This window comes from Emys orbicularis, chromosome 2, assembly GCF_028017835.1.
Source record: "Emys orbicularis isolate rEmyOrb1 chromosome 2, rEmyOrb1.hap1, whole genome shotgun sequence".
Taxonomy (NCBI): domain Eukaryota; kingdom Metazoa; phylum Chordata; order Testudines; family Emydidae; genus Emys; species Emys orbicularis.
This window is the reverse complement of record NC_088684.1, coordinates 156561971-156706149: the sequence shown is the minus strand read 5'-3', so window position 1 is coordinate 156706149 and position 144179 is coordinate 156561971. Positions and strand designations below refer to the sequence as shown.

Genomic DNA, 144179 nt, shown 5'->3' with positions numbered 1-144179 from the left:
GGCAGGACACCCTGGAGCTGCACTGCTCCAAAGTGGCCCAAGTGGAGAGCATTGCAGTGAGTGAGACCCCGTGCCCAGCCCCTGGGGGGAGGGAGCTAGACATGGGACGAAGAGAGGACTCCCCTGCACCAGTGGCAGAAGATGGTGGGGCTGGAGGGGGCAGCAGAGGACAGGGATTCCTGTGGCTGATGACTGGGGAGCAGGGAAAGGGGAAATTCTGGCACTGATCTGGAGCTGGCAGTGGGGGAATTGTAGGGCCGGGGGGGCAGCTGAGGCTGAGGGGAGGGAGGAATTGGGTGGTCCCAGCTGGAGAGGGAGAGGGACTAAGTTTGAAGGGTGGGAGGAATGGGGTGGCCCAGCTGGGTGGGGTGGGAGGTTATGCTGGCTGTGTTTGCAGCGCAGTTTGGGCTCCTCTCTGGGAAGTGCCTATGGGTCAGCAGGGCCTGAATCTCACCCGCTGTTTTGTCTCCTTTGGGTCTCCCAGGAGCTGATTTTAGACCTTGCCCTGGGGTCTGAGCCAAGCTCCATCCTCTCCAGCTCTATGGCCACGGTTTGCCACCTCAGGTACCAGGACACTCCCGTTCAGCTGACCTAACTCAGGTGCTGTTCAGCCCCAGAGCTGGGAGTCACAGATCCTCCCCTGCCTAGGTCACCCCCAATTGTGGCTGTTTGCATCCTCTGGCCGAGGAGTGGGGAACGTTCACTCTTTCCTGGCTGGGTGGTTGATTTCACTCCAGAATTGTTACAGTGGCCTTAGGGAGAGGATCACCGGGGAGCATATAACAGGGGCAGCAGGGTCCAGTGGTGAGATCAGGGGAATGGGCCCTATTCCAGCCCTGCCACTGACTGGCTCTGTCACTTCAGCCAGGTCACTGTGCTCCTTGGCACATCTGTTTCCGTTTTTGCTGGCCTGTGCTGGCCCTGATGTTTCATGTCCATGGTGGTGCCAGCGTCACTCTGGTGCTGCAAAATCTAATACAGGCTCCTCTCTCCTGCCAGCAAACTGAAGCCACCTCTGGAACTGGAATCAGGCCTCCTGCGAACTATCCTGTACAGCGTTTTTACCATGCGCCCAGGGAAGGACACCGCTCACTTCCGGGTAGGTCACCGTCCCTCTTCTCTGTCCCTGCAGCAGGAGCGGCCTGTGGTCCCTGCTCCCTTGGTTTGATGGAGCTGCTGAGAATAGGGGAGGTGTGAACAGAGCTGGGAACAGGCCCGAGGGTTAACAAAATGTCAGGGAGGGGCCTTCCCTCCAGAGGGGATAGTGTTACCCCGTCCTTGGCAGATCCTCTCCTTCCCTCCTCATTCTGTCCATTGCTGCCTGGACTCTGCCCAGGCGCCTGGCTCCCATCCATTTCAGTTTGGCTGTTCCATACCCTGCTGGGTACCAGGCCCTGTCCAGAGAACTGCTAAGGGCCAGGATTGAAGAGCCAGCTGGAATCCGGCCATGAACTCTTGCTAAGTGCCCCTGGGGTGATGTGAATGGGAGAGGCCAGGATGTGTCTTTGGGGTCTTGCCAGGGCTCCCCAGAGAACCCTCCTAATCATCCCCTGACCGGTGTAGCCCCAGATCCCATGACTGACGGGTGCTCCCTCCTCTTGCAGGCTCTGCTGGACATCATGCTGACGGAAACCCCCACCACGGACAAGCTGCAGCACCTCTTGGAGGTGAGCACAATGGCAGGGTCTGTGAGGAATTTCCCCTTAACCCCATGGGAGGGCTGTGAAGGAAAGACTGGAAGAGCCACGTTTCCATTGTCTGCTCCCAGCTGGGACCCAGCGGGCCAGACTTTGCCAGAGCTGTCAGTGCAGTGCAATGTTGGGACCCTTCCGCCTTTGCGGGGACAGAGGGAAATTGCTGGGACTGTAAGCCAGAGCTCTGCATGGTTCTGTTAAGCACTAACAGTGGGCACCAGGCCTGGCTGGGGACTGAGAGACTGAAACCCCTGTGAGTTCCAAGACATGGGCCTCTGAGAAAAGTCACTGGCTCCTTTCTAGGGAGACCCTGAGTACAGGAGGATCCTTAGGGAATCCGCTCTTCTGTCCTATGGGCACTGCAGTTCCCGGAGGAACATCTAAATACTGCCACAAAAAGCTGAATACCATGGAATACCGAATAACATTAGAAGTTTTGAATGATGTTTTGTCGGAGCTAGCTTCACTATCCACGCTGCTCCAGAAACGGGGCCTTACACCTCTTGAAGCATTTCACCTTGCCCGAGGTGAACAAGATCAGAAGACAGTACCTTGGAGATTCAGTCTTATGGAGTGACAAAGTTAAGGCTCTCTTAGATATGAGCTCTCAAGAAAATAATGAAATTGATACCAGTTCCATAATAACTTTCATAAACATCTTGTGTGCACATTTAGGAGACAGGTTTTCAGAGGATGAAGTCCAGGAGTGGTCCACTTTTCATTGTGCAGCAATAGTTAAGTGTGACTTCAATTTTGACTTCATCAGTGTGACTTCATCAGTTAAGTGTGACTTCATCAGACCAAATCCCTAAGTTCAAAATACAAAGACTTTCTTGCTGAAGAGATTGTTATAATCAATCAGTACAATGACTTCAAGTTTGCAGTAGCCGAAAGAATCAAAAGCCAATTGGTTTTAAGTTTCCTGGATATGGTGACATTTGCTCACCAGAACGAACAGTTTCAGGATCTTGCAAAGCTGATGGATATTGGAGGAACATTCCTAACATCAAGTGCTGACTGTGAGCGTGGCTTTAGCTTAATGAACACTCTAAAAAAGAAACTACGGAATCGTTTACAAGTAGATCATTTGGACGTGCTGATGTGTATTAAGAGTTACCAGCTTGATGGAGGACTGATAGATCTGGACAGAGTTTATATTGAAGGGGCAAATAAAAAAGATCGCAGGGAAAAACAGTAAGGTTAGTTTAGCAGTCTTTGACATTTCGACCAATAAGGAAATTAAAATGCATTTGTAATCACATATTCTTGGCTGATAATCATGTATTGATATTTTTTAGGAAAATTTTAAATTTAAAACACAAACTCTTGTTTTTCTTTTTTTACTTATGATGTCTCTATCTGAAAACCCATATAAATTGACATAATGGCATACTTATTAAATTGTCTTTATTATATGTTTATCAAAATCTTTTCGGACATGTGTATAGAATGAAAGGTGAAAGTGGACGCCAACAGGCAGAAGCCTATGGTCTGATAATGATCATGATTAATATGTGATTGATATATGCTCATGATTGTCTATAAAAAAGATCCTAAAGCGTAATGCTTAAAACTAACTTCTGCTTCATGAAGAAAGGTTAAATTTCCTTTTTCTAAGTATTTAAAAATGACATTTATAAAATAACATGGTGTAAAACTATTATTATCACAAATTGCAAATGAAAACTTTTAAAATGTATAAGCATTTTACTCGCTTGGGCGCATTTGTGTCATGGCGCACAAATTTGAACTCTGCTTTGCACAGAAGAAAATGTTTGCATCCATGGCCTGTCAAAAATTAGAGGGAACATTGGACTTAACTATGGTGAGTAATTTTGTATCATCCACAGATTTTGCCACCTCACCATTTTACCCCTGAACAGCAAAGGCCCCAGTACAGATCTTTGGGGACCCCACTATTTACCTCATTGTGAAAACTGAAAATATATTCTTACCCTTTGTTTCCTGTCTTTTAACCAGCTACAGTCCATGAGAGGACCTTCCCTCTAATCCCATGACTGATTGCTTTGCTTAAGAGCAAACTTGGTTTCCTTCTGTTCATTTTCGGAACCAAGCGAAAGGCCTCTTCAACACCCAGGGGACAGCTCGCCCCAATCAGCGACGACGAGGAAAGGCCAAGGAAGAGCAGAGTGAGTGAGAAGAGAGCGGGAAATCCACAGCACACTGGGGAAGTGCCCATGGCACAGATGGTACAAGGTTCCCTCCATCACCAACTCAGCCTGGACTCCCGCCCCCCACTGCCTTCCCCACGACACACTGACCCTCTAAAGCTCTGACCCCCTTTCCCCATCTGCTTGCTCCCAGATTCACTGCCATTCTCTGGCCCTAGAGAACATGCTCTGCCCCCCCTTGCCAGGGCAGGTGATGCAGACGGGAGGAGAGAGGCGACTCCATTCCCAGCACCTGGCTCTGCTTTCTTTCTTCTTTGCTGGCTGGTCAGCAATGGGCTGCATTAGGGAACCAGGGAGAGAACTAATAAGCATCGTCCTGAGCTTCACCTCTCCCCAGAGTGTCCCGCGCACTCACCTCTCCCTGGGCCCAGGGCAGGGTTAGCTGTTAGCCCAGCTATACCTGTGGAGAGCAAAGCTCTGGGAGGGAAAGTGGCTGGCCCAAGGCCAGAAAGCAGGAGTATACATCCCTGGTACACTCTGGAAGTGACTGTTGTAGGAGGTGAGCAGGCAGAGACAATGGGCCTGATCCTTAGCCCCTGGTAAGGCCGCATGAAGGGACATTAAGCTCTCCCTTCCAAGCTCCCGCGTGGTTTCCTCACCCCAGCATGGGAGCAGGGAGGAGCCCTTGGATGCTGTCTCCCCATCCCTGACCTGTCTGTGTGGGTCTCTAGACTGTCAGCCCTTCAGGACAGAGATTGTCTCTGTCTGCGTTGTGCTGCATCCAGTGCAACAGGGCCTGATCCTGACTGAAGCCTCTGGGCGCTGCCATGACATCAGTAGTGATAAGTAATCAGGGCAGGTCCTGCTCATCCAAACTGGGCCCCACCATCCCTGCCATCCTCTCAGCACACACACGTCACCCCAGCTGGCACCAGGTACAACTATCCTGTTGAACCAACCATAAGTGATACTAGGCTAGTGCAAACAAAGGGGTCAAATGCCCCTCCCAGAGAAGGGAGAGTCCGGCACCAGCTGGAAGCTGCTCTCCACAAGGGCCATAACTTTATTCCTTCCAAGTCTGGGTTGTGGTAACCCAGCTGCTGATGGAGACTCTACACATTGGGGCTTGTCTGCCTGATACGTCATCGCCATGTCCTGCGTCTCTTCTCTTGCCCAGAGCCTTGCTTGCTTGAGGGACATGGATGAGGCTGCCTTGAGGAAGGACATTGGCACCCTCTTCCCAGCACTCCACTCCATGGTAAGAGATGCTGGGATCACTCAGGCAAAATGCCGGGGCCTTTTGGCTTAAACTGGGTAGGCGTGGGAAGAGCTGTCCCTGCCTCATCCTGTTCCCATTGGGGGATGGATCCTGGAGAACTCTCCTTTGGTTTCTTTTCTTCCACCCACCCCAACCCCTTTGACTGGGAACATCAGCATCCTGCACCTTGTTCCAGCGCTCCACATCTTCAGTTCCTGACCCGTCAAACTCTGCTTCTACATGAGCCGCGGCCCCCGAAGCCTCAGCATCACTCATAGATTGATCCAGCTTGCTGGCCTGTTCTTTAGATGGGAATTAGAATCTGTCTCTCCACCCTCACCCCTTCACTCTGCCATCCGAAGGCTTGGCCTGAGAGACACTCGATCTAATTTACCTTTGCTGGTGTTGCTTCCTTCCCTTAGGTGTGTCATCTCCCCAGAGAGCACCTGGAGGAGCGGAGAGAGGCCCTGGACTCTCTGGTCCATCTGGGTAAGAAAGCCATTCACCTTTCCCGGAGAAGGAGATCACAGCCTGCGGAATTTCAGAACCCATGCATAGAACTCTATTCCCTTCCCCTTTATGATTCATCCCATTATGATTCACTCCTCTTCCTGCAGCTCGCTTGTTCCTGGTGAAGCTGCTTGTGTTCCTGTTGAGGAGGCTGAACAAGGATGAGGAAGAGGAGACCTGTGCCAGTCTCTTCATTCTGGACCGGATAGTCCGATCCAACAGTAAGTGACCCACAGCGAAGCCTTGTCTTTTGATGTGTTATGGCCTCTTGTGAAATTAGCAGTGCTTAGCACTGGGCCTCACTGGGGTCATTTGTACCTGTCTGCAGTAGATAATCCAAGTCCTGCAGCCCCTCAGCCGATGCTGCGGCAATGAGAGAGGAAAATCACTGCTGGAACTGCAAGCGTGGGCAGATGCACTGGGTTATCCATGGGGGTAACCTGCCAGCAGGGTCATGTAGGCAAGGCGGCTCTGGGGCTTCCTCTCCAGGAAGCAGAGGAGCCAGGAGCCCAGCGCCAGGGCCCAGGAGGAGACATCCCCCTTCCTGGCCCCCAGCCAGTCCAGGGCAGGAGATTGGTCACCTCTGCTCTGGCACCAGCAGCTCCGCCTACTCCCTAGGGGCCAGCAAGACAATCCTAGTCCTGCTCCAGGGAGTGTCACTTTGGCCTCCTAAATTTGGGCTGGCGCCCCTGTGCCCCTGAAGGAAACAGCCCTGAGACCCCACAGGATCAATGGGGAGAATCCTCAAAGCGCTGAGCCCAAGACCCTCAGACCTGTCCCAACGCGCCCCAGACAGGAGAGGAGCGCTGAGTTCCAGTATCTGGAAGCGGAGGAGAAGGGGTTAAATGCTCCATGTCCTCTCCCTGCTGGGGCAGGAAGCAAGTTCTGGGGGTCGTCCCGGCATTGCTGCCGCTCACACGGCTTTCTCTCTGCCCCCAGCACTTGCAGCCGTGGATCTGCTCTCCCCGGGCCCAGGAGAGGAGCCGAGCTGTGAGAGCCAGTGCCCGGCTCTTCATGTTCTATCGCTTCAAAGCCATCACTGAGGTGAGCAGCACAGACCCTGCTGCCCCCCACAGCACTGACGGGCGGGGGGTGATACAGACAGAGCTGGGCTCGCCCCAACCCATGCCCTGATTTTCTGTTCGGTGGCCCATTAGAACCTGAAACCCATGGCAGAGCAGGGCTACATGGCCGGGCTGCTGACAAGCCAGGCCTTCGATGTTCAGGAGGCCACCAGATACTGGGTATCTCAGGCTCTCTACTGGCTCTTCACGCCTTGCAAAGGTAAGATGGAGCGGAAGCAGTCACCACTTCTCAGCCCTCACAGCCCCGGCCGTTACCTAGCGAGCAGGGCTGCAGAGAGAACATGGCGCCTTCATCCCATCCCTGACCAGAGGGACACAGAGTAGAAGTGGGTTGGTACCTACCGGGCTGACCTGGCATCTGCCCTTCACCACGTGCCTGGGACCATCTGGGACCTCCCCTGATCCCACCCCAGTCCCAACACACCTTCTACAGCAGGGTGATAGGTGGGCAGTTGGCCCATGAGTCAGCTGAAAGCTCACCCTAGCTGGGCGTTCCCAGAGGCGGACGGAGTCTGGCTCTTTGGCACCTCTGACCTGGCTGGACGGGGAGGAGAAATCTGCCTGAGCGCTGCTGATTTCTTGTGCAGCCGTCGTGCACACCAAGACAGGGGCGGTGGCGACCGTGCTGAGCAAGACGCTGAAGGATGCCAGCTGCAGAGAGAGCCCTGCCCATGTTGCTATGGTGAGTAAAAGAGACTGTGGCTGGAGAGACAGACACGCCCATGGGAAAGGGGGTTATTGTCTCCTTCCCTTGATGAGGAGTCGACAGATGGAAATTCCTGGGTATGGGCTCCAATAGCCACTCACATAGCCGTGGGCACAGGCTGCCAGTGCCTCTGTCCCTGTTCCCCGAAGAGCAAACCCACCTCCCCGGGCCAGGGTTCACTGCTTACACTCGGCCTGTACCTTTCCCTGCAGCTCATCGCGAAGCACCTGCCCTCACGTGACCTCATTCCCTTCAGCTTCACCCTGCTGGTGGGGCTGCTGGAGAAGGGGGAGTGTGCTGACCAGCTGGCGGGCGTCATGGAGGCGGTGCTGAGAGAGAGAGAAGCAGAGCTACAGGGCCAAGTAATGGCTGAGCATTGGACATCTCGGGCAGCTCCATCTTGCCCCGTGCCTAGAATTCCTGGGGCACGAGGGAGGATGTGGAAGGGAGCCGTCCCTTCTCACCATCATTGATCAATGGGAACCATCCATCCCCTGTCTGCAGGGTGGCCGCTGGGCACGGCCCTGTAATCGTTTGCAGGCTTTGATCCCAGGAGTCTGGCTTCCTCGGCTCACTCCCTGGGAAATGTGCCCTATCTCCAGACTCATCCCCCAGCTGGGGGAACAGAGCCCGCAGTGGGGTCCCCCGTGTCCACTGACTCTTTGTCCAGTGGACACGGATTGACGTAGAGGATGGAAATGTATCCCGGATGCTTAGATCCCACTCTGGTGCTGAAGCAGCCCAGGTGTGCTGTCACAAGGGGAGGTACAGTCAGGATATCCGGGGTGTGTCACTGGGCAGCGGGATTGGGAATTTAGTGCTATAGAGATAGATCGGGGGTGGGGGCTTCAAGGTACCAAACTCCCCTCAGTTCAGTCACTCGCTAGGAGAGTTTATCCATGGCTTCCGCCAGGCCATGTGACCACTGACAGGACAGGGCGGGAGCCGGGCAAGGCGGCTCTGGGGCTTCCTCTCCAGGAAGCAGAGGAGCCAGGAGCGCAGTGACAGGGCCCAGGAGGAGCCATCCCCCGGCCTGGCCCCCAGCCTGTCCAGGGCAGCAGACTGGCCACCTCTGCTCTGGCACCAGCAGCTCCACCTACTCCCGAGGGGCCAGCAGCACCTCAGAGGAGCGTGAGAGCCCTGAGGCTGAAGGCTCCCCCAGTGCAGGTGAGGGGAGACCCAAGGGAAAGGGAGAAGGACTGGGGTGGGGAGGCTAGTAACAGCCTGTGTCCGTTGGTTCGCCAAGGTGTCTGGCCTCAGTCATGTGAGCCCCACTGACACCAGTGGGAGTGGCACAGCCACACCCAGGGCAGGGCATTCTGGGCGGAGTCGGGGGATCTCCAGCCTCCCGGGGCCCTGATGATGTTGGGGACTGGCCTGACTGCCATGGGGCTCTGAGGCTGATGGGGCTGCGGGCATCTCTGGGAGGGGCAGGGTGGGGCCCTCTCTGCCATGGGGTTCCTTACAGAGGACCTTTCTCTCTCCACTGCACCCCGTTGTTCCCCTCAGCAGCTGCAGAGTCATCCTGTATCCTCTGCCTGGTGCAGGGACCCCCAGTGTCCAGCTGGAGAACGAGGAGGAGGAGGACGTGTCCCCGGAGGAAACTGCCATCAGGGTCATCCAGGGCAGAGATGAGGTACAAAAATTTCCAAGCTGAGCTGACACTGAGTCTGTCCTGCCCCTTTTGCCCTCCCCTCCACTTTCAGGGGGGTCTTGTCCCAGAGAAGACATAACCCCTTAATGGGGGGCACTTCTCTCATGTGATCTGGGACCCCCAAGAGGGGTTGTTTGTCCCACACAGGCCAGGGTCTCCTCCCCCCATAGAGATTGTCCCAGTTACAAGCCCTGCCTTGCAGGAGGACACTGTGGGTTTGGGCTTTTTCTGTCCAATCCCATGGAGGACCTGGGCCCTGGAGCCAGTTTGGGTGGGGTGGGGAGGTCCCTACCTAACAGACTCTCTCTCTTCCCCAATGCCACTCCTAGTGGGTGCAGGACAGGGCGAAGCAGCTTCGCTTCCTGCACGCTATCCCCACTCTGTGCTTCTCCACACAAAAGTAGGGGCAGGAAAAGCCGCCTTTGTGAAGAACATTGTGGTGAGTGGGACCCCGTGGGGGGAGGGAGCGAGACATGGGACGAAGAGAGGCCTCCCCTGGGCTACTGGGGGGAGATGGTGGGGCTGGAGGGGACAGCAGAGGACAGGGATTCCTGGGGCTGAGGATTGGGGAGCAGGGAAGGGGGAAATTCTGACACTGATTCGGAGCTGGCAGTGGGGGAATTGTAGGGTTGGAGGGGCAGCTGAGGTTGCGGGGAGGGAGGAATTGGGTGGTCCCAGCTGGAGAGAGGGAGGGAGTAAGTTCCATGGGTGGGAGGAATCGGGGGGCCCAGCTGGATTGGGTGGGGGGGATTATGCTGGCTGAATCTGCAGTGAACTTTGGCCTCCTCTCTGGGAAGTGAGATCCTCCCCCTCCTAGGTCACCCCCAAATGTGGCTGTTCGCATCCTCCGGCCGAGGAGGTAGGAACATTCACTCTTTCCTGACTGGGTGGTTGATTTCACTTTGGTAATGTTACAGTGACCTTAGAGAGAGGATCACTGGGGGGGGGGGGGGGGGGGGCGGAGCGGGGAGTTGTATAATGGGCACCTGGGTCGGTCCAGTGGTGAGATCAGGGGAATGGGCCCTATTGCAGCCCTGCCACTGACTGGGTATGTGACTTCAGCCAGGTCACTGCGCTCCTTGGCACCTCCGTTTCTGTTTTTGCTGGCTGGTGCTGGCCCTGATGTTTCATGTCCAGAGGATGTTTCATGTCTAGAGGATTCAGTCAGCAAGGCTGCCCATGTGGCCTGTTCACCGGAGCTACCGTCCACTGATACCAATCAGCTCTGTGTTATTGGGGAACCAGGGTGCAGTATCCAGCCTGACTCATGAAAGACCCTCCCCCCTCCACCAGCCTCTGCTTAAACCAAAACCCATCAAAGGAAAAAACTTGCAGAGAGCAGTGAAGGGTGTTGAAAGACACACCTAGACCCCTCCTGACAAGGGTGACAAGATTAAGACATCTCCATTAGCATACAGAATGGAGAGCAGAGACAACTCCCCTAGCCTCATCTGCATGAAAGATGGGACAGGGAGACATCTCAATTTGCATACAGAATGAAGAACAGAGACCGCACTGAACTCTGGGACCAGAAAAAGCAGGGAAGCATTGCATCATGGGAATCTCTGCTCCAGATGCTAATGAACCTACGCCTGCCCACACCCAGCTCAGCAGTTATCAGACCAATTCTAGTAAGGAATCCTTAATTGATATCCAAAATACTGAAGCAGCCTAGTTGCATTGTGAGCTCCCTGGAAGAAAACACCACCCATAGTCAAGAGTGATCAGCTCCTATTGTCTAGCCTAAAGAAAACCCTTGAGTCATCAGCTTACCTATAAACAAATCTAGTGTTCTCCCTTGAACCATTGTATTTTCTCTACAAAAATCCCTACTCACGCTCTAGTCAGGGTTCTGATGCTTAGATCCAAACTATGCATCAGTTCCACTGGGACTCCATCTTCTCCTGACTGATCGTGCTGGGGGCTCTGCCTGTCTCCAGCACTCAGGAGCCTGAGTTACCACCATCACCTGGGAACCCCGACCAGTTCAAGCCTCATGGAGTGGGTGAGAGATCCCCTTCTTTCTCTCTCTCTCTCTGTTTGCCTTTCTACCTTAGGTATTAACCTTTAATAATGTATGTTATGTTGGTTTAGCCCTCCTTGTGTAGTTATCACTAGTATTCAATAAATAACTTTTATGGTTAACTTGGTTGCTTCTCTCTCTCTTGCTGAACTTTACTCTTTTGTGTTTTTAGCTTCCCCCATTCACTCTACAGCAATGCTTCTTTTACCTAAGCTAAAGATCCCTGCAGCGCCCAAAATACTGTGGGGTTTGCTCATCAAGTAGGTTACTGCCAGTACAATTGTGATGTGAGAGTTGGGATAGGGACGTGCTGAATCTCGGACGCATAAGGGTAACAGCTCGAAAGTGCTGCTTGACCCAGGCATGGAGCCCAGAGGCATATAAGGAGAGGCAGCTTAAAAGTGCTGCTTCATCCAGCCCAGTGAGTCCAGAGACATATAAGGGGTCAGCTTGACAATGCTGATTGACCTGGTCCACTCACACTTGCTCTGTTAATGTATGTGTGGGTGTGGGTGTGTTCATCCGGTTCTGGGGCTGGAGAAATCCAGCCCTAGGGAACCTAGGTCCTGCAGGATAGATCCATTGGGAGGGGACTTGCAGAAGGGAGAAGTAGAGCTCCACATGAAAACACAAGTGACACAAGCAGTACATTAATAGAATTACAGAATCCCCTCCCCCAGAAGAGTAACCCGAATAAATGAGCATACCCCAAAGTAATGGGCAAATCTGGTAACACCACGGTTTCACCATAAGGACCGGATTCTGGGGAACTGAGCTGCTTCTTCGGATGGGTTTGGAAGTAGAACAGCTCTCACGGGACTGAGAGGAATGTGGGAGGAGGTCACTCTGCAATGGTGGGAGTGGGGTGGGAGGTCACTAGAGAGGAGACAAGACTTCATCTTGGATGTTGGACGGGGGAATCCGTCCCTCAGACTTGGGGAGGGGCTGGGTGGAAATTTTGCACGTTCCAGGTGCTGTTAATATCCCTTGTTCCTGGGCGTGCCCGAGTTTCTGACTAATCGTTTTTCCCTTGCAGGAGGAGGATATTACAGATAAAGTGATGGCCCACCTATTTCACATCCGGTGCTTGCACCCGGTGCCCATGGCACTGCAGGGGCTTTGCCCCATGGGACACCTTTAAGAGCCCCCCCCTCGCACGTCCAGCAGCTCACACTCCCTGATGCAGGTACTTCTCTGTCTCATGGGGAAGAGGGGCTAGTGGGTGTGGAGAGAGAGCTGAGAGAAACCCTCTCCCTTCTGCGTGGGGTGGGGCCTTCCTGAATCTCCTTTGTCTGGGGCATTAAGTTCTTCCCACCCTCCTTTTTCTTGACCTTGGCCTCTCTGCCATCACCCCTGCTCCCAGGCCAAGCTCTCCATGCCCAGCCTGATGCAGAAGAGCCTGCATGTTAGGGCCAGGGCCCATGTCCCCCAGTGGAGCTCTGAAAACTCCGCATTAGAGCAGGGGGAATTGCCGAGTGCCACATCTGCAGCACTCACTGACCCAGGGCTGCTGTGGCAGGGCCCCTCAGTCCCTCCCCCATGCCAACGGGGTACAGAAGAAATCTGCCCTCAGGGACCCAGACCTAGAATGCCGCCTCCCTCTCACCCCACGCCCACCCCGAACCCCCTGCCCATGCCCAGAGGCCAGTTTAGGAAGCATCAGGCTGACAGGGCCATGGGGCTGGCCCAGCCCAGGACAACAACACATGAGAACATCTGTAGAACCAGGATTTATCATCAATAACCACTGCAATCTGGGAGTGGTGGCCTGATGTGGAACCTCTCCCTGTGTTCACTGCTCAGATGTTCCCAAGGCCCGTGTCACCCATGGGCTAGTGAATGTCCGGCCCACCCCCTACCTGCCCATTCCACCCACAAGGTATCCGAACCCTTCCCAGCTAGGAATGAAACTCCCCCCAAGTACCCTAGGGCAGGGAAGGATCCTCCCTATCTGACAGGTGGGGACTAAGACACAGGGGAAGGGTTATGGTCCTGGTCTCACAATCCTGGGTATAGATCTGGGAACTGGACTGGGTCCCAGGCTACTGCCTGTCCCGTCAGGGGCAGCTTCACTTTCTGCCCTTTATTCTCCCCTCCTGCTAGGGAGTCTCTGCATGTGAAATGAACAGGAGCTAGGGATGGTGAGGAGGTCCTGGCAGCTAGCTTTGGTGGGAGCTCCCCATGGCCTGGATCCCAGCCCAGGGACAGAGACATCTTTATCATATTCTGTCCTTCTTTTATTCCTAGGAAGAAAGTCCCCCAGGTAAGGATTCGTGGGACTTGAACCCAGGTCTTTTGGGCTCCAGGTGAGCAGTGCCTGGGAGTACCCGCAAGTCATCTTGGCAACAAGGCAGACCCCTGCCCTGATGCGGAGACAGTGCCCACCTTGTTCCTGGTTCCTGCCTGCGTGTACCGCCCTGCCCTCTGGTTCCCAGCTGTTGACTCTGGCTTGACACTCAGACCAGTCTCTGACTGCTGACCTAGGTGTAACTCTCGGTTCTTGAGGTTAGCTACCAAGTCTGGTTCATATTGTCTTTGCCCTGCTCTAGCCTCACTCCAGCCCCACCCCCGACCCGCTACAACCTTGCCTCCTCCTCCTACGCCTGCCCAAGTCCTCGGACTCTGTCTACCCAGCTTCGAACGTCCGCCTGTATCTGGACTCTGGCTCTGATTCTGGTTTGTCTTGGACTCTGATCTCGGTTTTGACCCTGTCGCGTCCCTGGACCTTGATTCTAGCACCACTCTTAGCCTAGGCGCAATCCTACACCTAGCTGTGACCTACGCTCTAACCAGTAGACCTCTGCACCGAGACTATGACTGCCCTATTCACCTACAGCCTTGGCCGAAAGTTGCCTTTGGCCATATTTACACAATGTCCGAACCAGAACTAGTGGCTCTCCTGTGTACAGCCATGAAAACCGATCCAAAGGGTTTATTCGCTACTAAGCATTTCCCACAGGTGCCCTGGCCCTTTGGGAATAAGAAAGGTGGGACTCTATGGCTCTGTGTACATTACCAGCCCCTGAACAAAGTGAGAGTTTGGAACCAATACCCCCTATTCTTAATCCCAGAATTGTTGGATCACATGAAACCTGCACGGGCCCCCAGCACCTGCTGCACCCCTGTGCATACCACCGACCTCCAAGGATTTACAATCTAACATTCATTTGGTTGGGGGACAAATGGAAGACAGATTTCAAAACGCATTATGGACACTTTAACTGTCTCGTAATGCCATTTGCACTGACTAAGGGTCCTGTGACCTTGCAACACTTCATCAGTGATGTATTTGGGGACATTCTGGATCACTACATTGTCATCTATTTAGATGACATACTTTTCTCATTGGAGAACCCAGAGCAGCACACGCCCCACATCAGAACCCAAAGAGGTTGCGGCAGAATGGTCTCTATACAAAATTGGAAAAGTGTACCTCTAGCCAACTCTCCATGGAGATTTTGGGGTACATCCTCTCCCCAGAAGGAGTTAAGAATGATCCAAATAAGGTGGAAGCCATTCACTACTAGGAGGAACCTGAAGTACTCAAGAAGAGCAGCGCTTCCTAAGTTTCCCCAGTTTTACTGCTGCTTTGGGCCAGGGTTCTCAGAGCGAATAAGCCCCATGATAGCTCTCCTCCACAAGACTGTCAAATTTGTTTGGTCGCCCTCAACAGCTCAAAATTGCCTTCACTGCTGCACCTATTCTGGCACACCCCAATCCAATTGAAGCATTCATCATGGAAATTGACACATCTAATATGACAATTAGGGCCATGCTCGCTCAGGCCTGGCCCCCAGCACCTGCTGCACCCCTGTGCATACCACTTCTGGAGGCTCACCCCACAGACCAAATCTAGGATATCCTTGATAATTAGTGGGTTCTGATTAAATCCTCATTTGAAGACTTATGTCAGTAGCTGAAGGGGACTCGCTACCCAGCACAAGTTTGGACTGATCACAAAAGCCTCCAGTATCTGTGAAAAGCCAAAGCACTGAATCAGGGACAATTCAGCTAGACTTTATTCTTCTCCTGCTTCAATTTCAAGATTACTTAACTATGGACCGGAAACTGAGAATGGCCAGGCCGATGCCCCGTTCCCTAATGCAGAATATAACCAAGAATGGAGAAAGCTAGTGAGGAACAGCCCTTTCTCCTCAAGCCCTACAATGTGCTTAACACTACCAGACCTCAAGCTCTAATCATGCTAATTTAATCAGTTTCCTGGGATGACCCGTGGCCGGGGAATGGGGGACCCCTCCAGACAATCAGGAGCTGAGAATGAGAAACAACATTCCACGTGGACGCGATAATATTTACTGAGGGCTGCCTGTATGTTCTGCCAGGATGTCCCCGGTTGAAGGTACTACATCCGAACAAGGACAACTCCCTGGCAGGGCACTTTGGGTGCCTCAAAACCTCCTGCCTAACCTCCTGCTTCGTTTGGTGGTGCCAGATGTGGGTTGAAATTCAGACATATGTTGACTCACGAGACTTATGTGCTCGCACCAAGGCACCACACACCAAATACCTTGGCACCTCATGTCTTTGCCCCAGCCATGGGCAGCCAGTGCAAATGGATTTCATTGCAGACTTCTCTGAATCAAATGGCCACACTGTGCAACAGACTATCATAAATCGACTGATGAAGACGGCACGCTTCATCCCCCTGTGACCACGTACCTTCAGCTGAGAGGACAGATCAGCTCCAAATTTGCAAACCACAATGCCAACGACACCTTTTTTTGGTGTGTGCTGAATATAGATTTCCCCCTGATTTCATCCTACACTACCAGTGGCCTCTCCGAACTTCCTGGCTAGCGACCTGGTTCAATGAATCCACTACATTCAAGAAGAACTAAGGGGGCACCTAGAGGACACTAGGAAAGACTTCAAATAGTATGCAGACTGCCAATGACAGGAGGGGCCAGTCTTTTCAGTAGGGAAACTATTTGCTGAGGGGAGGTACCGAGCCCTTGGCACTGACCGAATTCCTAAGCTCCGTGTGTGGCAGCAGTTCCTGCCCCATCCCCCTTCCTTGACCTCCTGATCCCATCCTCCTCCCCTGGCTGTAGTGGAACAAGCTCTGGGTCCCTTCGCTCACTCTGGCACAATCCATGCCCAGAGTGTCCAAACCCCATGCAGATAATCGGACTGTCCTCCCCTCACCTCCTGGGGAGGGGAGGACACTACTACCCCCATTTTACAGATAGGGAATGAAGGCAATAAAGTGACCTCTCCAAGGTCACATGTACAAACATGGGGTGGATCTGGGAACTGGACTGGATTCTACTCTAGTGCCTTCCCCACAGAGGTAGCTTCACTTCCTGCCCTTCATTCTCCCCTCCCTTCTTATCCCTTCTTCAATGGGGTCTCTGAATGGGAAATGAGCAGGGGCTTCCTCCCCTCTCTGTCTTCCAGGCTCTGGGATCTGTCTCTGCCTCCTACATCAATGTAGTCTGCAGCTGGCCCAGCTTGGGGAGTAATGACCTCATCCTGTCAAACCGGGAAGAGCTGGCTCTCAGTGATGCTTAGATGGAAAACCACACACTCCTCACGGAGATAGGAACCACTCTCTCATCTGGGTGATTGTCGCATTTGGGACAAAGATCAGGTTCCTGGTACATAGCCTGGCTGAGAGCATCCCTTATCCCCAGATCCCAGCCCTGGGACTGAAACGTTGTTCTCATTGTGCTGTGTTGATTTTATTCCTAGGAAAAGCATCCCCAAAGGACGTGTGTAAGGATCCTGGACTCTATTGCCTGCAAGAAGCTTCAGCTACCTTCACAGGTAGAGGTCATTGTCTTTCATACAATTATACCAGTGCCCTTTCTGCTCTTCAGCTGTGCTCCATTTGGCACAACAGAGACACCCCTTAACTCCCAGAGTTCTGATTTCCTGCCATTCAAGGGGCTGAAGGCTTGCATTACCCTCACTCCCACCATCACCATTTCTATGGGAATCTCACTAGAGCAGGGGAGAAATTTCCTCTTCTCTTAGAACCTGTCTGCTCAGTAAATCCACCCATGCTGACCTCATCTTAGCTGCTTTGTTTATCCGAGATTAGCGGTATCTTCTGAAAATCCTTAGCATGTGGGGCTGAGGTGGAGCAGGTAATCCTGCTGCTAATCATGTTTTTGACCCCATATGAGAGCAGGGCTGGATGCCCTTTTCCTGTTCTACAGGGGGGAGTGGATGCGTGGTGCCTGGGGGGTGAACAGGCTCTCAGCCACTAACTGTCTTCAGCATTTACACCAACGATCTGGAAGTCAATATCACATCACAGCTGGTAACATCTGCAGGTGGCACAAAGATTGGTGTCATGGTAAATAATGATGAAGACAAGGCAGCCCATTCAAAAAAAACACATTTGAATACAGCAAATACCCAGTCCTAATTTAGAAGTGAGGGAGATTAACCAGTGGAACAAATTACAAAGGGAAGAGGGGTATTCTCTGTTTCCTGATGGCCTCACATCACACCTGGCTGTCTTTCTGGAAGGTGTGTTTTAGTGAAACACAAGCTATTGGGCTTAATATGGGGGTAAGGGTGTGAAATTTCATGGTTTGTGAAATAGAGGCTTAATTAGGAGATCTAATGGCCTACAGAATCCATGAAAAACTCAGTGTGGGGTGAGGAACAGACTCTGGGTAACCTGCTTGCTCCCCAGAATCAATAATGATAATGTGGGGTGATCTGGAGAGCAGCTCAAACATACAACTGGGCTGACCCAGGGCAGACATCAGCCCTGCAAGGCAGAGGTGGGTGTGGCGGTGACTTCACAAGGGCCTTTGGCAGGAACTTAGCCTATTGGGCAAAGGTGGTGAGCAGGCTGTGACCTCACACAGCAGCCTTAACTTCAGCCAGGCAGGACAGGGATGCAGGGTAGGGGAACCTCGGAGACCCCTGTAGCCTTGCTGCAGTAAGCCTCCTTCTCGCGGTCTCTCCTAGAGGACTAAGAGAGGATTTGTGGTCACACACCTGAGTGCTAAGGAGGAGCTTATTTGGAAGTGTTCTCCTTTCTATGTTGATTTTGTAGAGAGCAGACATTCCCTGTGTAGAAGGTAAGATTCTCCATGAGGGTTGGAACCTGTTCAGTCTGATCCATATGTTGCCAGCCGAGCTCTAGGCTCGTAAAACACAAGGTAAGTTGGCAGAAAAATGTCCCACCTAGGACTCCGCCCCTTAGTAACTGGCTACCTAATAAGTCTCAAAACATAATTGTAAATAAGGAATCATTATCAAGTGGGTGTCTTTCTAGTAGGGTCCTGCAGGGATCGGTTCTTGGATGTACACTATCTAACATTTTGATCAGTGACTTGGAAGCAAATATACAACCATCACTGTAAAATCTGCCAATGACAGAAAGATTGGGGGAGTGGTAAATAATGAAGAGGACATGTCACTCATACAGAGCCACCTGGATTGCTTAGTTACCTGAGCACAAGCAAATAACATACATTTGAGCATGTCCAAATGTAAAGTTTCCCTTTAGGAACAAAAAATATAGACTATGTGTACAAGAGGGGGATTCTATCCTGGGAAATAGTGACCCTGAAAAAGACTTGGAGTCATGGTAGATAATCAGCTGACTATGAGCTCCCACTGAGACACTTTGGCCAAAAGGGGAAATGCGATCTTTAGACCAATTCATAGCAGAATCACAGGTAAAAGTAGAGAGGTTCTGTATCTCTGTACTGGGCACTGGTGTGACCACTACTGGAATATTGTGTCCAGTTCTGGTGTCCACAATTTGAGACAGATGCTGATAAATTTGAGAGGGTTCAGAGAAGAGCCACAAGAATGATTAAAGGATTAGAAAACATGCCTTATAAAGATAGGTTCAAGGAGCTCAATCTATTTAGCTTAACAAAGAGAAGGTTAACAGATGAGCATAAGGGAACAATATTTGCTAATGGGCTCTTCGCTTGAGCAGACAAAGATATAACGAGATCCAATGGCTGCGAGTTGAAGCTAGACAAATTCAGACTGGAAATAAGGCGAACATTTTTAACAGTCAGGGTTTGGAGCAATTAACCCAGGGTTGTAATGGATCCTCCACAACTAGCATTTTTAAAATCAAGATTGGCTGTTTTTCTAAAAGATGTGCTCTAATTCAAAGAGGAATTATTTTGAGGGGAATTCTGTGGCCCATGTTATACAGACTAGATGGTCAGAGTGGATCTTTCTGGCCTCGAAATCTGTGAATCACTGAGGCATTTGGAATTTGTCCATTTTTGCGTCTCTTTTCTTCCCTTCCTCTTGTCTTTTCTTTTCTCTTCTCTTGTTCCATTTCTCTCTGCTGCTCTTCTTCCTGAGGCGGGTGGGGCTGTTCTCCAGCTGTCATTTTAGGAAGCCCTGACAAAGAGGTGGGGCTGGAATAGTGCGCTGACAGAGATCTCCACCAGAATGATCTCCTGTCATGACTAGTGCTGTCTTTTGGCCATCTGTTGAGAATGCTCAGCCTCCAGTCCCTGAGAGTCTCCACACTGATTGGGTGAGCTGGGGGTTATTACTGAGTTAAAAGGGAGGAGACTCAAGTCATTGTTGGCTGAGTGCAGTGAGGCATAACACTCAATTCAATGGCATTTCTTTGTCTGTCTGTAATGCAATAATTTTTGAAGACTATGTCTAATTAATTCCAAAATTTCAGGGAATTTCTAGGCATCAGTGGAAAGAACCTTGTTGATTTTAGTGACAAATGGAAACCACCACCACCACCACCAGGAAAGCTTGATTTCCACACTGTGCCCATTTAGTTGGTGCTCCAGGTAGAGGCACATTGTGACATCAGAGTTAACTCAGCCAGTCAATGCTAATTCTGTGCAGGTGATTTGCATAATTCAACCCCATTGGTTAAAAAGTGTCAGCAAATGATCCTGCAGGTTTCAATAGGAAAGATGACCAAAGCAGGCCATAGGGTTAGTATTTAAGGTCAGGGTTATTGGAGTGAGTGTGTGATGGGTGGCTGAGTTACCTCTTGTGTCACACTGTTACTGCTCAGGCTACTCTGCCTGCAGCGTCACATGGGCAGTGACTGTCAGGGGGAAGATTTTGTTGATCTGAAACTTATAAAACAAGAAGAGCAGAAGAGGAATGACTTAGATGATTTGACAATAAAATTTAGGTTTTGCGGCATTATCCAGTGCAATTGCTACTGGTTCAGAGGTAGAAACGGTCTACATAAACAAACAAGTGTCCAACCTTCTAGTTAGTCTCTTTTAAGACTGAATAAATAATTCATAACAAATTATTGATATGATGAATTTTGCTGCCTTCTCTCCTTTAATGGAATATGAGCAGTTTATGATTCTCATGAAGGTAGTAGTTCTCCTAAAATCAAGGTGAATAAAAATCAATGGTTGTTTCAAAACCAAGAAACCCAAAAAGGGATTTTTTAAAAGTTACATTGGATTATTTTTATTTAAATTAAAAACAGGTTTATTTTTTGTAAAAAAAAAAAACAACTATTGGAGATTAAATTTGAAATTATGACAACCCATGTTAATGCCTGAACTTGCAATAGCTTAGTAAAGTCATTTAAATTAAATCATAAATATTAAGAAGTCCATGTTGCTGCCAAGTTTTAATGGAAATCAAACCACTGAACTCGTGGCAGTCTTTGGCTGGAACCAGAGTTTGCTGAAATGGTAAACCAGCTTTTGACAGCAGCAGCCTCCTCTGCAGACACAGAAAGAATATTTTCTTCATTTCAGTTGATTCAGCTAGTTGAGTTCAATAACAATTTCATTCAAACTTCAGAAACTGACTGGGAGTGGAAAAAGAAGGAAAGCTTGTTTTCCTCTTCCAGTCTATAAATAAATACTAGATGTGAGGGGATCCGATCTATTAGTTCTAAATCTGACAGACACGAGGACCAGATACAATCAGTTCATTTCACTAACTGCAGATACTTCCTTAAATCACTTAGTTTTAAATGAATCCAGCACATTGAAGGTAGTTTTATTCAATTAATAAACAAATTGAAAATGCTGTTTTCGTGCATTTTTAAGTGCATTTGAATTTCCATTGAAACAGTGCGTAGACAAATCACAAGTAAAAAATCCACCATCATCTAGGAAATAAATGCATCATTTGCCATTTTGTAACATAATAAAAATGTAAAGATTAGATACAAGAAATGTAAATTAAGCCATATAACTGCTTAAATAAATGTACATAGATATACTTTACCGTCATGGTTAGCAAAAGAAAAAGCAGCAAATTTAGTGTAAATACTATATTTAGTTGCAAATCAACATTTTTAATGATTCTCAACTAATGAGAATCAACCTATCATTAGGAAAATAACTAAAAAGTACAAATGCAAAACATGATTAAAATCAATGGTGTAAATCAATCCACCTGGAAGTTTACTTCTGGGATTCTGAACTTTGGAGGCCAGACTGAGACCCTCATTGACTAGGAACAGCCAGGAACCCAGTAACAAATTCCAGTCCTGCTAGCATCCAAGGCTCTAAATCTAAGGAACAATTGAAGGCAGTAGACGATTGAGGGGTGCTGAGAATTTCCAAACCCAAAGATGTGATATTGGCTCTGGATGGGGGAGAAGCAGGAAATCACCAGGGATTCTTGATAAATCACCCATTGTCCTTTGGAGCTCAAAGGTGTCTAACACTTATGACCGACTCAAATCGCACTACTGCTAGGAGTTAGAGAAGTGTCTCTATCCCGAACAGAAGTGGTGAAACAGAGGTAAAGAGCAAGAGGTGGTTACACAGCAATGCTGTGGCTGAGCCAGAAAGAGAAGCATAAGAAAAACATTAATCAAAAATGTTTTGCATTTAAAACTACCTGATTTCTTTAAAAAAGGAAATATTATTTGTAGTTACTGAATTGATACATTCTGGTCACCATATCCTTCCAGATATATGAACTGGTAGATCTCATCCTCTCACATCTAGTGTTTATTCCTAGATTGAAGGAAGAAAACAAGTCTGCCTTCTTTGTCAACTCCCAATGTGTTTCTTAAATTCAAAGTCATTGAATTGAACTAGATGAATAAACGGAAATGAAGAAAATATTCCTTCTGCACTTTCAAAGGAAGGGCTACTGCTGTCTAAAGCTGATCTAGCACTTCCACTAACTCTGGTTTGACTGTCCTTAAAACTTGGCAGTAAACATGTACTACCTAATATGGATTTTTTCTATTCTCCTGACATTATTTTAAGAGATTATAATAAATTTAGGCCTTAACATAGATTGTCAAATTCAAATTGAATTTTAAGCAGGTTTATTTTGAATGAAAAAACCTGTGGTGAGTTTAATTTAAAAAGCCCAGTTCATATTTTAAAAATCCTCTATTGTTAATTCTCCTGGCTAGGGATGGAAAAGCCTCCTGGCTCATTTCCCACCCCAGGAAGGGCTGATCCTCAATCCAAGGTCTAGGGCTGGGCTCCTCACTCTGTACTGGGCTGAAAGTCCAGAACTAAACTCTAGGAATTTGGATCTGACCATTGATGGCCCAGTGCTGCATAGCACTCACAGAGCGGCTTTTCCTGGGTAAATCTCACAGCGCTTTACAATAGTGAGTAAGTATTAGATCCTCATTTTACTGCTGGGGACTGAAACACAGAGAGGGGAAATGGCTTGCCCAAGGTCCTATCCTATAAGTCAATAGGAAAACCACCAATGAAAGCCAGGAGTCCTGACTCCCAGTCCCCTGCCTCAGTAGCTCCAGCAGGGCACACTCCCTCTCAGAGCCAGGGAGACTGGGAATAGTGTCCTGCTTGCAATTGCCATCTCTGGAAAGGAATGTTCCTCTAGTCATCAGTGCAGGGCCCTGGACACTGGACACAGGCCTTCTGTGCTCCATCCCTGGCTCTGTCACTGTCACTGCCCAGGCCACAGTTTTCTGTCAGTGGGGTTGGAGTCCCTCCCCTATAGGACTTGGCTTGTCAGGCTTCAGGAATGTGTGTGAGGTGCTAGGAGACCTTGAGACGGGAGGTGTCCTGCCCGCGGTATGTCAGTGATCTGGACCCCGGCTCCTTGCCTGAGTTTATCCCTCCTTTAGCAATAAAACATAGTCTTGTTTTCATAGCCACTGTCAGCCTCCCGGTTTCTACACCCTGCCCTGCTGGCAGGGCATTGTGCAGCTCCCTTTCCAGCCCCCCTTCGTGCGGGAGAGCGAGGAAGAGGGCAAGGGCCAGACCAACGCTGAGCCTCTGCCACCCAGCACTGCGCCATCTAGAGCTAGTGAGTGGCATGTAGCATTTCCTCAGAGGCTTCCCTGTTCTGCTTGGGGAGTGGCAGAAATGGGGGGGGGGAATCGCCTCCAAGTGAGACTAGATTTATTAACACATCCCCCTGCAGCCCTTCGCTCTGGGCCTGGGCAGGGTGTTCTCCAGAGCCACCTCCAGCATGGTGGAAATAGCCCAGCAATAGGGCTCCCAGCCCTTCCCTTGTAGGAGACTGTTCCCCAGACTGAGTCTCTGGGGGATCAGACCCTGCCAGCTGCTGGACACCCACAACCTCCATCAGTGGGAACTGAAGGGGACTCATGCTTCATATGATTGGGACCTTGTGAAGTTTAGCTGGGGACGAGTTCCCAGGGCAAGCTCAGATGCCTTCCCGGGTTCTGTTCTTTCTCTAGCCAGGGAGGGCCTGTGGTCTGGGGGGGAGGAGGGAGCTGCTTGTCCAAACAGCCTGAAAACCCCACTGCTCTGAAAGGATGAGACTCTCCCGGTGTCACAGTGCCTGAGTGGGGAGGGGGAACTTTGGGAGCAGCCTGTGCTGTGAGCTGCTGCCAGTGTGTGTAGATTGCAGTCCCTGTGCCCCGTGGTGGGGCGTGCAGTGAGGGGGTGCTGCCCCAGCAGTGCTTCTATATCGTGATGCCAACTTTTCCCAACCTAGCGCTAAAAATTTCCCAAATCTGTTGAAAAATTCCCAGATAAAGTTTTTTATTTCAAAATCTCAAAGGAACGTAATATGTGTGTTTTTAATAACTATATAATATATATTATATCCAAATTATTCTTATTCGTTCGCGATATTTCACATTTATTATAATTTTTATACGTATAGACATGTTTTTCAATTTTAAACTTATGTTACTTATACAGTAAATAAAATATTTAACACATGAGGAGTAGGATTGAAATTATAGAAAACAATGTATTTTACACAAATTTCACTATTTTAAAAACAAAAGTATTAATAAGTACAGCATGTGCCCTGCAGTGTACTGTATATCAAAGTTACTTTGAAAAAATAAAAAGTAAACATATGATTATAAAATAAGAAAAAAGCAAACAGAAAGAACAAATAACACTCTTTTATATAATTTTCCTTATTATTATAATCTCTGAGTTTTATCCATTTTCTGACTCATGGTCTGAGTCATCATTAGGAACATCATTACCATCATTAATATTTTTACTAGTTTTATCACTGTCATTTTTACTGTACAAATATTTACAATGTAAATACAAGTGCTTAATAGTAATTACAAAATTAGAACATTTCTCTTGCTTTGCTTTCAAAGCTGACCTTATAACTACACCACTAGAATTGAGTGTTTAATGTGTTTTGTTTGTCAAACAGTTTCTTTTTTTGGTTTTTATGTCAGTTACCATGGAAAAAAATCTTTCACATGCTGCATTTGAATGCGGTAATGTGAAAACCTTTTTAGCCAGTTCAGATATATTTGCAAACATGAATTGACCTGAATAATCTTTGATTTGTGAAATCTCTTGCCACATTTCATCAATTGGCTTGCTTTTTAAAATTGCAATTTGATTTAATTCAAGAGATAATGCAGGGCTCTGAGTTCACTCTGAGAAGCATTGAAATCAACCTTAAATATGGCATGAAGTTTAGTGATATCTTTTTTCTCTTTGGCAACATTAACATTAAGGCATATTGCAGGATCTACAAATTGAACTTCTGTGAAAATAACAGAATCAAGTGGTAGTCTGTAATAGTGTAGGATATTCTTTCTGACAGTCAAAGCTAAGTTTGGATCAATAGATTTTAAGTAGTTTTCGCATTCTGGGCCAGTGTAAATGTCTTCAATTTTTAAAAAATTTGAGGGATGTGCTACATTAATTTTTAATAGTTCTTCATTCAGTAAATTTGGCTTTAAGTAATTTGCTGCTATAAGCTTTAAAAGTTTCACAGATTCCGGTTTCAAAAAGAACAAATAAGCTCTAAGTTCTGGATTGCACATTACATCATAAATATATTTTGCTTTAGGGCTTTAGCAATCGATACATTCAAGTTGAATATAGTTAAATAGGGCGTCCCATAAGATCAAAACTCTATTAACACATGGGTGTAAAGCTAACCATCTGGTTAAACTTGGTTTTAACATTCCTAATTTGATCTTTAGAAAATATTCCACCATCTCTTGAATTTCTTCTTTCTTTTTTACACTATGTGCAGGATAGTTAGTCATATCTGATATAAATTGCTCCACAAAATTAGGTAAAACACTTGCAGCAGAACTAGAGATCAGAGCTGATGTGTGGCAAATGCACCTGACTAAAACTACGTGTGGAACATCTTCTCTCAGTTTAGAGAAAAATGAGTTCTTTGGCCCTATCATTACACTGGCTCCATCACAGGCTACACCTAAAATATTATTCAAAGTAATATTTTTCTCCATCATAGACTCTTTAAAAGTAGTGTAAATCCCCTCTGCAGTGCAATTTTTGGCATCGAGTTCTAATAATTCTAACAATTGTGAGGTAATTTTGCCATTGGATCGATTAACATACTGCACAACAACTGCGAGATATTTATTCCCTGAAGTAGATTCATCCACAAATACACTAAATTCATTAACTTTCAATTTTTCTACAAGTTCCTCGGTCTCCGTTTGCGCCAAAACATTGCTAATTATAGCAGTACATTTATCTTTCTTTAATGTTACAGCCTCAGCAATTTTGGAATCAGGGAAACATTTTTTAACTACTTCAGTCAAGTGTTCTACAGACTGAATACTGACATTGTGTTCAGCAAAATAACAGGCCATTCTAATCTCTGCATTTTTAACTTGCTCTTCAAATTGTTGTGCTTTTTTAATTTCACAATCTTGTTTATTAAACATATCATCAATTTTCTTTGTATTAGATACCGTCTCAACCTTTTGTTTATGGTTTTTACCATTAGCGTGCTTATCTAACTCACTAGTACCTGCCTGGATTTTTATAGCACAACATTTGCAATAAACTACAAAACGATTGTTTTCTGCTTTCTGCAGCCAGTCTTTGTATTTACCTTCTTGAAGCCACGAGACTTGAAAGGCTTTTTTGAAAGTAGATGGCTTCTCTTTTGGTGGAAGTTCACCCTGAGTCTTCAATACTCTGTCGGGGGTGCTATCCCGTTGTTTTCGTTTTGACGTGGACGGATCTTTGTCTACTCCTGCAGTCCTCTTCTCACCAGCCTTACCAGTCTCTTTATTAATTTTTTACATTAGATAAAAAATTGAAAGAGATCTCTGAAATAATGGAATGCGATAATTAGTATAATATATATTTCAATTTATATTTAAATCAAAGACGGGAACATATTATATATTATAACCTAACACAGTAGGCAAAGATATTTAATATTTGCCTGAGAAAGGTGCTGTTACAAATTTATGAACAGCCAAACGCTCTGGTCCACATTCTCTGTGCAACTGCAAGCATGAAATACAAAATTTTAGAGATTTAATGACAGATCAAGAAACTAATCATAATCAGTAAGTATTGCAATATATTTAATTATTGGAAGAAACCTTACCTAGAAGATAAATTTGATAACCATCTCCTCATTACCCGCCAGCCAGCTGTTGCTGAGGTTGGTTTGTTGTGAGTGCATGTGTGCACTTGTCACTTCACTTGTGCTGTCCTGATATAGTACGTTGAAGCACCACCAATAGAAGAGCAGCACAGCCCAATTATGAAAATCACGTGACAAATATTCACCAATCAAAGAACTCATTTTGAGGGAAATTTAAAAGAAGCGCAAATATTTTACTTTTTATGAAAACTTCCCAGGATTTTTGAGATTTGGAAAGTCTTTTACTTTTTATGAAATTTTCGCAGGATTATTTAGTTTTTGAAAGAAAATTCCCAATTACCCAAGTTGAAACATTTTACTCAAAAATTCCCAGATTTTGGGAAATTTCCCAGGATATAGAAGTACTGTTCCCCAGCGGAGGGGAGTTGGGGGCGGAGCAGGCAGGCCCGTTAGTGAGAGGCTGCCTTGACCCCAGACTCATGGCTGCTCCCCACTTAGTTCCAGGATGGAGAGGCTCAGGCAGGTGCTGGGGAAGAAGGCTACGGAGGTGGCTCCAGAGCCAGTGAGAAGCAGCTGCTGACTTCCCCAGGAGGAGAGCGGCCCCTCTGTCCCCGCTGGCGGGGAAGCAGCTTGTGGCCAGGCCAAGCGGTGGAAGTGCCTGGCGTTCTGGAGGAGGAAGACACCTTCTGGGCCAACGTGGAGGTGGCCCAGGGCGCAGCTGCGCAGGAGGGACCCAGGGCAGGGCGGGAGCTGGGCAAGGCGGCTCTGGGGCTTCCTCTTCAGGAAGCAGAGGAGCCAGGAGTCCAGCGCCAGGGCCCAGGAGAAGCCATCCCCCTGCCTGGCCCCCAGCCTGTCCAGGGCAGGAGATTGGCCACCGCTGCTCTAGCACCAGCAGCTTCGCCTACTCCCTGGTGCCAGCAAGACAATCCTAGTCCTGCTCCAGGGGGTGTCACTTTGGCCTCCTAAATTTGGGCTGGCGCCCCTGTGCCCCTGAAGGAAACAGCCCCGAGATCCCACAGGATCAATGGGGAGAATCCTCAAAGCGCTGAGCCCAAGACCCTCAGACCTGTCCCAACGCTCCGCAGACAGGAGAGGAGCGCTGAGTTCCAGTGTCCAGAAGTGGAGGAGAAGGGGTTAAATGCTCCATGTCCTCTCCCTGCTGGGGCGGGAAGCAGGTTCTGGGGGTCGCCCAGGCATTGCTGCCGCTCACACGGCTTTCTCCCTGCCCCCAGCACTTGCAGCCGTGGATCTGCTCTCCCCGGGCCCAGGAGAGGAGCCGAGATGTGAGAGCCAGCGCCCAGCTCTTCATGTTCTATCGCTTCAAAGCCATCACCGAGGTGAGCAGCACAGACCCTGCTGCCCCCCACAGCACTCACAGGGGGGGGGGGGGTGATACAGACAGAGCTGGGCTCGCCCCAACCCATGCCCTGATTTTCTGTTCGGTGGCCCATTAGGACCTAAAACCCATGGCAGAGCAGGGCTACATGGCCAGGCTGCTGACAAGCCAGGCCTTCTATGTTCAGGAGGCCACCAGATACTGGGCATCTCAGGCTCTCTACTGGCTCTTCACACCTTGCAAAGGTAAGATGGAGTGGAAGCAGTCACCACTTCTCAGCCCTCACAGCCCCGGCCGTTACCTAGCGACCAGGGCTGCAGAGAGAACATGGTGCCTTGATTCCATCCCTGACCAGAGGGACACAGAGTAGAAGTGGGTTGGTACCTACCGGGCTGACCTGGCATCTGCCCTTCACCAGGCAGATGCCATCTGGGACCATCTGGGACCTCCTCTGATCCCACCCCAGTCCCAACACACCTTCTACAGCAGGGTGATAGGTGGGCAGTTGGCCCAGGAGCCAGCTGAGAGCTCACCCTAGCTGGGCGTTCCCAGCTGGGGCCGGAGTCTGGCTCTTTGGCACCTCTGACCTGGCTCGACGGAGAGAGGGAAGAATCCAGCCCTGAGAGCTCTGCCTGAGCGCTGCTGGTTTCTTGTGCAGCCGTCATGCATACCAAGACGGGCAGTGGCGACCGTTCTGAGCAAGATGCAGAAGCATGCCAGCTGCAGAGAGAGCCCTGCCCATGTTGCTATGGTGAGTAAAAGAGACTGCGGCTGGAGAGACAGACACACACATGGGAAAGGGGGTTATTGTCTCCTTCTTCCCTCGATGAGGAGCCGGCAGATGCTGAGAGAGAAAGAATCAGAGCTACAGGGCCAAGTAATGGCTGGGCATTGGACATCTCGGGCAACTCCATCTTGCCCCGTGCCTAGAATTCCTGGGGCATGAGGGAGGATGTGGAGGGGAGACGTCCCTTCTCACCATCATTGATCAATGGGACCCATCCATCCCCTGTCTGCAGTGTGGCCGCTGGGCATGGCCCTGTAATCGTTTGCAGGCTTTGATCCCAGGAGTCTGGCTTGCCCGGCTCAGTCCCTGGGAAATGTGCCCTATCTCCAGACTCATCCCGCAGCTGGGGGAACAGAGCCTGCAGTGGGTCCCCCGTGTCCACTGACTCTTTGCCCAGTGGACACGGATTGACGTTGAGGATGGAAATGCATCCCGGATGCTTAGATCCCACTCTGGTGCTGAAGCAGCCCAGGCGTGCTGTCACAAGCGGAAGTACAGGCGGGATATCCGGGTGGGAGGTAGTGGCGGCTCCAGGCACCAGCGCGCCAAGCACATGCCTGGGGCGGCAAGCCATGGGGGTGCCCTGCCGGTTCCTGCGAGGGCGGCAGTCAGGCAGCCTTCGGCGGCTTGCCTGCGGGATGTCCACCGGTCCCGCGGATTCGGTGGCAATTCGACGGCAGGTACGCCGAAGCCGTGGGACCGGCGGACCTCCCGCAGGCATGCCGCCGAAGGCAGCCTGCCTGTCGTGCTTGGGGCAGCAAAAAAGCTAGAGCCACCCCTGGGGGGGGAGTGTCACTGGGCAGCAGGATTGGGACCCTTAGTGCTACGGAGCTGGATCAGGGGTGGGGGTTTCAAGGTACCAAACCCCCCTCGGCTCAGTCACTCACTAGGAGAGTTTATCCATGGCCTCCGCTAGGCCATGTGACCGCTGACTTGTTTCTGAGCCTGCCCAGCTCCTCCTGGCCCTTGCCTGCCAGACACCCACAGAGGGGGTAGGGTCTCAGCCCCTGCTTTGCCTCCGCAGGTGCAGGATCTGCACGCGGCTCTTTCCTTTACACTGAGCCCACCCCGGGGGGGGGGGGGGGGGGGAGCGGCTGAGTGATGGGACGAGAGACATCCTGCACCTGCTGGCCAGACGAGAGACATCCAAGGCCGCGGTCAGCATCCTCCTGCAGTTGCTCTGGCCTTAGGAGCGGTGAGTGTCGGCCCCGGGGAAAGGATAGAACACCCCCCTCCAGCCTCTGAGCCCCCCTTAACGGGGTCACTCCACAGCACCATGGTTACACGCAGCACAGACCGTCAGAGGCTCAGGAAGATGCTGGGGAAGTAGGCTGCAGACGTGGCTCCAGAGCTAGTGGGAAGCAGCTGCTGACTTCCCCAGGAGGAGAGCGGCCCCTCTGTCCCCGCTGGCAGGGAAGCAGCTTGTGGCCAGGCCAAGCAGTGGAAGTGCCTGGCGTTCTGGAGGAGGAAGACACCAACTCCCAGAGCAGGCCCTGAGGCACCTTCTGGGCCAACGTGGAGGTGGCCCAGGGTGCAGCTGTGCAGGAGGGACCCAGGACAGGGCGGGAGCCAGGCAAGGCGGCTCTGGGGCTTCCTCTCCAGGAAGCAGAGGAGCCAGGAGCGCAGCGCCAGGGCCCAGGAGGAGCCATCCCCCTGCCTGGCCCCCAGCCTGTCCAGGGCAGGAGATTGGCCACCTCTGCTCTGGCACCAGCAGCTCCACCTACTCCCTAGGGGCCAGCAGCACCTCAGAGGAGTGTGAGAGCCCTGAGGCTGAAGGCTCCCCCAGTGCAGGTGAGGGGAGACCCAAGGGAAAAGGAGAAGGACTGGGGTGGGGAGGCTAGTAACACCCTGTGTCCGTTGGTTCACCAAGGTGTCTGGCCTCAGCCACGTGAGCCCCACTGACACCAGTGGGAGTGGCACAGCCACACCCTGCGCAGGGTATTCTGGGCGGAGTCGGGGGAGCTCCAGCCTCCCGGGCCCCTGATGATGTTGGGGGGTGGCCTGACTGCCATGGGGCCCTGAGGCTGATGGGGCTGCGGGCATCTCTGGGAGGGGCAGGGTGGGGCCTCTCTGCCATGGGGTTCCTTACAGAGGACCCTTCTCTCTCCACTGCACCCCGTTGTTCCCCTCAGCAGCAGCAGAGTCATCCTGTCTCCTCTGCCTGGTGCAGGGACCCCCAGTGTCCAGGTGGAGGATGAGGAAGAGGAGGAGGAGGAGGACGTGTCCCCAGACGAAGCTGCCATCAGGGTCATCCAGCAGCACCTCCAGGGCAGAGATGAGGTACCAAAATTTCCAGGCTGAGCTGACACTGAGTCTGTCCTGCCCCTTTTGCCCTCCCCACCACTTTCAGGGGGGTCTTGTCCCAGAGAAGCCATAACCCCTTAATGGGGGGCACTTCTCTCATGTGATCTGGGACTCCCAAGAGGGGGTGTTTGTCCCACACAAGCCAGGGTCTCCTCCCCCAACAGAAATTGTCCCAGTTACAAGCCCTGCCTTGCAGGAGGACACTGTGGTTTGGGGCTTTTTCTGTCCAACCCCCCCATAAAAGCAGGGGCAGGAAAAGCAGCCCTCGTGAAGAGCATTGTGATGAGTGAGACCCCGTGTGGGGAGAGAGCCAGACATGGGACGAAGAGAGGCCTCCCCTGGGCCACTGGGGGGAGATGGTGGGGCTGGAGGGGACAGCAGAGGACAGGGATTCCTGGGACTGAGGATTGGGGAGCAGGGAAGGGGGAAATTCTGACACTGATCCGGAGCTGGCAGTGGGGGAATTGTAGGGTTGGAGGGGCAGCTGAGGCTGAGGGGAGGGAGGAATTGGGTGGTCCCAGCTGGAGACAGGGAGGGAGTAAGTTCGATGGGTGGGAGGAATCGGGGGGCCCAGCTGGATTGGGAGTGTGGGATTATGCTGGCTGAATCTGCAGTGAACTTTGGCCTCCTCTCTGGGAAGTGAGATCCTCCCCCTCCTAGGTCACCCCCAAATGTGGCTGTTTGCATCCTCCGGCCGAGGAGGTAGGAACATTCACTCTTTCCTGGCTGGGTGGTTCATTTCACTTCGGTAATGCTACAGTGGCCTCAGGGAGAGGATCACCGGGGAGCTGGGGAGCGGGGTTGTATAACAGGGGCAACAGGGTCGGTCCAGTGGTGAGATCAGGGGAATGGGCCCTATTGCAGCCCTGCCACTGACTGGCTCTGTGACTTCAGCCAGGTCACTGCGATCCTTGGCACCTCCGTTTCTGTTTTTGCTGGCCTGTGCTGGCCCTGATGTTTCATGTCCACGGTGGTGCAAAGTCTAATACAGGCTCCTGTCTCCTACCAACAAATTGAAGCCACCTCTGGAGCTGGAGATGGAATCAGGCCTCCTGTGAGCTGTCCTGTACAGCGTTTTTACCTTGGGCCCAGGGAAGGACACCACTCACTTCCGGGTAGGTCACTATCCCACTTCTCTGTCCCCGCAGCAGGAGCGGCCTGTGGTCCCTGCTCCCTTGGTTTGATGGAGCTGCTGAGAATAGGGGAGGGGTGAGGAGACCTGCGAACAAGCCCAGGGGTTAACAGAATGGCAGGGAGGGCCCTTCCCTCCAGAGGGGATAGTGTTACCCATCCTTGGCAGATCCTCTCCTTCCCTCCTCATTCTGTCCATTGCTGCCTGGACTCTGCCCAGGCGCCTGGCTCCCATCCATTTCAGTTTGGCTGTTCCATACCCTGCTGGGTACCAGGCCCTGTCCAGAGAACTGCTAAGGGCCAGGATTGAAGAGCCAGCTGGAATCCGGCCATGAACTCTTGCTAAGTGCCCCTGGGGTGATGTGAATGGGAGAGGCCAGGATGTGTCTTTGGGGTCTTGCCAGGGCTCCCCAGAGAACCCTTCTAATCATCCCCTGATGGGTGTAGCCCCAGATCCCATGACTGACGGGTGCCTCCTCCTCTTGCAAGCTCTGCACAAGGCCTATGCAGACAGCCTGGACATCATGCAGAGGAGTCTGCTGACGGAAACCCCCACCACAGACAAGCTGCAGCACCTTTTGGAGGTGAGCACAATGGCAAGGTCTCGGGGGAATTTCCCCTTAACCCCATGGGAGGGCTGTGAAGGAAAGACTGGAAGAGCCACGTTTCCATTGTGTCCTCCCAGCTGCGACCCAGCGGGCCACACTTTGCCAGAGCTGTCAGTGTAGTGCAATGTTGGGCAGGGCCGGCTCTAGGTTTTTTGCCGCCCCAAGCAAAAAAAAATTTGGCTGCCCCCCAGCTCTGGGCTCTCCCCACCACCACCAGTGCCCTCCCCCAGCCCCTGCCGCCCCAGCCCTGGACTCTCTCTTCCCCCACCCCACCCGCACCTCCTGCCGCCCCAGCCCTGGGCTCCCCCGCCCCCAAAGTGACCTCCTCGTTCACCACAGCAATCCCGTTTACACTTGCAGTGGGGATCAAACCGTTTCTCCTATTTTTATTTCACTTTAGTATAAATCTCACCCCTCCATCTCCCGCAACCCCATCTTTAGTGCTCCAAATGCACATGGAAAACATAGGGACTAACCCTCAAACCTTGTACCTGGAAAGGGATGGGGATCTAGTAAAGAGGGTTCAGGCAGAGGAACGGGTGTGGGGGTGCTTGGGGGCTCTACACTGGCAGAGAAGCGGGGTGTGATGTGCTCGCGGAGGAGGGTGGAGGAGGAGGGGGGTATCAGGAGGGTTGCGGGAGAAGAGGTGCAGGGGAAGGGGGAGGTGTGGGAGGAGAGGGCTGGGGGAGGGTACAAGGGGAGAGGTGCGGGTGAAGGGAAAGTACAAGGGGAAGGGGTGTGGCGAAGGAGCGATGGGGGGAGGTACAAGTGGAGGGGCTGCAAGTGGGATGGGGGGTGCAAGGGCTGAGAGGGGCAGGCGCTGACAGCTGCTTCCCCAGCCCCATGCAGGCAGAGCCCAGAGGACAGACACTGACCCCCCAGGTGCCCGAGCCGCGGGGGTCCCCTGGCACTTGGAGCCAGGCTCTGCCTCTCCCCACCCAGGGCAGGCAGCGCAGGGCTGAGGCGAGGGAGATGCGCAGCGGGCTGGCTCCGGGGGCAGGAGGGGGTGGCGACAGTTCCCTGGCAGCTTGGTCTGCCCAGCCACTCGCCCTGTCAGCACGCGAGCTGGGATCCACGGCCCCTGACCAGCCCGACGGTGCCCTGCACAGCCCACTCGAGCGGGGAAATGCCGCGCCGCCCTGGGGAGACTCAGAGCAGAGCAGCAGCGGCAGCAGGACCCCTCCCCCCTCCCTGCCTCCCGGGCCCCACTTCCCTCCCTCCCCGGGTCCTCACACACAGGCTGGACTGCAGTCAGGGCCGGCTCCAGCTTTTTTGCCGCCCCAAGCGACGAAGTGAAAGAAGAAAAAAAAAGATAAAGCTGATCGTTGGTACTTCGGCGGCTGCTCAATCACGCCGCTTTATGCTTCTGTGGCAATTTGACGGTGCAGGTCCTTCGCTCCCTCTCTTCCTCTTCGGCGGCACTTCGGCAGCAGCTCAAAGAAGAAGAGAGGGACTGAGGGACCCGCCGCCGAATTGCCGCCGAAGACCGGGACGTGCTGCCCCTTTCCATTGGCTGCCCCAAGCACCTGCTTCCTTCGCTGGTGCCTGGAGCCAGCCCTGACTGCAGTTCAGGCTGCCCTGCCGCTGGAGAGGCAGAGCATCATCCCCCGGAGCTGAGCCCCTCTCTCCGCCGCAGCCCGGGCTCAGCTCTGGGGGATGATGCTCTGGCTCTCCATCGGCAGGGCAGCCTGAACTGCAGTCCAGCCTGTGCAACTCAGGCTGCCATGAGCGCCATCTAGCCACTGAAGCCGGAACTGCAGTGTCAGTTCCAGCTCAGCCTGAAAGCCTCAGCTGACAGGGAACATCTTGGTTCAGGGACGGATCCTGGCTTTTTGCACCCCAAGCAAAAAAAAGGGGGGGGGCTGGAGTGCCGCCCACTGGAAAATGCCGCCCCAAGCACATGCTTGGAGCGCTGGTGCCTAGAGCCAGCCCTGATGTTGGGACCCTTCCACCTTTGCGGGGACAGAGGGAAATTGCTGGGACTGTTAGCCAGAGCTCTGCATGGTTCTGTTCAGCACTAACAGTGGGCACCAGGCCTGGCTGGGGATTGAGAGACTGAAACCCCTGTGAGATCCAAGACATGGGCCTCTGAGAAAAGTCACTGGCTCCTTTCTAGGGAGACCCTGAGTACAGGAGGATCCTCAGGGAATCCGCTCTTCTGTCCTATGGGCACTGCAGTTCCTGGAGGGACTGTCCTCACGGCCACTCCCTCCAGCCTACCAAGGCCTTTGCAGCTGGGGAGGGCCCAGGGCGTGTGCCTTGATCCTGATGTGCTGATCATGGATCAGGAGTACAGAGAGGATGGACCAGCCCCAAGACTGAACATTGTCCCAGTGTGGTGAGACAATGACAGCTTGTGCCCAGCAGGACCTGGGCAGCATCCTGGGTGCAAGAACCCCTTTTACAGCTCTGAGATCAGCCAGTCAGCTATTCCACCCTGAGCACAATGTCTCAGCCCCATGGGGAGAGGGAGAGGCTCGTTTGCCCATTGACCCTCACCTGCCTCCTTCTCCCACAGCACGTCAATTTCTGGATGCACTCCAGAGAGAAGTAGGAGAGAGCCAGGGCCATATGGAGCAACACTGGCCTGCTCTGATTCACCACCTGCCTCCCCCGATTTGACGTAAGTGACCTTTGACCCCAGCATCCTGAATAGTCAGGGCTGGCTCTGACAGGCTGTGGGATTTGCAGCTGCAGGGGTTCTAGATTTTGATGACCCCTGTGCGTTGCCAGTGTCAGAACTGAGATTCAACTATGCTTGATTCAGGTTCCTCTTCTCCTGGCTAAGTGGTTTCCCCTGGGCCCATAAGGGATTGTGCTCCAGAGCCCACTGGCTGGCAGATTCGTGCCTGGCCTCAGGGCCCTTATTATTATGGAGCAGCTGGGGAGCAAGTCCTCATAGAGGGCCCTTGCCCTGGTCTCTTTGCTCCAAGCTCCCTTGGGGGCAGAGAGGTTGAGCGCTCTAGCTGTAGCTCCTCTCCCCTAGCACCTCCTCCAGATGGAGTGGGAGGAGAGAGACTCCTGGCCCAGGGCAGGTGGAGAGCTGAAGGTACCAGGCCCCTCTCCTCCTCCTTCCATCAGAGCTCATCTGACTTCCCCAGATGGGGACCCTATAGAAATGAGCCCCTCGGAGACTAACTGCAGCTGGACATTGGGACTTCTGGAGAACTAAGGCCTTTCCTTTTAGACCAACTGGAGCTGGGCAGAGGGATCCCAATAGAAACAAGGACCCTCATTTGAGACTCACTCTGCTGGGCAATGGGAACCTATAGAAAGAAGCCCCTTCCTCTGAGACCGACCCCAGCTAAGATGCTGATTCTTTCTCTTCCCTGCTCCCTGAATCAGGAAAATGAGTGTGAAAGTGCCAGGGAAATTGGCTGCTTTATCTCAGAGCCCGGCCCTGTCCCCCACCCCAGGGAAATCAGCCCATCCATGGGGCTGCCAGTTGGTGAGGGGACAGGAATGGAGCTATTGAGACACATGGAGGGAAAGAGCCCATCGGGAAGTCAGGGGCAGGATCCGGGACCACAGAGGAAGGACACAAACTTGTAGGATGTCACCATTTGGTTACCTAGGGCCAGATACTGACTGCCGTGGGACTGGGGGGTTCTCAGCATTAGACACCGTCATTAGCAGGCACCCACTCCCAGAACACAATGACCATAAGGGTCACATATTTCTGTGATGAATGGGACAAATCCCCCTCCAGGTACTAAACTGCCTGGTGGTGACCCTGCGATTCCATTGGGGCATGGACGCTGCGAAAGCCCCAGCCAGTGTGCACCCAGCAATGGGAACAGAAGGAGACAGGCACTAAAACCAGAACGCCAAACCTCACAAATGTGTGTGTCTTTCTTTCCCAGGGCTGCACATCAGAGATGCCGAGGAGCTGTGGTGCCAGGATGGGCTCCAGATACCAAACTCCTTGGTTACAGGAATATGGCCAGGGTGTGGGAGGTAAGGACTCTCAACTAGTGCATTGCACCAGCTCAGGTCCAGAGCTGTGTCTCCCCCAGCAGTAGCTGTGTCCTCGATGCAGGACATGACCCTGCTACTTATTTCCAGATGACAGTGTTCAGCTGCGCGAGTCTGAGGATTCTGTGTTGGAGCCTTGCTAACGGCCATGGTTTGTGTGTATTAAATGGATCCATTGCCATGTAGCATAATCCGGCTCCACCCACTGACTCCCTGGCTGACACCCGAGTGTCCGACGGGGAAATGACGTTCTAGGTCTGGCTCCCTGAGGGCAGATTCCTCCTGTTTCCCCTTGGCATGGGGGGGACGGGGACTGAGGGGCCCTGCCACAGCAGCCCTGGGTCAGGGAGTGCTGCAGATGGGGCACTTGGCCATTCCCCCTGACATGCAGGCCCTTCTGCATCAGGCCAGGCAGGGAGAGCTCAGTCTGGGAGCAGGGGTGATGGCAGAGATGACAAGCGTGGGCAGCGGGTATAATAGGCCAGGGGAGGCTCTGCCTCTCACAGCGCTGCCGCGAATGCAACCGCCAGACCCCCGGTTGCGGGATTTGGCGGTGAAGTTTTTGCTTTATTATGCACCATGCAGGTTCCGGATGACACTACTTTGTCATCATGCTGTCCTTTTATTCCTAGGAACAGAGTCCCCAGGTGACGATGTGTGGGACTTGAACCCAGATCTGCAGGGCTCCAGGTGGGTAGTGCCTAGGAGTACCCATAACTCATCTGGGCAACAAGGCAGACCCCTGCCCTGCCCTCTGGTTCCTGGCTATTAACTCTGGCTTGACCCTTGGCTCCAGTCTCTGGCTGCAGACTTTGATGTGACCCTTGGCTCTCGAGGTTGGCTACCAACTCTGGCTCAGCATTGTCCTTGCCTTACTCTAGCCTCGCTCCAGCCCCACCACTGACATGCTCCAGACTTGCCTTCTCCCCAAGCCCTCTGATTCTAACTACCCGGCTTCAACTTTCCGCCTGTATTTCGACTCTGGCTTGGTATTGACTTGGCTTATCTTTGGATTCTGACCACCCGGCTTTGACCTCTGGCCTGTACTTGGACTCTGGCTCCAGTTCTGATTCTGGTTTGTCTATGGAGTCTGATCTCGGTGTTGACCCTGGCGTGTCCCTAGAGCTTGATTCTAGCACTACTCTTAGCCTAAGTGCAATCCTACACCTAGCTGCAATGTAAGCTCCAACCACTAGACCTAATTGTCAGATGCAGCATGTGACATCGGGTGGTGCAACTGTTTGCAGAAAAGCAGGCTTTCCGGAAGTAAGTGGCCCATACGCAAAAGGGGACACATCACACCAGGTGTGACTCAAGGCCTCGCTACCTGAGCCTAGCCCTGTGGTGCCCCTACCAGAGTAGCTCAATGGAAATGAATGAAAATGTAGGGGTTTCCTTAACCAACCTCCGCCCCTGGACCTACTCCACCATTCTTGGCTCTGACACTCGGCATGCCTGATAAATACCAGTATTATGTGAACATCTTCAAAAGAAAGGAGGACACATTGCCTCTGCACCGAGACTATGACTGCCCTATTGACCTACAGCCTTGCCCGAAAGTTGCCTTTGGCCGTATTTACGCAATGTCCGAATGAGAACTAGTGGCTCTCCCTGCGTAAAATCATGAAAACTGGTCCAAAGGGTTTATTTGCTATTAAGTGTTTCCCACAGGGGTCCCGGCCCTCTTTGGAAAGAAAAAAGGTGGGACTCTACAACTCTGTGTAGACTACCAGCCCCTGAACAAAATGAGAGAGTTTGGAACCAGTACCCCCTAATCTTAAACCCAGAATTGTGGGATCACATGAAACCTGCACGGGTATTCATCAAACTAGACCTCCAAGGATTTACAATCTAACACTCATTTGCAGTGGGAGACAAATGGAAGAGAAATTTCAAAACACATTATGGAGACTTTAACTGTCTGGTAATGCCATTTGCACTGACTAAGGGTCCTATGACCTTGCAATACTTCATCAGTGATCTATGTGGGGGACATTCTGGATCAATACATGGTCATGTATTTAGATGACATACTTTTCTCTTTGGAGAACCCAGAGCAGCACACACCCCACATCAGACCCTGGAGAGGTTGTGGCAGCATGGTCTCTATACAAAATTGGAAAAGTGTACCTCTAGCCAACTTTCCATAGAGTTTTTGGGGTACATCCTCTCCCCAGAAGGAGTTCAGAATGATCCAAATAAGGTGGAAGCCATTCACTACTAGGAGGAACTTGAAGTACTCAAGAAGAGCAACGGTTTCTAGGCTTCCCCAATTTTACTGCTGCTTCGGCCCAGGGTTCTCAGAGTGAATAACCCCATGATGGCTCTCCTCCACAAGACTGTCAAATTTGTCTGGTCATCCAAGGCCCAACAAGCCCTCAAAAAGATCAAAATTGCCTTCACTGCGGCACCTATTCTGGCGCACCCCAATCCAATTGGAGCATTCATCATGGAAGTTGACACATCTAATATGACCATCAGGGCCATGCTCGCTCAGGCATGGCCCCCAGCACCTGCTGCACCCCTGTGCATACCACTCCTGGAGGCTCACCCCACAGACAGAAACTAGAAGATTCTTGATAATTAGTGGGTTCAGATTAAATCCTCATTTGAAGACTGGTGTCATTAGCTGAAGAAGACTCGATACCCAGCACAAGATTGTACTGATCACAAAAGCCTTCAGTATATGCACAAAGCCAAAGCACTGAATCAGGGACAATTCAGCTAGACCTTATTCTTCTCCTGCTTCAATTTCAAGATTACTTAACTACCGACTGGGAACTAAGAATGGCCAGGCCGATGCCCCGTTCCCTAATGCAGAATATAACCAAGAAGGGAGAAAACTAGTCAGGAACAGCCCTTCCTCCTGAAGCCCTACAATGTGCTTAACACTACCAGACCTCAAGCTCTAATCATGCTAATTTAACCAGTCTCCTGGGATGACCCGTTGCCGGGGAATGGGGGACCCCTCCAGACAATCAGGAGCTGAGAACGAGAAACAACATTCCATGTGGATGCGATGACATTTACTGAGGGCCGCCTGTATGTTCTGCAAGGATGTCCCCAGTTGAAGGTACTACAGCCGAACCAGGGCAACTCCCTAGCACGGCACTTTAGGTGCCTCAAAACCTCCTGCCTAACCTCCTGCTTTGTTTGGTGGTGCCAGATGTGGGCTGAAATTCAGACATATGTTGACTCACGTGACTTCTGTGCTTGCACCAAGGCATCACACACCAAATACCTTGGCACCTCATGTCTTTGCCCCAGCCATGGGCAGCCAGTGCAAATGGATTTCATTGCAGACCTCCCTGAATCAAATAGCCCCATGGTGCAACTATCATAGATCAACTGATGAAGATGGGACGCTTCATCCCCTTGTGACCGCGTACCTTCAGCTGAGAGGACAGATCAGCTCCAAATTTGCAAACCACAATGCCAACAACACTTTTTTTTGCTAACTATAGTTTTCCCCCTGATTAAAGCCCACACTACCAATGGCCTCTCCGAACTTCATGGCTAGTGACTTGGTTCAATGAATCCACCACATTCAAGAAGAACTAAGGGGGCACCTCAAGGACACTAGGAAGGGCTTCAAATAGTATGCAGACTGCCAATGACAGGAGGGGCCAGTCTTTTCAGTAGGGAAACTATTTGCTGAGGGGAGGTACCGAGCCCTTGGCACTGACCGAATTCCTAAGCCCCATGTGTGGCAGCAGTTCCTGACCCATCCCCCTTCCTTGACCTCCTGATGCCATCCTCCTCTCCTGGCTGTAGTGGAACAAACTCTGGGTCCCTTCCCTCACTCTGGCACAATCCATGCCCAGGGTGTCCAAGCCCCATGCAGACAATGGGACTGTCCTCCCCTCACCTCCTGGGGAGGGGAGGACACTACTACCCCCCCTATTTTACAGATAGGGAATGTAGGCAATAAAGTGACCTCTCCAAGGTCACACCTACAAATGTGGGGTGGATCTGGGAATGGGACTGGGTTCTATTCTAGTGTCCTCCCCACAGGGGCAGCTTCACTTCCTGCCCTTCATTCTCCCCTCCCTTTTTGGCCTTTCTTCGATGGGGTCTCTGAACGGTAAATGAGCAGGGGCTTCCTCCCCTCCCTGTCTTCCAGGCTCTGGGATCTGTCTCTGCCTCCTACATCAATGCAGCCTGCAGCTGGCCCAGCTTGGGGAGCAATGGCCTCATCCTGTCAAACCACGAACAGCTGGGTCTCAGTGATGCTTAAATGGAAAACCACGCACCCCTCATGGAGGTAGGAACAACTCTCTCATCTGGTTGACTGTGGCTCTTGGGACAAAGATCAGGTTCCTGGTACATAGCGTGGCTGAGAGCATCCCTTATCCCTGGATCCCAGCCCTGGGACTGAGACGTTGTTCTCATTGTGCTGTGTTGATTTTTTCCTAGGAAAAGCATCCACAAAGGAGGTGTAAGGATCCTGGACTCTATTGCCTGCAAGAAGCTTCAGCCACCTTCCCAGGTAGAGGTCACTGTCTTTCATACAATGTCACCAGTGCCCTTTCTGATCTCCAGCACTGCTCCCTCCAGCAGGACAGAGACACCCCTTAACTCCCAGAGTTTTGATTTCCTGCCATTCCAGGGGCTGAGGGTTTGTATTGTCCCCATCCTGTCATCAGATACTTTTCCTATGGGAATCTCACTAGAGCAGGGAAAGAATCTCTTCTTCTCTTAGAACCTGTCTACTCAGTAAATCCACCCACACTAACCTCATCTTAGCTGCTTTGTTTAGCCACAATTATCGGTATCTTCTGATAACCTTTAGTCTGTGGGGGTGAGGTGGAGCAGGGGAGACTGGAGCTTCAGCAGATTCCCCTGAAGAACACCACCCTGTCTTTCTGTGGTCAGGCTAGGGTGCACCATCTATCATGGAGATGAAGACCGGATGGGAGCTGCTGGATTGGCCTTGATATGCCAGGTCCTTGTGCAGATGAAGGACCTACATCACAGAGATAGCCAGCAACAGATGTACCACACATGACCAGGAATGGGCTAAACAACCTACATTGATAGCTAATAAAACCATGGCCACATACCTACACCATGGGTATTGGGTGAGGATTGAACCAGGGTACGTCAGCACAAGCCCCTCTCTACTCAAGCTAAAGGGATCACTCTAGGAGTGTAGGAGAGCTACCAGGTGAGTCTGATGGAATGAATAGAAAAGGGAGCATGAGCTGGGGTTGCTGGGCCCTTCCCAGTAGCAGGGGAATGGGTGTGAGATGAGAGGAGGGGATGACTGGAGTGGGGATGTTTTTACACAGGGAGATGTTTGCATAGGGAGCTTTGCGGGTGAGAAGGAGAAGTCTGAGCTGAACAAGGAAAAAGTTTAGTCAGAGCTAGACTTGGAAGTGGGGAAGACAGCACCAGGAGAGGAAGATCATCTCAGCAGCTGCAGTTTGGATGGCTGTCAGGAGGGAACGCAGAGACTGGGGAAGTCACCAGAACATGATCTGGGGTCTTGTCAGTAGGAAGAGCCTGGATACACTGTCAAAGAAAAATTGGAAAAAGTCCAGTGGAGGGCAACAAAAATGATTAGGGGGCTGGAGCACATGACTTATGAGGAGAGGCTGAGGGAACTGGGATTGTTTAGTCTGCAGAAGAGAAGAATGAGGGGGGATTTGATAGCTGCTTTCAACTACCTGAAAGGGGGTTCCAAAGAGGATGGATCTAGACTGTTCTCAGTGCTAGCAGATGACAGAACAAGGTGTAATGGTCTCAAGTTGCAGTGGGGGAGGTTTAGGTTGGATATTAGGAAAAACTTTTTCATTAGGAGGGTGGTGAAGCACTGGAATTGGTTACCTAGGGAGGTGGTGGAATCTCCTTCCTTAGAGGTTTTTAAAGTCAGGCTTGACAAAGCCCTGGCTGGGATGATTTAGTTGGGGATTGGTCCTGCTTTGAGCAGGGGGTTGGACTAGATGACCTCCTGAGGTCCCTTCCAACCCTGATATTCTATGATTCTATGAAAGAGATCAGCCCCATTTTAACGGAGAAAGGAACAGAGATGGAGCGGTGAAGAGTTCCCCAAGACCTAGTAAGGAGGCTGATTGCAACACTGTTCTGGTTCTAAGTCCTGTATTTGGACCACACTCCAGTGCAACCGTCTGTAAACTAATGACCCACCTGAACAACAACCAGCGCTGCTGCATCCTGGCCTGGAGCAGAAAACTGAGAATCTTGCAGGAGCTTCCTCAGGTCAGTGTCAACCAAGGCTGATGGCCTGTTGGAGAGTCTCTCTGACCCATTTCGGAAGCAGCCTCTTAGAAATGGCTGCTCCACCTAATGGCATGGGGGTTGTAAAAACCCTCCAATGCAAAGAGCTCTGTCTAACAAGGCTTGTGTTCTGTCACTAGAGTCCTGATGGCAGACACTAGATGGCTGCCCCTCTGCTCTGGGCCACGGTGTTCTGCACTGAGGAACCTGTCTGTTCTCTGCAGACTGCAGGGATCTGAAATCATTTGCAGCCTTTGCTATTGCTGTACCCTGGAGAAGTGTATCTGTCTGGGGCTGAATTTGTGATACCAGGGCTAGATTCTGCCGGCCTTATTCACTGTTGTGACAGTGTTCAGTGGCAGTTCTGTGTGAGCGAGGTCTGCAGGAGTGGGCCTCATCTGAATGGGTGCTCTCTTACCCAGACAGAACCTTGTGGGCTGGACTGTACCCTCTGTGTGCAATTCCACTGGCAGTGGAGATGCACAAGTAGTTAGCTTTGGAGAGAGGGATAGTCTAAGTCTAATACCTTTGAGATGCTTGGGTGGAGGGTGCTAGAGATGAAACTGTAACTCATGACCCCTCCCAGGCCCTCTGAGGTTAGTCGCTATTATCCCCATTATCTGGGACTCAGAGGGGAAGTGACTGGCTACAAGGTCACATAGAACATAACTGACAGAAGCAGAAGCCAGTCCCGGTACTCAGTACCAATCCAGCTCCACCCACTAGACCATGCCCCCTTTCCAGAGCCACAGAACCCAGGAGCCCCGACTCTCAGACCTGTGCCTTGCATCACAAGGCCAAACCTCTTCCCGTTAAGGGAGCTATAGAAGGGATTGTCTGTAGAGACCCCCTTTACTCTCCCACTATCAGAGAGTGTTTCCATGGGTGAGAAGTGCATGAGCAGAGATCTCCCCTGTGGGAATCCTAGGGGCTGCACACTTGGGTTTCACAGGGAAAGCCTCCGGCAGCCATTGATAGTGTTGCATTGAGATTTTCCATCTCTAACAAAGGGTTTCTGTTCTCCCAGATCGTCGGCCACTTAGCAGAATGCAAAAGAGCCGTGTGGTGATGGGCTAGAGGAGTCACAGGAGTTACCATGTGGCTGTGCAGCAGGTGCAGTGCCTGCCGCAGGAGCGGCTCTATGTATTTTGCCGCCCCATGCACGGCAGTCAGGCGGCTTTCGGCAGCGCGCCTGCGGGAGGTCCGCTGGTAACGCGGCTTCAGCGGCATGCCTGCGGGAGGTCCGTCGGTCCCGCAACTTCGGCGTACCCGCCGCCGAATTGCCACTGAAGCCGTGGGACCGGCGGACCTCCCACAGGCATGCCGCTGAAGGCTTCCTGACTGCCGCCCCCACAGTGACCGGCAGGCTGCCCCGCGCGGCTTGCCGCCCCAGGCACGCGCTTGGTGCGCTGCTGCCTGGAGCCTCCCCTGGCCTGCCGTCACCATGGGCCAAACCCTGCACTCCGGACAACACAGGCTAAGTGACCCTTGATTGCAAAGGGGACTTTGGCTTGGAGAATCGGTTGCTGGTGCCTGTGTCCATAGAGAGAGAACTGAGATGTTTTCATGAGGCTACTCAATGGTACATGCAGCTCCATCCAGACAAGTGGCAAATGTACATTAAAGAGCGAGGCTGGGACCTTTGCAGAGCTGCTGCACTCAAGCATCCATAGCCAGGAGAGAGACGATGGGAAACTTGCTAACATGGCTGGCCACAGTGCTGAGAAGAAGCAGTTTGGCAGCTAGTTCATGGGAAATAAATGGGAACTAAATATCAAGGGCTTTTCCCTGCCCAATAAAGTGTTTAAAATGTGTCTCTTTACAATCACTCCAACCTTTACAATGTCCTAGTATAATTTAAGGCAGGGGGCGGGGGATTTCTAAATGTAATAGTTCATGTCCCTAAAATGACCTATCAAGTTCAATCTCTAAGCTTGAGATTGAACCTAATTCTACAACTCGAGTTGAATTGAACAAATGCCTCAGGGGGTAACAGTAGTCAACTCCCATTCTCTTCGTGGACTAGCCTCCAGGGAGGCACTCAGTACATAGGGTCATAGAGCGGTATGAGGTTCCCCTTGCAGAGTTGCCTGTTGGCACTGCCCTTGTTGGGGAGCACATCAGGGTACTGTGGACTGGGCAGGAGCGGCATGCCTCCAACCTGCACAGCCTGAGGATCCAGAGAGCTCTGTTCCAGATCCCAACGCTTCTTCAGAGCAACTGAGGAGTCAGACTGCACCTGGACTCTCCCTCTCTCTGTGCCCCAGCAGCACAGAAGAAGCTGTTTATAGGCATGTCAAGTGCAGGGCTGGCCTTACCATAAGGCGAACTGAGGCAGCTGCCTCAGGTGTCAGACTGGGAGGGGAGGGCACCACTAGGACCCAGAGTGTAGAAAATTGTGTCTGCTGCTGGTGCATATGTATTCTCTCTGCTCTAGATGCACAGAGATGGTGGCGTGCTGTGCTGGAGGAAGGAGGGCACAAGAGACATAACAAGCAGGCAGGAGAAAAGGTGAGAGGGAATAACAGAAAGCAGCAGGAACTGCAGGGAGAGAGAGGAGGAGGAGCCTCTTATGTACCTCTCTAGCACCCCCAGGAGCCTGGACTGATTAACACCAGCTTCTCAGGGAGCTTCCTGTTTCCTGCTGCTTCCCTGAACCTACTTGAGGAGAACAGGCCATCAACTGAAGTAGTTGGAGCCAGTTAGGCCCTTAAGACGCTGATATCTTCCCTCAATCAGGCCCTGCTATCAGCCTGCTTATTTGTCCCCTTCAACTGAGTGTTGAGAGCCACTATAGCTGGCACAGAACAGCAGTCATGAGTAAAAGAAGAAAACGCCCCTCTGGGGCAGCATTCAGAAAAATAAAGTAAGCATAGGAAGCTTTTCTATCTAAGCAGGAAGGAGCTCTCCTGAGATACATAGACACAAATGTTCACGGTGAACCTTCCGTCCCCAATGAGGATGTGAGTGTTGAGGAGATGCCTGATCTTCCAGTTAGTCAGAGTGCAGGTGACCTGGCAGCTACTGCAGCATCCATATCTCCATCTCAAATGGATGTAACCATGCACATTCCTGAAGAAAAGTGTAGATCAGAGAAGAGTGTGGTGGAGGCGCAAGAAACAGCTGCTGCTGAGTTTAGTTCCTTAAGTCTAGGGCCTGGTCTACACTACGTGTTTAGGTCGACTTTAGCAGCGTTAATTCGAATTAAGCCTGGACACGTTCACACGACGAAGCCCTTTCTTTCGACTTAAAGGGCCCTTTAAACCGGTTTCTTTACTCCACCTCCGACGAGGGGATTAGCGATAAAATCGGCCTTAGGGGGTCGGAATTGGGGTAGTGTGGACAGAATTCGACGTTATTGGCCTCCGGGAGCTATCCCACAGTGCTTCATTGTGACCGCTCTGGACAGCACTCTCAACTCAGATGCACTGGCCAGGTAGACAGGAAAAGCCCCGCGAACATTTGAATTTCATTTCCTGTTTGCTCAGCGTGGAGAGCACAGGTGACCACGCAGAGCTCATCAGCACAGGTAACCGTGATGGAGTCCCAGGATCGCAAAAGAGCTCCATCATGGACAGAACGGGAGGTATGGGATCTGCTCGCCATATGGGGAGATGAATCAGTGCTAGCTGAACTCCGAAGCAGTAAACAAAATGGCAAAATATTAGAAAAGGTCTCCAAGGCCATGAAGGACAGAGACCATAACAGGGACGCACAGCAGTGCCGCGTGAAAATTAAGGAGCTACGGCAAGCCTACCACAAAGCCAGAGAAGCAAACGGAAGGTCCGGGGCAGAGCCGCAAACATGCCGCTTCTACGCGGAGCTGCATGCCATTCTAGGGGGTGTAGCCACCACTACCCCAACCGTGTGCTATGACTCCCTCACTGGAGAAACACACAGGGAAGCGGGTTCGGGGTACGAGGAAGATGAGGATGGAGATAATGTAGATAGCTCACAGCAGCAAGGAAGCGGAGAAACCGGTTTCCCCAACAGCCAGGATATGTTTATCACCCTGGACCTGGAACCAGTAACCCCCGAACTCACCCAAGGCGTGCTCCCAGACCCTGAGGGCACACAGGGGACCTCTGGTGAGTGTACCTTTGTAAATATTACACATGGTTTAAAAGCAAGCGTGTTTAATGATTAATGATTAATTTGCCCTGGCAATCGCGGCCAGTACAGCTACTGGAAAAGTCTGTTAACGTGTATGGGGATGGAGCGGAAATCCTCCAGGGACATCTCCAGAAAACTCTCCTGGATGTACTCCCAAAGCCTTTGCAAAAGGTTTCTGGGGAGGGCTGCCTTATCCCGTCCGCCATGGTAGGACACTTTACCACGCCAGGCCAGTAGCACATAGTCTGGAATCATTGCATAACAAGCATGGCAGCGTATGGTCCCGGTGTTTGCTGGCATGCAGACAACATCCATTCCTTATCGCTCTTTGTTATCCTCAGGAGAGTGATATCATTCACGGTCAACTGGTTGAAATGGGGCGATTTTATTAAGGGGATATTCAGAGGTGCCCATTCCTGCTCTGCTGAACAGAAATATTCCCCGCTGTTAGCCACGCGGTGGGGGGGAGGGGTGAAGTGATCATCCCAGAGAATTGGGTGTGTGGGGGAGGGGAGTTAGTTGGGTTTGTGCTGCATGTTAACCCTGAAACCGCAGCCCCTCCTTTTACATTGCAAACCCATTTCAAATGGCCAACCCAACGGGTGCTTGGTATGGGAAATGAGAGCGCTACTGTTTGAAACCATTCCCACATGTTAAGAAGGTTAAAAAATGATAGGTGGCGTCAGCTTGCAGACAGAAGGCAAGAGTCGATGCTCCGGCTGCTGGAGCATCAAACTGATATGCTCCAGCGTATGGTTGAGCTGCAGGAAAGGCAGCAGGAGCAGAGACCGCCGCTACAGCCCCTGTGTAACCAACAGCCCTCCTCCCCAAGTTCCATAGCCTCCTCACCCAGACACCCAAGAACACGGTGGGGGGGCCTCCGGCCACCCAGTCACTCCACCCCAGATGATTGCCCTAGCATCAGAAGGCTGGCCTTCAATAAGAGTTAAAGTTTTAAACTGCAGTGTGTCCTTTTCCTTCCCTCCTCCCCCACCCATCCCGGGCTACCTTGGCAATTATCCCCCTAGTTGTGTGATGAATTAATAAAGAATGCATGAATGTGAAGTAACAATGACTTTATTGCCTCTGCAAGCGGTGCTCGAAGGGGGAAGGGGAGGGTGGGGTGGTTGGCTTACAGGGAAGTAGAGTGAACCGGGTGGGGGGGGCGGAGGGTTCATCAAGGAGAAACAAACAGAAGTTTCACACGGTAGCCTGGCCAGTCACAAAACTCGTTTTCAAAGCTTCTCTGATGCGCACCGCGCCATGCTGTGCTCCTCTAACCGCCCTGGTGTCTGGCTGCGCGTAATCAGTGGCCAGGCGATTTGCCTCAACCTCCCACCCCGCCATAAATGTCTCCCCTTTACTCTCACAGATATTGTGGAGCGCACAGCAAGCAGCAATAACAATGGGGATATTCTTTTCGCTAAGGTCTGAGCGAGTCAGTAAGCTGCGCCAGCGCGCTTTTAAACGTCCAAATGCACATTCCACCACCATTCGGCACTTGCTCAGCCTGTAGTTGAACAGGTCCTGACTCCTGTCCAGGCTGCCTGTGTACGGCTTCATAAGCCATGGCATTAAGGGGTAGGCTGGGTCCCCAAGGATCACGATAGGCATTTCAACATCCCCAACGGTTATTTTCTGGTCCGGGAAGAAAGTCTCTTCCTCCAGCTTTCGAAACAGAGCAGAGTGCCTGAAGACACGAGCATCATGTACCTTTCCCGGCCATCCCATGTTGATGTTGGTGAAACGTCCCTTGTGATCCACCAGGGCTTGCAGCAGCATTGAAAAGTACCCCTTGCGGTTTATGTACTCGGTGGCTTGGTGCTCCGGTGCCAAGATAGGGATATGGGTTCCATCTATCGCCCCACCACAGTTTGGGAATCCCATTGCAGCAAAGCCATCCACTATGGCCTGCACGTTTCCCAGAGTCACTACCCTTGATATCACCAGGTCTTTCATTGCCCTGGCAACTTGGATCACAGCAGCCCCCACAGTAGATTTGCCCACTCCAAATTGATTCCCGACTGACCGGTAGCTGTCTGGCGTTGCAAGCTTCCACAGGGCTATCGCCACTCGCTTCTCAACTGTGAGGGCTGCTCTCATCCTGGTATTCTGGCGCTTCAGGGCAGGGGAAAGCAAGTCACAAAGTTCCATGAAAGTGCCCTTACGCATGCGAAAGTTTCGCAGCCACTGGGAATCGTCCCACACCTGCAGCACGATGCGGTCCCACCAGTCTGTGCTTGTTTCCCGGGCCTAGAATCGGCGTTCCACGGCATGAACCTGCCCCAGGAACACCATGATTTCCACATTGCTGGGGCCTGTGCCTTGTGAGAGGTCTATGTCCATGTCAATTTCCTCATCACTCTCGTCGCCGCGCTGCAATCGCCTCCTTGGCTGGTCCTTGTTTTGCTTTGGCATGTCCTGGCTCTGCATATACTCCAGGACAATGCGTGTGGTGTTCATAGTGCTCATAATTGCCGCGGTGATCTGAGCGGGCTCCATGATCCCAGTGCTAGCTATGGCGCCTGGTCTGAAAAAAGGCGTGAAACTGGTATCTGACAGACCAGGGGAGGGAGGGGCGAGTGACGACATGGCGTACAGGTACAGGGAATTAAAATCAACAAAGGTGGCTGTGCATCAGGGAGAAACACAAACAACTGTCACACAGAATGGCCCCCCCCCCAAAGATTGAACTCAAAACCCTGGGTTTAGCAGGCCGTTGATTTCACGGCGGGAGGGGGAAGCTAATGAATATAGAACAAATCTATTTTTTACATCTTAAGATGACGGTGCAGCATGACTGATAGCCCTCAGCATCTTCTGGGTGCTTGGCAGAAAATACTGGGAGCTTGGCAGTTAGTGTACTAAGCCTGATAGCCACTGCAGTATGACGACGATGGATACCAGTCGTAATATACTATCTACTGCCAAAAGGCAAGGGGCTGCTGCTGTGTAGCAATGTAGCCCCACGTCTGCCAGCCCCACGTCTGCCAGCACCCAGATCGCCCTCGGCCTCTTCTGGGTGCTTAGCAGAAAATACTGGGCGCTTGGCAGAAAATAGCATACTACGACTGATAGCCATCATTGTCAAGACAGTTCGATAGGACTGAGCATGACTGCCCAGGTGCCCATGATTGATAGCCACTGCAGTACGATGACGACGGTTACCAGTCATAATAAACCATCTACTGCCAAAAGGTAAAAGGCAAGGGCTGGTGCAATGCAGCCCTACGGCTGCCAGCCCCATGGCTGCCAGCACCCAGATCGCCGATGAAGGCTACCAGTCATGCTGCACCGTCTACCACCAAAAGGCAGTTAGCTGCTGCTGCTGTTTAGCAATGCAGTCCCACGTCTGCTGGCACCCAGATGACATATGGTGACGGTGAGCTGACCTGAGCGGGCTCCATGCTTGCCGTGGTATGTTGTCAGCACAGGTAACCCAGGTAAAAAGGCGCGAATCTATTGTCTGCCGTTGCTCTAACGGAGGGGGAGGGGCCTGACGACATGTACCCAGAACCCCCCGCGACACGGTTTTGCATCATTCGGGCATTGGGATCTCAACCCAGAATTCCAATGGGCGGCGGAGACTGCGGGAACTGTGGGATAGCTACCCATAGTGCAATGCTCCGGAAGTCGACGCTAGCCTCGGTGCTGTGGACGCGGTCCGCCGACTAGAGCACTTAGAGCATTTTATGTGGGGACACACACAATCGGCTGTATACAACCGATTTCTATAAAACCGGCTTCTATAAATTCGACCTAATTTCGTAGTGTAGACATACCCTAGATGATCCAGGACTGTGGACCCACTTGAGCAGTAGCCTGAGGGACTTCCTTGTACTGCATGGGCCACAGCAAGTGCGAAACTTCATGTTCCCCAAAGACAATGAAAATAGAAGTTTCTATCCAACACATTACTGGCGTGAAATCCCCAATGGTGACAAAGTGGAGAGGCCATGGCTTATGTACTCAAAAACCCAGAATGCTGCATACTGTTTTGGTTGCAAACTCTTCCAGTCTAATGTTCCAGCCACATTGGGTTCTACAGGAACAAAGGACTGGAAAAATCTGGCTAGAAATTTGGCGTGCCATGAGAAGGCAGCAAATCACCAGAGAGCATTCCATAGGTGGAAAGAGCTTGAGATGAGACTAAGGTTAAAGGCCACCATAGATGATCAGCATCAAGAGAAGATTGCATCAGAGTCTCTTTACTGGCACAATGTTCTGAAAAGGCTCATTGCCATTGTGAGAATGTTTGCTACCCAAAACCTAGCACTGCATGGCACTTCAGATCAGCTGTATGTGCCAAACAATGGAAACTTCCTTAAAATTGTGGAGCTGATGGCTGAGTTTGATGCTGTACTCCAGGAGCATCTAAAAAGAGTCACCACCCAAGAAATGTACACACACCACTACCTTGGAAAAACAATTCAAAATGAGATCATGCAGTTACTGGCAACAAAAGTCAAACAGAAGATTGTGGCAGATCTGAAGTCAGCAAGATATGACTCTGTTATTCTGGACTGCACACCTGACATCAGCCATACGGAACAAATGACTTTAATGGTGCGTTTTGTAACAACAAAAGAACCTAGTGAAAATGTCCCTGCAATGGTGACTGGCAGAGAGTATTTTCTAGAATTTATTGACATTGATGATACTACAGGAGCTGGTATGACAAATGTGCTTCTTAAAAAGCTGGAAGATACGGGAATTACGATAGCTGACAGAGTCAGGGCTACGATAATGGTGCCAACATGAGAGGAAAGAACAGAGGAGTACAGACACGGATCCGAGAGTTAAACCCTCGAGTTTTTTTTGTCCCATGCAGGTCTCATTCATTGAACTTGGTGGTCAGTGATGCAGCATCAGCTTCTAGTGAGGCTGCTGAATTTTTTAATGTAATTCAAAGCATCTGTGTATTTTTCTCTGCATCAACTCATCGATGGCAAATTTTGAAGCAACATCTGAGAACATCTCTCTGACACTGAAACCCCTGAGTGCCACACGATGGGAAAGTCAAGTGGAGGTGATAAAGCCTATCAAACACCAAATTGGGAAGATAGATGATGCCATAGTTGCCATTATGGAGGATAATGCTATGACAGGAACTGTTCGTGGGAGAACAATGGCAGAGGGAAATGGAATCACCAGAAACATACATAACTTCAAATTTCTGTGTGGCTTAGTGTTGTGACATGACATACTGTTTGAAATAAATGTTGTAAGCAAGAGACTCCAAGGTGTTGACCTTGATATATCTAGAGCAATGGAACAACTGGACAAAGCAAAGTCATACCTACAGTCTTACTGATCAGATGAGGGATTTCAAAACGCACCGAAGTTGGCAGAGGAACTTCACACTGAAGCTATTTTCCCACCCATTCAAGAATACAAGAGTCACTGAAGAAGACATTTTGATTACAAGGTATGGGATAATCCCATAAGAGACCCCAAACAACAATTCAAAGTTGAATTCTTTAACCAGGTGCTAGATTGCGCAATACAGTCAGTTGAACGTTTCATGCAGCTCAAGGAACACAGCAGTATATTTGGGATGTTGTATGATATTCCAAAACTCCTCACTATATCTGAAGAAGACCTACACCAGCAATGCAGGGCACTAGAGACAGTGTTGACACATGATGACATGCGCGATATTGATGCGAATGATTTATGTGATGAACTGAAAGCCCTTTCAAGATACATTTCAGCAGGATCAACTCCAAAGGCTGACTAGAATTTGCTGGAATATATGTGCACAAATAAGATGACCACCCTCTTTCCAAATGCTTTTGTTGCTCTGCGCATACTTCTAACACTTCCGGTAACAGTTGCCAGTGGAGAACGCAGCTTCTCCAAGCTGAAGTTAATAAAAACACATCTACGCTCCACAATGACACAGGCGAGGTTGGTCAGCCTTGCAACCATCTCAATAGAGCATGAGCTGGCCCAGACTGTGGACCTTCAGGAAGCAGTTCAAATCTTTGCAACCAAGAAGGCACGGAAAGCACCACTTTGATTATTCAAACAGATTAAAATGCCAGTGTTTACTATGCAGACAAGAAAAGTTACATTTGCTGTTCAGGCGTTTGAAAGTTAAGTGTTTCTTAAAATTTTTGAAAAAGGCATTTTAAGTTGTTAGTTATCCTTTATTTGGACAAATTTTCATAGTGTTGCAAGAAGCTGCACTGCCCCGGGCAGCTCTGTGTTTAGAGCAACATTAATTCCCATGTGGATTTCTGAGAGGAAATGCTGAGAACCTGAGGGGAGGTTACTGTGGAATGCAGGTGTTCCCCTGCTTCTATTCAGGTTCTTCTATTCCAGTGCTGCAGAGTTGGGAGGGAAGGCTTGAGGGTTGTGGGGGAGTGTGATGGGGTGTCCACCCCACACAGACTGGAAGGGGTTAAGGTGGCCAGGTAAGCCTATGAACTCCACAGGCTGCACCTGGAGGAAGAGTGAGGGAGCAGGGGTTGATTGCAACCAGGCTGCGGCTGGGAAAGGGCAGTCACTCTCTGGGAAGGAGGAGGATTTGGAGACTGCAGAGGCTTGTGGTTTGGAGCTGGTACACCCAGAGAAGTTGGGAAGACCAGAAGAGCAGGAAGCAGTCCAGGGAAGGAGCATAGAATCGTAGAATATCAGGGTTGGAAGGGACCTCAGGAGGTCATCTAGTCCAACCCCCTGCTCAAAGCAGGACCAATTCCCAACTAAATCATCCCAGCCAGGGCTTTGTCAAGCCTGACTTTAAAAACCTCTAAGGAAGGAGATTCCACCACCTCCCTAGGTAACCCATTCCAGTGCTTCACCACCCTCCCAGTGAAAAAGTTTTTCCTAATATCCAACCTAAACCTCCCCCACTGTAACTTGAGACCATTACTCCTTGTTCTGTCATCTGCTAGCACTGAGAACAGTCTAGATCCATCCTCTTTGGAACCCCCTTTCAGGTAGTTGAAAGCAGCTATCAAATCCCCCCTCATTCTTCTCTTCTGCAGACTAAACAATCTGTCGGAGAATAACAGAGTTCTCACTTTTTGTTTGGGTACAGCAAGTCAGATACTTTATTTTCTCTCTATCAATTGCATAGAGGGAGAGAGCTAAACAGGTCTCTCAACAGGTAAACAATTACAGCAAGCATTTATACCTTTTGTTACAGACAATAATGAGCAACAGCTGCATTTTGTTTATACATAGGTCATTCTGGTATCTTGTTTCTTGTAATTCCATATTATCTACAATTATCTACACAAGGTCGCAACAACTTCTCACACAGTTCTTTCCCACTCTCCTCACACATTCCTCGCTTCTACAAATCTCGCGTTATTAGGGTTACAGTTAGCCTGACTCTTGCTAACGAACTGTCATGCATTGCAATCCCCTTCCTGTCAGTTCTTTCTCTGCTTCCACAACCCCCCCTTTTGTACTACTAGTACAACAAACATTTTCAAAATCTCTATTTGCATTAAGTCTTGGAATTCAGATTCTACTTCAGATGCTTCAACCTTAGGGGTTTTGATTGGATGTAATGACAATGCATGAGCATGGACATGAAAGGTACTACTATTATTACGTCCTTTACAACAACAATAACATACTCCTACACTAACTAACACCAACACAAACAATAATATTCCCATAGCAATAATATGATGGGGTTGTTGTACAGTCTTAGTCATAAAACACAATACATCATACTTAGTACATAAGGTGGACACTCTATAAGCTGTATGAAAGGCATACTTTTCAACTTGATATATATTTTGAAGCATGTGAATTTGCCCTTGTATTTCAGAGATTTTCTGAACCTCTGGTAACAGTGAAAGCAAATTTTTGAAATCGATCAGGTACTAAACTAGTCCAATTAAAGGGTATCTGGAACCTAAGGGCTACTTGCAAAATTCTATCTGCAGGACAGTAAATAATATGATTGCCTGCAGTGGTAGTGAGATTAAAATGTATGTCTTGCAATGTGGTGGCTTTAACATACACACAGCTATCATTAGCTTGAAAAAGTAAGTGTCCTGTCAGGGTAGTTCCTTGTCCCCTACCCTCCCAGCAAACGTAGTCATGAAGAGTAACAACTTCTCCTGGCTTCAGTTTACGGATACACTGAAGCTGTGGGGGTTCTAACGGCCAAAATGTCCATTGACTCCCTAACCCCATCCAAATGTCAGATGTAATTCCAGGAGCACTGACTAAAAATCGATTGGGCATACCAGGAGGTCTAATTTCCCAGATGTCTCGGTTCCCAGTTCCCTTAGCCTCTCCTCATAAGTCATGTGCTCCAGACCCCTAATCATTTTTGTTGCCCTCCGCTGGACTCTTTCCAATTTTTCCACATCCTTCTTGTAGTGTGGGGCCCAAAACTGGACACAGTACTCCAGATGAGGCCTCACCAATGTCGAATAGAGGGGAATGATCACGTCCCTCGATCTGCTGGCAATGCCCCTACTTATACAGCCCAAAATGCCGTTAGCCTTCTTGGCAACAAGGGCACACTGTTGACGCATATCCAGCTTCTCGTCCACTGTAACCCCTAAGTCCTTTTCTGCAGAACTGTTGCCTAGCCACTCGGTCCCTAGTCTGAAGCATTGCATGGGATTCTTCCGTCCTAAGTGCAGGACTCTGCACTTGTCCTTGTTGAACCTCATCAGGTTTCTTTTGGCCCAATCCTCTAATTTGTCTAGGTCCCTCTGTATCCTATCCCTACCCTCCAGCGTATCTACCACTCCTCCCAGTTTAGTGTCATCTGCAAACTTGCTGAGAGTGCAGTCCACGCCATCCTCCAGATCATTAATGAAGATATTGAACAAAACCGGCCCCAGGACCAACCCTTGGGGCACTCCGCTTGATACAGTCACCAACTAGACATGGAGCCATTGATCACTACCCGTTGAGTCCAACGATCTAGCCAGCTTTCTATCCACCTTATAGTCCATTCATCCAGCCCATACTACTTTAACTTGCCGGCAAGAATACTGTGGGAGACCGTATCAAAAGCTTTGCTAAAGTCAAGGAATAACACATCCACTGCTTTCTCCTCATCCACAGACCCAGTTATCTCCTCATAGAAGGCAATTCCTGTTCCTGGTGTGAAGCCTCGGTCTACCATACACTTTGTTCTTGAAGTTGACTCTTCCTATTTGTTGGATTGTGTTACGACATTCTTGCTAAACATGCTTTTGTATTAAATTTTAAAGTGTTTTATAGCTACTGTATGTTCTTGCTTTTATATCTGTTTCAATTCTGAAGACATACCCTTTGCAAAGCCAGTCCAAATAGAAGCTGAGTATTAACAGCAATGTTTTTTCTGATGCAGCCAACCTTTTCTGTGGAAATATTTACTGGAAAAAGCCTGCCAACATCCAAGTTACATATTAAAAAAAAAATCACATGTAAAGAGCTGGGTTTGAAAAAAAGACACTCACCAGTAGTCAGAGGGAAACATTCCATACTGGGTGCTAAACTATCAGTTCCCAAGGGGGAAGGGATAGCTCAGTGGTCTGGGCATTGGCCTGCTAAACTCAGGGCTGTGAGCTCAACCCCCAAGGAGGCCATCTAGGGAATCAGGGCAAAAATCTGTCTGGGGATTCATCCTGTTTTGAGCAGGGAGTTGGACTAGATGACCTCCTGAGGTCCCTTCCAACCCTAATATTCTATGAATTAAGACTTAATTTTTTTTTTAAGTTTAGGTTTCCATCTCTTTTGGTTATGAAAGAAGCCTTCCAAATGTGAACTGAATGTAGATTGATCCTGTTGTGCTCCTGAGTGCACCTGCCCTATCCAGTCTTTCAGGTCTACCTCTGGCTACCATCAGAGGGTTTTTTTTGTTGGTGGTTTTTAAAACCATGAAGATGATTATGCTAATAGTAATAAGAGGAAAAGACTGGGATTTAGTTATATTTTGACTGACCTTAGAACTAACCAATCCATTTTCACTGTTGCCTACAAAAAATGAAGATAGACGATAAGACAGACTTAAAAACCAGACAGGATCTCTTTTCACAGAATTATACTGGACAACACAGCAAAACTCCTTAGAGACTGAGGACCCCCGAAGAAGAGCAGTATGATAGGAAGGCAGCAGCTTGGTATGACATTTCTACTGCATGCTCTCTCTCTTACAAAATAGGACTAACAGTAGCAGAACTGGAACTCGGAGTAGAGGGTGGGCCCAGGTTCGCCAACCAGCCAGTGAAGTAGTGGCACCTGAGGCAGTGAATGGGAGCACTGCCTAGGACTGCTGAAGCAAAGACTTTATTCAACCCCAGATGGGGGCAGGAACGCTGAGTGACCTGGCTGGAGGGCTGAGTCATGAAGAGGACACTGTGGTTCCTGGAGTGAGAGAGGGACTGCAGACCAGAGACAGTGATGGCGTGAAACCGCGGGACAGGGCGTCAACCTAATGAGCCAGAGTGGTCAGGGGGAGGTGCCTGACTAGCAGTGAGTGGAGCACCCCATCTCAGAGCATGCTGCAAAACCAGCAATCCTGTGCTACTGCAGCTGCAGAGACGTTGTCTTTCTTGCCGTACACCTGCCAATGGAGGGAAGCGTCTGACCCTGGGAATTTCTCCCTGGCTACAGATAACCCATCCTTGCCCTCAGTGAAACACTATGATGTACTGTACACGTCATGCAAGATACTCAACCTCAGAATGCTGTTAGCACTGTCTTTAGGTGATGGCCAAATATCATTCAACAGCATTGCTCTCTTATGCCCCTTTCAGAGTGCACTATGCCTGTGCTGACCCAACCTTCCCTCCCCCAACCCCCAGGGACTTGGCTCACAGAAAGTCTCAGGGAATGGGTTCCTCCTCCACAAGCCAGGGGTGGTGCTAAGCTGCTCCAGGGTTGTACTGCAGCCTCAGGGCTGTAGTGGTACCTTTCAGTGAGATGGGGGCTGTACCAGTGGGGTGGCCTCCATCTCAGAAGTGGGGGATAATCTCAAGGGTTGGAGACTAGTGATGCAGCTAGGAGGACATTCCACTAACAATACAAAGAGAGGGTACTAAGGGGTCAAATGGGGGTCAGACTCAGGGTGTTGTGAAGATATTGACTAGAGGTGGTAAAGAAATGTGAAGAGAAGAAACTGAATTGGTTATGCACCATTGCTAGGAGACTGGGTAAGAAGCAAGAGGAACTAAAAGTTCTCATTGATAACTAAATTTGGTATTATTAAAACCTGGGGGGATGATTTGCATGATTGGACAGTTTAAATCACCTGCTGCAGAGACAGCCTTATGTGTGGCATTTCCCAACTTTTGAGTGCTTGACTTTGCAACCTGTTTTTGTTTTTATTGTTGCTTCTTTGTGTGTGTGTGTGTGTGTGTGTGTGTGTGATATCAATATGCAAAACTTAGAACTTTAGGAAGATTCTGGATTGTTGGCTGTGCTACAATCACTGCTTATCAACTGTCACTGTCTGCTTAGTGCTCAACCCCACTAGGTCTGGGAGCCGAGTCTTTCCTTCAAACCCGCAGTAGTCCAATCAACACTGAAGAAACCTTTTCTCTTATAAACTCATAGCCACAAATATTTTCTATTTTTCAAAAAGACACTTCCACAACATGACAGATGTGTGGTCACATTGTTTAATGCACTATTGGAAGTTGCTCAGATACTATGGTGATTAGCACAGTATAAAAACCTATAACTAGGGCCCTATCAAATTCGCAGACCATTTTGGTCAATTTCAAGGCCATAGGGTTTTTTAATTAGTCAATTTCACGGTTTCAGATGTTTACATCTAACATTTCATGGTGCTGTAACCCTAGGGGTCCTGACCCAAAATGGGATAATGGGGGTGGGGTGTTTGAAAGTTGTTCTGGGGGGATCACAGGACTGCCACTCTCACTTCTGTGCTGCCTCTGAAGGCAGCAGACACCAACTTTCCTGAAGCTAGAGGAGGTTCCTGGAGGTGGAGGTGGGTCCCAGCTGCTGGGAGTGCCTCAGCCGGGGGCTCCTAGCTGCTAGTGCCTTGGCAGATTAACACAACACTTGGCAGATTGCCCCTAGCCAAGGAAGCCCCTAGAGGAGTGCCCCGAGCCCCAGGTGGAGTTGCGGGGGGTGGAAGCCCCAAACCCCAGCTGCAGCCGCCGGGTGGAAGCCCTGAATCTGGGCACCCAGAGCCCTGGCAGGAGTGGGGTGGGGGTGGAAGTCCCAAGGCCAGGAGCCCTGAGGAGCCAGGAGCCTTTGTCATGCAGTGATTGTTTTGGGCAGTCTGTGTATTTCTGTTTTCCCGCTCCCCCCATAACTGAAGGTTATCGAGGGGCATTTGAAGGTGACCTGTATATGTTCCATTTCATGTCATTGCATTCAGAATTCCAAAGATTGCAGGGATTCTTTAAAAGTATGTTGCCCTTCCCTCGACATTCTGTTACGAAAACAGCAAGGAGAAAAAATTTACCAATGTTTGTTATGAGTTGAATAAATTGGTTATTTTTCAGAAAAGCTCTTTGTTTGGCACTGCACGGTGTTTAAACTTATCCACTTTACCCCCTATCTCCCCCTGCACCAGGGCCGGCTCTAGGCACCAGCAAAGCAAGCAATTGATTGGGGCGGCAGATTTGCAAGGGGCGCAAGAATCCAGCATGGGAGCTGACAACCAACAGGGGGCCCTGGGAGCTGTAGTTCCTTGGTTAGCTCCCTGCCTATAGAGCCAGCCCTGGAGCAGGGAAAGAACTACATTTCCCAGCATTCCCTTGGCCACTAGCAACAGGAAAGGGTGTGGGAAAGGAGTATGAAACTGAAATCTGCTGCTTGCTGTGAATGGTAGGAACAGAGCCAGCTCTAGGTTTCCCCCCCCCCCCCCTTAGGCTGGGGTGGGGGGCAGCCAAAATTTTTTTTGCTTGGGGCAGCAAAAAACCTAGAGCCGGCCCTGCCCTGCACACACACATACACCCTTCCTCCCCCCCTTCTCTTTTTAAGTTTAGGAAGCGATTTATATCAAAGAATATTAGGCAAGGGGATGGGAACAACCCAATCAGCCAAAATGGGGATGAGAAGCTTAAGGGAATTTAACAACAACAGTGAAACAATAGCACAATCCCTTCCCCCACCTCTGGAGGTGACCCAAACCTTCACCCCCAACCAGAGACCTTGAATCCCACCAATGCACATAGGGTGACCAGATGTCCCAATTTTGTAGGGACAGTCTCGATATTCAGGGCTTTGTCGTATATAGATGCCTATTAACCCCCACCCCTTCCCGATGTTTCACATTTACTGTCTGGTCACCCCTGGTGCACACAGAGCTGAGATGCAAGCTGTTTACTAAGAAACTGAGGCACAGTTTACACTAGAAAGGGTTTGCTGGTATAAAAGTGTCATAAAAAATCACACCCTTGACATTATTATACTGTACTGTCAAAAGTTGGTACTGTGGACCTTGCCCAGAGTGATCACTCTCTGAAGCTCACTTGGAACTGTTAACACAGTAATTTAGAGTATCCCCATACAATAGCCCTAACTTATTCCTGGAAATAAATAACTCTGGCCTGTCCTTCAGCAAAGAGTTAAGATAAGGTGCAGGAAAAAGGGAGTGTAATACAGTTACACATCTTGCCTACTTGCTATACATACACAACTTTTCTGTAAACAGTCTGTGCAGCTATCAGTGTTAACTCCTCAGTACCTAGAAAGTCACACTTGCACCCAGGATTACACCAGACTTGACTTGCATGACTGCTGAAGGAATAAAAAAAACGTCCAGCCATTTTTTCTTTTTAAAGATATTTCCTGCCTGTTCTTGTCATGATATTAAACTGTATATCTATTCCAAATTTCGTTTTTGCAGATTCTACAGATTTACATCATACTCTGTGTTTTCGACAAGTGACACTATGATTTCTTTTTTAACATTTCTCCTGTCTTTGTGCTGTTACATTTCATGCTCCCAGTAATTATTCGAGCACTTTGGTAATTCCATATGTGCGCTCATTAACTCAAATAGCACTTTATTTTCATTTAGGAACATAGCTCTAATATCCCTTTGGTAGCATTGTCATGGCCTGTGAATACTGTATTGTTCAGTGGGCCTTATTATGATCACGTGTCTGAAAATAGTGTACTTACTATGTGTATAGATATTCTATCTTTGCAATGATCAAAATATGTCAATAATATGTGAAATATCTTCTGTGACAAATACTCAGGGAAATCTGTTGAGGAAAGAATTGTGCAGGCTTTGCAATACAAAAAGAATAACATACATCTTGAAGTAATGAATAAAAAACAGAACCTTAGCCTGCGTCAATATTCGCTGACTTTCATTGGAAGGCGAGACATAATTTTTATTATTTCAATTGCAAAATATAATGAAATCTTCAGCATATAGATGATGGGCCTGTTCATTAACCATTGAAGTTATTTGGAGTTGTAAAATTAACATCAGTGGAATTAGGAGCACAATCCACACAATAAGGTTTTAGCCTTAATAATCAAGCCCTTAAGGTTTATATGGATGTATAACTTCTTATATACATAATCTCTTAAAACTAAGTAATATTTTTTTCATTGCAATAATGGATGTCATCATTACATCTTAATCTTTTGTGATTGGCAGAAAAGGTAATTTTATAATGTTCAGTTGCTGGGCAGATTACAGGTCAGGTGACCTACCCAGCTTCTCGCCTTAGGGCAAAAAGGGCGCCAAAGGTGTAACGGGCTGAAGAAGAAGGGCAACCAATATGGATTCCCTGTTGTTGTTAAAGGGATCCAAGATGGTGTAAGGGATATAACTGCAAAATAATTTTTTTTCTCCCTACAGTAGTGGAATATTCAAAACAAGACTGGCAATGAATTCAAGTTATGACTGGCTTGGAATGACAAATGACATCAAAGAGTGGATATTGTAACTAAAGCAAAATTCTCAAATATTTAATTTAAATTTAAATTCTACCTTCAAATTAATTTAGAAAAGAAATACGTTTATAAATTAGATGTGAAAATGTAAGCTCTCCTTCCCTGCCATTATTTTTTCAAACATGTATGTTGATGATGTTGCATGTGCTTTTCAAAACTAGGACACAAGTGGTTTGCATTGTCAGAAAGGAAGAAAATAATTTCATCTAGATACCATCTTGCAATGCATCTAGATACCATCTTGCAATGCATTTTAAACTCATACATGTCTCCTACCGACATTAATTAACAAATGTGGTTATGACCTCATTCTCAAAGCATTATGAATGTTTTGATTGCAGACTACATCCACATGATAGGCAGTATGAATTTTTCTTTAAAAAAATTCAGACAAATGTAAACAGTAACCAGGTTAATTGTGTAACCCTTTTGCCAGGCCGAGTTGATAGCAGCAAGGGCCAGGTTCCGTACATAGGGGTCCCCTCCCAACAACGTAATGCAAAACCAGCTCGAGCCCTCACCCAGTGACCTGGGAAAATCTTACACACACCCCTGGACGCCTCAAAGAGGCAATACTCCCCTCTCGCAAGCACAGAGTCTCGGTGTAGCAGAAAATGTTTAATAACATGAGGTAAGTGACATCAGCATTAAATTGGGAAAATACCACAACTAGGGTTCATAGACCAAACCATGAGCAAAGACCCACCCCAGCAAATTGGGCCATGTCCTTTCCCTTTGGTTCTTGAGTCCAGCAATCCAAGAATCAACAAAAGTCCAACAACCCTAAAGTCTCAGTCCCTGGTCAGTGCAGCCCCAGAGTTCAAAAGTTTATCTGCAGAGTTTACCCGCCCCAGCCTGCATGGAAATGCCCCCCAACAGGGTGTTAAGGGGTACCTTACATGGTCCAAGGCCAACTGCCCCACCTCTCCATGGGGTTCTGCTACAGCCTTCACCGCAGGCCGCTCTTACTCCACCAGCCATCCCATAAGCCGCTCCACGAACTGCTCTGCCCTGCCAGCCACTTAGCAATATATCTTCAGCCCTCCCCACTAGTTAACACAGCACTTAGTGATTTCAGCTTGTAGTAGGGGAGCCCCAGTGCTGGTGCACCATTGGCCCAAAGCAAATTTAGCTCACCAGCCCATAACTAGACTCCTAACAGAATCAGAGTTAGGTTTGATATTTAACAGTGGCAAGAGAAGGCAGTGCAATTGGTGTTTCAGGGCCCACACCACCAAGTACAGATGCCTGCCCCTAACCCCTCTCAATTCATTAGGTTTTGGAACCCTTGTCCCTTGTCTAGCGAGTGCTATTTAGTCGATGGCGAGTCCCTCTGTCATAAAACAGTTCCCTGGCCTTGATTCACATAATCAGGGTAACAACACTTTATTCTTCCTGCCCCAATAACAGAGAAACTGGGGATCCCACAGCAGCCAAAGTGACCTTTGAGCTGCTGTGGGCTCATGCTAGGCAGGGTGGGTGTGCCTATGCAAACAAGATCAGCCCCTGATCTTTTGCACAACTTGCCACAATTCACCACCAGATGTCAGGATAGAGCTCATCCTGACTCTGCTTACATCTGCATATTATCTGTATTTATTATCGCAACAGAGTAAAGCATCTAATTGTCATTAACAAGTGAACACTACTGAGACAACTCAGTGCCACAATGATTTCCATTGCTCACTACGCGGCACAGCACATTCATTTAGAAATCAATAGAACTCATTGTGGAATTGCATTGTCTCAGTAACAAGCAGGTGCTCTTGTCAATTCTGGATCTGGTACTATTCAATATTTTCATTAATGAGATGGATAATGGATTGGAGAGTGTGCTTATAAAATTTGCAGATGACCTCAAGCTGGGAGGGGTTGTAAGGACTTTGGAGGATGATGTTAGAATTTAAAATTGTCAGGATTGATAAACTGGAGAATTGGTCTGAATTTAACAAGATGAAATTCAATAAAGATAAGTGCACAGGACTTCTCTTAGGAAGGAAAAATCAAATGCATAACTACAAAATGAGGAATAACTGGTTAGGTGGTAGTACTGCTGAAAGGATCTGGGGGCTATAGTGGATCACAAATTGAATATGAGTCAGCCATGTAATCCAGTTGCAAACAGCCTATTATCATTCTGGAGTGTGTTAATGGGAGTGTTGTATGTAGGACATGGGAGGTATTTATCCTGCTCTACTCCACACTGTTGAGGCTTCAGCTGGAGTACTGTGTCCAATTCTGGGCACTGCTCTTTAGGAAAAATGTGGACAAATTGTTGCAAGTCCAGAGAAGAGCAACAAAAATGATAAAAGGTTTAGAAAACCTGACCTATGAGGAAAGGTTAAAACACGGAGCACATTTAGTCTTGAGAAAAGAAGACTGAGGAGCATCTGATAAGTCTTCAGATATATTAATGGTTGTTATAAAGAGGATTGTGATCACTTGTTTGCCATGTCCACTGAAGGTGGGACAAGAAGTAATGGGCTTAATCTACAGCAAGGGAGATTTGGGTTAGATATTAGGATCAATGTGTTAACTATAAGGGTCCTTAAGCTCTGGAATATGCTTTGAAGGGAGGTTGTGGAACCCCCATCATTGGAGGTTTTTAAAAACAGGTTGGACAAACACCTGTCAGATTTACTTGGTTCTGTCTCAGAGCAGGGGGCTGGATTTGATGCCTTTTTAAGGTCCTTTCGAGCCCTATCTTTCTGTGAATCTATGGAAGATGTAAATTGGGGGGTTGTTGACTAGCCTTATGCCTATGTTATGTACTTTTGAAAAAGGGCTAACTATTACAAAAATCACTTTGTTCTCTTTGCTCCCTACATGTTACATTATGAAAAAGATCCTTGGAAGAATTCAAATTGTAATTCTACTCTATATTAATGCACATACATCATTAAACCATGGGAATTGGTTAGAATGGACTTAATCAGACCATTCAGAGCAACAGAGAAAGGGTACTAGTATATATTGACAGCTACTAATTTTACAAGATGAGTGAAAGCATTTTCAATTAGAAACAAGACAGCACATGATGTGGCAAGGAAGTTCTGTGAAGTTATATACTGACCTGAATGTCCAGACCGGATTTACACAGATCATGGTTCCAAGTTCAATAATTAGGTAATGATTCACATTTGACAAATCATAGTAATTATGCATAACATAAATACATATATTGGAAGGAAAGTTTATTGAAAATGTTTTTTTCCCCAGCTTTCCCTGTGTGAAGCACTGAAGATAGAACATAGCTTCACAACCCCATACCAAAGGTAATTTTAGGGAAAAGATTTTAAAAGTACTCATGGTAAGTGTAGCTGAGGCCTGGCCTGACATGAGTAATTAACACAAGGGGAGAGGCCTTATTTTTTGGAAATAGGATTTGGGAGGTAAATAAATTATTAGGCTGAAAAGAGGACATTTGTGCTAAATAAGAGAAGTAAATAGGTCAGTAGTCTAAAAAGACAGAGCGTCTGAGCCAGCTAAGATAAGAGGGAGAGCACCCAAACTATTTACTATGAACTAGAAACAAGACAAAATAAGTTATGAATATAGAGATGAGGTAAAGAGGAAGTTGAAACATGGACAGCACGTGGACAGAGCATGCTGCAAAGAAACCAAACCATTCCAAAAATGTATGATGCAATTCATAATAAATTGCAACGGGATGTATAAATGTATACAAAAAGAGAGTTTTTGTGTAACTTTAGGGCTGTGATATACCCTGCATCCACCATCCTGTGTTTGAGTCTGATCAACTCAGCGTAGCATTTGAGGGTATGTCTACACTACGAAATTAGGTCGAATTAATAGAAGCCGGTTTTATAGAAATCGGTTGTATACTGCCGATTGTGTGTGTCCCCACATAAAATGCTCTAAGTGCTCTAGTCGGCGGACCGCGTCCACAGTACCGAGGCTAGCGTCGACTTCCGGAGCATTGCACTATGGGTAGCTATCCCACAGTTCCCGCAGTCTCCGCCGCCCATTGGAATTCTGGGTTGAGATCCCAATGCCCGAATGATGCAAAACAGTGTCGCGGGGGGTTCTGGGTACATGTCGTCAGGCCCCCCCCCCCTCCGTCAGAGCAACGGCAGACAATAGATTCGCGCCTTTTTACCTGGGTTACCTGTGCTGACAACATACCACGGCAAGCATGGAGCCCGCTCAGCTCAGCTCACCGTCACCATATGTCATCTGGGTGCCGGCAGACGTGGGACTGCATTGCTACACAGCAGCAGCTGCTAACTGCCTTTTGGTGGTAGACGGTGCAGCATGACTGGTAGCCTTCATCGGCGATCTGGGTGCTGGCAGCCATAGGGCTGCATTGCACCAGCCTTTTGGCAGTAGATGGTGTATTACGACTGGTAACCGTAGTCTTTTCCTATTACAAGTTGGATCATCGCACGTTAGCAGAGTCTTCCCTGAGCAGCAGATCGTGCAATAGGCCTGAAGGCCATCGTCATCATACAGGAAAAATGTGGCTATCAGTCTTAGTACACTAACTGCCAAGCGCCCAGTATTTGTGGCCAAGCACCCAGAAGATGCCGAGGGCTATCAGTCATGCTGCACCGTCATCTTAAGATGTAAAAAATAGATTTGTTCTGTATTCATTTGCTTCCCCCTCCCTCCGTCAAATCAACGGCCTGCTAAACCCAGGGTTTTGAGTTCAATCTTTGGGGGGGGGGCATTCTGTGTGACAGTTGTTTGTGTTTCTCCCTGATGCACAGCCACCTTTGTTGATTTTAATTCCCTGTACCTGTACGCCATGTCATCACTCGCCCCTCCCTCCCCTGGTCCGTCAGATACTAGTTTCGCGCCTTTTTTCAGACCAGACGCCATAGCTAGCACTGGGATCATGGAGCCCGCTCAGATCACCGCGGCAATTATGAGCACTATGAACAGCACGCGCATTGTCCTGGAGTATATGCAGAGCCAGAACATGCCAAAGCAAAACCAGGACCAGCCGAGGAGGCGATTGCAGCGCGGCGACGAGAGTGATGAGGAAATTGACATGGACCTAGACCTCTCACAAGGCACAGGCCCCAGCAATGTGGAAATCATGGTGTTACTGGGGCAGGTTCATGCCGTGGAACGCCGATTCTGGGCCCGGGAAACAAGCACAGACTGGTGGGACCGCATTGTGCTGCAGGTGTGGGACAATTCCCAGTGGCTGCGAAACTTTCGCATGCGTAAGGGCACTTTCATGGAACTTTGTGACTTGCTTTCCCCTGCCCTGAAGCGCCACAATACCAGGATGAGAGCAGCCCTCACAGTTGAGAAGCGAGTGGCGATAGCCCTGTGGAAGCTTGCAATGCCAGACAGCTACCGGTCAGTCGGGAATCAATTTGGAGTGGGCAAATCTACTGTGGGGGCTGCTGTGATCCAAGTTGCCAGGGCAATGAAAGACCTGGTGATATCAAGGGTAGTGACTCTGGGAAACGTGCAGGCCATAGTGATGGCTTTGCTGCAATGGGATTCCCAAACTGTGGTGGGGCGATAGACGGAACCCATATCCCTATCTTGTCACCGGAGCACCAAGCCACCGAGTACATAAACCGCAAGGGGTACTTTTCAATGCTGCTGCAAGCCCTGGTGGATCACAAGGGATGTTTCACCGACATCAACGTGGGATGGCCGGGAAAGGTACATGATGCTCGCGTCTTCAGGCACTCTGTTCTGTTTCGAAAGCTGGAGGAAGGGACTTTCTTCCCGGACCAGAAAATAACCGTTGGGGATGTTGAAATGCCTATCGTGATCCTTGGGGACCCAGCCTACCCCTTAATGCCATGGCTCATGAAGCTGTACACAGGCAGCCTGGACAGGAGTCAGGACCTGTTCAACTACAGGCTGAGCAAGTGCCGAATGGTGGTGGAATGTGCATTTGGACGTTTAAAAGCGCGCTGGCGCAGCTTACTGACTCGCTCAGACCTTAGCGAAAAGAATATCCCCATTGTTATTGCTGCTTGCTGTGCGCTCCACAATATCTGTGAGAGTAAGGGGGAGACATTTATGGCGGGGTGGGAGGTTGAGGCAAATCGCCTGGCCGCTGATTACGCGCAGCCAGACACCAGGGCGGTTAGAGGAGCACATCATGGCGCGGTGCGCATCAGAGAAGCTTTGAAAACGAGTTTTGTGACTGGCCAGGCTACGGTGTGAAACTTCTGTTTGTTTCTCCTTGATGAACCCTCCGCCCCCCCCCCACCCGGTTCACTCTACTTCCCTGTAAGCCAAGCACCCCACCCTCCCCTTCCCCCTTCGAGCACCGCTTGCAGAGGCAATAAAGTCATTGTTACTTCACATTCATGCATTCTTTATTAATTCATCACACAACTAGGGGGATAATTGCCAAGGTAGCCCGGGATGGGTGGGGGAGGAGGGAAGGAAAAGGACACACTGCAGTTTAAAACTTTAACTCTTATTGAAGGCCAGCCTTCTGATGCTAGGGCAATCATCTGGGGTGGAGTGACTGGGTGGCCGGAGGCCCCCCCACCGTGTTCTTGGGTGTCTGGGTGAGGAGGCTATGGAACTTGGGGAGGAGGGCTGTTGGTTACACAGGGGCTGTAGCGGCGGTCTCTGCTCCTGCTGCCTTTCCTGCAGCTCAACCATACGCTGGAGCATATCAGTTTGATGCTCCAGCAGCCGGAGCATCGACTCTTGCCTTCTGTCTGCAAGCTGACGCCACCTATCATTTTCAGCCCGCGATTCAGCACGCCACCTCTCCTCTCGTTCATATTGTGCTTTTCTGTAATCAGTCATTGACTGCCTCCACGCATTCTGCTGTGCTCTGTCAGCGTGGGAGGACATCTGTAGCTCTGTGAACATGTCATCACGCGTCCTACGTTTTCTCTTTCTAATCTTCACTAGCCTCTATGAAGGAGAAACATTTGCAGCTGGTGGAGGAGAAGGGAGAGGAGGTTAAAAAAGACACATTTTAGAGAACAATGGGTACACTCTTTCACGTTAAATTTTGCTGTTCACATTACACAGCACATGTGCTTTCGTTACAAGGTCGCATTTTTCCTCTTATATTGAGGGCCTGCCGGTTTGGTGTGAGAGATCACTCACGCAGTGCCAGGCCACAGATTTCAGCTTGCAGGCAGCCATGGTAAGACACAGTCTTTTGGCTTTTTTAACCTTCTTAACATGTGGGAATGGTTTCAAACAGTAGTGCTCTCATTTCCCATACCAAGCACCCGTTGGGTTGGCCATTTGAAATGGGTTTGCAATGTAAAAGGAGGGGCTGCGGTTTCAGGGTTAACATGCAGCACAAACCCAACTAACTCCCCTCCCCCCCACACCCAATTCTCTGGGATGATCACTTCACCCCTCCCCCCAACCGCGTGGCTAACAGCGGGGAATATTTCTGTTCAGCAGAGCAGGAACGGGCACCTCTGAATGTCCCCGTAATAAAATTGCCCCATTTCAACCAGGTGACCGTGAATGATATCACTCTCCTGAGGATAACAAAGAGCGATAAGGAATGGATGTTGTCTGCATGCCAGCAAACACCGGGACCATACGCTGCCATGCTTTGTTATGCAATGATTCCAGACTACGTGCTACTGGCCTGGCATGGTAAAGTGTCCTACCATGGCGGACGGGATAAGGCAGCCCTCCCCAGAAACCTTTTGCAAAGGCTTTGGGAGTACATCCAGGAGAGTTTTCTGGAGATGTCCCTGGAGGATTTCCGCTCCATCCCCATACACGTTAACAGACTTTTCCAGTAGCTGTACTGGCCGCGATTGCCAGGGCAAATTAATCATTAATCATTAAACACGCTTGCTTTTAAACCATGTGTAATATTTACAAAGGTACACTCACCAGAGGTCCCCTGTGTGCCCTCAGGGTCTGGGAGCACGCCTTGGGTGAGTTCGGGGGTTACTGGTTCCAGGTCCAGGGTGATAAACATATCCTGGCTGTTGGGGAAACCGGTTTCTCCGCTTCCTTGCGGCTGTGAGCTATCTACATTTTCTCCATCCTCATCTTCCTCGTACCCCGAACCCGCTTCCCTGTGTGTTTCTCCAGTGAAGGAGTCATAGCACACGGTTGGGGTAGTGGTGGCTGCACCCCCTAGAATGGCATGCAGCTCCGCGTAGAAGCGGCATGTTTGCGGCTCTGCCCCGGACCTTCCGTTTGCTTCTCTGGCTTTGTGGTAGGCTTGCCTTAGCTCCTTAATTTTCACGCGGCACTGCTGTGCTGCTATAGCCTCTGTCCTTCATGGCCTTGGAGACCTTTTCTAATATTTTGCCATTTTGTTTACTGCTTCGGAGTTCAGCTAGCACTGATTCGTCTCCCCATATGGCGAGCAGATCCCGTACCTCCCGTTCTGTCCATGCTGGAGCTCTTTTGCGATCCTGGGACTCCATCATGGTTACCTGTGCTGATGAGCTCTGCATGGCTTCATCGTGTGAACGTGTCCAGGCTTAATTCGATTTAACGTGGCTAAAGTCGACCTAAACTCGTAGTGTAGACCAGGCCTGAGTGATGAAGTCGAGTTGAATTGAGTTCTTGGGAAACCAGGTGGAAAGAGGTCTTGGAGGGAAACCCAACAGTAAGTACAGGGGGTTGTGTCATAAATTGAATATTGTGAGCAAATCTTCCAAACTGAATTATTACACTGAAAATGTTACTATCTTCTGAAATCTAAAACAAAAATTAGTCATAGCAATATACAATGTGCTGTGCTTCCACTTAATATTTTGCACAGTCTATATCAAGCAGACAGTTCAAGACATTTGCTTAAGTACTTGTTTTAACAAACCGAGTTATCCTTAAATGTTTACAGAGTATTCAGGCAGGTGGTCAGTGCTAACCGAGAGGACTGCGATGAATTTTTGGACCAATTTTATTTTGCTTGCAATTGAAACATCAGATGTCAACAAAAATAGCACTCCTTTGTCTTACGTACAGCTGAGAAGCCAGGTTTCCAGAGGATTTTTCATCCTATTACTTGGTATGTGTCTTAAATCACTAGTAGCTTTAATATAAGTTAATTTGTTATTATTCAGTTACAGAACACAAACCATTTTCCATTTCTTGACACAGTCAGAAATGTTATGGTGTCCAGATAACCAGATACACCAGTAGTACTGTACTACACAGTAATAAAAAATGGACACTAAGGCCTGTTCTACACTACGAAGTTAGGTCAAATTTAGCCGCGTTAGGTCAATTTTATAATGAAAGCGTCTACACAACCAACCCCATTCCGCCGACCTAAAGGGCCCTTAAAATCGACCGCTGTACTCCTCCCTGACAAGGGGATTAGCGCTAAAATTGACCTTCCTGGGTCTAATTTGGGGTAGTGTAGACGCAACGCTGTTCAATTTGATGGTATTGGCCTCCGGAAGCTATCCTAGAGTGCTCCAATGTGACCGCTCTGGACAGCACTTTCAACTCCTATGCACTAGCCAGGTACACAGGAAAAGCACCGGGAACTTTTGAATTTCATTTCCTCTTTGGTCAGCGTGGGGAGCTCAGCAGAACAGGTGACCATGCAGTCCCAGAATCGCAAACGAGCTCCAGCATGGAGCGAATAGGAGACACTGGATCTGATTGCAGTATGGGGAGAAGAATCTGTGCAGGCAGAACTCTGATCCAGCAGAAGAAATGCTGATATATATGCCAAAATCACACAGGGCATGGTGGATAGAGGCTACACCAGGGATGCACAGCAGTGCCGTGTGAAAATTAAGGAGCTCAGGCAAGCCTACCAAAAGACAAAGGAGACAAATGGTCACTTTGGGTGAGAGCCCCGGCCCAGACATGCCGCTTCTATGATCAGCTGCATGCCATTTTAGGATGGGACCCTACCAGTACCCCAACACTCTCTGTGGACACCTGCAAGGTGGCAGCCTCATGCAACATGGATGAGGATTTTGTGGATGAGAAAGAGGAGGAGGAGGAGGAGAATGCACAGCAGGCAGGGGGAGAATCCATTCTCCCCGGCAGCCAGGACCTTTTCCTCACCCTGGAACCAGTACCCTCCGAGGGCCTATTGTTCCCGGACCCTGAAGGCGGAGAAGGCACCTCTGGTGAGTGCACATTTGTAATGACACTACAGGGGTTAAAAGCAATTGTGTTTAATGTTTGATTTGCCCTGAGCAATTGGGATGCATTTGCGGCCAGTACAGCTAATGGAAAAGTCTGTTAATGTGTCTGGGGATGGAGCGGGAATCCTCCAGGGACATCTCCATAAAGCTCTCCTGGAGGTACTCTGAAAGCCTTTGCAGAAGGTTTCTGGGGAGGGCTGCCTTATTTCATCCTCCATGGTAGGACACTTAACCACGCCAAGCCAGTAGCGAGTGGTCTGGAATCATCGCAACACAAAGCATGGCAGTGAATGGTCCTGGGTTTTGGTTGCATTCATGCAACATTCAGTCTTTATCTTTCTGTGTCAGCCTCAGGAGAGTGATGCATGGTCACCTGGTTGAAATAGGGGACGTTTTATAAGGGAACAGTAATCCCCTCTGTTTGCTGATCCCCGACACATCAGACCCCGGGCATGCTTGGCTGTTTGCGCTTGGCTAAAAGGGATCATCCCGAGAATAGCCACATGGGGGAGGGGGGGAGGGGTGTGCTGCACATCCACCCCAAAACCGCTGCCCCTCCTTTTAAATGCAGCCCCTCCTTTTAAACGGCAAACACAACCAGCATTGGTTGCTATGGGAAAGGAGGGTACTGCAGTTTGAAACCATTCCCACATGTTATGAACACGGAAGAGGCCAACCCCACGTACCCTTTGGCTTACCATGGCTCCCTGCAAACCGAATTCTGTTGCCCAGCCGTGTGTGATGTCTCAACATACCGGCAGGTGCTCAATATAAAAGGCAAAATGCGACCTTGTACCTAAAACACATGTGCTGTCTCTGTGAATTGCTTGATTCACTGTGAAAGTGTCTTCCTTTTGTTATTTGAAATGTATCTTCTTAAAAGTCTACTTTCCCTTTCCCCCCCCCCTGCACCTACAAATGCTTCTATGCTCCCTGCATCAACTCCGTCCCTGAGGCTATCGCAGATTAGAAGGTGAAAAAAACGCACTCATGATGACATGTTTTCAGAGCTTATGCAATCCTCCCACACTGATAGGGCACAGCTGAATGCATGGAGGCATTCGGTGGCAGAGGCCAGGAAAGCATACAGTGAGCATGATTGGAACACACAGGAGGAGATGCTGAGGCTAATGCGGGAGCAAATGGACATGATGAGGTGTCTGGTGGAGCTGCAGGAAAAGCAACTAGAGTACAGACCACCACTGCAGCCATTGTGTAACCACCTGCCCTCCTTGCCAAGTTCCATATCCTCCTCACCCAGACGCCCAAGAACGCGGGAAGGGGGAGGCTCTGGGCACCCTGCCACTCAATTCCAGGGGATGGCCCAAGCAACAGAAGGCTGTCATTCAAACAGCTTTGATTTGTGGTGTGGCTACAATAAGCAATGTGGCCTTGTCCTTCCCTCCTCCTCCACCCCGCCCGTTATCAAACTCTTTGTACACCAGGGCTTCCTTTTACTAATCAGCATTGTCAGTGATCTCAAGTAATTTTAATAAATAATGAATGGATTTAGAACAATAGGGACTTTATTTCCTGTGCCAGCTGTGGTCAAAGGGGGGGAGGGGGATTGGCTTACAGGGAAGTACATTCACCAAAGGGGGCGGGTTTGCATCAAGGACAAACACACACAACTGTCACACCATAGACTGGTCAGTAATGAAACTGTTTTTCAAAGCCTCTCTGATGCTCAGCGCACCTCGATGTGCTCTTCTAATTTCCCTGGTGTCTGGCTCTTCAAAATTGGCCACCAGGCGATCTGCCTCAACTTCCCACCCCACCATAAACGTCTCCCTCTTACTCTCAGAGATATTATGGAGCACACATCAAGCAGCAATAACAATAGGAATATTGCTTTCGCTGAGGTCTAACCTACTCAGCAAACTGCGCCAGGGCCCCTTTAAACGTCCAAAGGCACATACTACCACCATTCTGCACTTGCTCAGCCTATAGTTGAACTGCTCCTTACTGCTGTCCAGGGTGCCTGTGTATGGCTTCATGAGCAGGGCCGGATCCAGGCAACAGCCCAGCAAGCAGGTGCTTGGGGCGGCCAACGGAGAGGGGCAGCACGTCTGGCTCTTTGGTGGCAATTCGGCGACGGGTTCCTCACTCCCTCTCAGAGCGAAGGACCAGCCGCCGAATTGCCGCTGAAGACTGAAGCGGCGGCAGCGGTAGAGCTGATCGTGATCGCGGCTTTTTTTTTTTTTTTTTTTTTTTTTTGCTGCTGCTTGGGGCGGCAAAAACCCTGGAGCCGGCCCTGTTCATGAGCCATGGGAGTAAGGGCTAGGCTGGGTCCCCAAGGATAACTATTGGCATTTCAACATCCCCAACCGTAATTTTCTGGTCTGGGAAGAAAGTTCCTTCTTGCAGCTTTCTGAACAGCCCGGAGTTCCGAAAGATGCGAGCGTCATGCACCTTTCCCGACCATCCCACGTTGATGTCAGTGAAATGGCCCTTGTGATGCACTAGTGCTTGCAACACCATTGAGAAGTACCCCTTGCGGTTTATGTACTCTTTGGCAAGGTGGTCCAGTGCCAAGATAGGGATACGCATTCCGCCTATCACCCCACCACAGTTAGGGAACCCCATTGCAGCAAAGCCATCCACTATGACCTGCACATTTCCCAGAGTCACTACCCTTCTTAGCAGAAGGGTATTGATTGCCCTGGCTACTTGGATCACAGCAAGCCCCACGGTAGATTTGCCCACTCTGATGAGCAAATCTACGAGCGATCGACTGTATAAAATCAGTTACTAAAGATTGACTTATTTAAAATCAACTTAATATCATAGTGTAGACATTCCCTGACAGTAGAATGGCTGTAAACAGCAACTCCAGAGCACAAGACAAACAGGAAAAAGAATATTGTCAAAGAAACATTTCTAGATATGGAAAATTAAAATTCAACTCTAGGGACCATATTATGTTACTCAATTCAAGAACAAAAACAAGAAATGGAGGACAGCTGCAACCCACTTACAGAAGACATACAAAATACCTAATATGGATATATAATTAAATGAGAAATCTTATCAGGGAAGAGATTATGATCAATGTACAGTATCTCCAAATCAAAACCCTTTAAAAAGCCACCAATAATATATACAGGAAATGAAGCATCAGACGAAGACATTGAAATACAAAGTGGTATGGGTGGTACTGAGACAACAATACTCCCACAAGTTATTAAAAAAAATGTGTTCATGCATCTTTGAACCCTGATGAGAGCACTGAGTCAAACTGGGAGGCTGAAGAGATGGACTGTATGGCTAAGAAGTTACAAGCAACAGTTCTATCAAAGGTAAAGATATGGTTATGGAATATTTGGAAGAGAAGACATGGTATTGGAAAGGTAAGTTCTTGATAAACTGATGTAATGTCTTAATAACATTTCGAAATTTGATCAGAATTATGTGGCATGGTATGTTTTTAATTTATGAACAGCAACAAAGAAATGCATTTTATTTCTTTTCTAGTGAAATGTGTGCAATCCCACCAAATTAAAGGCAGACTACAGGCAAAAGCGAGACAATTCAACTTGAATGAATCTTCATTTTATGGGTCAACAAACTGGCTGGGTGCTAAGCTATATTACAATAATAGTAAACATGGATGGTGACTGAAATGATTAATTTCAGAAATTTAAAATGTTTAATGCTTTGGTTTTCATAATCTGATATAGGTAATTGACGCATACTTGAGTTGTGTTGTCAATACAGCAAAAAGGAAGGTAAGCTGCTAGTAATGCTACTTCATTGCTGTTATTTGTATTTCTAAGTCAGTATTTAGAACAAGTATGAGAGAGCATTTGGTTTATTACATACAAAGAAATGTCAACAATTAGTATTCTGTTTTTATTAACTTTTACTTAACAATCAATATTCCTTCTGTATTAATACTTCAAAACTATATGGTTTAACTTACATTTTAAAATTATTGATTATTTTACCACATCTTTGTGTGTTAACAGGTACATGCTGTCTTCTCAATAATTACTAGAAGAATTCTGTCAGGCAGAGCAAGGAAAGTGAATTTTGAGAAGATAAGTGGTCCTGAAATTTGATTTGAATGCATTGGAGGGCAGCGGGCCTCTGGTTTCCACCAATACAAGTGGTGCTCATTAGCTATAGTAAAGGAAAGGGACATAACTGTGTAGAAGTTCTTTCACATCCCACTGTTAGTGGCTAGTTACAAAGATGAAGCCAGGAACAAGAGAGGTGATTTTAAAGTAAAACTCAGGCAGTGGTTCATATTAGTAAGTGATATTCAACATATGGGGTCATCCCTCCACCAGGATCAATATCAAGTGCCTTCTCTGTATTGCTACAGAGCCGGAATAGGCAAAGGATCCTTGACAGCTTCTATCCTACACTGGAGCAGAGGATTCCTGTATGCCTCTCCACCCATTCAGTTAATTCCACATGTGCTCAACAAAATCACAGCACATGGCCTGGGTGATAGTGCCAGCAGAGGCCAGGCAATTCTGGTTCACAGAATTACTGAAACTGACCAGCCAACCTCTTCTATCTTCATGTCAAGATCTGTTACAGAGGAATGGCAAGATCCTATATTCAGACAGTCTCTGAATCTGCCTGTCTAGGACATGGGTCTTACAAATGGCTTCTCCTGCTCTGCTGAAGTGCAGGAGGTCCTCATTCACTGCAGATAGGACTCCATTCACATGGTGTGCACATAAGTGAAAACAATTTAGTGTATGAGAAGCCAACAACAATCTTCCTCCAGTTTACTCCTATACCATCTGTCATAGAGTGGACTGTCCCTTTAAGGGTATGTGGGCTCAGTCTCACCTATGCCTAGGTATCTACTTCCCAGGTTAAAGGGGTTGGGCCAGTGGTTGGGTCTGGTGACCAGGCATCTCATGAGAGTAGCCTGGCATAGGTGGCACATGAGTCTTTCATTTGGGGAGGCTACTCCCAGGAGTGCCGGAAGCTCCCTAGAAGTGGGGGCCACCAGCACCCGGACTGTGACCATGCCCCTACTCTGCCCTTCCCCCTGAGTCCCTGCCCATACTCCACCCCTCTCCCTGTGAGTCTGCCCCCGCTCTGCCCCGAGGCCGCACCCTCACTCCACCTCTTCCTTCCCCCCTGCCTCTTCCCCTGAGGTCCTTTCCACCGCTTGCTACTCTCTGCCCCCTCCACCCCCATTTTTCTCTCTTAAGGGGAGGGGAGGGGCAGATGTGGGGTCACGGTGCCAGTGGACCCCCCACTTCTAGGGAGCTTCCAGCACTTCTGTTCCCAAGGCACAAAGGTGGCAGGTCGGCACACCTCCAAAGGGAGGTGAACTACATCTGACATTTGCCCCTGCATGGCCAGCCATTTTTATTTTGGGCAGGCTTATAAAAGGAAACCTGCTCTGTCAGAGAGATGACACCAGGGGTTAGGGGAGAGCTCTGTGGAGAGTCCCAGACAGTGAAGGGGGCCCAGCAGAACTCACATATTCAGACAGATCAGGGAAGTTGAGAGAGTTTGGGCCTAATTCTCTGATTCAAGTGTAACAGGAGAAGGACCTGCAGAGAAAATGTAGGAGATCTAGAGGGGGCCCAGGGTCAGAGGGCATGTACTGTGGTGAATTGCTTCCAAAGGTCCTGAGGTACTGGTTTCACGAACAGAATGCCATAATACAGTTTGAGATAAGAAAGTATATCGTTTTGTGTTTTTTAAATCCATCAATTACAAGCTTTGTGTAACTCAGTCAGAAGTGCCAGACACCAATAGCAGTGTCACAACAGTTAGAGGAATAAAGTGAAGGGAATGTGTAGATATAGAAGTGATAGGGAGGGAAAATATCTGTAGATTACGCAAGCCCAAAATAATAGCCTGAAGGCCTCCTGCCCAGTATGTTCTACAGGAATTCTCCAGTATTCACAGTGGCAAAGATGTCAAAACCTGTGATTCTGGTGCTGCATATAAGAAAAACAAATTGGCAGGTTTTTTTAAAAAGAAAAAAGCTAATATTTTCTTAAGCCCGAAAGGAAGAGGCAGCTATAACAGCAGCAGCAATGACCATTGTGTGCCATGCAGTAAGGCATCACTGGAGCAATAATTCCTTTGATTGGGGAACAAGCTCTCATCCCAATTGTGGAATTGTTTTCTAACCCTCAAAACATGTAAAGTGCAGAAACAAAAGCAAAGTCATTGGATAAACATGGTATGGCACCAAAATCTAGTCAGAGAATTATTTAATACCTGTCCGGAGATTATACCATTTTCTGCTTGATTTCAACAGATGCATTAAACAAGGGCAATAAATTGTTTCTTTCTGCATTACATCCTTTAACCTTTGAACTTCACCATATTGACAAGTTACTCAATTTTGTAAAGGAGTGCTATGAATTGTATCAGAGCATTCCAGATACTGGCAACAATTCTTTACTATTTCATCACCGAAATGAAGTAGTATTTCTGCATATTCAGCAGTCAAAGTGAATAGTTGTTTCCACAATTGACAGTCTGCTTAACAGTGCTTGAAAGCAGAAAATGAGCATATAGTTAAAGTAAATGGCCCTGTGTATATTATCCACAGTATACTTAGTTTGTGTAGGGCACAGCTAACTGTGAAAACCTGATTATGAAAATCTATAATCCTTTAGCACCCTTCTCCAGTGTTACTTCAATAAAGCTGGGGGCTGCCACTTAAATCTAGCCCTGTGTCTGTCTTCATTCACCTCCATTTCCGGATCTTCACTTTCAAAGCCCAGTGCTACATCTGGATCCAGACTGGATACCTGGAGTTTGACAAAGGTAGTGAGCAGAAGAGGATACCTCACAGAAATTAACACACTTCTTGTATCAAGAAATAAGTCAACCAATAGAATGTATTCCAAAAGATGTCCAAGGGTTTATGTTCTGGTGCATGAAGCAAGAGATCAGACCAACTTCAGTAAAGGTGAAACACACATTATCAGTCTTTTGTGTAGGAAGCTTAGTAAGGGAATTAAGCCTGTTTGGTTTCCTGTGCTGTCTTTATGAAATTCATCACTTAATGGAATGGGCCTTAATTTGGAAAAAAGGGTTGCATCACGCTACATGGTATTTGGATAATTCTTTTGTTTGCAGGTCGGGCCAACTCAGGAATATGTGGGATTTTAGAAGGTGCTGATGGTTAGGTTACAGGGGAAATATGGAACCTCCAGTATCCAAGTTGCCATAGCTGGGCATTCATATGGACACCTAGTGTGATATTTCCCAGCTTCTTAGAGAGAAGGTGGTATAACCCAGATTTCTAATCACCTCACCGCTGGCTCTAAATTGGGGTTCCCAAACTTTTTGCTGGCACAACCCCATTTTAATTATTTGCTGCCGGAACCCCAGGCAGCATGGAGGATGCCATTTTGAAGAGCAAAATGGCAACCTATGCACTGCGTGACCTCACATGCACTATAAGTGTGAGATCATGCTGCATGAAGGATGCCATTTTGTGTTACAAAATGGCATCCTCCACACAGTGTGACCTCATATATGCTAAGTCACACTGTGCGGAGGATGCCATTTTGCTCTACAAAATGGCATCCTCCGTGCATTGTGACCTCGTGACCTCGCATGCATCCAGGGATGAAAGTAACTTAAAGGACTTACCGGTATGCCGGAGTCCTGAGTGGGGGCATGGCCTCAACCGGAAGAAGCGTGGCCTCAACCAGAAGAGGTGGGGCCTGTCAATATTAAAAGGCCCAGGGGCTCCGGCTGTGGCTGGGAGCCCCAGGGCCTTTAAATCACCCCGGAGCACCCAGCTGCAAAGGCAGCTGGGAGCCCCGGGGCTCAGGGGCGAATTAAAGGGCCCGGGGCTCTGGCCACCGTGGAGCCCCAGGCCCTTTAAATCACCGCAGGAGCCATGCCGCCGCCACCCCGGGGCAACAGGGCTTGTGCTCGGGCTGGGGTAGTGGTGGCAGGGCTCTGGTGGTGATTTAAAGGGCCCGGGTCCCCACAGCGGCTGGAGCCCTGGGCCCTTTAAATCACCACCGGGGAAGCCGGTGCAATCCAGCACGGCGTATCGGCTCTTGCCAGTACGCCGTACCAGACCGTACTGGCTTACTTTCACCTCTGCATGCACCATATGTGCGAGGTCACGCTGTGCAGAGCAAAATGGCATCCTCCACACGCTAAGGATCACTGTGACTCCATCTGCTGATAATGCAATCCCAAACAGTTTGGGAACAGCTGCTCTAAATGATGCCTGAGTGGAGACTTTTATAAGCTGCCTCTCTTTGCTAGAGGACCCATGGAAAGGGTGGGTGAGTCCAGAGGCTCCAGAGTGCCATTTAAAGTGGAGGAGACCATAGATTTGCCCCTTTCCCACCTGACCTTCCTTTTCCCCTCTTAGCTGTCCCCTCACCTGCAGCCAAACCCCTTCCCCCTGCCCGTGAGCCCTTATATTCACCCCCTCCCAGGAGTCTCAGCCTTTCAGGTAGCCCTTAAGGTAGCACTCCATCCCCTCCCAGAAGCCCTTGCCCCCTCCACCCTGCTCCATACCTTACCCCTCCTGGATGGGCAAGCTTGCCCTCAGGTGATGCAACTGTACGCGCATGCAGTAGATTACATCTCTTGACAGGTAGCTGACAAGAGAGTAGAAAAATTGGCCAGGCCAGTCAGAAACCAGCCGGGTGACAACTCTATTTTCCATGTACCTGCTTAAAAGTGGTCAGGCCATGACCCTGGTATGCTGTCCTCCACCCCTTTCCTCTCTTGGCTCCACAGCCTATGGGTGGGTCAAGAAGGACATGAGGCTACTCCTTTGTTTCCATTTTAAACAACCGTCCGGGTTGGAAGATGTGGAAGAAGCTGATGAAAGGAAATCTGGGTAGAGGAGGTGCATTGTGCCCACACCCACTCAACCCAGTAGTGCAGGGAGCTGGGCATATTAACTATACTGCCTGAGTGGTTGTTCTGGTGTGTTTGTTTGTCATTACGGGTTCCATTTGTTGTCTGTAACATATTTATCCTAATTTTTCATTCTCCCCATCCTTTTCTTAAATAAAGTGCCTCCTTCTTTAAAAAGCAAACTGCATATTGAGTTTTATCATGGTTTGCACCTGTATCATTTGTTTCTTTGAATTTACAAGTGAAGGGCACCACAAACCCAGAAATCAGTTACACGAAGGGTCCCTGTAGCAACTTTGTGTCTGGGGGGGTCACTACAGTGGAAAACCTGCAAAAATTAATTTTTGGGTGCACTCTGGGCTAAGAACATTAGTCAATTAGAGGCCCTTATTTGACATTTGAATTTTGCCTGTTGTGTGGTGCCCCCTGGTCAGGGCCTTTGGTTTCCAGTTTGAGTCAGAGTAATGTACCTGCTCTGCTTCACTAGAGTCACTAAGGAAATGAGGAAGTACTTAGGAACACAGAAACTGTTTATGTGGGCTTAACAGGATATCTTCGGGAAGAACCAAACTGAATTGACTTGCATGTTGAATTTCACAGCGAACAGTGCCTCTAGTGATGGTGCTTGGAGTGGGCCTGGCAAGGGCTGATAAAGGATATTGCATTCTTTAATTTTTCCCTATCTTGTTGCAATCACAATCACTGCCCACATCCAGATTAGAGATTCTTTTTTGGTGTAACAGTTATGCTGTTGTCCACACTGGCAGCAGCCCGACAGTGATATCCTATGCAGTAATTCAGCTCATGGGCATATTTCAAAGCTTAAAGCTTACTGTTTATTTCTCTTTGAATCCTCTGTGCCAGTCCAGATGCTTGGGGATAGATCCTCCGGGCCAGCAGATGAAGACAATACATAAAACATTTTCATCTATGTAACAACCCCTTTCCCCCCCCATTTAATGGGCTTGCCAGCTCACAAAGCTCCAGCGCTGCTGTCTCCAGAAGGTGGAGATCCCATACTTTTGCTGGCTGACCTAGAGACTGAAGAGAAAAGAAAGGCCTGTGACTACAAAACCCCTTTTAGGACTGGGACACCCTCTATCTTCTCATCTGGTGGGCTGTTCGTTGAAGGACTCAGCATATCTGACTCCCACAGGACCCACAGTTAATCCCAGAGGATGCTGGGACAGCTGCATCTGGCAACTGCAAGAAATTGCCAGGTGATCATCCTCCTTGGTGTCCAAAGGATCGTGCTCATGAAGTAAGGGGCAATATAGGGGACAAAGCACCATCTGCCCAAATCTCCTGAAGAGCCTAAGTACCCTCAGCACTCTTCTGAGCTAACTAGTGTGTGTGGGGAAACCCTGGGTTCAATGAGTCCTCAGACCACAGGGATTCCCTCCTCTCTCTGTGAACTAGGCTGCCTTCCTTCATGGCTGAAGTGCCCATCCCTTTCCTCTGCTGCTCAGGAAGCCTCCAGGCTTTGTTACTCTATGATATCCCCAATCTCCAGAGGGTAGAGAGGTTTCTCTGGCTCTTCTCCAGCTTGCGATTGCCACTGCCACCACTCCCTCGCCCCTACCAGTGCTCAGGGATGGGGCACAACATTAATATTCTGTGGCAACTGCAATTAGGGTTGGATAGGCAAAGTTAGTGAGCAGCAACTCTCCACACACTAGCCTTTGGCTAGGTCTACTCTTGTTCCCACCTTCTGGCAGTGACCACTGCTCCCCGCCTCTCAGAGTTAAGCCAAGTCCCCACTACTTCCCCCCTTTCCCAGCCAGGCCACATCCTAGCTGGGAAAGTAGGATGACCGTACGTCCTGTTTTGGCCAGGACAGTCCCCTTTTTAAGCTCTGTCCCTGCCATCCCAATTTTTTTTTTGACAAAAATGGGCATTTGTCAAAACTGATCAGTTGGCAAACAAACAAACGCCCAGTTTACCAAAAAAGTAGGGTGCGCCCCCACCTAAGGGGGGGCATGGAGGAATGTTGGGGGGTGGTGACGTGAGGTGCTGGGCAACAGAGCTTGGGGGTGAGTTGCAGCCCCAGATAGCATGGGGCGCAGCCCCAGCCCTCGGGGGGCCAGCCCCAGCCACAGTCAGCGTAGAGGTTGGGGGGATCAGCCCCAGCCCCACACAGCGTGGAACTTGAGGGGTGTGTGTGTGTCTGTCCCAGCTCCAGCCACAGCCACAGGCAGCATGGGGCAGGAGCTCGGGGGGTCGGGGGAGCAGGAGGGAGCTCAGCCCCAGGCGGCGCAGAGCTTGGGTGGGGTATAAGTGCTGAAACTAGGGGTGTGGGGCATAGGTGCCCCCGGGCTTTAAGTGTTTTCCATTGTATACAGGGTTTACAGTTTGGTTCATTGGCCTTCAGCATCCCCACTATACAAATTGTTCCAGCACCCCGTGGGGGGAGGAGGGGAGACGGTCAGCCCCATCCACAGGCACCATGGAGCTCAGGGAGGGGTGTGTCAACCTGGCCACGGGCGGCATGGGGCACGGAGCTCTGGGGGAGCTCCGCCCCAGCCCTGGGCGGTGGGGGGATGGTGGCTCTGGCGAGTCCTGTGGGCGTGTGGGGTGGCTCAGGCGAGCCCCGGCTGACCTGGTTTTACTTTAGAGTATGGTCACCCTACTTCAAAGCCTTCAGACTAGAGGTTATGTGAGTCATGCCTGGGTAATAACTTTCTTGCATGAGTGCTAGTATATGTAAAAACATAGTCAAGGTGACTTCTATTTTACACTTCAATGTTTGAATCTAGTCTTGTAGTTCAACACACTCACTCTTCCTTGGGCAATTGCATTTTCTATAATCTCTCAGTGAAACATTTAACTTTGGCACAGGAAGTGTTTAAAAATTATCCCCTTTTGAAATTCCAGCTGAAGTTTTTTCATGTTCTTCTAGTTAAAGAACCACGAAAGGCTATGGTGCTTAGCAAGGTTTTGGGGGAAGGCACGACTGGTTGTGGGAAGAAAATCAGTTTGATTTGTAAGTTAGTTAATACAGACAGAGAAAATATCTTAGCATTAAACCTACCTAGTAATACCTTAGATTTGAACAAAATAAAGATTGGACTACTAAACCAATTACAAACCAGACATATAACAAGCATGCATTTTTAAATGCTTAATGTAGAGCTAATTCTAGGAGAAATACATAACCTAAAGTATAAACAGCACACCATAAACACTTTGGGCCAAATAGATTCATATCTGGAAGCTTATCTTTTCAGTATTTTTTTAAATACAGTAGATGGGGATTTACATATCCACTTGAAGCGTACCTTGTCAGTGGGAAACAGGGTGACTGCAGCACGTGATAGCGGCGGGCGTGTGTGTGGCTGTTAATAAGCAAAGGTTTAACCTAGTTACTCTTCGAATGTCTTGTACTGATGAGAATTGTACACAACAACAACAAACCCCCACGTGATAGCAAAGATAATTACATGAGCAGACGTTGAAGTATGTCCCGTCGCAGGAAATGAAAAAGCGAAAGTGAAAGCGACTGCATCGAACTAGTAGGAATTTAAGCACCCAGACAAGACAAAGCGTGAAGAAATATATGTTCCTGTTTATAAATGACATGGTGATTTAGGTTGAAAAATGGAGGTAATTGCAAGCCTGCACAGCAAGGGAGGCCGATGGAAAACCAAATAAGGTACAAAACTGCCTCTGTTTTAATACTCAATAAGGAGAGAGATCAAAATCTGCAATCGTTTTTGTCTGAGAATTCAGGTTTGAATCAGGAAGACATAAGAAAGAAATGTGACTATATTACCCAGGATGGGAGCAGAGATAAAAAGAAACCGGAGTCAGCTAGCAGCTAACTCTCTGCGGCAGTCTGATTTAAGTATAAAGGATAGTTTTATACCTTTAAAAAGCAAACAATTTTAGTCTCAACTATTAAGAAATAGATTGGATAGCCTAATAATGAGGCTCTGTGTTTGGTGCTGCAGTCACTTCTCTGAGCAAACGAAGATATTTTGGGAGGGATTAAACAAGCAAATATTTATTATGATGCCAAGGTTGTGGGGTTTTTTTTAATTCAAAATTTACTACAACCTCAGGATAAGGAGCCAATAATGTCTACGAAATATTTTACTAAAGATTCTTATCTGCAGTATTTTGAAGGAAAAATTGGATTTAAAGAGAGATCAAGGAAAGTAGATGAGAAGTAATTATTGAAGAGAATTGTGCAACTTTTTTGGGGGGTGGGGGTGTCTGTATTTCCCTCTGAGAGCTCTTCTTCCGTTTTAGTATCAATTAATGCTAACCATGGCTTTTTATTGGGCTATTTCTCGTTTCTGTCTCTCTCCTGCAAGTGATTGTGGGTCTGTTTGGGAGTGAGGCTGGAGCTGAGTGGTGCTGCTTTCTCTTTATTTGATATAAGGGTTGGGGTGTTTTGTTTTGTTTAGGATTGGTGTTGGTTGTGGGTGTAGTTTTGGCCTTGCAGGCCGGCCTTGCCTGCACTCCTTTGACTCCCCAGCCGTGGGGTGCAGACACCGCCCATTCTCACAGATGATGAGGTTCTTGATCTATGGTGATGATTTGCAGAGCTCACCTTCAAAAATCTGCTTCTGTGAAGAAGTGTGCCCTGGCGAGGGAAAAGCAGCTCACTTGTAAGAATATAATGTATGCCTCTTGCATGAGCAAAGCTGTTTGCTAGCACACTGAGCCTTGTTAATCTGGTTGCTGTGTGATGGACACCTCTGTGTCCCTGTTCTGCCTCCAGGGCCGGTGCAAGGAAGTTTCGTGCCCTAGGCGAAACTTCCACCTTGCGCCCCCCCATCCACCCAGCTAACCCTGCCCCCCCCACGGCAGCTAACCCAGCCCCTCACCCGGGGAGCCCCCCCCCCGCAGCAGCTTCCCGCCACACCCCCCACCTGGGGAGCCCCCCCCCTGCAGCTAACCCTGCCCGGGGACCCCCCCCCCCGCGGCAGCTAGCCCCGACTCTGGAAGGGAGTTTTGGGATGGGAGGGGTGCAGAGGGATGGGGTGCAGGGGTGAGGGCTCTGTCTGGGGCTGGGAATGGGGGACTTGGGGTGTGGGAGGGGCTCAGGGCAAGAGTCGGAGTGTGGGGGGAGAGGGCTCTGGCTGGGGCTGGGGATAAGGTGTTTGGGGTGCTGGAGGGGCTAGGGCAGAGGGTCAGGGTGTGGGGGGATGAGGGCTCTGGCTGGGACTGGGGATAAGGTGTTTGGGGTGCTGGAGGGGCTCAGGGCTTAGGCAGAGGGTTGAGGGTGCAGTGGGAGGGTGAAAGCTCTGACTGGGGGTGTGGGCTCTGGGGTGGGGCCGGGCTGGGGATGAGTTTGGGGTACAGACAGGCTGCTCTGGGACAGGGGCCAAAGAGGAGGACTCCCCCCAGCTCTTTCCCTGCCAGCAACAGCAAGCTCTGGGGTACGAGCCCCCCTTTCCCGCCCCCCCCCAGCAGCACACTCACCCCCACCACTGTCACTGCATGTGCTCCTAGGGTCCCTCTCAGGTCCTGGAATCTCCCTCGCCTCCCCCATGGTGGGGCGCTGCGTGTGCCTCCTCCCCTGCTGTTGCCCCTGACTGTAGCCTCACTGGGGGTGAGGGATGGGGGTGCCTCCTTGCCCAGCATGGGGCAGGAGCAGTGACTGCGGGCAGAGGGATCCCCTGTGCTGCTGGAGGGTCCCATTGGAGAATGAAAGGGTCTGAGGGGGAAGGGCAGGCTCAGAGTGAGGCCTTGGCTACACTTGCAGATGTACAGCGCTGTGAGTTAAACCTGACTTCGTGCAGCTGAGTAGGGAAAGCGCTGCAGTCTGTCCACACTGACAGCTGCCCAGCGCACTGTCGTGGCCACATTTGCGGCAATTGCAGCGCTATTGGGAGCGGTGCATTATGGGCAGCTATCCCACAGAGCACCTCTTCCCATTCTGGCGCCGTGGGTTGTGGGAAGGGGGCGTAGGTGCGGGGCATTCTGGGTCCTGTCCCAACGCCCCGTGATGCATCGCTTCGCATCCCAGAAATCCCTTTGTTTCCGTCCACCTTTGGCGCCATCTTTCAACGGTTTCTGTGCAGCGCGATCTGTCTGCGGGAAATGGAGCCCGAACTGCTGAGGCGTATGCTGACGAGTCTCGCCAGCACGTCACGTTTGGCTGTCGAACTATTCCTTAAGATCCAAAGTGACAGTGAGAGTGAGGGTGAGGAGTCCGACGATGCTATCGAGCTGCGTAACGCGTACAACACGAAATTGCTTGTGGCATTCACGGACATGCTCAGCACCGTGGAACGCCGCTTTTGGGCTCGGGAAACAAGCACCGAGTGGTGGGATCACTTCGTCATGGAAGTTTGGGATGACGAGCAGTGGCTGCAGAACTTTCGGATGAGAAAAGCCACTTTCATGGGACTGTGTGAGGACCTCGCCCCCACCCTGCGGCGCAAGGACACGAGATTGAGAGCTGCCCTGCCAGTGGAGAAGCAGGTGGCTATTGCAATCTGGAAGCTGGCAACTCCAGACAGCTACTGGTCGGTCGCAAACCAGTTTGGAGTGGGAAAGTCGACCGCTGGAATCATGTTGATGCAAGTTTGCAAGGCCATTAATCACATCCTACTCAGAAGAACCGTGACTCTGGGTAACGTGCAGGACATAGTGGATGGCTTTGCACAAATGGGGTTCCCTAACTGAGGAGGGGCGATAGATGGGACGCACATTCCTATTCTGGCACTACCCCACCTAGGATCCGAGTACGTTAATCGGAAGGGGTATTTCTCTATGGTTCTCCAGGCGCTTGTGGATCACCGTGGGCGTTTCATTGACATTAACACAGGCTGGCCCGGAAAGGTGCATGACGCACGCATCTTTCGGAACACTTGGCTGTTCAGGAAGATGCAGGCCGGGACTTTTTTCCCAGAGCGGAAGATCACGGTAGGGGAAGTTGAAATGCCCATTGTGATCCTTGGAGATCCCGCTTACCCGTTAATGCCATGGCTCATGAAACCCTACACAGGGAGCTTTGACAGCAGCAAGGAATGGTTCAACTACAGGCTGAGCCGGTGCCGAATGACTGTGGAGTGTGCCTTTGGCCGTTTAAAGGCTCGCTGGCGATCTCTGTATGGGAAGCTGGACTTGGCCGAAAACAGCATCCCCGTGGTTATATCCGCATGCTGTGCCCTCCATAATATTTGTGAAGGGAAGGGTGAAAGCTTCACTCAGGCATGGACCTCTGAGGTTCAACACCTGGAGGCTGAATTTGCACAGCCAGAGAGCAGGGCTATTAGAGGGGCCCAGCGCGGGGCTGCAAGGATTAGGGATGCCTTGAGGGAGCAATTTGAGGCTGAAAACCAGCAGTGATATCTGGTGCCCTGCACAGGAGTGAAGTGCAGTAGTTCCAATCTTTAGGAATCAGTGTTTGCTAAGCAGACAAGCAGACTTGCAGTGCCTGTTTATTTCCTGGGCTAAGGAGTCTTTTACTTTATGCAATAATAAAGAATGTTTTCAAAGCCAAAAACTCCATTTATTGAAAAGAAAAAAAAATTATTTATTGAAAAGCAACAAGGGGGTGGAGTGGGGAACGGTACAATCACAGATTCGCGTATGTCCTGTCTGGTGTGCTGTGCAGTGAGTGCTGCACTTCAGGATAGCTATACTGCATGGTGATGGGGGTTGAGTGCAGAGGGTAAGGGTCGTGGTTTTCAGGGCTGGGTGGTGAAGATACTGGTGTTGGAGGCAGCGGGTGGCGTGAAGAACACGGAAGTTGAGGAAAGTGGGTCGGAGGTGACAGTGGGGCACAACGGAAAGAGTTTTGGGACAAGGGCTGTAGGGGGGGGTGGCGTTTGCGGTACTGCTCCTCTTTCTGCATGGCTACGAGCACCTGGATAGCGTCTGCTTGGCGCTCCAGGATGCTTATGAGCCGATCCGTGCTTTGCTGCCGGTGCTCGGTGCTTTGCCGCCGGTGCGCTGCATTTTCCTGGCGGATCCTGCTTTCTCTCTCCCTCCAGTTCTGTGCTTTCTCATTCTCTTTAATAGATTGCCGCATCACTTCTTGCAGCATGTCTTCTTTGCTTTTTCGCGGTCTCTTCCTGAGTCTTTGCAGTCTCTGAGCAGGCGATAAGAGGGACGGCTGAGGTCTCAAGGTTGATGCAGCTGTATAGGCAAAATGCAACATTTAACAGAGGCAGCATTGTTTATACCAGACAGAGTAATGATTCCCCCCGCACTTAAGGAGTAGAAAACACACAGGGTCTACGCAATAGCATAATTTTCCTGTCCGAAACAGAGCGCACACATCCCACGGGAGCCTCAAAATGGTGAGTAAGGGGGACTGATTGTTTCAGGGCTGCACTGTCCTCTGGGTTTCTGTGCCTTGGGGAGAGCCAACAGCTGCAGGGGGCACCTACACTGAACACTGTCCCAACATTTTCCACAGGAGTTCGTCCTGGACGATATCTCGCTGCTGAGGGTGACCTGGGAAGCAAGGGAGGGACTTCTACTGCAATGCGGCTTCCGCCCTGGCCCATGTGCAGCTTGCCTGTGTGCAGCAATGGTCCCCCCGCCCCTCGCGGCACAGTGGCGCGGACACGTTAGCCTGGCTGGGACAAGGACCAGGGTGGCTCTCCCGATAAACCTGCGCAAGCGCATTGCACACGTTCTGGATGAGACATTCGAGGTGATTACCGAGGCCGATTACCACGATGTGATAAACCACATCAATGCACTATTCTGCATCTAGGCATGCATGCCTAACCCTCCTCTCCCAAAGAGCCCGCACCAAAAAAATTCCTTCCCGAAAAAAAAAACCGCTTACCAGGAACCTGCTCTTCTGTTTGTCCTCCACCAAGTACTGGCCGCTGCGACTGGCTACCTTCCTCCTGGCTCGAGAAGAGCTCCTGGCTGCATGGCTCCAGGGATTCCGGGGTGTCTCCATCCGACCCACCACCATCACTCCCGTTTTCCTCCTCCTCTTCCTCCCCCCACCCCCCCACACCGGCTCTGACGTGTCCATGGTGGTGCTCAGAGTGGAGGTGGGGTTAATCCCAAGTATCGCATCCAGCTCTTTGTAGAATCGGCAGGTCGCGGGGGGAGCACCCGAGCGGCCGTTTGCGTCGCGGGCTTTGCGGTAGGCACTCCGCAGCTCCTTCACTTTAATCCTGCATTGCAGGGCGTCCCAGTCATGGCCCCTTTCCATTATGTCCTTTGATACCTTCCCGAAGGTATCGTAATTCCTACAGCTGGAGTGCAGCTGGGACTGTACAGCTTCCTCCCCCCAAACACTGATGAGGTCCAGCAACTCGCCATTGCTCCATGCTGGGGCTCGCTTGGCGCGTGGAGGAATGTTCACCTGGAAAGATTCGCTGATAGCATTCCACGCCACGCCGGGCTGAGCAAACAGGAAGGAGATTTTTAAAATTCCCGGGGAATGTAAAGGGTGGGTTACATGGTTGGTTACCTGAGGCCAGGGCAGTAGAGTTTGAACTGATGACCAGAGTGGCTAGAACAGGCATTGTGGGATACTGCTGAATACTTCTGGAGGCCAGTCACAGCGCATTGGGTGGCCACACTGGCACTGCAGCGCTGCAGCGGCAGCGCAATACTCGCTATTCCTCTCGGGGACGTGGAGTACATGCAGCGCTGCAACCACGGAGATACAGCGCTGCAACCACGGAGATACAGCGCTGCGAATGCCTTGCCAGTGTGGACGGGGAGTGAGTTACAGCGCTGGGGGAGCCTTTACAGCGCTGTAACTCGCAAGTGTAGCCAAGGCCCCAGTCTGCCCTGGCAGTGGAGAGGGGGGCACTAGGACCCTGCGGCAGCAGTTGTTGCAGGGAAGCAGCATGGAGGAGACAAAGACAGACAGGCTCTGCTCCCGGACAGAGACTCTGGGGGCCGTGAAAGGCGAGCGGGGGGGCCGGGGCGGGGGCAGCAAATCGGAGCCAGGGGACACTCGGGGAAGGCGTGGGGGGGCTGCAGGTGGGGCCGGGGGGGACACACGGCCCCAAGTATTGCTGGAGCTGGGCCCCTGGCTCTGAATATTGCTGGTACCCAAGCACCACGTGGATCGGCTTTTAGGCGCCCCCAACCACTAGGCGCCCTAGGCGGCCGCCTAGTTTGCCTAAATGGTTGCACCGGCCCTGTCTGCCTCCCTCTGTGTCAGCTGTTAGCATCACCATTTCTCATGTGCTCCCTTTCTTAGGGAATTGAGCTGCTGACCAGAGATTTTACAAGATATGGTTAGGTCACTAGTCCCATTAGAAGAATCCCTTCTAATATATACAGCCCCAGCAGCTCAGCAGGTCCTGTTCTTTCATAGAGAGGTTATTGAAAACTGCCTCTAAATCTTTTTAAGCTTCCCTGAAGTATAGACTTGGTGATTGATGATATTGTGTCTATGGCTGAGGCTATGGCTTGCTTCTAAGTGGGAGCTTGACACATTTCATCAGGCAGCCTTCTGAGAAGAACCAAGCAGCCACTAGGAAGAATGCACCTGGGCCTGAGGTGGCATCTATGAAAGGCTCTGGGCACATCTGTGAGACATCTGAATGAAGTCGCACAGTGAATAAAAATACTAACAGCAGAGGGAACCCTGTGCTTTGAAGGTGCTGCAAAGTGGTCAGTTTAGTCTCTGGAGTTGGGGAGCACAGTGTTCTATGAGCAAACCTAGCACATTCTGAGCGTGCTGCTGAGGGCAGTGTTTTGGCTGGGGGTGTGGGGATTTCCCAGCAGCCAGTATCATCGTCCCAGTCCTTACAGCCTTCCCCCGCTAGTCACTTTGCGGCTACCTCCCTTAATGCCGCGTGCCTGAGATGTGGTGACTGTGGGTCTGGGACCAATGGGGATGATGACCTCATGGACCATCTGGGTCCTGAACTCAAGATGCCATTAGCAGTTTGCTTGATGAGAACAAGGGTTAACATGGGTGGACATGAACGGTATGTTTTCTAAGCCTAACCTGATTTTACTGTCTGCTTGGTATACTGTGTGATATGTTCTGTCTGAGTTTGACAGGACAGAAAATGATGACCCAAGTGCATGTTTCCTTAATCAGTAGTAATGTCAAGGGCTAGTGACCATGTGGTTTATTTCCTTTTTAGTTGGGTCTCTGGATTTCTCTGTCCCGTCTCTCCCTATTTCCCCCATGATGCATGCTGATCCAGTGGACAATCTAACATGTGGGTCGCTGAATGTCATTGGGTGCAGGGATGTTTAAATCCTGTGGATTTTTTTAAAATATTTGTTCCAGAAGAAGGTTGACACTTTTTTTTTTTTTTTTTTTTTTGCAATAGATGCACACAGATGGTGGCAACTGAACTGACTAACTTGCCAACTGGAAGGGAGAGGTTTTTCTGTGCCCTGTATCCACAGTGGCTGCAGGCATTGTATTTCTTTTTAGTGTTCCATATTGGCTTGAAAAAACAGTGTAACGTATCTTGTGACTATTATCTTGGATGAAGTGAAGATATCCATGTTGAAGAGCAGAAAATATCAACTGGCTTGCTTCATTATTAGTGATGCTCTTTGTTGTTTGCTTTTTTTAGTGTTTTTAAGACATCCTGTATGATCTTGATAGGTTAAGCTTTGGTTCATTGAAAATTAACCTTATCATGTTGTAGATGAGAGACTTGGTTTGAATTTGGCATTACATTGTTTCTGTATTTTATGTTCTGACTTTATTAAGCAGTTTTTTAAAAGTCTCTCCCTATATATTACTTAATCTAGGCATTTATAGATGGTTGAATCTCCACCTGGATAGCTATTCCTGTTTTGAACTGACACTCGGTCTCATCTATTGCTAAATCGACACTTGACTTGTATTTGATCTTTGATACCTTTGAAAGCTTTATAAGAGAGAGGGATAGATGGTAAGGAGTTTTATTGAGTTCTAGATTGCTGCAGTTTCAGCCCAGATTGACAGCTGTTTGATGTTCCTTGTGTAAAATAAGTTTGGCGTTGTTACAATTCTAGAAGACCACCATCCCTATCACCAAAAACTACCATCACAGTTAGCAGTCTTGGTCTCAGCAGAGGCCAATGATTTAATGGTAAAGAAGACTGAATTACCTTGTCCCTTTAGGAGGTCCCTCCAGGTTACAGCACAATGGTGGAGGTGCTCTGCCTATGTACGTGTTCGGTGGTAGAAGACTTTTTACTCTAGGACTGGAACTAAAATTAACAAGTGGTACAGAGGTAGCTGACTTTTCTCCTGGGCAAAATGTGAAATCCTCAGGCCTACCTCAGAAAAATGATCAGGCATCTCATTTGTTTTCTTTTCGGTAGTGCAGAGAGTGCACATATGCCTATTGTGGACTGCGATCTTAAGACAGCAATTTTTCTCATGGATTAATTCTCTTCCTAACCTCAATTCTAAACCCTCCCTGTAGACTACATGAAAAGTAACATGATAGCAGGTTAAAAACAAACCAACCAACCTTACTTCAATTACATGAATGGGGCATTTGCTTGGTTATGTTCTCTGTTTCTATCCATTTTTATTCCCACTCCCTCATTGTAGGAATTTCACATTTAATACCAACCAATCTTCTATTTATTATTTCTTCAGGTCTATGTTTGCTTCTCCTCCTGGTTTTGTGTTACATGGAAATTCGTTGAAGTCCTCTGGGGGAAGCTTGTATTTTGTTATATTTAACACAGGGGTGAAGAGGGCTTGAACTGAAAGCTCCTGAAGAGAGGGAGGTGGTAGTGTCCGGGATCACTGGATAGCATGTTATATTTTTGAGAATACTTCTTGTGATCAGTTTTTCAGCTTTTCATTTTGTTTAGATTATAAACAGTAGTCAGCATGCTCTCTTTATCTGTCCAGTTCTTACCCTCTTCCTTCAGAGCATGAGAATCCTGGCCAGGTATGGTCTTCTGTGGGAATAAGATGTGAAGAAGCAGTAGGGAAAAAGAGACATTTACTCTACCCACTCCTCTAACACAGGCTGTAACTCATCTCTCAGCATGCAGCTGCCAATCAGCCTGAAGGAAGCCAGAGCCTCCCAAAAAACATGGCTATCACATTTGCAGAAATATGCAATCCAGCTGCAAAATAACATACACACACACTGGGTCATTGTGGTTGCACTAGCCATGGTTTGGGGACCATAGATATGACAGGCAGGACCCAACCAGGGAAAACACAGTCTGTGGCTACTCCCTGATTTGGACTTTGAAGCCAAAATGAGATTTTTTGGGGAGGTTTAAGTTTACGTATGGGGCAGAGAAGACTAATTTCATCTCTTCAGAGAAGGAATTATGTAAGCTCTACCATATATATAAATTACACATTTATAATTGGTAGAACATCTTCCATACAAATTTGATCACAAAGCACTTTATAGAATTTTCATAAATAATGCCACTTTAGAATAATAAATAATAGCTGGGGAAAGAATTTGCATAGTATTGCAAGGGAAAACAGATACTTGTAGCTAAGGTTTGAAATGATTGCAAGTTGCTGAAGGACAGAGACACAGGAAGGCTTTTTTGATGGCAGGAGTAGCAGAAGTAACTTCACTTGCACTGAGAGAGGTAAAAAATGGAGGGTCAGAGAAATCTGGTGAACTACTGATGGGCACAGTCTGCAAGAAACCATGTTAAGTAAAATCCTGAAGATGTACAGCCTGCTAGGTTAGATGCTAATACCAAGCAGGCAGGGTGGAGAACTAAGGGTTAGACAGATTACTTAGAGTTCCTAGAAATGCATTATCAAATTCCTCCTACAAGAACATAAGAATGGTCTGACCCAATATGGCCAAAGGTCCATCTAGCTCAGTATCCTGTCTTCCAAGAGTGGTCAATGCCAGGTGCCCCAGAGGGAATGAACAGAACAGGTAATCCTCACGTTATCCATCCCCTGTTTCCCCAAAAAATAGATTATTGCAATTGTTAAAACTATTTCACGGTGAGAAATTCTACATGAGAAATGTTCACTCTTTCACATTCCATTGCCCATCCATAATTTCCACCAAGGAAGTGCAGAATATTAAATAGCAAATTGTCAGTGTGTGTAGAAAGCACTATATATCTTTAGCACAAAAAGTGGAAGGCAAATCTTTCTGGAAACAGAACAGCAAATTGAAAAATAAGATGGAAAAAAAGTTTGTATAAATCACAAGAACATATAATGTATCTTGTATTACACACTTTGTATCAGTTGGTGGGTATTTCCCATCTATTTTCTCTCAAGGGCATTCCCCAGAAGTCATAAGCAGAATTAGTCACTTCTGGAGCTTCAAACTGTGCTCCACAAGACTTTAGAGCAACTTTTAAGTAGTGTACCGGAGCCAGTTTAATGAGGAAGAAAAAAAAATCTGACAAACCGTGAGACGGATTAAATAGGATAAAATTAAATAATCAGAACTACTAGTTTCTTTGCTGGGTGTCATTTTAAATGAAAGCTTAGGCCTGTGTGTCCACTAAGCAGAAACTGACAAGTACAGGATGCTGACTCATTGAAGCTACTGTGGTTTTATGTTGCTTATGAGAGTGCATCAGAACTACAAAATTAGCCACAGTATTCTATTGAATTTTGCATAGTGTAGCGTTGCATGTATAAATTTCTTAAACTTTAAAATGGTGCTAAAGCCATTTGATGAGTGTGTGAGCCAATCCCTCTCCCTTAACTTTTACTAAAATCAAATGAGACATTGCAACTAACACCCAATTCGTTCTGTCTATTCTGCATAGATATTCAGGCTTCCATGGAAATGTTCACAAGAGAAATGGCTTGTCTGTGTGTCATTGGCCAAAGTTGAGCTCTCCCCACATAAATGTCTAGTGCTGGCTGCTGCCTTTCACCCATCAGATGTCTGCATGTCAGTGGCACTGTATGTATATAATATTTAAAAAATCTGAGCCTTTTTCAGGTGTAAAGATTCTATTTTGCATAAATATCAAATATGATATCGAAATATTATTTCAACTGTATTGCACTCATCACCATGGTTATCTGGGTGCCTTACAAAGCTTGAGTTGAGACAGTCAAGATCTCTGAGATGAAGCAGCGTGCTTCCCTACAGGTGTACCAGTTAGCTAGAAAACCAAGATCTCAGCAGTTGCTAGCACTTGGGCAAAAATATGTTACCACAGTATTTATTTCAGTTCTCATATCACTGATTTCTTCTTTCTCTCTTCCTCTTCCTAATTGTGTGTGGATTTTCTTTTTTTAATGTATGCTGTGGTATGTACTTTTATTAGTGAAGGCAAAGTCAAACAAGTGTGCCTTGCACTTGGAATGGAAGATGGTGAAGCTTAAAATAGTTCTTAGATTCTGCCAGAATTCATTCCAGTCTTGGATCAGCCTCCAAGAAAGCTGTCTCCTGCATAAATGAATTATTCTTCCAGTACACAATTCCATTGCACCAGAGGAGCAAGGTTATAATGGTGGTCCTCCTGGTGTTTTAGATGATTTTTTAGGTATTGTAGACCCAAATCCTTAAGCATTTTGAAGGTAAGTGCTGAAATCTTCAACTAGATAGGATATTCTTTGGCTAGCCAATGTAGTGATTTGAAGATATCTTTGAAGATTGCACACAGTATTAGTTGTAGTTTCCTGTGGGCTACTGTTTTATGCCAAAGTAGGCTACATTGCTGTAGTCCAGTTGGGAGGTAACAAAGGCATATATTATTACCAAGGCCAAATCATCCGCCAGTAGGGGGGGCAGACTCTCATTCAGCTGTAAATGGTGGAATCCTAGAAAAAACGTAGGGCTGGAAGGGACCTCCAGAGGTCATCAAGCCCAATCCTCTGGGCTGAGGCAGAACCAAATAAACCTAGCTCATCCCTGACAGATGTTTGTCTAACCTGTTCTTAAAAACCTCCAATGATGAGGATTCCACAACCTCTCTTGGAAGTCTGTTATGGAGCTTCATTACCCTTATCATTAGAAAGTTTTCCTAATATGTAACCTAAATCTCCCTTGTTGCAGATAAAGCCCGTTGTTTCTTGTCCTACCTTCAGTGGACACAGAGAATAATTGATCCTCATAGTTTTTACAGCATCCCTTCATATATATGGAGACTGTTATCAAGTCCCCCTGTCAGTCTTCTTTTCTCAAGCATAAACATACACATTTTTTTTTAAATCTTTCCTCCTTGGTCAGGTTTTTCTAAAGTTTTTATCATTTTTGTTGCTTTCCTCTGGACTCTCTCCAGTTTGACCCTGTTTTCTAAAGTGTAGTGCCCAGAACTGGACCCAGTACTCCAGCTAAGGCCTCACCAGTGCTGAATGGAGCAGGACAGTTACCTCCCACGTCTTACATGTGGCATTCTTTTTAATACAGAATATTAGACTTTTTTTGCATCTTGGATCACATTGTTGACTCATATTCAATTTGTTATCCACTGTAAATCTGAGATCCTTTTTAGCAGTGCTACCACCTAGCCAGTTATTCCCCATTTTGTAGTTGTGCATTTGATTTTTCCCTGACATTGGCCACTCTCAGAAATCCCAGAGATCCTCCGCACCCAAAAGAGCAGTGTTCCCCAGTTTTACCTTAAACCACCGCTCATATAAACTACACAGCACTTGTAATTAAACGAAAGAAGGTTTATTTAAGAACGAATAGAGATTCCACTAGGAACAACAGAGAGTGATGGAAACAAATGATTATAATACAAAACAAAATCATAAAACACGAACTAGGGCCTACTCTTTAAAAGTTTCCTTTTCTATCTAATAAAGTAGATTTCAGACTGTTGCAGAGCTGGTTGGCTTCCCAGGAACCAGGATCCAAACTTTCATGAAAGTTGCTCAACAAAATGAATGGATACAGAGTGTCTCTCTCTCTCTCTCTCCACCACAATACTGTGCTTAATTATCTATGAGATGACAACTCCAAATGTGGAATTACATTTCCATACATTTAGTTTTAAACGATTTTATTCTTTCCTTTATTTGTTCTGAATGGTTTGTTTAGGAGTGTTTTTTGCATTTACTTTAAGGATAAATGAAATAGTAGATTTGGTTTATTATTCAGTTATTGCAGACATGGTGAATTTGTACAAGAATAGTGCTATCTTAAGTATCTGTTCTAATAGTGATCTGTGACCAGTAATAAACACCGAATTGTCACGTGGCGATTGTTCAGATTTTTGGTGTGCCAGTTAATGAGATAACTAGCAAGTGAAAAAGATTACAGCACACGTTGTGTATAGGGTTGCCAACTCTGACTGAAGCTATTCTAGGAGATTTCCCCCCCCAACATGACATAATGTCATTTTCTTGAAATATCCTATTAAAATCTCCTGGATTGCTTTCAGTAGTCACCGGGAGATCGATGCCGATTCCGGGAGACTCCAGGCCAATTGTGGAGGGTTGGCAACCCTAATTGTGTATGTGGCATGTTCACGACAGTAGTGCATGGCAGTCTAATCAATGCAACCACTAACACAGCATTAGATTGACTTACATTTTCAGAATTTGTGAAGGAAGAACCTCAGTTGATTAAACATAATCAGTGCCTTGTGTAGGCCTGTGTGTCATGTGGGGATAATTCCATAAAGAATGAGCAAAAAATTTGCAGATACAATCTTTCATGGTAACCAGGTCTCAATATAGTATATTCTATCAGTGACAATATAGCAGTATATTACTAGTAAAAAAAAAAATTAAAAAAAAAAGTGTTTTATTCTCCTTTACAAGTAAGAAGAATTACCTAGCTTGCATCCTCCTGCAGATTTTAAAGCCCTACTTAATGAGATACTCAATACTACATTTGGACAGCTGTCAACAACTCAGCCTGTACTCCTACATGTGTGTTACTGTTAAAATGCTGGTGATAGAATGGCAATAAAGACTACATCTTAAGAAAATAATTAAAATCTTAGAAGATGTTGACTTGGATAATTCTAATGGCACTGAAATATAAATGTTATTTATAGAAACATGGGAAACACTTGGACAGGTCGGCATGGCTGCCAGAGAACGAGTCACCCAGAAGTAGCGAATGGTGAACAGAAAACCGTGTTAAAACAGAGGACTAGGTCAAACAGTTGTTCAAACCAAGAAGTTCCACAGGAGTGCGATCTACAATCATTCGAAGAAGAAGCAAACAGAGATTTAATCCAGGAAAAGCAAGATGGTAACATTTCTGAAGACTCTGACAAATTAAGGTAACGTTTTAGGTTTTATTTTATATGTTCCTGATGGAATTGCCTTCTATTTGAGTGTCTCAGTATATTCAAAGCATTTTTAAAAATGAATATTAAAAAATAACCCAGCACCCTGTATTTGTCTAAACAGATAAGCACATTACTGTTTTACAGAGGATAGTGCCATACCAGATCATTTCGACTTCAGATTTCCTTATACAGGTGTCTTCCTTTTTAAAAATTGTGTGCTACATATGTGCCAAATGCTACCATGTGCTAGATGTATATCCATTCTCTAGTTATTGAAGTTCTTTTCTCTTTTTCTATATGAGAACATTTTCAAACTATTGTATGAGTATTTACTCCTCTTTTTAGTCGCACCTATATTATCTAGAAATATTGTATCCCTTTGAAGGAAAAAGATACTGCATGAAGGCAAAAGTCTTTATTCTTTTCTACTACCAATTTTCAGCTTTGTGGGTGCTTGTGAATTTGATGCTTGTGAAAGGAATAGGGTTTAAAATAGATCTGTACACAGAACTCATATAGCAGGAACAATGGCTGTGCAAATGTAGATTTACCAGTGTTGCCCCCACTATGCACCATAGGTGCTGGAACTAGGGATGTTAGGGGTGCTGCTGCAGCCCTGGCTTGAAGTGGTTTCCATTATATACAGGGTTTACAGTTTGGTTCAATGACTTTCAGCACCTCCACTATACAAATTGCTCCAGCACCCCTGCTACGCACTTCAATCCTAGTGAACTAAGTGGTCCAGCTCTAGCACTGAAAATAATGCACTGTCTGACCCTTTGATCCTTGGCCTCTCAGCTTAAATTGCCAACGAGGACCCTAATTGTGATTAGTTTTTATGATGCAAGCACCAGTTCATTAGGAACTAGACTAAGTCCATTAACTCACTTTATATAGGACACAGAGTAACCATCAGGTTTCGGTCACTAGCAAAGGTTTCATATCCCATGGCAAATCCTATCAAAATGTTTGGTTTTTCTCTCAAAACTTACATTTCTCACTTTTTACTATTCACACTGATTTCCTCATAATTTTTCTTCTGTATTTAACAGTGTAGGCCCTGACTATATTCAAAAAAAAATTGAGCATAACCCTGACTTGTATTTGTAGTCTCAAAAAGTATTTATTTTATCAGTCTTTTTTTTCTATATGTGACCTTCGTCCATGTGTCTTTTGTTTATAATGTTATGAGTGTGGTGATTAGTGTTTTCGGTTTTATATTATACAGTTATTGTGCAGTGTTCTCATTGTTTTAGCAGAAGAAACTCTTGCAGTACTATACTTATGAATGGCTATCTCATCTCAAAACATTTGAAACGATTTGCTCTAAAGTGAAAATGTTACTTAGTTTTTTGTTTTTTCCTTCTCCGATTATTTTCTCCCTATATTTTAGTGTTTATTTCCCCTAGATTTCTTCAGCATGTTTTTTCCCAGATTAATTCCACATTGCTATAGAAAAGAGTATCTGACTGTAGATAGGCATTAACTCCTTTCAGGGGTTCTCAGGACAAAATTTTTGGTGGCCTCAGAGTGCGGCCATCATCTCTTGCTGGTGGTCGCTCTCACACTTTTTCCTAAAATACTTAATTAGCTTTAGGAAAACCAAATAAATATGCACATATACACGTCCAAATCATTGTAACTTATTTATTGCTAGCTAGTAAGTCTATTGGGAAAAGTGATATTAACAAACATACAAGTATCACTTCACAGCAGACTTACTCAGCCCTGGCAAGCCTGGGGACAAATTAAGCCCTGGATGGAGGGTCATGGAAGGCAGTGGGGGCCAGAGGAGATCGGGGCAGGGGGCAGGTAATGGGGGGCTGGAGCCTGAAGCCCTGCGGCCAGAGCCTGCTGCCCCACCATGCCTGGGGTGAAGCCGAAAGCCTGAGCCCCACTGCCCCTGAGATGGTAGGGAACTCACAGGCTGCCTGCTCCTACAGCGTTGTGCCCCGGGTGACTCCAGAGGGGGGCAGGGCCCAACCCCTGCTGGTGGCTCCAGCAACCAACACCAAGGCGGTGTATCCAGGAGCACAGGGGAGGAGGAGGGGGCGCTACTTTGCCCTCTTCCCCCACCCTCTCATCACTGCTCAGGAGGATGTGGCCATAAGAAAAGCCCCTGGTGGCCGCATTTGAGAAACACTGTTTTAGACCAGTGGTCTCCAAACTTTTTTGATCGCGCACCCCTATCAGTAAAAAATTTTTGAGCATGCACCCCCTGCTGCACCGCAGGGCCGGCTCTACCATTTTTGCTGCCCCTAGCAAAAACAAAAAAAAAGGCGCTCGGACTCCTGCCCGAACTGCCGAAGCGGCGCTGCTCCGGTGGCGCTCCTCCTGCCGCGCACCCCGAAGGATCCTCTTGAGCAACCCCTGCGGTGCGTGCACACCACTTTGGAGACCACTGTTTTAGACTATTAGATGTCACCGGTGATGTCATTGAAAAAGTGATTTCTTTAAAATTTAAATTTCCAGTAAAGGCTGATTTTTTTTTTTTTTTAATATATATGTAACCTCCATGTGAAGATAGTTTGGACATTAGTATAGCAATTTCTTATGGGAAATAATAGCATGGGTTTTCTATAATCTTTTCAGAGTATTATTTATTTCAGTTTCTTCTTTCAATCATAGATGTCAAAGGAATTACTATCACTAATTTTTTTTCAACCTATATAGGCGTTTCATAATGTCCTCTTATTATATCTAGTTGCTTCCTCTGCTTTTATCTGAGATTTAATTTCTCTTTCCTCTTCAGGCACACCCCATTCAAATACCTGCTAACTATTCATGTCGCCATATGATAAATGATATGTACATTTAGCTATTGCACTCTTTTTTTTCGTCTCCCATAAATTCTTGTTAATTTGGACTGCTTCTGTAGTCCCTTTCTATTTCTGTGTATCTTCCTCAGAAATTGCCTAAAACTGAACACGTGCACTGTGGAGAGGGGCAGTTCCTTTGTTGTGCCATTTGCCTTTGTGTATTGCAGCCCAGGCTTGCATTTGTATAGCACTACAAGTGCTTGTCTGCCTCCCTACCCACTGCTGCACCCCAGATCTGGCTTGGATTGTTTCTCCCCAGACATATCAGGCTCTGTGTTACCCAAACAGGCTCTCATTCTAGTCCTTTCTCATTTTCCTTTATTCAGAGCACTCTCGTTTTCTCCTTCCCCTGCGCTCTGTACTCCTGGAATTCTGCGCCATTGTGCAATGCAGAATTTTGCAGAAATTAACGTGCACACAGAATTTCATTTCCCCCACAGAAATGGGCTGCAGTGCTGCTAGCCGCCACTAGAGGCTGCTGGACCCGGCAGAGCCCAGCTTGCACATAGAAGACAAGGCCAGTGGGATAGGGGAGGGAGCTAGAGGGTTCCTGGCAGCTGCAGTTCCCAGCATGCCCTAAGGGAAGGAGATGGCAGCACGCAGGAAACTCCATGCAAGCCTGGGACCAAGCATCAGGCTGTTTCTCCCTCTGGATCTCTGGGGGGAGGGGGTGCAGGTATCTGGGCAAGAGGGGGCGTGGCTGGGCTTGGGGGGAAAGGGGTTTGGGTATCTGGGCCAGGGGGCCCCCATGACTGGTCTTTGGGGGGGAGGAGGTTTGGGTGTGTTGGCTGGGGGGATCCCTGGCTGGGCTCTGGGGGTGGAAGGCTTGTGGGTGTCTGCCCCGCCTGCCGGGCTCGGGGGGGGGGGCATCTGGTCCCCTGGCTGGGCTCTGGAGGGGGGGCAGAGAAAAAGGAACTGGGTTGTCATAGGGGTTTCTTTAACACTCTATTCCTGGGGAATTTTGGGGTGTGTCTGTATTGTTACAGACATATTCGCTGACAGATATTTTGAAATAAATTACCAAAATAATTGAAACTGGTGTGATTATGTAGTGTTATTTTGACAAATAAAATTTGCAGAATTTTAAAATATTGTGCACAGAATTTTTAATTTTTTGGCGCAGAATTCCCCCAGGAGTAACTCTGTTTGCATGTGTGACAGGTGTGTGAGTGACTCAACATGGTTTCCCCTTCTGCACACCCTGAGCCCATGGGAAGCTGCATATGGCACCCCACTGCCTCCATCCCTGCCCAAGCTTCTATCTGCCACCTACCTGCTCCCTCCTGACTTCTATATTGCCCGCAAGTCCTATCTCTTTCTTCACTACCCACCTGTGAAATTGGTATGGCCCATCTCCTCCGGGGCTGCCTAGGAGCATCTTAGTAGGGCTGGTGATATCACTGGAGTGGGCAGGGAAGGGGGAGGAGGAGGAGGAAATGGCCATTGTCAATGTGCGTGTGCTGAAGGCAGGGCATGGGAGTGAGCTAAGGCGATATTAATTTAACAATAGGCGTTCTGCCCATTTGCGATAGGAGAAGTCGAGGAAGGGAAAAGAAACATTTTCCATGCATGCATCTACAGCTGAGCATGATAGAGAAAGAGGATTGCTGTACACTTGTGGTTCAGGAGTGCGATAATGTGCGTCTTGTGTAATCACTTTCTTTGATGTTGGGGTTGCTTCTGAAGTTGCACGCCCGATGCAGGGACACTGTAGATCAGTGGTTCTCAAAGCTGGTCCGCCGCTTGTTCAGGGAAAGCCCCTGGTGGGCCGGGCCAGTTTGTTTACCTGCCACGTCCGCAGGTTCTGTCGATCGTGGCTCCCACTGGCCGCAATTTGCTGCTCCAGGCCAACGGGGGCTGCGGAAAGCAGCGCGGGCCGAGGGGTGTGCTGGCCGCCCTTCCTGCAGCTCCCATTGTCCTGGAGCAGCGAACAACGGCCAGTGGGTGCTGTGATCGGCCGAACCTGCGGACGCGGCAGTTAAACAAAGCAGCCCGGCCCGCCAGGGGCTTTCCCTGAACAAGCGGCGGACCAGCTTTGAGAACCACTGCTGTAGATCACAGGCAAGGGGTGATGCTGGTGTAGTGTTTACAAACTGCTCCCAGCACAATTTGCTCCAGGTAGCAGTTACTGATCTCTAGGGATTGGTTTTTGCTGCCCTGTCATAATTTGTAGTCTGGCTAAGAATATAAGAACGGTCATACTGGGTCAGACCAATGGTCTCTTCTGACAATGGCCAATACCAGATGCTTTAGAGGGAATGAACAAAACAGGCAATCATTGAGTGATCCACCCCTTGTCCACTCCCAGCTTCTGGCAAACAGAGGTTAGAGACACAAGGATGGGGGCACTCCAGTCACAAATTTCTACCATTGTGAAATCTCTATTTTAAATTTAGACACAAATAAAGAAAGGTATTTTTGCAGTTTGGAAATGCATTCTACAGAGCTAAACCTCAGGACTATTATATATAAAACCCTGAATGGAGATGATATTCTTTATTAGTGTCTTTCCTATATAGATTAGGCCATACAATTTCTATGTTAAACAAACACTGAATGGACACAAAACATTAAAAACAGCATAACACATTGTAAACAGTATTTGGAATACTACGTATACTTTTTAAACACAAGCTGTTAGGCAGAAAAATTACTGTTGTTCCTTATACAGACTTCCCCCATTGTCACTGTTACGCATATTGAACAACTAGTTTTCAATGCAAAATTTGCAGTTCTGCACACATGAGCACACTTCCCTCTGATCTTATTTCAGAGATATTTTCTCAGGCCTTTTCCTCACTGCTAAAACTGAACTGCCTTGACCTCACTGTGTTTTTACCTCAGAATAGCTCACGTACCTTAGTTACTTTGAGGTAAAAAAACAAAATCACCCTTTTTAGCAGTGAGGAAAGAGCATAACGGCTAGATTCTTACAGGGACTTAGGCATTGTGATGCTGAGCATCACAACACCTAATTTTTAAGTGTTTATCTAGAAAGTGACAGGAACAACACTGCCATTCACAAAAGCTGAGTTAGGTGCCCGTACTTCCTATACAATGAATGGGAAGAAATTGGCTTCTAAGAATGTGACTCACAAAAGCCAGGTCACTAGCTGGACTCCCCCAATGTAGCCAATGGGAGATGCCAATGAGAGACACGTGTCCTAAGCCTTTCCCCTCTCACAGAAGTTGGGACTGCAGGGAGGCACCTATCCCTGCTAGCTATCCACAACTGGGAACCACTCTCCTGGGCTCAGGCGTCTTAGGCGCCTAAGCTGTTTTGTGTCAGATTGAGCTAGGCAGGTGCCTAACTCCACACAAAGCAGCCGGAGGAGGTGGTGGTAGTAGTGCCTACCTTGTAAGTTTAGCCCAGTGGTTGGAGAACTCACCTGTGATGTGGGAGACCACTGTTCAAATCCTCTCTCTCCCGCTGCCAAGGAGGGAGTTGAACTTGGAGTCTCCCATATTCAGGTGAGTGCTCTAATCACTTTGCTAAAAGTTATAAGGTGAGCAATGGCACAACCACCCCACCTCCTTCTCCAACCAGGCTTTGAATGAAACCCCATCTAGTAGGCAGCCTCTGAGCACTCCTACCAGATTGGGCCCAACCCACAAAATAGGCATTTGCCAGCCTATCTGCCTTGATTGGTGAGTCGCTCTGGGGATTTGGTGGGAGATAGGCATCTGGATGCCTAGAATAAGGCCTGCCCTGAGGCTCTGCTCCCACTTCCTGTTTTTCCCCCATGGCCCTGCCCATGCTGCTCCTCTTCCCGACCTTGCTCCGCCTCCCTCCCCCGAAGCGTGTGAGAGCTCAGGGCAGCTTGGGCTGGCCCAGGACTCGGGGAGGCTGGGGTCATCTTGCGGGCCAGTGCTCAGGTCAGCTCAGGCTGGCCAGCTGGCTGTGGCTTAGGCCAGCTTGGGCCGGCCAGCAGCCCGGAGTGGCTGTGGCAGGCAGGCCAGGGCCTGTTTGGGCCAGGCGGTAGCCCAGAGCTCAGGGCAGCTGTGGCGGGTGAGCTGGGCCTCAGGCCTGCTTGGGCATTAACTTCACAGCTTTAGCATGTCTATATAAACCAGCCTTTACTAAGTAAAGGGAAGGGAATAAGGGAAATTGAGGGGGGAAAACGCACGTGCACCCACACACACTGCAGACATTCAGATGCAAATACTTTTGATTATGTCCTCCCCACAGTCAGTATCAGAGTTGTCAAGCCACAAACAATAATGGTGCATTTAACATCTCTGAGTCAGCATTATAATGTGTCTCCTCACTGCTAAGAAAATGATTTTACTGTGGGGTAACGAACATGCATTAGCTTTCCCACTGTAAAAATACAGTGGAGATAAGACACGATAGTTTCACGAAAAGGCAAACTAGGTTAGGTCAGCACTGTGTCCCCTGCCAAACCAATGCAAATGAGTTCCTGATGCTGACCCCTGACCCCAGCTGCTTGACACACTTGTGCAGTAAGTCCATCCCGGCCCTCCCCTCCACCCTGGCCGCACAGCAGAGAGCGCGGCCTAACCCTGCCCATGTGAGGGCACCGGGTGGCTTCAGTGCGTGTTACTGAGCACGCTCCGTATCAGCAAAGCTGCGGATTGCGATGTCACGTTGTTGCCAAAAACTTTGCACTGGGTGAGGGAGCGCTGCGGTTTAATCCCTCGGCTGCTGGTGGATAGCTCCATTCTTTGTCCGCCTCGCGCCATGGTTGCCGCATGGGGCGGCTGGTCTGAGCTGGGAGCACCCCTGGCTGCAGAGGTCCGAGTGTGTCGGGGGGTTGTCATGGTGACTGGTAATAGGGCGCTGTTGTAGCATGAGGACCATGGGCCTGACATCGAGACCCCCTTCTCCCCCGTGTGCTGATGTGAGGCAGGGGACTGAGGAAACGGGTAGGAGTAGGCCCTGTGTTGAGGGAGCTCCCCTGCTCTGTCCCCGGCCCCCACGTGGGGGAGGGTCTCCGCTGAACTGGGCTGGTCTGATCAGGTCACTGTGTGATGGTGAATGTAGCTGAGCCGGTTCCATGGCCCCAGTGGAGGCAAAGCCCCTCTGGGCCTGGCTGGCACTAGCGCTGTTCACCTGCCTTGGGGCTGGGTCACCTGACACTGCTGCTCTCCAGGCCGGAATGGTAGAGGAGGGGGACTTTCAATAGCTTTGAGCCTGGCAGATAATAGTGATGGTCTTTTTTAAGCACAGTTATCACTTGATGTTTTCACACTTGCAGGAAATTGTGTGCACATGTGAGGCAATAATTATTTAATGACCATCTCTGAGCAGTTCTCAAGCAGTGTTTTTCTTACATTGCCTAGCTGTACATTTTGATTACTGTTGCTGGAAATGTTTTTCTGTTGGTCTGTGCGTGTACGGTGAAATCAGTGTTGACTCATGTTTACTGATAAAAATCCTTCCAGGCTTAACGACCAACACTAATGTTCCTGTTTCGGTAACTCTTTACATGTTGCAGAGCTCTCTGACATGCAAGCTCAAATCAGTCACCTGTGGAAATGAGCAAGGGAGTGTTTCTTGCCAAGTCTCAAAAAAATAAAAATGTCTCTGCCTTTCAAAACAAGCCCAACCCATTTCAGAGGGAGGGAAGTGGGAATATTTATACAAATTCCATATTTTTTTTAGAAATAATGTAAATACACACAAATCTATTATTTTAGAAAGTGTAATGTGTAACAATGTTGTATGCAGCAAAACTAGTCCTAGAAATAAAAAAAGGGGTAGAGGAGTGGGACTTGCATACAGCATCTGCCCCCCACCCAACCTGCAAGGAGCTTGGGGTAGGGGAGTGGGATTTGCAATGCAGCATCTACCCTGCAGGGTCAGTGGGCTTCCATGCAACTTTTCCGGGCTGTAGCATCCCACTCGGGGGGGGGGGGGGGGGGCTGTGGCTCCCCTTAGCCAGCCGGGTTTCACCGCCTCCCCCCATCCTTACTTGGGCTGGGACTGCACCCCTCAGTGCCTCCTCTCACTCCTGCTCCTCACAGTCACAGGCTGACCGGGGAACAGCTGCACCAGCTGTTTTGGGTGACTGCAGCTTGAAGTTCAGACTTCAGAGCCCCCCACAAACACCTGGAGAATGCAAATGCTGAGCTTTTTATATGCACCGTGCAGGTTCCGGGGCGGCTGGAGGCGGTATCTGCTACTCAGAGTCCCGGCTTCGTCAGTCATCTCCCGGGAGTCCAAGGGAGGTGACTGGTGAACCCGGGAAGGTGAATAGCACATACCGCCTCCTCAGCCGCCCCAGAACCTGCATGGGGCATAACAAGAAGCAAACACTTCCGGCGGAAGCCCACTCCCAGCCGGCGCACAGCCCCAAATAAAGCAGAGCGGGCTCCCGCCGCAAGCCCCCGAACACCCAACTCGATGAAATTTAGAGCAGCTGTCACACAGCAAAAGCCCCGGGCTGCTTCTCGGCGCGGAGCAGCGGAGCTGCCGCGGGCTGAGGCGAGTGAGCAGGAGCCGGAGCCGAGAGCAGCTGCTGCTACTGCGGGAGCCAGCGCGGGCGCTGCAGGAGGATAAGGAAAGTCTCGCGGAGAAGAGGCCTGCGCTGAGAGGCCGACTTGCCGTGAGCCTGGCGTAACTTCGGCTTCCCAGTCAGCCCCCGGAGAGCCAGGCTGAGTGACAAACCGCGCGGGGGGCTCCCGGCACGGTGAGTCCTTCGCTACCTGCGCAGTTTCAAGCGAGGGAGAGAGAAACGGGGTTTTCTTCAAACGCTTCTTGGGTTTTGTGCTTCTCTTTAAAGTCACACTGGAGGAATATTAGCTGAGACTATTTCAAACATTGAATCTATCTCCCCTTGTAAGTATTCTCACACTTCTTATCAAATTGTCTGTACTGGGCTAGCTTGATTATCACTTCAAAAGTTTTTTTTCTGTTACTTAATTGGCCTCTCAGAGTTGGTAAGACAACTCCCACCTGTTCATATGCTGTGTGTGTGTGTGTATATATCTTCTCAATATATGTCCCATTCTATGCATCCGATGAAGTGGGCTGTAGCCCATGAAAGCTTATGCTCAAATTTGTTAGTCTCTAAGATGCCACAAGTACTCCTACTCTTTTTGTGGATACAGACTAACACGGCTGCTACTCTGAAACCTTTCATGTATTGAGTGTTCTTTCACGTTTGTTTATTCCTTTTCTATGTCAGGATTGAATAGTCTATAAATAAATACTAGGTTGGAACGGGAACCAGATGCATAGAATTGCGTGATTTAAAAGGTGTAACATTTTGCATTAACCTTGTTGGAAAGTTTTATAAATTCTGTAAAGATTGGTTTTTATACTAGAAGTAGATTGAGTATAAATTAACTAGAATATTGTATTCAGGTATTTTAGAATAATTATAAATCTTGGCATTTAACATTTACAGGTAGGTTACAAACCTCAATTAATCCTCAGCACACCCATTTTAGTTACTTAATCTCAGTTTAATAATTGAAGCACAGAGCTGTCATGTGACTTAGACAAAGTCTACTGTTTTGTTCCCTTATTAAGAGTCAACTAATAGGACCAGAGCATCCTATCTATGGGTAAGTGTCTGAAGGGTAAGAATGAAAACAAGAGAAGGCTGTTTTAGGGTTATTAAAGAAGTAAAAGCCTTCCTTTTTTTAAATGGAGACAAACTTAAAATTAGTTTGTACGTATTTTACCTGCTGCTATTACAAGATGCAAGTGATGCTGAAAATTACCATAACTGAAATAGTAAAGTGGATACAGACACTTTCCCATTTGGTTTAGTTTGTATATAGTCAATTTCACTGTTGCCCTATATTCAGTTTGCCCTATTTGGGATCTTCAAATAACATTTGAGAGAGAAACATTTTTTTAAAGTTTGGGAGACAAAAATGACAATGGAGTCCAGGGAAAATCTAGTATCTGAAACTTTTAATTAAATTTTTAAAGCTGATCAGATTTCAGTGTCCTTTTATGTAGAGCCAAAAATGTAAATGGCATTTCAATAATTATAATCCATTCCCTCAGAAAGTTTGCAATCTAAAGGTATGGAGAGGTAAAATACATAGAATAAAATGATGTCTGTTTATCAGGTTTAGCAGAATATGTAGATTTTCAGAAATGTCCTGCAGGAGTTGGACTCAGGATTCATTAATTGAGAGATTGTCAAATGGTAGGAGTGATTAAAGGCAAACGCTAAAGGGAACAATAGGAGAGTTGCTAAAGTACAATGTATAAAGCAGGGAGAAGTGTAGCAGGAAATAAGGACAGAAGTGTCAGGAAAGAGGTGCAGTTCATGTCTATTATTGTAAATACACTTCACAATATTAGAAATGATTTCTGGGTTTGTATTTTTATTTCTGATACATATAAATTTTTCTGTGATATCTATAAAGTACCAGAAGTCCCTTCTCTGGAGTAATTTAAAACTGAAATGGATAAAGCAATAGAATAGTGATTCTTAGACTTGTGCATGACTATTGGTTAATCCCAATGGTGTTTTAGGGGATACTTGGTATATGAAAGGGCAGGTGTCTAAAGAGAGCAACTTTAGCTTAAGCAGTAGTCTGTAGAATGAAAAAGTTTGAGAGCCACCATGTTAGAAAATAGACACGGTAGCTAAGAATCCTGCACTGGCTAGATCTAATACATCCTCATATCCAAATTTTCTGACATTGAGGACAGCCAGGAGATATTTTGTGTCAAAACATTGTACCTCTGGCAAAAATATACTCATTCATCCTCATGAATGTACCTTACATATTTATGTATTTCAAAGCCAGGGTATGTTTCAGCGAAAGACAAGCAAGTCCACTGGCCCTTCGGCTAGTGCAGAAGAGACACAGAAGAAAGATACTGCAATGATAAATTTGACTAGACATGAAAAGGAAAAATATATTCCCAGTGATGAACCTTCTTCAGCAAGTGCAGCTGGTGACGAGAAAGAGAAACCTGCGTTAGAAACCAAAAAAGAACGTGCACATTCAGGACATGGAAAAATTGCTCAGGCACATGACCTGAAGGCATCCCTGACCAGCCACGATTCCCATAAAAACTGTGAAGTAAAGCTGTCAGCATCAAGTAGCTCTTCAGCAAAGGAGTCATCTGTAGACAAGTGAGTTTTTTATCGAAAGTTTGCTGTAAATCAGGTATTTTAACTTCTGTTTTTAATATTAATGTAAGTAAAATAGGCATAAATGCCAAAGGAATTAATAGTTGTGTGCAGGTAATTAGTGTGCATTATTACTGCATGACACTTAGCTTGAATCTTTCACTTCCTGAGTTGAAGGGATTTGGCTGCATCTCAGTAACCTGTGTGTAGATGGACCTCTTGGTACTCCATAGCAGTCCCCTTTGGCCAGTCTAGAAGAAGTGCTGATGAGCTTTGAAGACCTTTAGGCTGGATGCAGGGCCTTGAGAATTGTAGGAATACAAGGTGGTACTGTAAACCAAGGAACCAATCTTTTATAAACACTTAGCCCCTGCCCCTAGAATTAACTACTGGGAATAGGAATATATTTTAGCTTAAAATTCTTAGTATCTGCTATGAAAGAATGCTCTGATATTTTGTACTCAGTGGAAGTTCTGTCTGCAAGGATCACAAGAGTAGATGGGTTTAAACATCATCTGCAATCTTTAAAAGGAGAAATTAAGAAAAAATGGGGAGGTGGGCAGATGGCGGGATGGGAACCAGCCGATCATTTTGTGAGCACCCTCTGCTGGATCTTCAGGATTAGTTTAATTAACTAGTTTTTATTCCCAGAACTTTTCCAACTCTGCGTATTTCTAGAGTTTTGATCTGTTGACCCTGACTTTTTAAAGAAAGGTTTGACTTAAATATAGAGGAATGCTGGTATGTGAAGAAGGAACATTTTTGCTTCCCTCAAGAACAAAGGCAAAACTCTAAGACCTGGTGTGCACTAGAAAATTAGGTTGGCATAAGATAAAATCCACATCCCTGGGTGGTGTAGTTAAACCAACCTGAGTCCCTGCGTTGACACTATTAGGTCAGTGGAAGGATTCTTCCATCGACCTTGCTACTGCCTCCCAGGGAGGTGGATTACCTACACCGATGGGCGAATCCCTCCAGTTGGCATGGGTAATGTCTACACTGAAGTGCAACTGGCATAGCTGCATCAGCGCAGCTGTGCTGCTCTAGCATTTTGAGTGTAGACAAGCCCTTATTGAAGTGAGAGCAGGATCAGAAATAATCAGTCTCTCTCGATATATCTATATATATAAAACCTCAGGCCCAAATCTGTGATCTCATGCAAGTAAGAAGTATGATAAAGTTGGGGACTACTTGTCTGAGTGAGGATTTGCTGCAAAGGCTCCATAAAGAGAAACTGGTGTTCTCAAAGTGGGAGGCCTATGGGAATCTTTAGGGAAATGAACCTATTGACATTTTAAATGGGTATTTATAAATAATGGAAAGTGAAAAGAAAATAAATAAATATAAATGTGGCTGCTCCTTTTCCTTCGTATAGATTGATAAAATGGTAGAGCAAGGAAGTGCTTTACCCTCATTATTCCATGACCCATGCCTTATTTACTAAACACCATCCAATGTGTACAGTGAGTACAAAATTATTCATTTCCTCATGGTGCTTTCTAAGGCGCTCATCAAACAGCATTATTTTTAATTTTAGTTGAGAAAAGTGAATAAGTATGAACATTGGCTTGAAAATGCTACTTATTTCATGTTTTCACAAACTTGCCACTTAAGTAATTAATCCCCTTACATAAAATTGCAATACTTGTTTGTTTGAAACTTCCAGCACAAAATAGTTTTTCTGTTTTCTCGTAGATTGATCTCATAGACTTCATGAAGTCAGCCTCCTCTATTTTTCATTTATTTTAATTTTTGAAATTAGCTGTTGCTGTGTAACAAAGGCTTTTGTGCTTCTATATAATTTATGCAGTTGAGTATCCGGACTTATCAGTATTATAAATAATACATCTAATCATCACCATCCATTAAAAAGGATTTACATAATCCTCCCTTAATAAGCGCTCATTTTAAAAATGTAAAATAAAAATGGTAATTAACTGTATTGAAAATGCAATAAAACAGGAACTTCCCCCCCTCTGATGCTTCATACAGTATTTTGAATCCTGTGGTCTCAGTCCTGGTAACGCTTCTTTGTTTAGTAGTCCCGTTGAAGTAAATGGAGACTAGTCATATTAATAATTGTTTGCAAGATTGGGCTATTGTCTCCCCCTTCTCTCCCTCCCCCCCCCCCCCCATTTGTAGGGTTTTTTTAATTTTTTTTTTTCTTCTCTGTCCGCTCTGAAAATTCTTGGTCTGCCTTAGTTTGTGGTATTCCATCCTTACCATTTCTCCTCTTCGCACTTCGGTTATATTATCCATTAAGATTCCTATATATATCTGGGGTTATTTTTATCCTGGTGTGTACAACATGCAGCTCTTTCTCCCCCTTTTAAAGTTCTTGGGTACCATCTTCCTTCCTGACTGTTTTTACAATAGAACAAAATCTGCTTCATCTAAGTGTTATTTAAGAACTACTATTAATGTTTGTTTGAATTTAAAGTAGAAGATTTACTTACAGCCTGTTTGGGGTTCTTGTTCTATTCAGGTCATCTTCCTTTATGCCCATTGTATTCTCAAGTTTTCTAATGGCACCTGTTTTGAGAAGAAATTTCTGTCTCTTCCTTTGACCCAGATACACACAGAAATTGCAGTGGGTGCAACCTTTTTTTGTGTACACTCAACTTGAGAGTGTTTTTCACTCAATTTTAAAGCAAGTGCTGCTCACACCAATTTTGCTGACACCCTGCCAGCAGAAAGTGGGGCAATATCCTAAAAGAATTGGATATTATCTTGCCCTGAAATCAATTAACTATTACATACAAAAAACATTCAGGAAGGGATCCTTCCCCTCACCCCACAATGTATTATGATTTTTATTTTTTTTAAAATTGGTCCTTTGAAGGATAAAAGATGGCCACAGCTGGAGAAATGGGACACTGGGCTGGGTGGACAAATGCTCTGAGGTGGCACTGAGCATTCTCTGGCTGGCTAGTTCTTGCTCACATGCTCAGGATCTGATTGTCATATGTGGAATCGAGAAGGAATTTCCCCCTATGTCAGATTGGCAGTGTCCTCAGGGGGGTTTCACCTTCTTCTGCAGCGTGTGGGTGCAGTTACCTGCCAAGATCATCCAGGTATATCTCACTTAATCATTTCCCTGCCATTGTGGGGTGCTTAGGTCTATGGTGCACCTCGGTCCCTCCTGTTTTGCCCGTGGCACACAATGGTCTAGCCTCCTGAGGGTGTAATACTTTGGGCTAATTTCAATTGTTGGGTTTAATGTGTGGATGGATGCAGGATGGTGTTGATGTCCTGTGATATACAGGAGGCAGATGATCCATTGGTTTCTTGTTCATTTTTCCAGACCACACTGCCTTACTGACAGAGATGCTAAACATCTGCAGCTCCCATTTACTTCATCTGCAGTTGTTTGTGAGTGCTTAGCACTCCTGCAAATCAGGCCCTGGATGATTAAAGTTGGGCACCTGGGAGATTTTGGAACACAATTACCTGGAAACACTTTGGTTTAAGAGACTTGCTCAGTATCACATAGAAACTCTGATGGAAGCAGGGATACAAATGAGTGCTCCTATGTGGTGTTCATCAATCTTAACCATAAGATTACCCTTTTTCTTCCTTCAGTCCACTATCTCATTCACTACACACCTCCCAGCTTCTGCAGCAGATGAGGCAGAGATCTTACAAACAATCTCATTCACCGCACAACTGAGTTCCGTCCATCCTATGCACTGAATTGAAAAAATAGCATGTGATCATGTAACTAAGGAGTATCCTAATGTATATATGCACAGGAAAGCAGAATAAGGTTGCATAGCAATTGAAAGTTTGGAAATGGCAGAGGTGCTTAATGACTTCTTTGTTTTGGTTTTCACCAAGAAGGTTGGTGGTGATTGGACGTCTCACATAGTGAATGCGAGTGAAAATGAGGTAGGATCAGAAGAGGCTAAACTAGGGAAAGAACAAGTTAAAAATTACTTGGACAGATTAGATGTCTTTAAGTCACCAGGGCCTGATGAAATACATCCTAGAATACTCAAGAAGCTGACTGAGGAGATATCTGAGCCACTAACGATTAATTTTGAGAAGTCATGGAAGACATGAGAGATTCCAGAAGACTGGAAAAGGGCAAATATAGTGTCCATCTATAAAAAGGGAAATAAGGACAACCCAGGGAATTACAGACCAGTTAGCTTAACTTCTGTACCCAGAAAGATAATGGAGCAGATAATTAAGCAATCAGTTTGTAAACATCTAGAACGGGGTAGGCAACCTATGGCACGCATGCTGAAGGCGGCACGCGAGCTGATTTTCAGTGGCACTCACACTGTCTGGGTCCTGACCACCGGTCCGGGGGGCTCTGCATTTTAATTTAATTTTAAGTGAAGCTTCTTAAACATTTTAAAAACCTTATTTACTTTACATACAACAATAGTTTAGTTATATATTATAGACTTATAGAAAGAGACCTTCTAAAAACGTTAAAATGTATTACTGGCACGCGAAACCTTAAATTAGACTGAATAAATGAAGCCTCTGCACACCACTTCTGAAAGGTTGCCAACCCCGATCTAGAAGATAAGGAGATACGTAACAGTCAGCATGGATTTGTCAAAAACAAATTGCATCAGTCCAACCTGATAGCTTTCTTTGACAGGGTAGCAAGCCTTGTGGATGGGGGGAAGTGGTAGACGTGGTATATCTTGACTTCAGTAAAGCTTTTGATATTGTCTCGCATGACCTTCTCATAAATAAACTAGGGAAATCCAACCTAGATGGAGCTACTATAAGGTGGGTGCAAAACTGGTCAAAACCATTCCCAGAGAGTAGTTATCAGTGGTTCACAGTCATGCTGGAAGGACGTAACGAGTGGGGTACCGCACCGATCAAATCTGGGTCGGTTCTGTTCAATATCTTCATCAGTGATTTAGATTATAAGCGTACTCTCTATGCCATTAAGTTTGCAGACGATACCAGGGTGGGAGGGGTTGCAAGTGCTTTGGAGGATAGGATTAAAATTCAAAATGATCTGGACAAACTGTAGAAATGGTCTGAAGTAAATAGGATGAAATTCAATAAGGAAAATGCAAAGTACTCCACTTAGAAGGAACATTCAGTTGCACACATACAAAATGGGAAATGACTGCCTAGGTAGGAGTACTGCGGAAAGGGGTCTGGGGGTCATAGTGGACCACAAGTTAAATATGAGTCAACAGTGTAACACTGTTTCTCTCCCCCCCCCAAAAAGCGAACATCATTCTGGGATGTATTAGGAGTGTTGTAAGCAAGACACAAGAAGTAATTCTTCCGCTCTACTCTGCTCTGATTAGGCCTCAACTGGAGTACTGTGTCCAGTTCTGGGCACCACATTTCAGGAAGGATGTGGACAAATTGGAGAGAGCCCAGAGAAGGGCAACAAAAATGATTAAAGGTCTAGAAAACATGACCGATTAGGGAAGATTGAGGGGGGGGGGGGGGAATTGGGTTTCTTTAGTCTGGAAAAGAGACAACTTAGGGGGACATAACAGTTTTCAAGTATGTAAAAGGTTGTTAAAAGGAGGAGGAAGAATTTTTTTTTAACCTGAGGATAGGACAAGAAGCAATGGGCTTAAATTGCTGCAATGGGCTTAAATTGCAGCAAGGGAGGTTTAGGTTGGACATTAGGAAAAACTTCCTAACTGTCAGGGTGATTAAGCACTGGAATAAATTGTCTAGGGAGGCTGTTGAATCTCCATCATTGGAGATTTTTAAGAGCAGGTTAGACAAACACCTGTCAAGAATGGTCTAGATAATTAGTCCTGCCATGAGTGCTGGGGAGTGGACTAGATGACCTCTTGAGGTCCCTTCCAGTTCTATGATTCTATGAAATGTCAGAATTTCAAGTGGTCAACTTTGCATCCTAAATAGCCTTCTTTTAATACGGTTTTCTTACATGTAACTTACTAGATTTAAAAAAAAAATTTTTTTTAAACAAAAAAGGTTTAAAAAAAAAATTTCATTATGTTCAATGGTAACATACCTTCCTCCCAAAAGGAAAATGGTGACTCAAAGTTTATATGTCAGCCAAACTGAACAGAACTGAACAGAATTTTCAAGGACAAAGAAAAGGCACTTATCTGGCATCAGAGCTTTCTCCCTGCGGCAGACTCGGGGTGGGGAGGGGCATGGGAGTGGGGTGGTGGAACTTGCAAGTATCTCTTATAATGGAAGGAGTTTGGTAACCTACATATATAGGGTCAATATCAGCCTCCCCTGTAATAGAGTAGGTTTCCAAAGAGAATTTACAGAAAATGTTTGAGCTTTACTGTCATCACCCAAGATCAAAAGGTGTTGTGAAACTTTAATATGTCTAGTTACAGATATTTGATGAAATACTATTTTAAAGCCATTGTGCCTGTTAACTGTGGATTACTCTAGTGGCTGTCTGAACACCTCTGAGCAAGTATACTGAAAAAAGGAGCCTGTCTGTGATATTTCTGTTAGAAATGTTTCATCATATCTTGGCATGTACAGAAATCTATTTTCAGGTTCCTAAGTCGCAGCTGGTGGAGAGTGTACTCCAAAATATATAATCTTTAATGAGAATCTATTTTATGTGATTAACAGCTTTTCCCCTTAAGACAACTCAGTCTTACCAAGATTTGTCACAGAAAACAATTCTGTCTATTTATGATATTGCTTGAATCTTCAGGAAGGAGATTTATGGCTCTGAGTATAGTTAAATAGGACTATTTAAAAGCAATTAATATTCAGATAATGTTGTGATGCTAACAATTTGGTGTCTTCCAAGGTTGTTTGAGCCTCCTTGAAGAATCTTGGTTGAGTCCTACTTTATACGTAGTACAGATAATCAGTTCTATCAGATATGAGATTAAAATTCATAAGCATAGATGCGTAAACTTGGAAATCAAATTGCATTTAGCTATGCAGACTTTCAGTCATTTAGTTTCAAGTCTTAGTAAAGTCTAAATTGAAACTCTTGTAGGTCTTCTGCTCTATAGATGAAAGTTTGCTAGCCTCCACTATGTTTGGCCACAGCTGAGTCTAACTTTTTTTTTCTGGCTAGTGGAGAGCAAAGTTTTTCTGAAAACAAATCTTATAATTTATGCCATAACATTGTGTAACAGGCTGTTTATGGAGTTACTGTTTTCAGAATAAAAAGATCCCTCCCCACAATAATCATGGAAACTGTCCTAAAACCCTGATAACTGTACTTTTAAGCACAGTTGTGGGTAGCATGTTCAGACTGGTGTGGAGAGGACTAATGAGTTAGGCCAGGAAGGTATTTCTGCAAATAACTTCAGAAATTGTAGTTCATTTTTGTAAGATAAGTGGGCATAGACTTGAATAAAAGAAATAAAGAGCTATAAATAACAATGTTGTTAAGGCTATAAATAACAAAAACCATATTCTTAAAACTTTAACAGAACATATCCAGTTACCACCTGACCTCATCAATCAGTTTGTTGTTCCTTTTCCCTCTACCCTTCAGCTGTGTGTCTTGTTCAGGGTGTAAGCTCTTTGGGGCAGGACACTACTTTTGTTTCTGTTTGAACAATGCCAAGCATATTGTGGGCACTGTACTGGATGCTAATTAATAATACATAGAAGCATAGACTAGAATAATTGCTAGTAGAGACTAATACATAGCAGTCTTGTACTTTTTTTTTTTTTTTTTTTTTTTTTTTCTTCCCTTCCTCCTGGCAAGCAGTGTGGGGGTGTTAAGATTTTGAAGTGCAAGTAAAAGTATTTTTGTTCCATTCTAATCAAGAGCAAATGAGTAGATAACATGCTTGATGGTAAATATTCATGAAGTTTTGTAAGGCTGAGATTGTGTTACGGTCAGATTATTATGTAATTATATGCTGAATGCCTGGCAGAATCCGTTAGAGGAATATGCAGTACATCAGTATTTAAGACCTGCTTTTGTCTTTCAAGTTCATGACATCCAAATCAATCATGGATTACTGGCTCCTACTCAGTATGACACCTTAGCATGCTTTTTACTGCCGTTCAATCCCAGTTAGAGCTTGTGCATAGGGTTAAGGTAAGTATTGTATTTTTAATTTATTATATATTTTTATGGTACTTGTGTTATCACACATGATAAATAACAGTAAGGCCCTTTAAACATAGCTAGAGTTGGCCAATATTGTAAAAATAATTACAAAATAGGGGACTTATTTTACCATTCCATGTGGTCTTCAGTGGGGTTCACATCACCAGCAGAACCCATGTTAGGGAAGGAGGCAGTAATCTATTACTGGCATGGATGTCCTGGAACTGAGAATATGATCTACCGAACTCTTTTTTGGGGGGAAGCATTCACCACATAATTAAGATTTTTATTTCCTTTAAAAATGCATAATAAATGTAGATAATCGTAAAACATTGAATTTTCTAGTAATATTTTTGAGAATGATTTAAATTACTACATCCAGTGGGAAATGGAGTAAATGTGAATGCCGACAAGATCTGTGGTGTTACATGAAGTGTGTATCAATGTTATTTCAGTGAGGAGGACATGTACCGTGATGCAGAAGAAATAGAGAGAGAAAAAGTATTACCTGTTTGTGAGACAGGCTCCTCAGGTACATTTGAACTTTAGTCTATGGCATTACACACGTATAGTAGAATAGCTTATTATTATAATAACACTTCTAGCTTTGTTGCCCTCATCCGCAAAGATCTTGTGCTCAACTATATCTGTGTGTAAATGTGGTGGCGGTTACTGCTCACAGTTGAACACAATGCACATTTTCATCCAGTGAAAACTGTAATATAAAATCACTTTGGCTACAATCAGACTTTTACGGTCTACCTGTAATTTTTCTCTTTCGCTCTCAAAATTTCCTCACACCCAATTGAAAGAGTTGATGATGGATGACCTTTGTGTGTTGTGCTTGTACATGTGTAACAGGGCTTGAAAAATTTATCAAACACTACTAGCTAATAGGCAACATGAAAGTTCCCACTCCTGGGATCTATGGTCCGTGTTCTTCACTGTTAGCGCATCGCTACTAACTACTTGGAATAGAAGGGTGTGGGATTTCCAGGAAGGGTTGTGTTCCTCAGCCCTGCCTAGGGAAATAAACTTCTCCTACCATACTTAACTAGTAAGTGTTTGATAAATGTGGGTGGGGTTCTTGCACCTCTGTCTCTTCCCTTTTTGAGGGAAGGGAAGGAAGCTCTCCTTTCATTCTCTCTGGCTGCTGAGGGATGGAGAGAGTTTACCAGTCTCCCCTTTCCTTCTTATGCTTTTTTTTTCCCCCGGGGGGTGGGAGGGGAGGAGAAGGGGGAGTTGCTGGGGTCCCTTCCTTGCTGGATCACACCATCATTTGTGCTTGCTCTCTGCTTTCCTGAGCATTTTTTTTTTCTTCTGATACTAACAGAAGATACTATTTTTATTATTAGCAATGAGCTCTGCTACATCAACTTCTCTTTGATTAGTACTGGTTTTATTTTTGAGTGTATTGATGATTAAAGTACAACCACTTCATTGTGTAGCTCTGTTTTATACTTTTCCTTAATTTAATGTGTGTATATAATAATATAAATGTGATCAATCTTGGCAGAAAATAAACTCAGTGTTGCACCTGAAATGGACATCATAGAGTACTGCCAAAAAGAATGGAGAGGAAATACACCGGCGGCAAAACGTATGAAAAAGGTATGACCACCTTTCTTTCCCCTCCCCTTCTCTTCCCCCCCCCCCCTCTTGGAAGGGTTTTTTGTAACTTTTTGCCAAAATAGGCCCATATCCTGGAAACACATATTAAGTGCATGATTCTTTTATGTTGAGTTGGCTTACAGGTATGAACTAAGTGCTGTTCACAATAGTTTAATCATTACTTTCCTTTAACTGCTAAGGGCAGTGACAGAGTTTTGAGAAAGACTTTGTTTATTAATGACAGGTTTCAGAGTAGCAGCCGTGTTAGTCTGTATCCGCAAAAAGAACAGGAGTACTTGTGGCACCTTAGAGACTAACAAATTTATTAGAGCATAAGCTTTTGTGGGCTACAACCCACTTCTTCGGATGCATATAGAGTGAAACATATATTGAGGAGATTTTTATACATATATATACATATACATACACACACACACACACACAGAGCATGAACAGGTGGGAGTTGTCTTACCAACTCTGAGAGGCCACTTGCTTCTTATCAAACTGTCTGTACTGAGCTATCTTGATTATCACTTCAGAAGTTTTTTTTCTCTTACTTAATTGGCCTCTCAGAGTTGGTAAGACAACTCCCACCTGTTCATGCTCTGTGTGTGTGTGTGTGTGTGTGTGTGTACATATGTATGTATATATATGTATAAAAATCTCCTCAATATATGTTTCACTCTATATGCATCCGAAGAAGTGGGTTGTAGCCCACAAAAGCTTATGCTCTAATAAATTTGTTAGTCTCTAAGGTGCCACAAGTACTCCTGTTCTTTTTGTTTATTAAGGTTTTATAGCTATAAAGGCACTTTAATTGATACTCTCGGTCATGAAAATGTTAGTGGTACCAGGTCAGTGAGATGATTCCTGCCCACCAATTTTAAACCCTCTATCTGTGTATAACAAATAGCTGCCAACACTTTCTTTGCAGTTTGAAAGCCACTGAGGCTGGGTGGATGACCAGAAATGATAACTTCCAAAAAGAAAAGTTTGAGACTTTAACCTGAGCCTTCAATTCTTTTGAAAAATGGCTGGGTTTTTTTGCATGTTCTCTTGCTTATATTAATCTTTTTTTGTTTTTTTAGGTGTACAGCATTACTTTCAGGTAGATCTAGAATGGGAGAATTTTAAAAATCTGTTTTGATTGCTAAATAGTTTGCAAAATCATTAACAGAATACACAAGATTTATAAAATACAATTTTTTCCCCTTTAAATGACAGAGACTTTTTACTTCTCTGAGAGCTGATGAGAGAAATAAAGGCCAAAATTTGCTTTAGCTGTAAATGCCATTGACTGTAGTACGGGGAATACAGAATCTAGATTTAGGATCCTCTTACTTAAGCAAAGGAGAATCTGATCTTCAGCTTAGTCTTAGTTCTTTGGCCTTGCTTTCTCAATATGAACACATAACATGTATGTATTTTGGGTGGGGAGAAATTTACCAGAGCACTTCAAATGCACACGCTTCTTTGCTGGAGGGAGAATAAAAGAGACTGAACCACACGTGACAAATATTGGTCATGTTGCTTAATGAACTGCTGAAAGATGCTCAGACTATGGGGATGAGAAAAGAATAAGAACGTAGAGAATAGAGCTTTTGTTTTAAATTTGATTTATTTTTTAAATCTTTAATCTAAACATTCTGTTTATTTGGGGTCCTAAACAGTTTTTAGTATTTTTAAAACAACTTCTAAAAGCCTTTTTATTGACCTTGAGTACTTATTGTTACTGTGCAGTGGGCTTTAAGTGTCATTAGGCCAAATTCTATTCTTGCAACTTATTGCAAGATATGAGAGCAGAATTTGACCCATTGAATGAAATTTGTAGTGTTGCTGAGCTTCAGTTCAGGCCTGACCAAGAAAAGACAAAATGAGGACAGAATTGATTATAAGGTATCATGCCTCAGGATAACTTTCCTTGTTCTGCTGGTGAGTGCATTGGTAGTGTGCACTGCAACAGAGTGACTGGCTATACTCGTAGGAAACCCCCCCCAAGAACATGTGTGGTGTGGTGTGTGTTTTTAATGATTTAAAAAAAAAAAAAACCTCTCTTCAGCACATCCCAAAACAAACTGTGATACTGGAGCAGAAATACAAGCAGTGTTAAATAAATATACAATAATACAAGCAGGCATTAAATAAAACAAGTGTGTGGTGTGGTATGGTGTAAACAAGACACACTTCTATGGCAATTTTGCTTAGTAACAGCTGAACTAAAGCAAGGCTGTTTTTTGTCATACTTGTGCAACTGGGTGTCAAAACACTGTCTGCTATACTTACCAGAGGATTGCATGTTTTGTATGTATCTGCCAATTTCAACAGAAATGTCTGCTTAGAGCCATTCAAGGTTTTTTCTTTTCAATCCGTCTGTGTATAGTTCTAAAGCACCCATTGCCATAGTTCTTAGCACTGTCATGCAGGGTGTCCTGTGCCAATGGGACAACCATCCTGCATCATGTTTTTGGCTTATGTGGTGTTTTCTGTCTTGGCAAGAACATTACTAGATACACACACTCTTGCAATCCTCCCCCCAACCCCCAATAAAAGTTTATACTTCGATGGAGGAGGAGGCATCTAACAAAGTGTTTTTAGGGTGGAGTGAGGGTAGCTGAACACAGGGTATGATTAAAAAAATGAGGGGGAAAATGTCAATTTTTGTATGATTGTTGAAGAACCTACTTTTTCAATATGTAAAATTAACAATTTTGTTAATTTAACACTGTTATAAAACTGGAGTCCTCTATATTTACGCAGAAATGTGCTTCAGGCAGTGTCAATGCACATGTCTCCACACTTACTTGCCAGGGAGCCTCAACTCCTGCATTGAGAACATCTGCAGGTTGTAAGCAGCTGGTTCAGGATCATTCTACATGTTTTAATTAATGTGCTAGTTCTGTTGCTGATATTTCACATGGTCCAGCCAACATGTTTAATAATGTCCTTTGGTTCAAAAGGTACAATAGGTAGAATTTTCAAAAGTGCCTAAGAGTCAGGAGCACAGGTTTCAGTGAAAGTCTGTGATTTGTGCTCCTTAAGTCACTTTGGCAATTCCCTGAACCTTCTAATAAACTCCTACTTCTAATGATTGGTTTGGTTTCTCACTTTGGCTGCTGTGTGGTGTGGTTGTTTTTATATTTAAATAGCTTCTATTCCTATTAGATTTCTCAAACAAAGGCGTTTGAGCTTTGTCTGTGGAATATTGGGCCAAATGCTGTTCACTGTTAAATAGATCTGTTATTTGGGCATTTAATTTGAGCAGTTATGTCAGGATTAATGAGGGTTTGATGTATTTTATGCATAGTTACTGCAATTTATTTTGTATTTTTATACAGGGATATGAAGCAGTTTCTCAGAAGTTTACCTCTATAAGGAGAGTGCGAGGTGATAACTATTGTGCTCTCAGAGCAACATTGTTCCAGGCACTGAGCCAAACTTCTGAACTTCCTGACTGGCTTCAGAGTGAGGACTTAACGTTGGTATGCTTCAAACTTATATCTCCTGATAAGTAAGAACTAACTTTTTTCTCTATTGGGCAATCTTAAGGCCTCATTGTTGTACTGCATGAGCAACGCAACACACTGATGAAGCTATCATCACAACATGCTGGTGAAATCAGGACGTACTATTGTCACAGTTTCAGAGATAACTGCACCTATATTCCTTTTCTGTGCTCAATTCCAGGAGTGATCAGGCAGGGCTCAGGTCTCCAGCCATCACATGTCTCTGGGTAGGGACCCTTGTCCTACTTCCTTCTGATTGTGGTTTTTTTAAGGCTATGGAGCTGCCTGCCATATCCCCTGTGTGTGGTATCCCCAGCAAGCCAGTCTTCCTCTAGGCCAACAACATGGCTTTGCTTTCTCTCCAAGGGCTGTGAACAGTGAATTGCCAGCATTTACAAGTTACCACACAGCTCTTTCTCAACAGGCATAGACTTCTGGGAGGGAGGCTGGCTCATCTCATCAAAAGGGCTTTAAACTAGGAACTTGGGGGAGACGGTTGGGAGATGTCCAGTTAATCTCCACGCCAGATTCCAACACTGAAAAAGAGGGCAAAGAGATAAGCACAGATATAGATAGGGGTAGGGAATTGGACATTAGAAGGAGGGGGCGGATGGACACTACGGGGGCCGTACCAAAGTGCATAACTAATGGGAGAAAGGATAGACAGCATACGGTAAGATGTTTATACACCAATGCGAGAAGCCTAGGTAACAAAATGGAGGAATTGGAGCTCCTGGTCCAAGAAATGAAACCTGATATCGTAGGAATAACCGAAACGTGGTGGAACTGTAGTCATGACTGGAGTACAGGTATGGAAGGGTATGTGCTGTTTAGGAATGACCGGAAAAAAGGTAAAGGTGGGGGTGTGGCACTGTATGTGAATAATGAGCTAAAATGTAAAGAAATAATAAGTGATGGAATGGATAAGACGGAGTCTGTCTGGGCAATGATTACACTGGGTAAAAGAACTACTAGAGCCTCCCCTGAGATACTGCTTGGGGTGTGCTATAGACCGCCGGGATCTAGCCTGGATGCGGACAGAGAAATATTTAATGTTTTTAAGGAAGTAAAAACTAATAAGAGCTGTGTGATCATGGGGGACTTTAACTTCCCAGACATAGATTGGGGAACAAATGCTAGTAACAATAATAGGGCTCAGATGTTCCTAGACGTGCTAGCAGATGAATTCCTTCATCAAGTAGTAGCTGAACCGACGAGGGGGGATGCCATTTTAGATTTGGTGCTGGTGAGTAGTGAGGACCTAGTTGAGGAAATGGTAGTAGGGGACAACCTTGGCTCGAGTGACCATGAGCTAATTCGGTTTAAACTAAATGGAAGGATTAACAGAAATAAAACTGTGACCAAGGTTTACGATTTCAAAAAGGCCAACTTTAATAAATTAAGGCAACTACTTAGGGAAGTGGATTGGGCTAACATACTTAGAGAGCTAAAGGCAGATGAGGCCTGGGATTATTTCAAGCTGAAGTTGCACAAGCTGTCCGAGGCCTGGATCCCGAGAAAGGGGAAACGATTAGTAGGCAGGAGAATTAGACCTAGCTGGATGAGCGGGCGTCTCAAAGGGGCGATTAAGAAAAAACAGAAAGCGTACAAAGAATGGAAGAGGGGACAGATCGGCAAGGAAACCTACCTTATTGAGGTCAGAGCATGTAGGGATGCGGTGAGAAAGGCCAAAAGCTGTGTAGAGTTGGACCTCGCGAGGGGAATCAAATCCAATAGTAAGAGGTTTTATAGCCATATAAATAGGAAGAAAACAAAGAAAGAGGAAGTGGGGCCGCTGAAGCATGTAAATGGAGTGGAGATTAAGGATAATCTAGGCATGGCACATCTAAATGAATATTTTGCGTCGGTGTTTAATAAGGCTAATGAAGGGCTTAGGAATAGAGGGAGTGAGACAGAGGGGAATAAAGGAGGGGCGATTGCAATTACAGTATCAGAGGTGGAAGCCAAACTTGACCAGCTAAATGGGACTAAATCGGGCGGACCGGATGATCTCCATCCTAGAATATTGAAGGAGCTGGCGCGAGAAATTGCAAGCCCCTTGGCGATAATTTTTAATAAATCTGTAAACTCGGGGGTGGTACCGATGGACTGGAAAATAGCTAATGTGGTTCCTATTTTTAAGAAGGGGGAAAAAAAGTGACCCGGGTAACTACAGGCCTGTTAGTTTAACTTCTGTAGTATGCAAGGTCTTGGAAAAAAATTTTGAAGGAAAAAGTAGTTAAGGACCTTGAGGTGAATGGCAATTGGGACAAATTACAACATGGGTTTACGAAAGGCAGATCGTGCCAAACCAACTTGATCTCCTTCTTTGAGAAAGTAACAGACCTTCTAGATAAAGGAAATGCGGTGGATCTAATTTACCTCGATTTTAGTAAAGCGTTTGATACTGTGCCGCACGAGGAATTATTGGTTAAATTGGAAAAGATGGGGATCGATATGAAATTCCAGAGGTGGATAAAGAACTGGTTAAAGGGGAGACTGCAGCGGGTAGTACTGAAAGGTGAACTGTCGGGTTGGACGGAGGTCACCAGTGGGGTTCCTCAAGGTTCGGTTTTGGGTCCGATTTTATTCAATCTATTCGTTACTGACCTCGGAACCGAATGTAGGAGTGGGCTGATAAAGTTTGCGGATGACACAAAGTTGGGAGGTATTGCCAATTCGGAGAAGGATCGGGATATTCTGCAGGTAGACTTGGATGACCTTGTAAATTGGAGTAACAATAATAGGATGAGATTTAATAGTGAGAAGTGTAAGGTGATGCATTTAGGGATGACTAATAAAAATTTTAGTTATAAGTTAGGGACGCATAGGTTGGAAGTGACGGAGGAGGAGAAGGACCTAGGAGTCCTGGTTGATCGCAGGATGACTATGAGTCGGCAATGTGACGTGGCTGTGAAAAAAGCTAATGCGATTTTGGGATGCGTTAGGCGAGGTATTTCTAGTAGGGACAGGGAGGTGCTGCTTCCGTTATACAAGGCGCTGGTGAGACCTCATTTGGAGTACTGTGTGCAGTTCTGGTCTCCTATGTTTAAAAAGGATGAACTCAAACTGGAACGGGTACAGAGAAGGGCCACTAGGATGATCCGAGGAATGGAAAACCTTTCCTATGAAAGGAGACTCGAGGAGCTCGGTTTGTTTAGCCTAACCAAAAGAAGGCTGAGGGGGGATATGATTGCTCTCTTTAAATATATCAAAGGGATTAATACCAAGGAGGGAGAGGAATTATTTCAGCTCAGTAGTAATGTGGACACGAGAACGAATGGATATAAACTGGCCGTGGGGAAGTTTAGGCTTGAAATTAGAAGAAGGTTTCTAACCGTCAGAGGGGTGAAATTTTGGAACAGCCTTCCGAGGGAAACGGTGGGGGCGAAAGACCTTTCTGGCTTCAAGATTAGGCTTGGTAAGTTTATGGAGGGAATGGTTTGAAGGGATAACGTGATTTTAGTCAATTAGGCATTAACGTGCCATCGCGGGTAAAATGAGGGTCCAGCTGTAGAATCTTGCCTGTATGCTCGGGGTTCTGCTGATCGCCATATTTGGGGTCGGGAAGGAATTTTCCTCCAGGGTAGATTGGCTGAGGCCCTGGAGGTTTTTCGCCTTCCTCCGCAGCATAGGGCAGGGGTCGCAGGCTGAAAGATTCTGTTGTGGGTGGGTCAGCTTTTGTGGCCTGCATCATGCGGGAGGTCAGACTAGATGACCATATTGGTCCCTTCTGACCTTAAAGTCTATGAGTCTATTCTTGGGACAAAAGCTTTGCACAGAATACATACAAAAGTTTCTACATGCTTATCAATAGATATAATCCCTCTGTCTTATGGGCCTAACAGGGCAACGTCCTTCCAATGGGCTCAACGGGTAATGATCAGTGGCTCCATGTCTAGTTGGCAGCCGGTATCAAGCGGAGTGCCCCCAGGGTTGGTCCTGTTCAATATCTTCATTAATGATCTGGAGGATGGCGTGGATTGCACCCTCAGCAAGTTTGCAGATGACACTAAACTGGGAGGAGTGGTAGATACACTGGAGGGTAGGGATAAGATACAGAGGGACCTAGACAAATTAGAGGATTGGGCCAAAAGAAATCTGAGGTTCAACAAGGACAAGTGCAGAGTCCTGCACTTAGGACAGAAGACTCCCACGCACTGCTACAGACTAGGGACCGAGTGGCTAGGCAGCAGTTCTGCAGAAAAGGACCTAGGGGTTACAGTGGACGAGAAGCTGGATATGAGTCAACGGTGTGCTCTTGTTGCCAAGAAGGCTAATGGCGTTTTGGGTTGTATAAGTAGGAGCATTGCCAGCAGATCGAGGGACGTGATCATTCCCCTCTATTCAACATTGGTGAGGCCTCATCTGGAGTACGGTGTCCAGTTTTGGGCCCCACACTACAAGAAGGATTTGGAAAGAGTCCAGTGGAGGGCAACAAAAATGATTAGGGGTCTGGACCACATGACTTATGAGGAGAGGCTGAGGGAACTGGGATTATTTAGTCTGCAGAAGAGAAGAATGAGGGGGGATTTGATAGCTGCTTTCAACTATCTGAAATGGGGTTCCAAAGAAGATAGATCTAGACTGTTCTCCGTGGTAGCAGATGACAGAATAAGGAGTAATGGTCTCAAGTTGCAGTGGGAGAGGTTTAGGTTGGATATTAGGAAAAACTTTTTCACTAGGAGCGTGGTGAAGCACTGGAATGGGTTACCTAGGGAAGTGGTGGAATCCCCTTCCTTAGAGGTTTTTAAGGTCAGGCTTGATTGACAAAGCTCTGGCTGGGATGATATAGTTGGGGATTGGTCCTGCTTTGAGCCGGGGGTTGGACTAGATGACCTCCTGAGGTCCCTTCCAACGCTGATAGTCTCTGAACCCTTCCGCAGGATAGCAGCCCCCTTGGACAAAAGCTCAGATTTGTTTGCTGGACCAGAAAGAAGGCCCTCTGTCAGTTCAAAACTCACCTTATTATACCAAAGTCACTTTGTTTGAATCTTTGGAAAACTCCGTTCGAACCATCTATGCAAACCTCCCCAGGGAGTCGTACAACTCTAGAGTTGTAGTCTCAGTGATGTGCCTATATAATCTCACTCACACTCACAATTTTTAGTTCCTAGAGGAGCTGTGGTAACCCTCTCCCATGGAGTAGCATAATTACATATAAACCATTCACAAATTTAATACAGTGGTCTCTGAAGATACTGCATGGAGTTGCAATATCTGTCACAAATATTAATCCAGATTTAAAGATGGTGGGTGGGTGGGAAATTGAGGCGCAGAGACATATAAAGTGATTCTTAGAGCTGGGCACTGAACCCAAGTCTCCTTAGTCCAGGGGTTGGCAACCTTTCAGAGGTGGTGTGCCGAGTCTTCATTTATTCACTCTAATTTAAGGTTTTGCGTGCCAGTAATACATTTTAACATTTTTAGAAGGTCTCTTTCTAGAAGTCTATAATATATAACTAAACTATTGTTGTATGTAAAGTAAATAAGGTTTTTAAAATGTTTAAGAAGCTTCATTTAAAATTAAAATGCAGAATCCCCTGGACTGGTGGCCAGGACCCAGGCAGTGTGAGTGCCACTGAAAATCAGCTCGTGTGCTGCCTTCGGCTCACGTGCCATAGGTTGCCTACCCCTACCTTAGTCACAGCCCAGGTATTTGACCACAGGACCATCCAACTTCAACTACTATTCTTGGTTCCTTTATTTTATATAGCATGAAAGTCACTATATGGAATTTATTGTATTTGTGACAATATTTAAAAAAATTAATATACCTTAATTTAATAAAATATTTGAGATTTCCATTGAATTAATCTTCAGTGCAATTTCGACAGTTTGTGAATAACTACCTTGAGGTTAAATGTATTGTTCCTCTCGGAAACTGTAATCTTTTGGTATTAAGGGGAAAATGTATTGAGTTCAGTAACTCCCTCGTACACCTATACATCAAGTTGGAGGTGCATTGGTAGTGTGGTGAAGCTTATGTCAAAAATGTTTCTATACTACTTCTGTGGATAACTAGACTGTTTCAGCTTTTGATACTTGCATTCTGTTGCTTCATCAGCAGTAAATTCACTTAAAAAAGGGGGGGGGGGGTTGCTACTAGAAACTGCCGATTCTGTGGTCTAATACACAACGTTCAGAACCCATGACAGATGTGTTTTTCATTGTCTGCAGAGTTTGGTCAAAATTATCCTATGATGCTCTAATGCAAGCCTAGCCAAAGTATTTGGCAGTTGAACAGTGCTCTTGTTACAATGCTATTGTAACACATTCTGATTTGCTTCAGATAGTTCATTAATGAGACAAGTTGAAAGTACCCTTACAATGGGCAATTGAGGAACTCTAACATGTTTTGAATGTTATTTATACTTTACCTTGAGTTTTTATTACAAGTGCATTTGGCATTACAAGTAGTAAATGGATATTTTGTTTCCTTTATTGTACGGTCATAATTGTATATTTTAATCGCAGAACTATTTTGGTATAGAAAGGCTCAATGCCCTAATTCTCTACTACTTTTGAGACAATAAAGCTCTAATCCCTTTAATTAAATCCAGTTTTAAAACTTCCGAAATATGATAGCTTTTCAGCAGAAGTACACTGACAGAGTTGTCTTGTAACTTCTGACAGCAATACTGCCACGGATTACATCTGCAGCAACAGTACAATACAAAGGACTTCATAAAAATAGTCTCTAGGGGTAACCCACTGTCCGCCTCCTGCAAATGAAACCTCCCAACATGCACTTTGAGGGGTTGTATCAAAGAGCATTAGAGCACGAGAGCTTCCTAGAGGTGTGTAATTCCTACTTGGTGGGTTTTTAAATATTGACTTCATATTTTCTTAACTTTTTTCTACCAATCAGACTGTAAAAAACTGATATTGAAAATGTTGAACCATATATCATTGTGGGTTTTTTATTTTTTGCAATTTTTAAAAGGAGGGCAGATTACCATAATAGAATAGTAAGCTTTGTGCTGTGCTGAAATTCATTCAGCAGTGGGCATAAAGAGAGCAGCCGAGTGCATGCGAGGGAGGTGTATTAGTGGCAATTAGCAATACTTCAACCCTGAGTTTAAAAAAAATAAAAAAAAATTTAAATTAAAAATATACTGATTTTAAGATTCTGATATTGCATATTCTTGTCTTCAAATGGATATTGGTATAATTATGCCCCCCAAAAAAGAAAATAGAATTTTGGTGGCTCTTTGAGTGATTGTCCCTTTATGTAGTGAATTATAGTTACTTCAGGTTGCCCATATACTCCATGTGCCCAGGAACAGAGATTTTTTTTCTGTAGCAGTGTCTGTGTGGTCCGCATGTGTGTCCCCACTCTCCTGGTGCTCTGCATTAAGGGAATAAAAGGGGTTGCTGCCGGATCACCACTGTCTTCATCCTAGATCCTAAGAACTGAGCTTCAGTGTTCATGCTGACTTCAGCTTTTTCTGTAAGTAGTTTTTAAAATCTTCATAGCAAGCTTTAAGGGTTGGTTCTCTATTTTGGAACACCCCACCATGACAGGGAGCCGTTTAAATACTCCCCCACACTCTGAACTCCCAGTCGTTGCAGGGGAGTAAGCCAAAGATCCCCAGCTTCAAAAAATCACTGTGTGTGACATAAGCCCTTCCTGGTCACACACTGTCACAACACCTGTCTGCACTCCTTGAGGGAAGCACTTGTCCTGTCAAGGTATGGCATCTACAGGTTGTTCCTAAGTGGAAGTCATCAGCCCAGGGAGTTTCTGCTCCAAAGCTTGCTCATGGAGGAGGCCAGGAAGGCAGGACCATCCTCTGGCCAGGGACCCCTGCTGTATGTCAGCCTAAAGAAGGTAGGAATGGCCCCTCTTCTACAGTCCTGGGCAGTTCCAAGACCTTTTACTCCAAGAGATTCTGGAGAGCAGAGCCAGGGCAGGGAGACATAAGCACTCCCATAAAAGCAAAGGTTAGGGGGCTTACCCATCCAAGCCTTTTAAAAAGAGGCAGAAATTCCTTGTCCCTTACCAAGTCATCGGGAGCATCATGCTCTGTATCAGGACGACCTGGTACAAGGAAGGACTGGATTGGGACTCCTTTTGAAGGGCAAAACCGCAGCACCCTCTGCTACTGGGATGATTCCTTCTGATGCAGTCGTGGCTGCCATTGGAGCCGGCACCCTCTTCTTCTGTGACCTGAGCTGTGGAGCTATCTTCACTGACTCAGCACGCTTCTCTGCTCCAGAAGACAATCTGCTTTTTCTATCTACATTATAGTCCATTCATCCAATCCATATTTTTTTAACTTGCTGTCAAGAATACTGTGGGAGACAGTATCAAAAGCTTTGCTAAAGTCAAGATATATCCCGTCCACCGCTGTTCCCATATCCACAAAGCCAGTTTTCTCATCATAGAAGGCAATCAGGTTGGTCAGGCATGACTTGCCCTTGGTGAATCCATGTTGACTGTTCCTGATCACCTTCCTCTCCTCCAAGTGCTTCCAAATGGATTCCTTGAGGACTTCCATGATTTTTCCAGGGACTGAGGGGAGGCTGACTGGCCTGTAGTTCCCCAGATCCTCCTCCTTCCCTTTTTTAAAGATGGGCACCACATTAGCCTTTTTCCAGTCATCCAGGACCTCCCCCAATTGCCACGAGTGTTCAAAGATAATGGCCAATGGCTCTGCAATCACATCCGCCAACTCCGTCAGCACCCTCGGATGCGTTCGATCCGGCCCCATGGAATTGTGTATGTCCAGCTTTTCTAAATAGTCCTTAACCTGCTCTTTACTGCTGAGGGCTGCTCACCTCCTCCCCATGCTGTGCTGCCCAGTGCAGCAGTCTGGGAGCTGACCTTGTCTGTGAAGACTGAGGCAAAAAAAGCATTGAGTACTTCAGCTTTTTCCACATCCATCTGTCACTAGGTTGCCTCCCCCATTCAGTAAGGGTCCCACACTTTCCCTGACCACCACCTTGTTGCTAACATACCTGTAGAAACTTTTCTTGTTACCCTTCACATCCCTTGCTATCTGCAACTCCAATTTTGCTTTGGCCTTCCTGATTACACCCTTGCATGCTCGAGCAATATTTTTATACTCCTCCCTAGTCATCTGTCCAAGTTTCCACTTCTTGTAAGCTTTCTTTTTGTGTTTAAGCTCACCGAAGATTTCTCTAAGCCAAGCTGGTTACCTGCAATATTTGCTATTCTTTCTGCACATTGGGATAGTTTGTTCCTGCACCCTCAATAAGGCTTCTTTAAAATACAGCCAGCTCTCCTGGACTCCTTTCCCCCTCATATTAGCCTCCCAGGGGATCCTGCCCATCAGTTCCCTGAGGGAGTCGGTCTGTTTTTCTGAAGTCCAGGGTCCGTATTCTGCTACTCTCCTTTCTTCCTTTTATCAGGATCCTGAACTCGACCATCTCATGGTCACTGCTGCCCATGTTGCCACCCACTTCTACTTCCCCTACCAATTCTTCCCTGTTTGAGCAGTAGGTCAAGAGGAGTACGGCCCCTAGCTGGTTCTTCCAGCACTTGCACCAGGAAGTTGTCCCCAGCACTCTCCAAAATCTTCCTGGATTGTCTGTGCACCAGCTGTCCCTCTGGATCTGCACAACCCCTCGGGTTCTTCTTTTGACCCTATGGGAACTCCCTGGTGTGCATGCACCCCACGCACCTTTGATCAGAGAGATTCATTAGTAGTGTCTGTTCGGCCTGTGCATGCACTGATAACTTGGTGCTCCAGACTGAGCTGCATGGGCAGATCACCTCTGTTCTTTCTCAACTGCCTCAGCCTGAGACAGAGTTTAGTGTGTCTTCATTGTGCATGCTTCAGCCGCTTGCAGAGTTTGTTCTCCTTCGTTTATTTAGTATTCGTTAGCTACCGGCTGCTGAAAAGGTTTGTTTTATTTCCTCTGTGGAAAATCTTCCCTGTGAGGGGCATGCCTGATTCACTGGGGTTTAAATGTTGCCTCGCATGTAGAGGCTATCCTGGTCCGTGATGGACACTCTCAGTACATTTGCAGCCTGGAAGAGTCGCACATTCCACAGAAGTGAAACTTCTGTTTGGCGCTCAAATCCAAGGCTTGGAAAAGCTGGAAAATCAAGCTGTGACTGTTAATGATGGAGCACTCCCTTTTCCCCACTTCAGAGCTAGGTCAGGACAGTCACTTGGAGGAGGAGGATGGGTTACTCACCTTGCAGTAACGAGTTCTTAGGGGTGTATTACCCCTCTTGTGTAGTGCACTACCCAGCCTCCTTCCCCACTGCCTGGTTTCCCCCTACTGAGAGCTAACCGTAGAGAAGAGCTAAGATGGTGGCAGCCCCCTTTATTCCCTCAATGTAGAGCACATGGAGAGTGTAGGTGCATGCATAGACCACATGGACGCTCTTAAGGAAAAATCACTGGTCCTGGGTGCATGTGCAACCTGAAGTAACTGAAGTGCACTATGCTCTAGGGACAACACATCTGGAAGAACTCAAGTAACTACAAGGTGAGTAAATCATCCTTCTGTGCTGTTGTGGTAAAATTTACATATTTAAGAAATCCGGATCTATGCACATGTGGATGCTAGCATCTCCTAAGTTATCCCTTTCTTTTCTTTCAAGGACAATCTTAAACCAAGTCTGCCTTTCTTTGATCATATGTTAACTGCTTCTACAGTTCAGTTACACCAGACACTTTGGGTTGAATGTATTTCTTTGGACTATTCGTTTTCTCAAGCCACTTAAAATTTGGTCCTAAATCAGTTTCAAATACTATATTATTTCAGCTCATTAGTATTTGACAATTAATACACAATCGCTGCAAATCTTTGACTGTTACTCAGCGTGAGCATAAGCTGTGCTGATAAGGTTTTAAGAAACCCCTTAGGTGCGGGATGGGCATGTAGGCCAAATAAATAAATAAATAAATAAATAGAAGGCAAGAGTTGATTACAATATTTTGCAATTTTCTAAAACTTTTTGCCTTCCTTCAAGAATTTTGAAGACTACAAAATATTCATATGGGGGGGAACTCTTGGCCTTACCTCAGCTTTATTTAGGTGGCCTAAATGGTCTATTGTTAAGTTTTGGGTGTTATGCCACTAGCCGAGTCCTCATCCCCATTCAGTCCTTGGCCTGTCTTTTAAAAAAAAAAAAAAAAAAAAAAAAGATTCTTAGTAATGTGGAACTGAACCAATATTAATTTCACACAATCCCTCAAACCACCAGCAGTTGGTGACTGTTACCATTCACGTGCGCTTTAATTAAATTTGTTATTGGAAAGGCTATGTGACTGGCTCGTGGCCTGGTAATGGGCTAATCTCCCAGCTGCTGATTAATTCCAGCTCTTGTCCAACAAGAGATGGAACAAGCTCGTTGGTTCTTTTTTTTTTTTCTTCTTTTTTTTTTTTAAAGGGGAAAAAATTGGTGTGCACTTTTTGTACACAACAGCTTTTTTGAAGAATATATGAGGGTACCGTTGTAAGCAGCAATATGTAGCAATATTTTCAGTAAAATATCACAATTTTACTTCCAAGATTTGACTTAATAAGTTGCTTGTTTTTCTTTCTCAACTTTGTAGCTTCCAGAAAAACTGCTGAGCAAATACGATTGGATCCAACAGTGGCAGCTAAGACAGAAACTGGGCAGGAAGATGGGAGAACTAAGTGACGAAATTAAAGACTACTTAATACTTCTAAGGAAGAAGGTTGGATAAATTATATGTTCACTTTCCTTAGTGAGTTACAAATAAGTATGTTTAGCTTTCCACCAATTCAACCTAAATTCTAGTAGAGTAAAATTATTGTTCTAGGAAGGGTAATTAATTACTTAACATGCCTTTAATTGGTGTCATAAATTCCAGATAATAGAAAATGTCTAAGAATAGAAAATGGAATTTAGAATTCTTTAGTATTAAGTTAATATTTAAATCTTCAAATTCACCCCTTCCATGTTGAGGCATAGTATTTCTTTGCCTAAAAACACAAGAAAAGTGGGAAGACTTTAACCTATTCCCGGAGCAGTTTTACCAAGATATTCCTGCCATACAGTTATGGAACTGATCAGACCTTCATGTTATGATGAACATAATATACACATAATGAAGGAGGCAGCTTGAGACAATGTGGGTTGTATTACTGCAACACAGTAAGTGTTGCACTAACCTAGTGCCACTATTCGTTATATGGTCCTACTTGGTAGTGTAACACTCCTGTGAGGGTGACTCTACCTAAGTAGGGTGAAAGGCTGATAATTGTGTTCCAAGTAAGAGAGCTCATTTGGGGAAGAGCTGTGTGCTTTCTGGATGAGACCTCACAAACAGGACATTTCTAGTCTTCATGGGCATGGAAAAATCCCTTGTTTCTAAGGAGTTGAAGGTTTGTCCTGGCACTCTGGTCCAATATTTTCCATCTACCCCTTCACTATTGCTGTTAAGCGGTCTACTGGCACTCCATCTAGCTGCTGTTCTCAGTCCCAGGGGTGAAAGGATTTCCTGCATTTATGTAGTACCACGTAAAGTGTTTTTAGAGCCTTAGGGATGAAAGATGCTATATAAATGTAAGATACCAGAAGGGTGTGAGGAACTATACTGCACCACTACAGTGTGACATTTTTAATGAATCTTCTTGTGTTTCCTAATTTGTGGGAACTTTCTTTTACCTTCTTGAATTAGCTGATGCATGGACTAGTCTGTCAACATAACATTTTATTACTATAAATACATAGTTCTAGGTTCGCGCTCAATATTTCGGTTCATGTTTACCGTACATCCTTAGTTAGAGCAGAGATGTGTTCCCTATTGGACAAACTCTCTTAGTACCTGAGAGGCAGTGGGGTAATGGATGGCTGCAAGCAGTGATAGACTGACTGAATCTTTACTGAATCATAGCAAAATGATCCTTTACTCCCCTTATCATTTGTGTGTTTATGTATGTACATATAGCCGTTATAGCATTTTATCATCGAACATTTCCCAAGTGCTGTACTCTTTATAGATTAGCATTTGATTTTTCTTATTACAGTATGGAAACTGCTTACTCCAGGGGTTCTCAAACTTCATTGCACTGCGACCCCCTTCTGACAACAAAAATTACTACATGACCCCAGGAGTGGGGACCAAAGCCTGAGTTTGCTGCCCCAGGTTGGGGGGGCCCAGAGCCCAAGCGCCACTGCCCTGGGTTGGGGGGCTAAAGCTCAAGAGCTTCAGCCCCAGTCAGGGGGCCTGTAACCTGAGCCCTATGGCCCAGGGATGAAGCCCTTGGGCTTCACTTTCATCACCAGGCACCAGCAAGTCTAAGCCAGCCCTGGCGACCCCATTAAAACGGGGTCGTGACCCACTTTGGGGTCCCGACCCACAGTTTGAGAACCCCTGGCTTAATGGAATGTTTTAATGGTTCCATTATTCATGTCTTCTGTGTGCATATGTTTACATTTTTATTTTAAACATTTTAAATAGGCACAGATTTACTACTTCAAATGCTAATATTTGCTTATTTGCATATTTATGCAATTTCTGTAAGAATATTAGGAGCAAAATAACTAAAGCACTGTGGGTATTTGAGATGCAGGGAGAATATGAAAATTATAGGTATTGTTACAGCCAATGAAAAGGTTACTGCCTCTCTCCTATCAGAATCTCTCTCTCCACCCCATTCTGCCTTACTTTTTCCCCTTTCTTTTTCTTTCTATTGATCTTGGCCTCATCAGATTCTTGTTGCTACGGGAAAAAGGCAGCAGCAGCTTCAGCTATGGGAGTATTTAAAATAAATAGATTTTTTTTTTTTTAAGTTTAAAAAAAAAAAAGGCATGAGAGCCCTTTATACATCTAATTCAAAGTAGCTGTGCTGAAAATGTGTCAATCTACACTTGAAGGTCCTTCTTTCCTTTTGCAATTATGAATGATCTGCTGTCACTTATGTTGATAATACTATGTTTGCTTTTATAGTGGGAGAGTATGAGTGAAATGAAAAGTCCTGTAGAGAGACAAGCAGCTTGTGATGAATTGTTTACAAATGAAGAGGAGGAGTACAGTCTCTATGAAGCTGTGAAATTTTTGATGCTGAACACAGCTATTGAATTATATGATGATGATAAAAAAGGAAAGAAAGTACCAGTGTTCTCATGGCTATTGTTTGCCCGGGATACATCCAGCAACCCCAGTCAGCTAATGAATAATCACTTGAATCAAATAGGTCACACTGGAGGCCTTGAGCAAGTAAGAGCTATTTATGCCTTCTAGTATACGTGGCAGTTTTCTCGTGTCTCGGACTTTCCTGCTGTGGTAGAAGCAGAACTAACCAGAACACGAAAACATTTTCTGAAATGCTTTGGAAATCAGCTGTAGCAGCTTAAGTTTGATGATGTGGTTTGATGCTTGTAAAAAGGTAGCTGCTCAGTAAATGGAATAATAGCAGTACTTGTTAATGGTGATCTAGTTAAGAGTCTGTGCTCATAATTGTAAACCCCCATTTTCTGGAGCATATAACTCCTAGATAACACATTTTGCTCATATTTTTATACATATAGTTTTTTTAGTAAAGTAAATGAAGTATTCCATGATTCTTATTGTACCAGAACAGGCCACTTCTCTTTATTTAAAATGTTGATTTTAAATGTCAAAATAAAGATGACAGTACCAGATTAATTACCTAAGGGAAACATATATGAAACAAGAACTGCATAATAAACCAATTTTCTGACTGATAGACATTTTTACTGGTCTTGATTACCTGAAAAAGGTGTAATTCATCCTTGAGGAATTGCAGCTACCTAAATGAACCATGACTTAATGTATATATCACAAACTGGTTAATGAGGATATTGGTGTGAAAGGTGGTACAAACATTTTTAAAAAAAATCAGCGAACCTGATCTCAAAAGAAGACCGGATTCCTTAAATCAGTGGAACTGCCCTCAGAAGTGTAGTTGCAGGATAAAAACCCTAAGTGCAGTGCTCAACTGTGCATGTGTTAATAATAGCTAAGGACCGGATCTTGTTCCCATTTAAGTTTTTGTACTAATCTCTCATTGACTAGGTGCTTAGCCGACTTTACTTGAAAAGGTGGAACTATCACCTGCCTTTAACTTGTTGACTTTTTTGGGGGTCCAGCTTTATCACCCTTACTCACATGGAGTTGAACTTTACTCGGTGACTAATCCTAATGAAATGAATGAGACTGTTCTGATAATAAGTTGTAACTAGAACAGGGTATGCCTGGCCCTATATGAGTTCACAAGACAGGTGGGAAGCAATGGGGGAAACTCTTCCTCTGCTACCTCACATCCATGCAGGCAACAGGCCTAATAAGGTTCTTGTACTTGCTGAGCACCAAGGACTGCAGAGGCTAATGCGGCTGACCATGCTAGTCTCTACTAAATGGGGTGGGGGCAATGGCCCTAACCTTCATGCATACAAAAATTACCATCAGCGTTGCTCCAACTGGCAGAATTGGCTGGATGCAGATGAGTGGATGCCCGTAGTACCTTCAAGTGTGGTGGTGGTGGCACAACACTCATGTTCTTCTTGGCATTTCCTGGGGAAGTACCATGCCTTAGAGTTTTATTGAGCAACATATGTCTGCACTGCTGCTGTTGGGGCACAATTCAACTCTATTCCAGCTATTTGTGCAGTCGTCCTTGTTTCACTCTGTCGACGGCCATTTAAACGATCTAAAGAGGAGTTGGGACATGGATTCTGAGTGCATAGGCATTCCCATTTTTTAAAATTATATTTCTTTTATAAAGAGAATGTTACTGCTTTTAACATGTGTAGCACCAGAAACTAAAGTCCTGAAATAATCAAACTTATACAGCACAAGGAGCGTCAAGCAGAGGTTACCCCTCAGCCTTACAATTCTCTTGTGTAAGTTTAAAAAATAATAGCAGGTATTAAATGCTGCTTTAGTTATACTAAAGCAAATGTATATCAAAGTGCTTTAAACAGTTTTTGGTTTTTAAATGTAAGAATTTAGGCTTTGTCCAAGGGGAGTCAAATCTAGCCGAACCCCTTGTAATTACACCTCTACCCTGATATAACGCTGTCCTATGGAGCCAAAAAATCTTACTACCTTATAGGTGAAACTGTTATATCGAACTTGCTTTGATCGGCCGGAGTGTGCAGCCCCGCCCCCCCGGAGCGCTGCTTTACCGCGTTATATCGGGGTAGAGGTGTACATGTCTTAGACTGAATTCTGAACATCTAGTGCACTTGGACTGACTCCTATCTGTCTCAGTGGAGTAAAGGAGCATTCAGTGGTTGGTAGCCTCTTTTCAGGAAATATACAGGTATAGGTCCACAATTTTCAATCCTGAATGCTTAAAGTTAGGTACCTTAAGCACTGAAATAAGTGGCATTATTTCTTTCAAAAGCCTTGAACGCACATAGCTCTCATTTTGAAATGAAGTGGCTTGATTTTCAAACATTCGAACAAACGATTTCACTGCCTTAAGCACTTGAGATTAAAACAGTATAGCCAAAAATTTTAATCAGCACACAGTGTGAAATGGTTGTGTACTTGAGCCCTGAGGATGGCCTATCCGTAGGATGGGATTTCAGCGAATTTCCCCATGCAAGGGAATCTCAGTATCTGAGCTTCGTTGTCCATTTTAAGGGTCGTCTTATACAGAATAACACTCCTGAAAAATACACATTAGTATTATGCATTACATTCTAATTGTTCGTTTTTTGTTTTTTTTTCCAACCCAGGTGGAAATGTTTCTTCTTGCATATGCTCTGCAGTATACCATCAGAGTTTATCGATTGTATAAATACAGCACTGATGAATTCATCACACTTTATCCCAATGACCCAGAGGAGGACTGGCCTGTGGTGACTCTTATAACTGAAGACGACAGACATTATAATATTCCAGTCAGAATGTGTGAAGAGACTAGTTTGTAAACAAGATTTTGGCAGATTTATAAATTTGATATCCAAATCTGACCTGGACGTTAAATTTCCAACACTATTTTGAAATAAAGTCATGATGAGATTTACATGATGAAACCTACAGTACTTTGGATCTTGAGTTACAAAGGTTTGAACTGAAATTCCAAATAGGATCTTTGTAGTGGGCTGACTTGGGGCTAACAGGCCTAGTAGGCATGCCATGACTCAACAGTCCCCAAAGTCCTGAGATGGCCTTGCTTGGACGGTCCATGGGCATGGTGGCTGAGTTATGGTCCGTTGTTCCCTGGTGCTCTCTGGATTCTCCAGACCAGGGGAGGGGAGAAGGTAGAAAGACCTTGGCCCTCCCTCTCCACCAGACCCCAGCCCAAAGGGAAAGGGGAGAGGAGCGTCTCTTGCTGATACACCCAGACCAGCTTCCTCTGGGCCCCGTTCTCTCTTCAGTTTGGAGGATGATTGCAGCACTCTGCCCCCTCCCAGCGGAGAGTTCCCCATAAGTCTCAGCAGTTCAGATAGTCAAAGGGGTAGCTCACTTCTCAATGTTCAGATATTCTCCCTTGTCAGGGAGCAGGGGAGGAAAAAGGGTCAGGCTCCCAGTTAGGTCTTACCCACAGTCCAGACCCTTCTCCTGTGGTTTGCTCTGTCCCAGAAGCTGCAAACTGGCTTCCTCCATGCAGACAGCCTCTCCTTCATTCTTCCCCCACTTGACTGTCAGAGTCCCCTTTTAAGCAGGCCCTCCTTTTGGACCATGCTCTGCAGCTGCTGAGGGGCAGGGCCTGGTGGGCCCTATTCTGCTCCTTCACTCCCTTAGCCTTTGTGTGGGGTCTGTAAACCCCATCACAACCTCACTTTAAAGAATACCTGATTAGGAAATAAAGTTGGTCTAACACTTGCTTTGTGTAAATGAATTTTCATGGCGCTCTCTGGAACAAATCTCTGAAATGGATTATGTATAATATGTAAACTAAGGAGGAGGTATGATGGAAATTAAAGTTTTTGTTTTTTTCCCCTGAAAGGGCATGGCAGAGAGACTTGATAATTGGGGTTACAGAATAGTTTGCCTGGAGGTCAACAGTTTGGATCCTACTCAGCTCTGTATTGTCTGAAAGTCATTAGCATGTGGTGGCATTTTGGGAGAGTACATGAAATAAACTAGTGTCAATCCGATTCCTAGTGACCACATGCCCATATCACAAAAGCTGTTATCATAATTGGCATATTTATGGGAAGTCTCGGTGGAGAGGCTAAGGATTTGAATGGATCTGGAGATTGCACTAGAAACCTGGCTAGGGTTGAGCCAAATGGGCATGCAATGTGAATCTAGCCCTACTGCTGCCTCTGTTTTTTCTGAGGGCCAGCCATTCTTCAGGGCTTTCAGTCTGGCACCTTCCACAAGTGTTTTAAAAAAACCGGAATAGTAATGCAGCAGTGCCCTGCAATGTGGTCATAGTTACAGGATTTTCTGTCATAGCCATATGAATTGGTTTAAAGCTGAAATGTGGCATGCAAATGATCAGAATAGAAGTAAAAATTACTTTAAATGGAATGCAAACCAGACAGTGGTAGTGGAGTATCTGTCCCCTTTTAGGAAGCACTTTTTACCGAATAGGATTGGACCCGTTAGGCTGATTTTTTTTATTTTTTATTTAAAGGTACACTAAAAAACAGCAGTGTAGAAAATTTGGTTGTGCTGTTCCATTTGAATTATCTTTTAAACTTATCTTGCATGTTTAGTCCATAATAACTGCTTTTTGAAAACAGCCTGATAAGTCCTCGGTTTACATGGGATTTAAGTGGTTTTTCATTTTAAATAGTGAGGGCCAACTTCGGCTGTCGGTTATTCCTGATTTTTCACCTGCATAAAGGGAGGTAGAATCTGGCCCCCAGTTCTTAACTAGTGTCTGAAGTAGTTACTGTGTTTTTTTCCATGTAGTATGTATGGGCTTCTGGATATTCTGAGTGTAGTGTGCTTACTATGGTATATAGTATATATTGACCACACTTAGATATCACACACTAGCCATAAATAATGGCTCTATCTTTGTTATTTCTATATTGAAAATTATTACATGATGTTTTGTGTTAGATGGTTCCTGGAAGCTGCAAGGGCAGAGCATAACAAACCTTGTGATAAAGAATATGTTGGGATCAAACTGGGTTTAAGGCTTGTGGCAGTTTCTATCAATTTACTAGTGGCCTGGGAATAACCAAGAAATTACCGGAAAAGTTACTGATAGCAAAGGAGAAGGAGAAGACACTTACAAATTAAGTTTACATTAGTTGTTACACTTCACCTGGACTTTGTAATGGGAAAATAGTATACAAGTAGTTTTTTCTGATTGATTTTCTATCTTGAACATTGCTGTCGTCTTGTTTTTTAAGAAGGGTTATTGTACTTGAAACTAAAATGTATGAGCCTAAACAAAACTTAAAAAAAAAAAAAAAAAAAAAAATTGTTCGTTTGTTTTTTTTGAGTTGTGCAATGTGCAGGCATATTTAGGGTGCAGACTTGCAGCCCTTACTTATGTGAGCAGTCCCGGCGCCTGGAAGGCAACATGTGAAAGTGAGGGTTGTGGCATCAAGCCCAAAAGACTTGCATAATTGATATCCATAGAATGTGGTGGATGCCTGAATACTGCTAAACACTTGGAATTGGTTTCTGTAAAGGTCAGTGGCAAAACTACCACTGACATCAGTGGGAACAGGACACTTCAGGATATTCAGAGACTAGAAACAGCCTTGCATATTACACTCGTGAAAATATTTTAATGCAAAAAACTCAGTTTTCAACTACATTGTATACATATGTTCAACTAAACATCTATTTCAAATATATTAGATTTAATACTGACTGCAGGTGTTTCCTTTATCTGGTGCTCCAGAATGGACAGTTATTTGCTTTCAGACGCTTATATTTTCTCCTATACTTTGCTGAACAAGCCTACAGTGTGGTGGATGCCACCTCCGTGGAGACAATAAATAAAGAAACTAAGATGGTGGATGGAGAAGGAGAGTGGTGGTGTGATCCAGTTACTCTTGTTCCCTTGAGTATTCTTCTGTGGGCATTTACCTATGTCTGCAACAGCTGCTCTGAGTGACGATTGCAGGGTTGGGCCCTTAGGTGGCCACAGTTAAAATACTGAAACTGGAACACGTTGGAAAATATAGCACATACGGTA

At 46.8% G+C, this 144179-nt stretch overlaps 1 protein-coding gene across 6 annotated transcripts; it reads left to right on the top strand.

Annotated features, from left to right (window-relative positions):
- The first annotated feature begins 84543 nt into the window (after positions 1 to 84543).
- On the top strand, positions 84544 to 141099 carry OTULIN (OTU deubiquitinase with linear linkage specificity). Of its 6 annotated transcripts, none has more exons than XM_065398632.1 (9): positions 84544 to 84698; positions 98879 to 99109; positions 110673 to 111008; positions 119478 to 119554; positions 120539 to 120633; positions 123969 to 124112; positions 135677 to 135802; positions 138041 to 138310; positions 140800 to 141099. In XM_065398632.1, exons 1-9 carry the CDS (start codon positions 84682 to 84684, stop codon positions 140992 to 140994), a joined length of 1491 nt encoding a protein of 496 aa, XP_065254704.1. In that variant the 5' UTR covers positions 84544 to 84681; the 3' UTR covers positions 140995 to 141099. The 6 variants fall into 6 exon arrangements, with proteins under 6 accessions (XP_065254704.1, XP_065254709.1, XP_065254705.1 ...); XM_065398633.1 differs by lacking the exon at positions 84544 to 84698 and adding an exon at positions 85616 to 85659; XM_065398635.1 differs by lacking the exons at positions 84544 to 84698; positions 98879 to 99109 and adding exons at positions 108249 to 108739; positions 109436 to 109470.
- The last annotated feature ends 3080 nt before the right edge of the window (positions 141100 to 144179 follow it).

What these genes read in the sequence shown, in the direction of transcription:
- OTULIN (XM_065398632.1), top strand. An exon ending in AAGGAGTCATCTGTAGACAA is followed by an intron (nt 111,009 to 119,477) that starts GTGAGTTTTTTA and finishes ATGTTATTTCAG; the next exon opens with TGAGGAGGACATGTACCGTG. An exon ending in ACACTGGAGGCCTTGAGCAA is followed by an intron (nt 138,311 to 140,799) that starts GTAAGAGCTATT and finishes TTTCCAACCCAG; the next exon opens with GTGGAAATGTTTCTTCTTGC.